The sequence below is a fragment of the Jatropha curcas genome, chromosome 4 (genome assembly GCF_041381405.1).
Source record: "Jatropha curcas cultivar XTBG-Jc1 chromosome 4, XTBG_Jcur_1.0, whole genome shotgun sequence".
Classification (NCBI taxonomy): domain Eukaryota; kingdom Viridiplantae; phylum Streptophyta; class Magnoliopsida; order Malpighiales; family Euphorbiaceae; genus Jatropha; species Jatropha curcas.
Genome location: NC_143154.1, coordinates 24,727,301 through 24,836,493, shown reverse-complemented (window position 1 = coordinate 24,836,493; position 109,193 = coordinate 24,727,301). Strand labels below are relative to the sequence as shown.

The window sequence follows — 109,193 nt, the reverse complement described above, 5'->3', positions numbered from 1 at the left end:
CAAATTTGTTTGTATGAAATGAGAAATTACTATCAAAATCTCCATAGATCTTTTCAATAATAATCTCCTTTTTGTTATTTATTGTTTTGTGTTTTTGTATCTCCATCAGATAAAAATCAAGATTTAATTTAGATTATTATTAATAATAAATTTATCAAATACAACAAGTTAATTCGCAATAAGCCTAAAAAAAGATTATAGCACGAGGGTGTTATATTTAATTTATTTGCTACATAGTTTTATTTTTTTACCTCTGAGTCTTGCAACGACTTTTGTTGTCCATGTTTATCACACATTGTAATTAAAAATGTATATAGTACAAAAAAAAATTAGGTGTTGTGATTCAACAAAGTCCGGCAAAAAATATATAAAGCAAATATAAAATTAATGGAATTTTATAAATTGAATTGGTAGTTGAAGATTGGTTTATTACCATCCTCTATTTTGAAATTTCAACTCGAAAATATACGACAAGTTCCGTATTTTTTGGAACTTGAAAATAATGAAATATATTTTTCAGCAATTTATTGTTTGAAAACAAACCGAGGAAAATGATAATTCTATTTTATCAAATAAACTCTTACAATTATTGGAAGAAAGCTATCCGTCAGCGAATCCATAATCAATCCAACCAAAGTTGATTTTCAACTGTGTGCGATTATATCATGTTCAAGTAGGTCCTCTGATTTTCAATTTTCCAAAGCAAGACAAAATTGCTTATTTTGGTTCATTGGATTTGCAGCCCCAGTGTTTGATTAAATTCTTCAAGGATGACTGACTGACTTCTGTTTGGTTTGTAAGAAAATTATTGCGTGATACTTTTTGGTATCTGCTTCAATTTGAACAAAATGAGCAATTATATTAAAAACTAGAAATTTCATATGAAGATTAATTTAAGAGCTCCTAAGTAGAGGCAACAGGTCCATGTATGGGTGCGGAGAAAATAGAATGTTGTCTTCATATCAGAAAAATGATAATTAGTAAAATATTAAATAATAAAATTGGTGAAAACTCTTATAGTCGAAAATATTTAAATTCGAGATTTCTCACCATTTACACAAATAAAAAGATCAATCAGACGATACATGATTGATTGTTATTTGATGAAATTATTTAATATTATTGTGAAGGAACAAATAATGGAATGAAGACTTATGCATGATGCATGTGAAGAATTATTTAATATTATTTAATTTTTTCATTGATCTGTCATGTAACATATGCATGAGATGGCGTGGTAGTTTTCAAAGTAGAGTTGTAGCTTAATACGAGTTAAGTATAATTTTTATTTAATAAATAAATTAAACTAAAATTTATTATGCAATAAGTGAATGTTCTATATGGCTAGAAGTCTATATTCTTAATTATTGCGAACTCTATCTTCCTGATTTATGTAATTATAGTTCCATTTATGTAAGATTTATTAAAGTTTCATTTATATAATTATATATATGTGGTTTCTCATGAATAATAAATACACCCTTGTATTCTTTTTCATATTTTGCTTTCTATCTTTTCTCTTTCTTTTCTCTAGTTTTATATTATTTTATAACAAAATTAATTATATTTTAATTGGATGTTGATGACACTAACGAATGATTCCGTGGAGTTATATTTAATTCATTGATGATCGATCACCAAATGAATTAACAAGCAAATGGGCTTTTGATAATGATTGTACTGCCTTTGATGGCTTTGAGACTCTTGTATTTGATGGCTTTGAGACTATTGTAACTGCTGTCAGTAGTACAAAGTGTATAATAATCATTATTTATAGTCCCAAATGAAAATAAAAATGAATTAACAAGCAAAGATCAAACCCAACCTATAAGACCAACAACGAATTATTTATGGTTAGAAAGGAAAACTGAATCTATCTCGACTTTAACCATTAGGCTAAGACTTTATGTCCCATGGTCTCTTATTCGAAAACCACTTAAGTCAAACATTAATATATTATACTTCTTCCGTTCCATTTTAATAACAGTAAATAGATATTTTATTTTGTTCAATTTTAAGTTTTTATTTGAAATTTTGAGACTATATTAATTTTTCAATTTTATTTATATTTATTAGGTGTCATTTATTTTTATATTTACTTTTAAAAAAGACAATTTAGACATTATATTATATATTTTTAGAAAATCTGTAACATCCCTTCCCGGTCCACCCGTTAACTCGAATGAACCGAACCGAGACGCTACAAACTGGTTGACTTTATGGCCTGTCATGCTGATATAATAATGGATACAGACTCTTATATCATGCTGATGCTGTTTATATTAATAATGTATTTAATATTTACAAGACATGATACTAGTTTGCAAAATGAAATGGGCCCAACTGTGTGCCCTGTACATGCCATGAAAAGGATAGACAAAAAATACACATCAAAATGAGTAGCTACCCTGAAGACTGAGTCTTCTACAGATGAACTGCAGCAGTTGTAAGCCGACTCTCTACGGTCCAGTCTCAAAACCTGCGAGTTAAACAGGTAACTCGCTGAGCAAATAAAGCTCAGTGGATATCTCAACTTATAAAGAAACAAATAAGCACATACATATATAGAAAGAACCATGTAAACACATGTGGATACTTAAACATGTAAACACATATGGCACGTATAAGCACACATATCATGATACTTTCATTTTACCTTGATGATCTTTCTTGCTGTTTATTATACTGTATGATTCATGCAATGTTAAGTTAAGATATCTGTATGGCTCCATAAGGTTATAGTGAAACCGAAGTGATAAGAAAAACTGTATGAAACTGGATGAAACTGTATGCTTGGCTGCTATGGCCCATATATAATCATATCCACTCAACGGCTTGTAGCCGGAGTACCAAACTGTATGGGGTGCAGATCTGCTATCCTATGTCGCGACATAGCCTTATCTACATGGTTTCTACCTAACCTCAATGGAGCATAATGTTGGTATGTCAATAGTATAACACAACAGCATATTAATGGTTTCACAACTTCATAAATCATAATGTTTACTTGGTTTCACATCATTTGCATGCTTGCATGTTGTTTTGATGCATGTTCTAATGTTGTCTTTTTGTTTTAAAAAGATTGGAGGCATACAAGTTGAGCAAAGGAATTCAATTGCATAGAAAATGAAGTCCAAAAGAGCATAAAAACACAAGTCGCGAGCGCGCCTTGAAAAGTCGCGAACGCGAGAAGCACACATGAGAGTCAGTGAGTTTACAGGCCAAATTCGCGAGCGCGCAATGAAAGGAGATTTGGAACTGTTTCCTGATTTGTCTAGGCATCCAAAGGAGATTTGGTTGTGGGGTTGTACACATGGATACGTGCTCTCTTACCTATGCTAAGTGGTAACTTGAGCAGTAAGCCACAATCTGGCGACTTGATTTTGCAGTTGGTTGAGAGGTTAGACTCTATTCATATCTTATTTCTTTTGCATCTATGACATCACTGCATTGTTAATTTTAATTCTCACTTGTCTCTTTTTTAATTTCATTATTATTTTATTTGTGGTTTATTATTAGAATATTGTCCTTCCCAAAGGCTAGGTCTATTTTACTAAATGGGGCTGTTAAAAAGGGAGAACGCTTAGTGCCTCCACCAGCTCTTGAACTTTTGATGAGAATCACCTTTCCAGCTCCATCAGGTCGAGTGAAGGTGGGTGTTTTCAGTGCCTGTGTATGTGAATGAATAACAGATCCTTAGATCTGAGACAATTTTTTATGCATGTCCTTTTATAGGCGACTGAGAGGCTTGAAGCTGTTTATCCAACTTTAAAAGAAATTGCCCTTACTGCTTCATCTGGAAACAAAGCAATGAAGCAAGTAACTCAGCACATATTGAATTTCACACTCAAAGCTGCCGGAGATGGTGGTGAAGCTTAATACATCGCTTTTAAGCAACTAATTCTTTGTCTAAAACTGTGCCAATAACTTGATGACTGATGCTGTTTGTAGGTATACCTGAACTATCAAAGGAAGCCAGTGATGTTTTTATATGGTGTTTGATGCAAAACCCTGAATGTTACAAGCAATGGGTGAGCATTTTATGATTTTTTTTTTTTAAAAAAAAAAACAAAACAAAAGTTCATTGCTAGAGTTAAGAGTTGTCTATTGATACACACATTATTGACTTGTGTTTCTTGTATGTGAAACTGTTTGGTAACAGGACATGTTCTATCTGGAGAATCTTGAAGCAAGTCTAATTGTTTTAAGAAAGCTGTCTGATGAATGGAATGTGTATTCTGTTAAACGTCCTTCTTTCGACTCATTGAGGGAAACTATAAAGAGTTTCAAGCATAAGGTAATTTTTTTTTTTTCAATATTAGAGGTGTGCTAAGGAGATTGAAAAACTGAACATGAGAATGTGGTTAATTGGACTGTTTGTTTCAGTTTCAATTTTTTAATCTTAGGAACTACATATATGTTTTTCCAACAATTGCTATTGATTTGGTAGGCTCATCAATTTTAAGTTCTGCAATCATTAGCTTGAAACTCATTATTCTTAGCTATCAGTCACTTTCTACCTTTGATTCATTTTTTTTCTTTAATTATTTTTTTATCAAGTCTCTTATCTCTTTTAGATCTATTTCTGTTGTTTTATTTCTTTTAACCAATCTTCATCTTCGTTCTTCAATGAAGCTTAAATCGCTCATGTAAAACATTTCTTTGTCTGTTCTCAATTCCTCATCTAGATTTTTTTTATCAAACCTAGTTTCTTTCAATTACTAATCCACAATTGATGTGTAAATCAATGTCATTGCTGCTAATCTTCTCTGGCTAAAGTTATTTCCACCATTCACTCCCATCCTAACTATTTCCTTGATTTGGCCTGTCTTCCATGCTTCTGTAAATTTTTTTTTTCAAGTCTTTCTTTTTTCTTAATTGCATTTAAAATTGTAGATCACCAATATATGATGATTCAATAATTAGGATTTAAATTTCTTAAGTTGTTTGGTATAAATGAATCATTTAGAAATTATAAGATTTGGTTTAGTTGTGGTGAATTCTGTGAGATTTTAGTTTTTAGCAATGAAATGAACATTTTCATTTATGTCAAATATAAAGACATAAAATTTCAAATGAAATTCATAAAAATTTTTGGAACTCATTTGTTACCAAACATAGACTTAAATGTAATTTTCAAATTTGGAATTATTGGTGGTTTTGGAACATTTGGGTTCCCTTTGCAGTAATGAGGAAAAAAAACCAAGAAGAAACCTGATATCCGGAAGTTTTTGGTAAGTTGTTTCAGTTGTACCGTGCCAAATGCACGCCTTTTAGTAGTCTAGACAGGATAAGTGGCCATGTTCTTCTTATAGTTTAGTACTGAACTGAACACAAACTCACCATTTGGTTTTCTTGAGCTGGTTAATTCAATTGCTGTAGAATACTAAGCATGTAATTGTCAACTTCTCAGTGCCAATATTTCTTGAATTACCAAGGGGCAGCAGCTAAACATGCCCTCTTATAATCCCCCAACAATGGAGGAGAGGAATTTTTTTTTTTTTAATGTGTTGCATTGTCATAATTCAATATTTCTTGAATTACCTTTGCATTGTCATAATTTTTTTAACTTCTCTTTTTTTTTTTGTTAAAAAAAAATAATTTTTATGTTTCAATTTCTATAGAATGAGGAAGCATTGGCAAATGCAGAAGATGCTGGACAAGTAGCCTGTGACATCCTACCGAGTCGAGTCTTTGCATAGTCGAGTCTTTGCATAGAGTCGAGTTGAGTCGAGTTGAACCAAACCCGGTTGGGGTAGAATGGGATTATTAGTGGACTTACTTGATTGAGAGAAAAAGAGCAAAGTGTAAGGATTAGGATTTAATGGCATTAAAAGAACAAGCTTGGGTATTAAGTTATAGCTTTTTGACAATTGAGGTATCATTTAGTAAGTTTCCATCATTTATCTTGATTTTGTGATGGCCTACCCGCAATCATCAGTTCACTTTCCCATTGTTTATCTTTATCGTCATCTTCTTCATCTCCTTCATTTCCTTTATTTCTCCATCCATTTAGGCAACCTCAATTCTCTCCAAGTAAGTAGAATTACTTGCAGCTTATTGTTATTCAGTCTCTATTTGAGTGATATTGTAGATAAGTTGTAAGAATTTTGATGTGTATAGGAGAAGGGAGTTCAAAGAGTGTAGAAAAGAGAAGCTAAAGAAGAGTTCAAGCTTTTTGGAGTAAAGGTTTGATATCTCTTGATTTTTATTATTGTCTTTGCATGAGAATTTGTGTGGTGTGTTGCTATTGAGCCAATATATTGCTTTATGTTGGAGAATGGTAGTGGTGAGAAAACAGGGGAGGTATTGAATTTATGTTGAAAACAGGGGAGGACTTCATCTTGATTTTGACCCTAGTTAATGATGGAATTAGGAAGTGTCATAGAAGAGTTATTTGTTCCTCTATGTGTTAGCTTTGCATGGGTTTTTGAATCACCCAAATTGGATTTGTATATTGAGAGATATGACCAAAAGAGTGCAGACTGCGCAGGCTGGAAACGCGTCGCGACCTGGCACTGCGTAGGCTGGAAGCACGTCGCGCGCTCGCGACTTTGCACTGCGCGCGCACGACTTTCACTTCAAACTCACTGACTCTCATTTTGCTCTTCTCGCGCTCGCGACCTTGCAAGACGCGCTCGCGAAGTTGGCCCTTGGCCTGGAAGCGCTCGCGACTTGCGTTGCGCGCTCGCGTAGTTGGCATGAAAACTCACTGTCTCTCATTTGGCACACTATGCGCTCGCGACTCTCAAGTACGCGATCGCGACTTGTGCCTGATAACACACTGTCTCTTATTTTCCGCATCTCGCGCTCGCGACTTCCACAGGCGCGCTCGCGACTTGGCTTTTCCTGCATTTTTGGACTTTCTTTTTCTATGTAATTGGGTTCTTTGCTCAACTTGTATGCATCCAATCATTTCAAAACAAAAAGACAACATTAGAACATGTATCAAAACAACATCCAAGCATGCAAATGATGTGAAATCATATGAACATTATAATTTATGAAGTGATGAACTATTACTATGATGTTGTGTTATACATTTGACATACCAACATTATGCTCCATTGAGGTTAGGTAGAAACCATGTCGATAAGGCCATGTCGCGACATAGGATAGCAGATCTGCGCCTCATACAGTTTGTTACTCCGGCTACAGGCCGTTGAGTGGATATGATTATATGGGCCATAGCAGCCAAGTATACAGTATTCATCCAGTTTATACAGTTTTTCTTATCACCTCGGTTTCGCTATAACCTTATGGAGCCATACAGATATCTGGACATAACATTACATAAATCATACAGATAAATGAAAGATATCATGATATGTGTGCTTATATGTGCCTTGTGTGCCTACATGATTCTTTATATACAAGTATGTGCTTTATTGTTTCTTTCCTTGTTGAGATATCCACTGAGCTTTATTTGCTCAGCGAGTTACCTGTTTAACTCGCAGGTTTTGAGACTGGTCCGTAGAGGGTCCGTTTACAACTGCTGCCGTTCATCTGTAGAAGACTCAGTCTTCAGGGTAGAAACTCATTTTGTTATTCTTTTTATGGCATGTACAGGGCATACAGTTGGGCCCAATCCATTTTGTAACTAGTATCATGTCTTGTAAAGATTATAGACAGTATTAATATAACAGCATCAGTACATTATTCCTATAAGCAATCTCAGCATGATATTAGATTCATTATACATTATGATCTCAGCATGCTAGTATGTTCATATACAGGATGATTTCAGCATGTCAGTTCATTCAGTCAACCAGTTTGTAGCGTCTCGTCTCGGTTTATTCGGGTTTACGGGTGGACCGAGAAGGGATGTTACAAATTTTGGTATCAGAGCCCTAGGTTCAGTTTCCCTGGGCTTGCATTCATAAGTCAGTATAGTGTACATGCCATGACTACCCTGATGAACTAAGCAGTTGTTGTTCTTTTAGGAGGATGTCACAAGAGGGTGAGAGTGAGTCACACGCCTCCAGAGTAGTGGAGGGTGAGGCTCCAGCAGCACCAGGTCAAGAGGCATTATTAAAGCAACTTGCAGATACTTTTCGACAGATTGCAGGGGTGATGCCTCAAGCACCAGTCGTAATAGAAAGAGAAAGAAAGCCCCCACTGGAGAAACTTCGAAAATATGGTGCGAAGGAATTCAGTGCCAGTAAGGATGATAGTCCAGAAATAGCTGAGTATTGGTTAGATGGAACATTGAGAGTTCTGGAACAATTGCAGTGTACACTAGAGAACAAGTTGATTTGTGCCACATCATTGCTAATAGATGAAGCATATACATGGTGGACTACTGTTCAGCAGCGAGTATCAACAGAGCAGCATACATGGCAATTCTTCTTGGACGAATTCAAGAAGAAGTTTATCACAGAGGCTTACCTAGATGCGAGAAGGAAAGACTTCTTATACCTGCGACAGAACAGAATGTCCGTTTCAGAATATGAAAGAGAATTTACCAGGCTCAGCAGTTATGGTAAGGGGATAGTGGCTACAGAAGCCGAAAGGTGTAAAAAGTTTCTGGAAGGCCTGAATGATGAGATTCAGATGGGAGTGGTAGCTTCCAGATTCAGAGAGTTCTCAGCTTTGGTAGAGGCAGCTCAGGAGATAGAGCGAATTCAGGCCAGTCAGCGTACCAGGCGCCAGCGGACTCAGCAGAGGAGAGACCAAACTCAGAGTGCACCTAGTAGCTATCAGTCAGAAAGTAAGAGATTCAGAGGTGCTAGTAGTGCAGCTGGTTCTAGACCTTCCTTTAGCCAAGGCGCAGCTAGGGGTGCTAACATGCCAGCGGTATCAGTTGTGGCTAGTTCCGCCGGTGGTAGTCGAGGTTCAGGCAGAGGAACTGGTAGAGGCACCAGTAGAGGTGCAGAGACAGCCGGTTATCCTTTTCCACTTGTGAGCATTGTGGCAGACGGCATGGTGGAGATTGTTGGTTGGTGATTGGTAAATGTTGGCTATGCGGAGCATCAGACCATCAGAAGAAAGACTGTCCTAAGAGGGCAAGAGTTCCTACACAGTTCATAGCAGGCAGAGGTAGAGGTGAGAGCTCCGGAGGGCAGAGACAGCAATCAGAGACTGTGGATAGACCCGATACTAGAGGTCCAGCCAGGGTTTATGCTATGCGAACCAGGGAAGAGGAGGAAGCTCCAGATGTAATAGTTGGTGAGTTTTCTCTATGTGGTCATACAGTTTATGCTTTAATTGATCTTGGATCATCACATTCATACATTAGTGTACCTAAACCTTGGGTTAAAGAGTTAGAAGTTGCATATGTGAGTCAGGGTATGGTAGTTACTAATCCACTAGGTGATGTAGTAAAAACCCATACAGTGATCGAAGGATGCCCAATTGTTATACATGGAAAAGAGTTTCCAGGAGATCTTATGGAGTTGCCATTTAGAGAATTTGATGTTATTCTGGGTATGGATTGGCTATCCAGACATCAGGCTATAGTTGATTGTGCAAAGAAAAGAGTGACATTATATACTACAGCAGGGGACGAGATTATAGTAGTTGGGAAGCGGCGAGAGTTTCTGGGAAATGTGATATCAGCCATGGCAGCAAAGAGATTAATTCAGAAGGGTTGTGAAGCATACTTGGTATGTGCATTACAAGCAGAGAAAGAACAGTCAAAAGTGCAAGACATACCAACAGTGTGTGATTATCCAGATGTATTTCCAGAAGAGTTACCAGGATTACCACCAAGGAGGGAAGTGGAGTTTACCATAGATGTCTATCCTGGAGCAGCACCAGTATCAATTGCACCTTACAGAATGGCACCAGCAGAGTTAAAAGAGTTGAAGATTCAGCTGCAGGAGTTATTAGACAAAGGCTTTATCAGACCCAGTGTATCACCTTGGGGAGCACCAGTATTATTTGTAAAGAAGAAAGATGGATCTTTTAGATTGTGCATTGACTACAGACAACTGAACAAACTGACAATCAAGAATAAGTATCCATTGCCTCGCATTGATGATTTGTTTGATCAATTAAAGGGTGCAGGTATGTTTTCTAAAATCGACCTCGGGTCGGGATACCATCAGGTGCGGATAAAGGAAGAAGATATCGCTAAGACTACATTCAGGACCCGATATGGTCACTATGAATTTTTAGTCATGCCATTCGGGCTCACAAATGCACCAGCGGTTTTCATGGACCTCATGAACCGCGTGTTTCATTCATATTTAGATCAGTTTGTGGTGGTGTTCATAGATGACATTTTGGTCTACTCCAGAGACAGGGTTGAACATGATAAACATTTGCGTATCGTACTTCAGACATTGAGGGATAAACAGCTGTATGCCAAGCTCAGTAAGTGTGAGTTTTGGCTGGAAGAAGTTTCTTTCTTAGGACATGTGGTATCATCTTAGGGTATCAGAGTGGATCCTAAGAAGATTGAAGCTATTGTTAATTGGAGACCACCCAGAAATGTTACAGAAGTTCGCAGTTTTCTGGGTTTAGCCGGTTATTACAGAAGGTTCGTAAAGGGATTCTCTATCATTTCATCACCTTTAACAAAATTATTGAAGAAAGCAGTTGTATTCCAATGGGATGATAGATGTCAGCAGAGTTTTGACACTTTGAAGAAAAAGTTGACTGAAGCACCATTGTTGACCCAACCAGTGTCAGGTAAAGACTTTGAGATTTACAGTGATGCCTCTCATATTGGGTTAGGATGTGTACTTATGCAAGACAGGAAGGTGGTAGCTTATGTCTCCAGACAGTTAAAGCCACATGAATTGAATTATCCAACCCATGATTTAGAACTGGCAGCTATTGTTCTAGCATTCAAAGTATGGCGGCATTATTTGTACGGTGAGAAGTGTTACATTTACACAGATCATCAAAGTTTAAAGTATTTACCAACACAGAAAGATTTGAATTCAACACAACGGAAATGGATGCAGCTTCTGGCTAATTATGATTATGTCATTAATTACCATCCGGGCAAAGCTAATGTGGTAGCTGATGCCCTTAGCCGGAAATCATTATTTGCTTTGAAAGCAATGAGAATTCGCATGGAGTTGCAACAGCAGGGAGTGATTCTAGCACAGATGCAAATACAGCCATCTTGGGTTCAGGAAGTTGCAGAAGCACAGAAGAAAGATGCACAAACAGCACTATGGGTGAAACAAGTACAGGAAGATCATGGTGGGAAATTCAGATTGGATAACAGTGGAGTCTTATTCTATGAAGACAGAGTTGTTGTACCGCAGATAGGAGAGCTTAGACAAAAGATTCTGCATGAAGCTCATAACAGTCCATATACAATGCATCCCGGTAGTACCAAGATGTATCAAGATTTGAAGAAAGGCTATTGGTGGCCGGGCATGAAGAAAGACATCGGAAATGTTGTAACAAGATGTTTAACATGTCAACAAGTAAAAGCAGAACATCAATTGCCAACAGGGTTGCTTCATCCAATAACAGTGCCAACATGGAAGTGGGATCAGATCACGATCGATTTTGTTACTGGATTACCTCAGACGCAGCGAAAGCATGATGCAGTATGGGTGGTTGTGGACAGATTAACTAAATCTGCACACTTTTTACCAGTTAGGATGGACTATTCTCTAGACAAGTTAGCAGAAATTTATGTTAGAGAAATAGTTCGACTACATGGAGTTCCATCATCCATTATATCTGATCGTGATCCAAGGTTTACATCGAAGTTTTGGGGTAAACTGTAGGAAGCATTAGGAACGAAATTGCATTTCAGCACTGCATTTCATCCTCAAACAGATGGCCAATCAGAGAGAGTCATACAGATCCTGGAAGACATGATGAGAGCATGTGTCATAGAATTTGAAGGCAGTTGGGACAGATATGTACCTCTCATGGAATTTGCCTACAACAACAGCTATCAATCGAGCATTAAAATGGCACCATATGAAGCATTGTATGGTAGACAATGCAGGACACCTGTGTGTTGGACAGAACTTAGTGAGAAGAAGATTTTGGGTCCAGATTTGGTTAGAGAAACTGAAGAGAAAGTGGAGATCATCAGAAAACGGCTGAAAGAAGCAAGTGATCGACAGAAGTCTTATGCTGATTTAAAGAGAAAGGATATTGAGTACTCGGTCGGTGATAAAGTATTTCTGAAAGTTTCACCATGGAAAAAGATCCTAAGGTTTGGACGAAAGGGTAAGCTTAGCCCTAGGTTCATTGGTCCATACGAAATTGTTGAACGTGTCGGACCATTAGCCTATCGCCTAGCATTACCTTCAACCTTAGATCGGATTCATAATGTCTTTCACGTATCAATGTTAAGGAGATACAGATCAGACCCATCACATGTGTTATCAGCAGAAGAGATTGACATTCAGCCGGATCTCACTTATGAAGAAGAACCAGTTCAGATCCTAGCAAGAGAAATGAAAGAATTGCGGAACAAGAAAATAGCATTGGTAAAAGTTCTTTGGAGGAATCATAAGACAGAAGAAGCAACTTGGGAATCTGAAGAAACCATGCGACAACAGTATCCGCAGTTGTTCACAACAGGTAAACTTCGAGACGAAGTTTTTATTTAGGAGGGGAGAATTGTGACATCCTACCGAGTCGAGTCTTTGCATAGTCGAGTCTTTGCATAGAGTCGAGTTAAGTCGAGTTGAACCAAACCCGGTTGGGGTAGAATGGGATTATTAGTGGACTTACTTGATTGAGAGAAAAAGAGCAAAGTGTAAGGATTAGGATTTAATGGCATTAAAAGAACAAGCTTGGGTATTAAGTTATAGCTTTTTGACAATTGAGGTATCATTTAGTAAGTTTCCATCATTTATCTTGATTTTGTGATGGCCTACCCGCAATCATCAGTTCACTTTCCCATTGTTTATCTTTATCGTCATCTTCTTCATCTCCTTCATTTCCTTTATTTCTCCATCCATTTAGGCAACCTCAATTCTCTCCAAGTAAGTAGAATTACTTGCAGCTTATTGTTATTCAGTCTCTATTTGAGTGATATTGTAGATAAGTTGTAAGAATTTTGATGTGTATAGGAGAAGGGAGTTCAAAGAGTGTAGAAAAGAGAAGCTAAAGAAGAGTTCAAGCTTTTTGGAGTAAAGGTTTGATATCTCTTGATTTTTATTATTGTCTTTGCATGAGAATTTGTGTGGTGTGTTGCTATTGAGCCAATATATTGCTTTATGTTGGAGAATGGTAGTGGTGAGAAAACAGGGGAGGTATTGAATTTATGTTGAAAATAGGGGAGGACTTCATCTTGATTTTGACCCTAGTTAATGATGGAATTAGGAAATGTCATAGAAGAGTTATTTGTTCCTCTATGTGTTAGCTTTGCATGGGTTTTTGAATCACCCAAATTGGATTTGTATATTGAGAGATATGACCAAAAGAGTGCAGACTGCGCAGGCTGGAAACGCGTCGCGACCTGGCACTGCGTAGGCTGGAAGCACGTCGCGCGCTCGCGACTTTGCACTGCGCGCGCACGACTTTCACTTCAAACTCACTGACTCTCATTTTGCTCTTCTCGCGCTCGCGACCTTGCAAGACGCGCTCGCGAAGTTGGCCCTTGGCCTGGAAGCGCTCGCGACTTGCGTTGCGCGCTCGCGTAGTTGGCATGAAAACTCACTGTCTCTCATTTGGCACACTACGCGCTCGCGACTCTCAAGTACGCGATCGCGACTTGTGCCTGATAACACACTGTCTCTTATTTTTCGCATCTCGCGCTCGCGACTTCCACAGGCGCGCTCGCGACTTGGCTTTTCCTGCATTTTTGGACTTTCTTTTTCTATGTAATTGGGTTCTTTGCTCAACTTGTATGCATCCAATCATTTCAAAACAAAAAGACAACATTAGAACATGTATCAAAACAACATCCAAGCATGCAAATGATGTGAAATCATATGAACATTATAATTTATGAAGTGATGAACTATTACTATGATGTTGTGTTATACATTTGACATACCAACATTATGCTCCATTGAGGTTAGGTAGAAACCATGTCGATAAGGCCATGTCGCGACATAGGATAGCAGATCTGCGCCTCATACAGTTTGTTACTCCGGCTACAGGCCGTTGAGTGGATATGATTATATGGGCCATAGCAGCCAAGTATACAGTATTCATCCAGTTTATACAGTTTTTCTTATCACCTCGGTTTCGCTATAACCTTATGGAGCCATACAGATATCTGGACATAACATTACATAAATCATACAGATAAATGAAAAATATCATGATATGTGTGCTTATATGTGCCTTGTGTGCCTACATGATTCTTTATATACAAGTATGTGCTTTATTGTTTCTTTCCTTGTTGAGATATCCACTGAGCTTTATTTGCTCAGCGAGTTACCTGTTTAACTCGCAGGTTTTGAGACTGGTCCGTAGAGGGTCCGTTTACAACTGCTGCCGTTCATCTGTAGAAGACTCGGTCTTCAGGGTAGAAACTCATTTTGTTATTCTTTTTATGGCATGTACAGGGCATACAGTTGGGCCCAATCCATTTTGTAACTAGTATCATGTCTTGTAAAGATTATAGACAGTATTAATATAACAGCATCAGTACATTATTCCTATAAGCAATCTCAGCATGATATTAGATTCATTATACATTATGATCTCATCATGCTAGTATGTTCATATACAGGATGATTTCAGCATGTCAGTTCATTCAGTCAACCAGTTTGTAGCGTCTCGTCTCGGTTTATTCGGGTTTACGGGTGGACCGAGAAGGGATGTTACATAGCCTCATTAAGAGATGCCAACAAGTATTGCAACACAATTTTGGGGAGGTTATCGAAAGCTCGTGGATGCATGAAGAGCATGTTAATTTTGTCTGTTGCGATTGCCGTGGGTGCTGTTATCATGTTCGGCCAGAACTCGCAATCTTCGAACTCGTAAAAAGAATTGTGTGCTGTTCTCAAGTTACAAATCTCTTAAGCTCATTTGGGAGCTGTTCATAGAGCAGGCAATGCCCAATTCCTGTCAGTCTCACTAGAAGTCACTGTAGCCCATCCGAAAGGTGTCAAAAGGTTAGGATTATAAGTCATAACCCATAAGAAAACTAGGAACAGGAGCAGCATCAGTAGCAGTTGTGTCTGAATGGAGTGTCGCGATAGCAATAGCAGTAGCCAGCCGACATGATGGAATGTTTGTGTTTTAGTTTTTAGTACTTCAAGCTTGGGTTAGCAACACTTGTTAATCCTTTGTAGTAACTAATTTACATTGGTTTTTGCTTGTTAAAGTTTTGAACATGAAAATGGTTTTACAAATGTAAATGAGTTGTTTTAGGAATGAACTTTCAAAGTTATATTCCTTTTCAAAAAAAGAAAGAAAGAAAGAAAGAAAGGCTGCAGTGATCTATTTCAAGAAAAAAAGCAAAAACAAAATTGCTAGTGTTGGACTTGGACAGAAATTAACCTTGTGGGGACTTTTATATATTTCCAATTTATTAAATATCAAATTTATGGTAAAAATACAAAAAAAAAAAAAAAAAAAAAATCTTTTAGCAGGTCTAAATATAATTTTGCCAAGGGAGTGGTGATTAATGACCGAAGAAAATATATACTTTTGCGGATATAACGATTATACTAATATTTAATGTTTAGAGATTTAAGCAAGTGAATCACAAAACATTACTTCTCTTTTAATTTTTAACGTTTGATGGAAAATTAATAGAATAATTAAGCTAATTTTATCAAACAAGGTTGTTGCTAATACCGCTAATACCCCTCTTGAACAAAAACTTCTTGCTTCGTCATTATGTATGTGTATATATAGGGAAGTATTATTTCCAAAGCAGAGATCGTTAAAGCCAGAGCTTACTATTTTGACAAAATTATCCTTCTTTTTACATCTTCCTTTTATTTCCCTTTTGTTTCTTTCACTAAAAGAATTACATTATTGGGCCTTTCTTCTTTATGCTAATAATTTTAAATGGCTGTAAACAGCGAGAAGATTGAACGTAACTAAGATTCAGATATTCAACATGAATTTCAATTGAAAAAAAACTGGTTAAGATACTCCAAATATTTAGTTAGCAATTCTGTTCAGAAATCGGACAATGAATAAATCCACAACCATGGATGGAGGAGATTAAGGCTCCGTTCCTTTCCTAAAAATAATTTACATTTGGAAAATATTTTTCAAGAAAAACATTTTCTCAAATGGCTTATTTTTCATTGTTTGATTGCAATTTGAAAATTAGTTAAAAATTATTAAAATTTTTAACTCATAAGATTATAAATTTCGTATTTTAAAAATTTTATTATTAAATATGAGAATAATGGAAAAAAAGGTAAATTATAAAAATTACCGGGAACGATGAGTGGCAATAGTGGCTACTGATGATTAATAAATTAACAAAATATGGATTTATAAAGTAATAATAAGTTTTTCAAAATCTGAAAAATATTTTAACCTCTTGAATATAAAAAGTCATTTTTTTTTTTAACCAGTAAAATAGTTTCCGTAGATTTAGTTTTCCAAATGTCCCCAATAATAAAAAATTGTGAAAAATATTTTGCTAAAAATTATTTCACAGCAACAAAACTGAGCCTAATTGTAAGTATTTTTACAGGAGAGGGAGTAGGAAGGAAGAGTTGCTTTCAAAGTCAAAAAGAAAAAAAATAAAAATTATTAATAGAGATAATGGAGTAAGGTACATAGATTTTAATTGAAGAAAAGGGTGGAGGTCATTTAGAGAGAGGAAAATGGAGAACATGAAAGATCAAGAAATTCCATTTAAACTCAAAGTATAAGCATCATCATCTACAAAAATTATATTCTAAAAACATAGTAAAAGAACACTACGAGGGAGGAAATAATAAAACGCGGAGGTGAAAACGATGTCTGTCACTAAAACTAGATAAATTTTAAATCAATTCTCTTGTCCTAAACGAACTAAGGAGACAAAAGGAAGTAAATAAAAATGTTAATTTTGTCAAAATATTAAATATTACTCTAGCTTTAGTAATCTCAAATATATTGTATTATGTAAGATTCCAAAGATATAAAGTTCTATTAATTTTAATTAGTTATTTTATTAAATATAATTTATTAATTACAATTTAAGAGAATTAATAATATATTAAGTGACAATTTATATAGTTTTTAATTATATGAATAAATTATTTAATTTATTAATTTTAATGATAACAGTTATTTTTTGTATTAAAACCAAAATGAATTAATTTAAAATATATCGAATTTAGGATTGATAGACTTAAGCCCAAGCAAGGAGTTAATAATTTTACTTAAACAATCCATTGGCCAATTATATATACATAAAGAAAGTTTACGAGTCACACAAAATTAGATCATAAATAATGAATTGTCACATGTCCTAACCACCATATTGCAACAGGTGTTACAGGACACTCACGACGATCTCATTCTTTTTTTTTTTTTTCCCCCTAAATAATTTAGAACCCCAAAATAAAAAATAAAAAAAAACGATAGAAAAGAAAAATAAAAACTGAAAATTTAACAGAAAAAAAAAAAAAACGGAAGGGAGTAGCAAATTAAAACGATAGAAAACATGGATTCTGCTTTTAGCGCAAACATTTTCATAAACAATCACGTGGAAGGATTTTATTTGGCATGGTGCCAAAACTTAATTCCAATGTTTTTTTTTTTTTTTAAACTACCCGTATCCGAATACTATATCAGAGAATGCTTAATTCAGGTTGGAGTTTAGTCACAGCTAAAACTTTTCACCTCTCCCTGCAGATGTGTTTAGTGAAAATCGAACCGATAATTCTTCTCACATGCCTAGTCTGCATTGCTAACTAAGCTACAATCCGTAGGTAATCTAATTCCAACGTTACCACCATGAGCCGTGCAATTTTTTTTTTTTAATTCTCTTTTTCTAATCAGTCGTACCCCCAAAATTGCTATAAATATACTCACAATTTGTTCACTGTCTATCCACTCTTCAACTAAACAATATCACTTTTTTTTTCTTTCTTTTAGTTTTAAATGAGAGAGATGAGAAGCCTCAAGTCCGATTCCCTGTTGTTAGTCCTTTCAGTGCTACTGAATAGCGGCAGCAGATAATTTTGCTGATTTTTTTTCTCAAAATTAGTTTAATTAATTGTTATTTGTTTATAATTTGTTAACAGGCAAAATTTTCAAAGCTTCATCCTTCAGGTAAATATAAACAACCTAATTAAAAAATCAGTATCTACTAGAATTGGTAGAAATTTTTAGATAGATAAGAATTTAGATATTTCCTTTTTACTATAAATAGTTGATTTGTTGAATTGATATTTTTGAACTGGTGACTTTTAAAATTCGAAACAAGACCGGTCTTTTTAGTCATTTAGATTCTATTTATGATATAGACATAAATCACAGTAACTTTCAATTTAAGTCTCTTAAATAACAAAGTTTGATCTTTGTGAATGAAGAAAATTTCCGTCAGGAGTGTGCCGTTATGGGCCTGACATGGCACGAGCAAGATTAGACTTAATCTAATGGACTAGGAGCACCTGTGATATAAATAAATAAATAAAAAGTTTACTCAATTGTTTTTTTTTTTTTTTTAACACTATATTTGCCACAGACTGCAAACCAAGATGTAGTTATAGGTGCTCAGCAACATCATACAAGAAGCCATGCATGTTCTTTTGCCTAAAGTGTTGCTCAAAGTGCCTTTGTGTTCCACCTGGGACTTACGGTAACAAACATCTATGCCCTTGCTACAATAATTGGAAGACCAAGGAAGGAGGACCAAAATGCCCTTGAACTTACACAAGCGTTTCATTGTTATTTTTATTTTTAAATCCCAATGCATACTGTTTATGCTATAAATGTACTTCTTAATATTATACTTTTTTTCTTAGAAAATTGAATTATCATGAAGAGCTGTTGGGATGATTTCATTTCCAATATTTATTTTTGCATTAACTATTTATGTACTGTATTAGTCTAAACATGCATGGGGCATTCACAGAGGCTAGAGGACCTTTTACTCCATCTCAATGGATGGAGCTTGAACACCAGGCCTTGATCTATAAATACATAACCGCTAATGTTCCTATACCATCTAATCTGCTAATTCCCACTAGAAAAGCTCTTAATTCTGCTGGGTTCTCTAGCTTTTCAGCTGGACTCTTCTTTTCCCCGTCTACCCTGCGTGGGTTGATTGACTCCTGCTTCCCACGTTTTTTTCTTAATTGATATTTCATAATAATTTATTTTTATTTTCAGACTATATTTGCTGCTAATCTATTTTAAAATTATTGCACAATGAAGGCTCTTCTACGTTGGATCTTGGAAATTTAGGTTATATTTATATTTCTTCACTTTAATCAATAGTCACTTTCAACTTTTACTTCTTCTATTTACACTGTTTTTATTTTTACGTTGTTGATCGTAATTTTTATTTCTTATCTTTTATTAAATATGGATATTCCATGTTTAGTACCTATTAACAGGTGAAATTAGGGCTAAAATACAAAAATCTTTTGTTTTTCTATTGCATGAAATTTAGACAAGAAAGTCATTAATCTGCATATGTTAATCCATATGAAGCTACAAATTAAAAACAATTTATAAATTAAAAAGGAAACAGTCAATCGTTGGTGAGTTGTAAGAGGTCTCGACCACAAGTGTTTTCATCAATTTAGTGAATAAATAGGAAACAGAGAAAATTAAATATTAATCATATATAATTTTTTGATATTTCTGTGCTTGACAAATAATAATGTATTTCTGTACTTTCTTTGGCTCATAAAAAAAACAAAGGATAGAAACTGACAGGACTACGAATTCTTTGTCGCAAATAACACAATTAAGTTTTTTTTTTTTTATTTAATTTTTTATTTCAAACACAGTTAAAAAAAAAAAAAAAGTTGATCCGCTCATCTGCAAAGATCAAAGTAACGTAGAAAGAAAAGCTCCATTGAGATTTTACTTCACCTTTGCAGGAAGGTATGGAATGGGAATTAGTTGGAGATCGTTTACCCTTGTCACTGCAATTCCATACTTTGCGTTCATGTCAAGATCTTCTGGCTGCATTCCATTAGGAAGTTTCCAATCAAAATGATAAAGCAATCGGGCAAGAGGAAATTGAACATTAGATATGCCGAATAATATTCCAGGACAAACTCTCCTCCCGGCACCAAATGGAAGAAACTCGAAATGGTTTCCTTTAAAATCAATTGAAGAATTCAAGAATCTGTCCGGATTGAATCTCTCAGCTTCAGGCCAGTAATCAGGATCTCTACCAAGAGCCCATGCATTTATAATAACTCTAGATTTATGAGGAATGTCGTAACCATTAATTACACAGTCTGCCATACATTCTCTAGTAAGTATTGTTCCAGGAGGACGTAATCTCATAGTTTCTTTTACAACTGCTTTTAAGTAGTGTAATTCCCCGATGCTTTCTTCATCCACGTACCCTTTTTCACTAAAAACTTGTCTTACCTCAGTTTGTACTCTTTTCATCACGTCCGGATTTTTTTGTAATTCTGACATCACCCATACTACAGTGTTAGCTGATGTGTCACTACCACCAGACAAGACGTCCTGAAATAGATTTTATCATAAGTTAGTAAGCAAAACAATATTTTCCATCAATGAGAAACTTGTATTTATGTATAAAAAAAAAAAAAAAAAAAAAAAAAAAACTAACCAGGATAACAGCTTTTATGTTGTCATCTGTTATAGGGTGTTCAAGGTCTTCTTTAGACTGAGCTTGCAAAAGGACATCTATTAGATCTTCTTCTTCATTCTTTGCACCAGATTTAGCTCTTGATGCCCTTCTAGCCCTGTGTTCATCAATAATATTCTGGAATACCCGATCTGCTTCTTTATGAGCTCTCTGTAGTTTAAACCTCGTAGTGCTAATTTTATGAAGCAATTTGATTGAAGGGTATACATCAGAAAGACTAAAACCTCCGGCAGCTTCTATCAATTTCTTGATAGCTGGAATGACTACTTCTTCTCCGTTCCACAGCTTGCCAATAGCTACTCTTTGAATGATATTGTAAGTCACAGAATTGAACATTTTGCTAAAGTTGACTGTTGACCCTGCACGGGAAGAAAGTTCTGTAATTAATTTTGATACTTCTTCTTCTCTTATTAATCCGAATGACTGCACTCGTTTATTAGACAGCATTTCTTGGGTGCAGATTTTTCGCATTTGTCTCCAATAATCTCCGTAGGGCGCAAAGGCAAGATCCGTTGAATTATAAGCCATTATATTTGCTGCAAGCAGAAAGGGTCTTTGAGCAAAAATGTGATCATGGGTTTTCATAACTGCTTTAGCAGTTTCAGGCGAAGAAACAACAATGTTCGTGACTTCGCCGAGCTGAAGGTGCATAATAGGCCCATGCTCTTTGGCCAAGTCTCTCAGACGGACATGGGGTAACGAGGAGCCAGATAAATGATGCATGCTGCCCACTATAGGCAATTTCTGTGGCCCTGGTGGTAGATTTGGAGCTGAGTTTTTTCTGGATTTTTTCCATAATCTTAATACCGTCAAGAGAAGTACTAGGAAGGTGAAAAGGAATGGAAAAGAAAGGAATTGGCTTTCCATGATGAAAATGCCCTAGGTATTGATATGGATTGATGAATTGCTGCAAAATGTTCATCATCCATATTTATAGGATAGTACGGTAACGTATTTTAATTCTAATCATATATTATATTAAGCCTTGGTAGCCGGCTCTCTGCATTCATATTAATTAATATTATGTTGAGGTATTATTATTTTTTCTCTTCAAATTTTGAAAAGTCAATTGACAATGGATTGGTTGAAGCATTGTAAGCGATTTAAAATTTAAACCTTTTATGCTTGTTAATTATTTTTTCATTAAAAGTTGTATATCAAACACTAAATTTCAACAATTTGATGCATGCTTTTAAACATCATATTATATAATTAAGTTCAATCCTAGCTTAATTTAATTACAATGCTTTGTCTTTGAACTAGTGCTCATTTAAGATTAGAAAGATCATAAAGATTTAAAATTTTAAATTTGAAGTCTTGTTATAAAAAATTTTTCGCCGTGTTTTGTTGAAGCTATTAGAGATGCTTGGTTTGTGGATTTGACGAAGTACTTATAGAACAAAATGATTAATTAATTGATCAAGTTTAAAAGAGGGTGATGGATTTCTTGAATTATAACTAATAAAATTACTCAATAAGTCATGGAATGATAATTTACCTCAACTATAATTTATAAAAAAAAAAGGGTTTGTTAATTGCTTTTAGAGTTTAAATTATGTCTAAAGACTAATAAAAAGCCATTTCTTCTTGTTATTATTATTAATGTGGCTATTAGTTATTGAAAATAATGAATATAATAAATCTATGATTAATTATTAAAAGAAATAAATAAATATATGTATATTTATTTATGCATACATATGTCTATTTAATTCTTAAAGTTTTCTGAATGTACTGTGCTTAAGTGGTTTCTGAATTCAAATTTGTCTCCCGTAATTTCTCCTCGTGCTCCAATTTATAATATTAAGAAAGTCCACTGTGTCGTATGGAAAATTCAACATCCTCCTCTACCTTTTATTTAGTTATCCAAGTTCCAAAACGGCAGCTACTAAAGTCAGTCACAACAACTCTGAAGGAAAAACAGATGCATCACTCTATTTTTGGGTTGGAAGGCAACCGAAGCCGGACGCTATTGCAGGTGACTGCTATGGAGGCTGGCCTATCAATCCAAAATTGTAAGTTACCAAGAATATATATTTGGACCCTATTGCACAGAATTAGCTATTTTAATAACCGTCGGCTGTTCTATTAATGTTTTGTCAAATTTTAGAGGAAATAATATTTTATAATATATTATTTCAAATTCTAAACATTAAATTATCCAAAAAATGCTATAAATAATAAAATATAATATTTTAACCTTAGTGAAAAGGTTAAATTATCAGAAGCTAATAGAAATTATAGTTTCATCCAAATTTGTTTGTATGAAATGAGAAATTACTATCAAAATCTCCATAGATCTTTTCAATAATAATCTCCTTTTTGTTATTTATTGTTTTGTGTTTTTGTATCTCCATCAGATAAAAATCAAGATTTAATTTAGATTATTATTAATAATAAATTTATCAAATACAACAAGTTAATTCGCAATAAGCCTAAAAAAAGATTATAGCACGAGGGTGTTATATTTAATTTATTTGCTACATAGTTTTATTTTTTTACCTCTGAGTCTTGCAACGACTTTTGTTGTCCATGTTTATCACACATTGTAATTAAAAATGTATATAGTACAAAAAAAAATTAGGTGTTGTGATTCAACAAAGTCCGGCAAAAAATATATAAAGCAAATATAAAATTAATGGAATTTTATAAATTGAATTGGTAGTTGAAGATTGGTTTATTACCATCCTCTATTTTGAAATTTCAACTCGAAAATATACGACAAGTTCCGTATTTTTTGGAACTTGAAAATAATGAAATATATTTTTCAGCAATTTATTGTTTGAAAACAAACCGAGGAAAATGATAATTCTATTTTATCAAATAAACTCTTACAATTATTGGAAGAAAGCTATCCGTCAGCGAATCCATAATCAATCCAACCAAAGTTGATTTTCAACTGTGTGCGATTATATCATGTTCAAGTAGGTCCTCTGATTTTCAATTTTCCAAAGCAAGACAAAATTGCTTATTTTGGTTCATTGGATTTGCAGCCCCAGTGTTTGATTAAATTCTTCAAGGATGACTGACTGACTTCTGTTTGGTTTGTAAGAAAATTATTGCGTGATACTTTTTGGTATCTGCTTCAATTTGAACAAAATGAGCAATTATATTAAAAACTAGAAATTTCATATGAAGATTAATTTAAGAGCTCCTAAGTAGAGGCAACAGGTCCATGTATGGGTGCGGAGAAAATAGAATGTTGTCTTCATATCAGAAAAATGATAATTAGTAAAATATTAAATAATAAAATTGGTGAAAACTCTTATAGTCGAAAATATTTAAATTCGAGATTTCTCACCATTTACACAAATAAAAAGATCAATCAGACGATACATGATTGATTGTTATTTGATGAAATTATTTAATATTATTGTGAAGGAACAAATAATGGAATGAAGACTTATGCATGATGCATGTGAAGAATTATTTAATATTATTTAATTTTTTCATTGATCTGTCATGTAACATATGCATGAGATGGCGTGGTAGTTTTCAAAGTAGAGTTGTAGCTTAATACGAGTTAAGTATAATTTTTATTTAATAAATAAATTAAACTAAAATTTATTATGCAATAAGTGAATGTTCTATATGGCTAGAAGTCTATATTCTTAATTATTGCGAACTCTATCTTCCTGATTTATGTAATTATAGTTCCATTTATGTAAGATTTATTAAAGTTTCATTTATATAATTATATATATGTGGTTTCTCATGAATAATAAATACACCCTTGTATTCTTTTTCATATTTTGCTTTCTATCTTTTCTCTTTCTTTTCTCTAATTTTATATTATTTTATAACAAAATTAATTATATTTTAATTGGATGTTGATGACACTAACGAATGATTCCGTGGAGTTATATTTAATTCATTGATGATCGATCACCAAATGAATTAACAAGCAAATGGGCTTTTGATAATGATTGTACTGCCTTTGATGGCTTTGAGACTCTTGTATTTGATGGCTTTGAGACTATTGTAACTGTTGTCAGTAGTACAAAGTGTATAATAATCATTATTTATAGTCCCAAATGAAAATAAAAATGAATTAACAAGCAAAGATCAAACCCAACCTATAAGACCAACAACGAATTATTTATAGTTAGAAAGGAAAACTGAATCTATCTCGACTTTAACCATTAGGCTAAGACTTTATGTCCCATGGTCTCTTATTCGAAAACCACTTAAGTCAAACATTAATATATTATACATCTTCCGTTCCATTTTAATAACAGTAAATAGATATTTTATTTTGTTCAATTTTAAGTTTTTATTTGAAATTTTGAGACTATATTAATTTTTCAATTTTATCTATATTTATTAGGTGTCATTTATTTTTATATTTACTTTTAAAAAAAAGACAATTTAGACATTATATTATATATTTTTAGAAAATTAATGAATTTCAATAATTTTCTTAATTCTTGTGAAAAGAGCAAATATTGCTATTAAAGTGAAACGGAAGGAATAATACTCAAAAATATTTTATTCAATTAAAAACCAAATGTGGTTGGACTTTTTTACAAGCTTCGAAATAATTTATTTCATTTATATTTATTTAAAAGATTTAACTCATTTTATCTATATTATATATAAAAGTGAGAATGAGATGAATAATGAGTTTATCTGTAATAACCTTAATAAAATTTTAGAAATCCTAAATATCCTTTTGGATAACTGATAATATTTTGAGTTTATTAAATAACATAAGTTCTTAGTAATTGATAAATTATGATATTAAATTATTAATCAATTGACTTTTTTTAATAATTTTTTACTAATTAATTTAAAAAATTTACATTCAATTAAATATCGGTTACATTCAATTATTTATCAATTTATAATGAATTAATTACTAAATCAATTAATAATTGTATTTATCTTTAATGGTACTTATGAATATTTGTTTAAACTTTAATTTCTATAATACGTGTAATTATTATTTCATTGCAATACCGGAATATGTCCTTAACTTTTTATTTTAAAATGTAAACTAAATTATTATACAAAATAATATAAATATTTCAAATATATAAGGAAAACTACGAAAAAGTAATTTAAAAATTTTTAATACCAAAATAAATTTATTTTCTCAAAGATGTAATGTGGTTGGATATTTGATATAAAACATGATATTTTCTTTTAAAAGGTAAACTCTATGAACATATTATTTTTTAATAAATATATACGATAATGGGACATTTGAGAATTTATATTTTATTTTATAAATAATTTAATCTATTTTTGTTATAATTTAAAATATTTTATTTAGGAGAGGGATAGAAAAAGAAAAAAGTGTATTTTTTAAAATAAAATTTCAAATAGAATATACATAATTAAGTCTTTTAAATTTTATTTTTAAATAAAATAAACATAATTTAAAAATTTTAATATCAAAATAAATTTATTTTCTCAAAAATGTAATGTGGTTGGATATTTAATATAACACATGATATTTTCTTTTAAAAGAAAAACAGTATGAATGTATTATTTTTTAACAAATATATATGATAATGCGAGATTTGAAAATTTTATAAATTTATTTTTAAATATTTAATTATATTTTATTTTTATTTATTTATATTTTTTTTTGAAAGAGTAAAACTCAAAGTCTTTCATTCATTATCATAAATCTCGGACAAACAATAAGGAATATAATTCCAGATACGTAGGTGCGCAAAACGAATAGAAGTTTGAGCTAGGGTATGAGCCTTTAAGTTCGCTTGCCTATGAATCCATCTACACGAAACCAAAGGGAGGTCTAAAAATAAGTTTTTACAATCAGAAATAATATTCCCCACATCCGATCTGAATAAAATAGAGGAGCTCAAAGCAAAAAATAAAACTTGCGAGTCCATGAAAATAGTACCTCCACACTCAAAATAATTTTGCTTGAGAAATAATAAAAAACTACGAAGAGCTAGAGCCTTTGCAATAAAAGGGTTCATACCACCTGTAAAGTGGCCTGAAACTGCTCGAACAAAAATGCCTTCCTCTGTCTCCATCATCGCTCCAAATCCTTGCATGCCTTCTTGCTCAAAAATAAAACCATCGACAAAAGCTTGCCATGATTGTTTTCCACTGTTGCTAAGACGTTCGGGTGGAAATATTGCAAGCCTCTGCCGACTTGTATTTGAGGATGCACTAGCCATGCTCCTTTGTGCCAACTTTGTATGTTCCCAACTAATCATGTATTCTTTTGCCTTCAAGAATGTAGTGTAGCACGTGTCTCTTATATTGTTCTAAAGAGCATTATTTCTTGCCATCCAAATATATCTGGCATACATCAAAAACTTTTGGGATTTTAGTTTATCACCATTAGCAAGTACTTGCAAAAAGAAGTTAGTAAAAGAAATATTTATATCACCTACTTCATACCCCCCTTCCTCCAAACTCCCTTAGCCTTACTACATAACACTATTGCATGATTAATATCCTCTTCCTCCCCACACTAAGGACACCCAATATCAACCTCCACCCCTCTCCTTCTCAATCTCTCCTTCGTAGGCAACACATTCCTTAGAGCCCTCCACATAAAATCTTTGTCTTTAGGGGAAGCATCTAAACCCCACATCTTACTCCACCATCCACCTTCTACCTCATGCACCCTTCCCCTCAACAACCTCCTTCCCCATTTGATTATATTTTATTATAATTTAAAATATTTTATTTAGGAGAGATATAAAAAAAAATTATATTTTTTATAACAAATTATCAAATAGAATATACATGATTAAGTCTTTCAAAATTTTAAATTTTTACTTTTAAAATTTATTTTTAAATAAAATGAACATATGTGTGTAGAATGACGAACAATTGAAAATTTTAATTTTAAAAATCTATGTAATATTTTTATTCTTATATTTATGTATTTATATATATTGAAACATATTTATTAGGTGATATTGTAGTTATAATGAATTTTAAATAAATGATAATATAAATTAATGTGAATATATATATATATATATATATATATATATATATATATATATATTGCTGATTTTTTAATTAATCGTTATATTCACATTAATCTTATATGAAATTTTATTTTAACATTATAAAAATTTAAATAATATAAGATAAAAATTATAATCAATATTTAATATTAAAAAATAAAAATAATATAAATAATAAGTGAAAAATGACTTAAAAAATTGAACGAACGAGTATGAATAACGTGTATAGTCACATGCAACACACGTCATAACATGACTAATGTTTATAAATTGGAAGATTATATGTTTTTTTTAATACTTGCACAAAATATTTAGGGTCTTATCTGTTTTAATAGTCTATAAATTTCATTAATTTACGCTCCCCTTTCGAGACAAAGGGCCGTCCGAAGAGGAAGTTTGAGTCGCGGATAATCCAACCATGACCTATTTTAATTCTTGAGTAAATGTTCAAAGATATAAATACATATATCGAAAATTATAGTTTTGTTTATAAGAACGAATGCAAATGTTTGGCAAATAGGTCGAAAGTGTATCTGCCTTAGTTCCTGGCAGGTCTATCCAACAATGACAACGTGGTGATTGCCCATGAAGAAGGAAGACAGTGAAGGACCCGGCCATGGCCATGAAGGTGGATATGCCTTTGCTGAAGAAGTGAGCATCGGATTAGCATGGTGATGTGTTGTCTTTCTCTATTGTGATTATTATTCCAGCAAGCTAACATCTTTCATTCAGTCCAGGCAATTCTCAGTTGGTTCTTGTCACCAATACGAGATGTCCAAATTAAACGGATAAGGAGTTGATTGATTGCTAAACAACAAGACCCTTGGGAATTTCAGCTATAGGTGGAGAAATTCAAAGTTCGTAGTAAGAGACAAGCCAACCAAGCAGCTGATTGGCTCTCTTGTATTCCAAGTCCCCTGTCTATTCTATTCATTATTAGTGACTGTAATGGGCTTCAGCCCTCTTTCATCTCATCAATATGTTGATCTTTCACTTTTATCAGTTTTATTGTCTGCTAGTGTTGGCCCTCACTAGGCCACATCCTTTGCTTGTGGCTGCTATTTCTTCTTCCAACTCTGTGGGACCCATGTCACCCACTAAATTTCCATATATAATCAAAGGTTCAAACTCTGTTTCAACTTCTCCGTGTCAGAGAAACCAGTGCTGCTTTCTTTAGGTCAGTAGTTTGCTCTCTTTGCATTTCTTCATTTCAATACTGTTCTGATTAAATTTTTTTTAACACTGTTCTCTTGTGAGTTCCTTTTATTTCTGCTTCTAGTTGTTATTTTTTATTCAAAGTTTGAAATTTGAGGTTATCATTTTACTGTATCTCGATTTTTATATGCTCAGCTTGCAGTGAAGTTTTTTAGCTCAGAATTTATGGATTTCTGCTGAAGGGCTTGTATTTGCTATAGAAGGAAATTCTTTTTTTGATTGAATTGTGTGGGAAGTCTCTGTAATTTTGAAGGCTTCATGATTTGTTCTTTGTGGTTTATGGTGATAAAACATGTGATTAGCATTTTACCACGATCAGATTCTTGGAAATATGGCGCTTTTATATGCTCTCAGTTAAGAATTTTTCAAGACCAAATTTTGATGCAGAAAGCTCTTTTTAAGTTTTTAATGGTCACTGAGCTCATGCTTGGATCCTGGATTATTTGTTTATAGTGGAAGTAACTGATATTCACAGGCCGATTCTGAAATTATATAAGAACATTTCTAGAATTAAAAATTTTAAGCTCATAGTATGTGAAATGATCATAATCGGGGGTGACTGAATTCTTGAACTTGACTCATGCATGGAGCCTTATGCCAATGCTTTTCCTTAAGCATTAACCAAAAGTAAAAGAATTACTTCTGATGCACATTAATGTCTAATATCTTGGATTTTGAAAAATGACTGGGATACAAGCTCTAGAGCTGATGTAGCCACAAATATGGATGGATTATTTTGCACTTTTTATGGTTTTATTTGACATTTATAACGTCTTAAAACTTGATGTATTTGTGAATCCAATAGTAAGGAAGGTGTTGTAGATAAGAAATCATCTTGGACCACTTGCATAAAGTGGTTTCTGTTCTGCACAGTACTAGTATCTATTTTAATGCAAATGTTGTGAATATGTAGTCTTTCCAATAATTAAAAGAAATTAGATGTGCTGAATTCGTCCCCTCTTTTCATTTTCATGTTCATAAGCATAGATGTATATTGGAGAATTTGCAACAATGGAGTTTCATGAAGTTTTTGTTATCATATCCTCCTCATATGGCCTCTAGGCTAGGAGTATTTTAGAATTTCCTTCTCTTAAGATTTTTCACATATAGTACAGACAGTATTTGACAGTATAAATAATTTTCTTGTTCTCACTTCAGCATTGAGCTGCTGTAAGGAAATGCTGGTTGGTATCAATTTATTTTTGTGTTGATCTTTCCCATGGCACTTAAGGCAAGCAAGATTTCAAGCAGTGCTTTTGTGACTCAGAGGACAAGTACCCCTAGATCAAATAGAGTTATATTTTCTTTTGCCAAGTCACCGCCACAAAGTAAGTTACAACCTATAAATCAAGGAATTGAGCTGTGGCAACTAAGCAGTGCACATCTCTTGACAACAAAATTGGTTTCAAGTGAGAATTTGTGGGGAATACATGGACAGCCTGTTAGTTTCACTGTCTCTCGGAAATCTTTTGCATTATGCCAATCAACGCGAACTCCTGGAACTGAAGAAAAAGAGTGTGTTAGACCTTACAGTGATTCTTCTGATGTTTCCAGGTCATATTATTTAATCATTTATAGTTTAACCTTAGCCAAATTATATTTCTTGCTAATTTATGCTTAGGTTCCTTTTCTTTATATAATTTCTATGTATGGTTTATTTCTTTTTGTTACTGTTTTGATGTTGAAGTAAATGACTACTTTCATTTTTTTTTCACACCCAAAAGGATGTACTGGTATGATATATGACTAATGGTGCACGGTGTTATAACATGGATAATTATGTTGGAATAGCAAGTCCGACCATCTAACATGTGAAACAGATTGGTCAGTCATAGTATTGTGCTATTACTCCTTAGTCTCCACTCAAGTTGTGATTGGTGAAATATGTTCAAGATACAATCGGGTTTTAGTTGCACCATTTGTGAAAAGGAAAGCACAATCGAATTTGTTTATACATGTGTGGAAGCAGTAGGACCAAATGCTAAAGTAATGAAAACTTCATGTTTGCTTCTGCAAGCTGAAGCATAATGTGAACATGCATGCATGCACATGGGCCTTTTGGAAAAGATAGATTCTTTTGTTAGTCTTGAGATTGTTACTGCACAAGCCATCATATCCAAACATGCTAGAAACGATGCCTACATGGAGAAATGTCTTTCCTGCAAAGTGCATGTGTACTCATTTCCAGACAATAATATTGTCCCCCAAGTTAGTTGAAGAACTTCACACATTTAATATGCAGTTTTGCTGACTTCTGAAAATTACTTGCTTAAATTTTTGTGATTATTCTCTAGTTTTGAAGTGGTCTTGATGATAATCCTCACTTCAAAAGTTAAAACCTAAAGGTTTAATAAACTGGAAGTGATAAAATGCTATGCATTGAATAGTTAAAGATGTGATCTTAATTTTCCATGGTGAAGTAACTGATTCGGACAACTCTCAGTTATATAAAAACTTAACTTTATACTTGCTCATGCACAAAATCTTGCATTTCCTTTTGGTGCTTTTATAAATATATTGACCTAAGATATATGAATTAAATATGATTCCTTCAAAGAGAATTTCCTATTCTTTGTCTGCACAACAATTAGATGTGCCCCAGTATATTTGTGGCATGCCTGTCACTTCTCTTAATGGAAATATTCTCAATGTTGTTGTTATGTTCACTAAACCATTTCTTTCTGTTGCTTCCTTTGTTTATGTTTTCCTTATTTTCTAAAGTATTAACCTTCCAAATGATCTATTCATTTGTGTATGGAATAGGAACTAATGCTTCCATGCCCAATGATTCGCTGTTCTATATATCTCCAATTTTGCTGTTGTTGAGCGTTCAGAGACTCAGTTGGAACTTTTAACTGATAATGAACTGTTTTTTACAGCAGTGCACAAAATGGAGAGGAGGAAGATGAGTGCTCCATCATGCCTGGGAGAGTTATTCACTCAAGTCAGGGCTTAGCTGAAGCTTGTAAATTTGTACATAATGATGCAAAATTTGTAAATGAAAGAGCACGCAATGACATTATCTTACTTTCACGGTAATATATTGTGCCCTTTTTTCATTTGATCATAATTAATTAAACTTATCAGTTCACTCATAGCCAGTAGTAACTGTTAGCATTACATGATAAGAATGCTACCAGTCTAGAACATTTCAGAATTTTGAGAAATTATTTAGAAATCGCCAATGAGGTCTGAAATATTCGAAGGTTCTTCATAAATTGTGAAATTTAGGCACCTTTAGCCCCTCTTTACAAAAGCATTTATCTAATAGTTGAAAATCTTCCAAAAACTCCAAGTTTTCTCTTTTCTGCTGAATTGTTCAATTTACTGTTGCTTAAAGAAGTAGAATAATAGTAGCTTGGCTCCATGCACATTTTAATATCATGTCCTCTCTGTTTGAATGTTTTTTTAATGTGTGGATATCTGTATTCATGATTTTCCAATTTATTTGATAGTGGGATTATGAGGTTGGATGCCCGTGTACGCAAAGATTTTGCTATTCTTGGTTCAGGATTTCTTAAACTTGATGGTAAATTCTTTTACCTTTTTTCTAGAATCAATAACTCTTAGCTGAAGGCATTTGAAATACCACCTATCTATTACCATCAGAATTTTGACACCAAAGTACAAAAAGAATTTCAATTCTCCAGAGCATCTGAAATGGGCCTATTATTTCCATTCATTACTTACTGTTCCTGAAGACTTTAGTTTTCTTTAAGTTTGTGGGAGAGAGAATTGCTTTTTAGGAAAGGGGAATCATTGATTTCTATTATGAAGTAGGCAGTCAACTACTAGGCTATTTAGTTGAGGTTTTTCTACATGGTGATGAGAAAGCAAAATGAAAATTCTTCATTTTTTTATGATGTAAAATCTTTCCATGGGGCCTCTAATATGTTTCTCCTTCTCGTCTTATCTTTCTCCTGTGGTAGCTCGAGCGAGAGAGGATACTGAGAAAATTGACCGCAACATGAAGAAAAAAGCTGAACGTCTTCAACATATTGCTAGCGTATGTACATATAGAAATTCTTTTTTCCTTTTTTTATTGTTGAAATCGAAATTCAATTTTGGCTAAATTGAGACAAAGGCTTGTAAGTCAATCCCAAGAAGGCATGGACCAAAGCTCACACATACTCATGGATTACCAGCTTAAAAAATTTTCTAAAACTGTTTTTGATTATCTTATCACTTGCAGATTTTAAAGGACAGAGCCCAATCTAGATTGAAAAGTGCTGCAGATAAGCATTGGAGTGATGGAGCCTTAGAGGTGCCTGCCTCTGTTCTGTTTCCATTGTCTTTTCATCATTGCTTCTTTTAATTAATGATTCACAACGAAACTTGTTTTATATCTCAATACTTCTGAAGCCACATCACGACCTGTTTATGGTAGTACTAACAGCTGCTTGCTCTTGTATTTTATGTTCAAACCATCACCATAACTGCCACATCCTCCATCACCATGTTTCTCAAGTTAGATGTCACCATTTGCACATACAGGTGCATGCCCATGCATAAAAAATTTCTCTCCCTCTCTCTCTCTGTTTTTTTTTTTTAAGTTCACCTAGCCTCATGTGATAGAAAGTATGACAGAAAACAGAGAATGAGGTCACACTTCGCTTCTTGAAGGGATATTTTTATGTAATATCATAGTTCTTATATTACGTAGATCTTATTGAACTAAGATCAATGGAACTTCTAAGGGTGTTTTATTGGAATGTGCTGAATGTCAATATTTGCACATACAAATTGCTGATTCCAGCTTTGGAGATGAGGGAAAAGAGAAAGAAAATGCAGGAAAAGGTTTTATCAAGTTGAGAAAATGTGAAGAAAAAAAATTAACAGAAATGTGACAGTATACAACATAAAAAATAGATCTATGCAGGGGGAGAGATGATTTGCCTTGAAAAAGATGGATAAAAATGGATTAGATCTATGGAGAAGAATAGCTATCGAAAGATTGAATAAACAGTATAAAATAAGCAAAGGAATTGCTAAATTTGAGTGATTTATACACCAGTTCTGATGTTTGCATATTTAAATGTTTTGATGTGTTCCAAAGCGGTCAATATACATTATAAATGATACAACAATTTGATGTAATATACCTTCATGAAACCTCTGGAAATTTTTTCCAGGCTGATTTGCGCCGTGCTGACTTCCGTGCCAAGCAAAGAGCAATGGAAGATGCCCTAATGGCTTTGGAGGTAAGCCCTTTGTGAATTAATTAGCAGCATTGATATGTGAAAGTAAAAATTGTATGGTTTAGGACCAATGGACCTTGACTGCAATTATCTCAACATGGGTTAACTTGCTTAAGTTTTTAGTATTGCAATTATCCTGTAGTAACTGCAAGTATATTTCCTCTTCTTCTTTTTTTTTTTTTTTTTGAAACAATGTTTCTTCTTCTGCTTCTCATTTTTTCTGTCTCCCTCTTGGAATTCATTTTGTCTGTGCAGTTTGTCAAGAATATTCATGATTTGATGGTGAGCAAGTTGTACAAATTGTAAGTTCTTTTGTTAATGGATGTCTTCCTCGTGCCTTTCATTTTTTAATTTTATTTTTCAAGTTCTCCCTTGTTGCTCCAAATTTTTGAACTCCTGAATCACTAATTTCTAAGATGCTATTGAGTACCAGCCCTCTGCAAAGAGAAAAGGGTTCACCATCAGCTAATGACTTTCTTGGACGTATAATGCTTGAGAAAAACGGAAGGAATTTGGATTTCTTCCCTGGAGAAGTTTCTACTGATCGAATTACTGCTATTCAGGTCCTCCTTCTCTCAGCCAACAATATGCAATTTTCTCCCCCAATTCTCTCAGTGGTCATAATGTACATTTGATAATGTACAGGAAGCTTACTGGAGTATGGCATCTGCTTTTTCTGAAGCTGATGGCATTGACTATACTGATCCCGAAGAGGTTTGACACTATGTTTATCTTCCTAATACGGTAGGCAATTGATTTTATTTTGAGTTCTATATTTGCTTATTTATTGCCTCTTTCCTCTTTGGAGCAGCTAGAGTTGTTGATTGCAACACTCATAGATCTTGATGCTATGGATGGTAAAAGCAGTGTATCATTATTGGCAGAATGTTCAAGTTCTCCAGATGTTAATACAAGGTAAACCTACTTGAGCAAATATTTCATGTTCTTGTCAATGCTTCCCCAAAATTGTCTCCAATTATTTGTCTTACCTGGACAATTAACTGCTTTTCCACCATGGATGTTACTACTACTGTTTTCATAAGTATTTTGTTTTATCATAAGTAACATTCACAAGGCATCTAACAATATATATTAAGGATTTAACTCGCAAGTTACTGATCATGCATTGACTGAATTCTGAATCAGTAAGTATAAGCAGAGCATTAATGATCTTCATGGAAACCTAATCCCTTGTTTATTATTAATGAATTTGTAATATATAATTCATTTATTAGATTTTTAAATTTTTTTTCCGTGTATAAAATTGAATTCAATGGGGTGAAATAAACATTTTCAGTCATGCCAAAACATGAATATAAAATTCTAGATGAAAAGATAAAGAATTTTACACTTTTAGCAAACAAAATTTCATTTATGCCAAACAGAGTCTCAAATAATTTTAGACTTTTAGCTTTTGAATACTCACGTAACACCCTCCCCTCGCATCTTTCTTCTTCCCTTTGGTAACTTATTGTTAGTTTTATTCCGTTACAGGCAAGCATTGGCAAATGCATTAGCCGCAGCCCCATCAATGTGGACACTTGGAAATGCAGGCATGGGAGCATTACAGGTTAGTTCTCTTTCTGAAGTTTTTAACTCAGTTGTCATTATCTTCCCTAAAATGGCAGCAATTTGCATTAATGACATTCATTACAGAGGCTAGCAGAAGATAGAAATCCAGCAATTGCTGCAGCAGCCTCTAAAGCAATCTATGAACTTAAAAAACAGTGGGAAATAGAGGAAGGAGACAGTTGGAGGTTTATGATGAATCAAAAATTTGAAGAGGAAGAAGATAACAATGATAACGATACTGAGTAAGAGAAACATACATACACTTAAACTGTAGATATCTATGTAGGATTATGAGTTGCAGGTTAATCCATCTAGTGATCACTACAGGCAATGAATGCTGATGTAATGCAAAAGGGCTCTCATATTCTGATAGTCCTTTACTATATATATCCAAGTAATGTTTAAAGGATTCTTATCTGCTTCCAATTTATTTGTTAAGGTCATTTATGAGTAGGCATCAACTACCAATATTGCACCTTATAAACCCCAAACCCACCCCCCCCCCCCCCCCCCCCCAACACATTAGCTAGAATATAATCTCAGTTATGTGTAATAGAGTTTCATGAGTTCGTGAGTAAGGTACATCTTCCAAATTGTAATTGTAATGATACAATTGCATTTAACTGAGACTATTTTTTATAGTGTTCAATAACATAACGTTTGAACTAACTTTTAGAGGTTAAAATAGTATTTTATAAAAAGTTAACTCAGATAACGTTTAGCTTTTAGCGTTCTGTGAAAAATAACTCAAACAGTTAACAGTTAGATGTTACTAAAATAGTTAATCGTTACTAAAATAACTAGTTCTATTGAACAGACCCGTACTAGAACCAGTCAAGCACCAGCTTTCAAGAAAGCACACGATAGTTCTTGCAAATTCAATGTGGATGGTCCACCAATTGACCTCAAATAGGCCATGCTTGACCAACATCACATATTGAAATGGCAAAATCTGGACTTCAATTGGGCCCAGAAAAAATGGTGGGTCGCATACCATATGGTTAGATCACACCAGTGGTCTTTTTCCATTTTTTCATAATTTTTGATACATTAGAAATTCTAGAATAAAAAATAAATGGAAAAAAAGCTCGCTAAGATATAAATTATTAATCTCTTGTACGTCAATTTATTTTTTGTTTTCCACTAGAATTCTTATACTTGATAATTAGGGTTTAAGTTCTTAATACTTGTGTATGCTCATCTACTTTTGGAATTTTGGTCCAGTAACCCTTTTCTAAAAAAAATAATATAAATTTCATGTAATTAAGAGTTGTAATCAACTTGAGATTTTTTAATTAACAATTTCTAATTTCTTTAACCCAAGAATGAACTTTTCAAAAGCTAAAGAGGAAAAAAGGGAAAGCAAAAGCAGAAATAGGGACCATAATCACAAACTAGACACTACCTTCATAACAGCTTTATTTACAGTAGGACTATTAGGTCACTATCAAAGGCCCTTAATTTGATCTACTTTCCCTCCTTTTCAACTTACTTTTTTTTTTTCTTTGATATGAGCCTTTCCATAATGTCTGCCACTGTATGACTCCTGTGTTTCATCATTTCTTTTGCCTTTTACTTTTATTTTAAAAATAGAATCCCAAGTTTTCACTTTTTACCATTTTTTTTTTTTTATCTTTTTATTTAAATTTCTCCAGTGCATGAACTTAAATCAACATTTGACTGTGATGCTATAACCACAATACTCTGTTTATTTGACATTATACCAAAAATTCCTCTTATTATCTTAATGAAAACATTTCTTTATCTTATCTACAATTGCATTCCTATTGTTTTCTATACTTTCCTCATCCAAAAGAATTCTTTACTACTCTTCATTTCCCTTTCATGAATAAGCAGTTTATGCATCCGAATTAATTATAATTAAGCTTTACATCGTCATTTGATAATAGCATTTAATGTAGTGTTTAGAGTTCAGAGCCAATTTACGAGATATTATTTCTCTTAATATTTATTGAAAATCTGATATTAAAATAATTAATAATTATTTAAATAATTTTTTTCGTTGACTATGAGCTTAAAATATATAGTTAGAAGTTGATTTTTTTTTTCTTTTAATAAATTTGTTATTGTTCAATGATTTAATGGGTTCAATCCCACTTTGTGACTCTTTACATTATTGAAAAAGAAAAAAAAAATCTTACGATGTACATGAAACTTTAACGAAGAATTTTTTTTTTACCAGGCTTCAGCTTTAATAAATTAGGAGCATTCCTTTGAAACAAAGTAAACAAGATAAGAATTCTCATCAATGGAAAAAGAAGAAGAAAATTAAAACATCATAAAAAGTTAAAGAGAAAAAAAATTCGAGCTAATCCCATAGTTAACCTGATCCGTAGTGGCGGGTAAACCCAGAAAATGAATAATCCGATTTTACCTTTGAATCATTTAAAATAGAGATTTGGATTGAACCGATTAATCTGTTATTGAACTAATTGATCTGTATAGAGCTGGTTGACCTAAACTGATTTTTTTTTTTTTTGTTAATTTATAATTATTTTATAATATAATTAATTAATTAATTAATATATATTATTAATATTTATATGACTCTAATTGAAATAGTGACCGGCTAGTTAAACTAATAATCTGCCAATCTTATTTTCTAGCCAAATCAATACTCAGATTGGGTTTAATAACACTAGGTTGACTATAAAATTATTTATTTATTTATTTTTCACGGGAGATTCAATAAATGAATGAAAAGAATATAAAAAATTACAAGTAAGAATAATATTTTCTTTAAATAAATTTATTAAATTAATAATAATTTTTATAATGAAAAGTACTTAAATCTGAGACTTTTACTATCTATAATATTTATGGAATACGGAAAAATTAATCAGACCAGAGTTAATTGGTTGAGAAAATTTTTGATTGATAAGGTAATTTGTTGCTGTTTATTATTCTCTTTACTACCTTTCATCCTTTGGTAGGATAGCATAAAACGACAAAAGAAGAAGAAAGATATTTTTTTAAAAAGAGAAAAATTAAAGAAGAAGATATTAAATTGATTATTGAAGAGACAAGCAAAATAAACACTGCAGAAAATACGGATTTGGATCAATAATAACAAAATTATTCAACAATTTAAAAAAAAAAAAAAAATATCAAGCAAGATGAGATGCCAAGAGCGTCTGTCTTAACGGTGGCACTGCAGTGGGCCATCCATCCATATTCTATGTATACAAAACCTGGCCCACTAATCCAAGGTGGTGGGCCATATCCCTTGCGCGTGCTGTAGGCGAAATCAATTCAGGTAGGACCAGCGTATGCCTGAATTGAAAATGTTTGGTTGCAATGATAGCCTTATTCCAGATGATATTTTGAGGCTGCTTAACTAATTTTAGGATATCTGAATTATTTTCAACATATATTTAGTTGCATTTGAAACATAATTAGTAAAGATTAGGCGGTTATATCAATGAATCAGCGTAAAATATATTTTCAGTTAAATTTTATAATTACCTATATTACTAGAAGGTAATAAAAATTGGCATATCAATATGATTTAAGTTTATAAATAAAATAAAAAATTTATAATTTAGTTTAAGTTTGAACCATCAAGCAATCGCATCCACTTAATAAATCTTATTTAGATTCCATCAGGAAATCAAATACTAGTCGAGTGCTGACAATCAACACTCCTAATGAGTAACCTTTATAATTCTTTAATGAATTTAATAAGTTTCAATTAAGAACGTAATCCTCAATTATTTTTTTTTTACTAATTTAAGCATCAGAGTGTTTATAGGTACCTCGTTCGACAATGCTCCTGTCTATTATTTTTACTTTCAATCTATAATTTCAATTTTCTATTCACAAACATGCCCATAAACTTATGGTTGGCGGAAGATTTAAACAAAAAAAAAAAAAAAAAATCTTTAAATTAACCCAAATTTCACTCGAGTTGAAGCACCAACCTCAATGATAGTCTCAGCTCTCATATGCAAGAGATATATCACAATTAACAATATAAAAATGTGTTCAATAAACTAATACTACAAGTATAAAAGAAAAAAAAGGAAAAAGAAAAGAAAACACAACAAATCTCAGTATTTGTTGATTTGTCAAAGCATAACAAACTTTCTCCATTTCCTCTTAACCTTTTCCTCTCTCTCTTCTCTTCTGTGTAAATAGCAAAAGAAAAATTTTCCATTTTCTATAGCAGCAGCCATGGCTCCAAACAAGTTTGCAACAATGCTTCAAAGAAACACACACAAACTAACTGTAATTCTAGTTTATGCATTTCTTGAATGGATCTTGATCATTCTCCTTCTTCTAAACTCTTTCTTTACTTACCTTATAACCAAATTTGCCAACTATTTTGGCCTTACACCGCCTTGTCTATGGTGTTCAAGGGTTGATCATGTCTTAGAACCCCAAAATAACACCAACTCTTACAGAAATCTTATATGTGAAACTCATGCCAATGAGATTTCCAAGCTCGGGTATTGCAAGAGTCATCAGAAACTTGCGGAAAAACAAAGTATGTGCATGGATTGCTTGGCTAATTCGCGGCCAAATCAAAGTGAAGATACTACTATTAATGGATTAATTACGAGAAGGATTGCATTTCTTTCTTGGGTAAGCACTAATACGCTTGAAAATGGTGAAAAGTTATGTTCTTGTTGTAATGAGAACTTGAACAAGAATCGCTATCCTTCTTACTTGTTGTTCAATACTTCTTTGAAGACTTTAAGGTATACCCAGAAAGGAAATATAATTATAGATTATGCAGACAATGGAAATGGGTGTAAATTGCTGAGTAAAGATAATAGTTTGGAGATTGAAGAAAATTATGATGGAGAGGAAGAACATAAAATGTTGCTGTCTGATGTTGGAAGTCTTGGCCTTAAAGATTCTGCAGAGAAAGAGTGTTCTGTGTCTGAATGTGATGAAAAAGAAGCAAATGGAGATGATCGGAATTCTGCTTATCAGGGTTTTCTTGGAAAAGATCAAGATAGTTCATTTGAAATGATTAATTATATGTGTTGTGAGAGAAATAATCTTGAAGGTGAATTTAATAGGTTAATTCCTGTTGAATTGATTGATTCATCAACTTTTACAAACCTTGGATCTTTCATTTTGAAGGAAGAAGATGTGGAAAATTATGAAAATCTTGAAACTCCAGTTAAGTTAAGTTTTGCAGAAGTTGAAACTTTAGATCTGCAAGAAATGAAAAGAGATTGGGTTAGTGAACAAGAAACTCAGTGTTCATTTGTCGATGACAACAATGTCAATATAGCAGACACTAAAGAACAAGAAGACCTTCCAGGTAAACAAAAATCATTCATTTTTTGAAATTTCTTTCTTTCTTATACTTTTTCCTTAGTTCTTGAACATTCCGCAATTAATTTAAAAAAAAAAAAAAAGCAGCTCGGGAAGAAAGAAAAAACGACTTCAAACTGTTGATTGATGAAATTGATTGTTCAATCAATCAACATGAAGAACGAGACTCAGCTCCTTCGTTGACATGCATGCAAGAAGATAATCACAATTCAACAAAAGAAAATTGTGCAGAAATTCCTGATGAAACATACATGGCTCATAAGGAACTTGGTATGTAGAAATCCCTCAAACATTAAACAAAAGGTGTATTTGTTGCATTACATCATATCACAATTTACCAAATATTTGCTTAATATTTGGAAAAACCTTTATAAGAAAATAGACCTAATGTGAAATTTGATTTCAGCTGATAATATGGAACAAGAAGCTAAAATCCAACATTCTTCTATTCGTTCAGAGTCTAATGAAGCAGAGGACGAGAAATCCCCGGAGACGCCAACTTCTGTTGACAGTTTTCACTACTTGCACAAGAAACTAGTTGCATTAGACAAAAGAGAATCTGGGACAGAAGATTCCTTGGATGAAATGGAAGGTGGAGATCCAGTTCTAACTGTCGAAAAGCTGAAAACAGCCCTTAAAGCTGAAAGAAAGGTGCTAAATGCTTTATATTCAGAACTGGAGGAAGAAAGGAGTGCTTCTGCAATTGCTGCAAACCAAACTATGGCAATGATAAATAGGCTTCAAGAAGAGAAGGCAGCAATGCAAATGGAAGCATTGCAATACCAAAGAATGATGGAAGAACAATCTGAATATGATCAAGAAGCTTTGCAGCTTCTTAATGAGCTTATGATGAAGAGAGAAAGAGAGAAGCAAGAACTTGAGAAAGAATTGGAAGTTTATCGAAAGAAGGTTTTCGATTATGAGGCTAAAGAGAAAATGAGAATCATGAGAAGAAGTAGAGATGGAAGTGTGAGGAGTAGAAACTCTAATTCTTCTGCTACTTTTAGCAATTCAGAGGATATTGATGAGTTATCAATTGATCTTAATCGTGAAGCAAGAGATGAAGATTGTAGCGTTAATGTCTATGGAAATCAAGATAGCAGTAACGAAAATACTCCTGGTGAAGAAGTTATAAATTTGGAGGAAATAGCGTTAGATTGCGTAAAGCAAATAAGTGCACTTGATGACTCGTTGTTGGAATTTGAGGAAGAAAGGCTTTCTATTCTAGATCAGCTTAAGGCATTAGAGGAAAAGTTACTTACTTTGCATGAAAATGAACTTATTGAGGACGGAAGTAGTTTAAAAGGATTTGATGAAATCTGTGAATTAAGTACACCAGAAGAAAATGGGATTTCGCAGCACGAGTTATCCAAGGAAAAACATTATAATGAGAGGAAAACTATGGGTTCCATGGCGAAAAGCCTTCTTCCTCTTTTAGATGCTGCTGAAAATGAAAATGAACAAGGGTTGATGTTTGAAGAAAATATGGAATCTGAATTTCTTGAAATGGAAGACCTTTCAATTCCAAAATTTGAATTAGACAGCAAGAAACTTGCTCTTGAAGAAGAAGTAGATCATGTTTATGAAAGGCTGCAAGCTCTTGAAGCTGATAGAGAGTTCCTAAAGCATTGTATGAGTTCAATAAAGAAAGGAGATAAAGGAATGGATCTTCTTCAAGAGATTTTGCAACATCTACGGGATCTTCGAGCAGTGGAACTTCGAGTTAGGAACATCAGTGATGACCCTCTAGGATGAAGTTTTACCCAACAACTAAGGCAGAGAAGATGAGAGGTGAACATTAGTTTTTTTTCTTTATATTGTTAACAATAATTTGAGCTGTTATTGAGACTCTTAAACTATTGATTAGATGTTATTGAAGTTTATTTTTAAAGTGGATTTCATCTTTGCTAGTAATAAAAGTTCAAGCAACTAAAAACCACTTCCAAACTGCTTTTTCCAATATTCAAAATGACACATTTTCGGAAAAGCAATTTCAACTTTAATCCATACTAATTTCGTGTTACTCATTCCAAGAAGAACATAAATTCCAGAAAAACTGTGATTATTTAAAATATATATATATATATATAATTAGTTTGTTTTGATAATGCAGATCACTTTCTCATGGGGGAGCAGGAGAGCTTCACATTAAAAAACAAGCCAGAAAGCTGAAGGAACTTTTTCTGCAAAAATCCAGGAAATCTCATAATGGAATTGAGAATTTTCTTGGGCTGTTTTGTTTAAATTGGTGGTGGATGATATTTCAGACTAAAATACTGAAGAGTCCGCTGCAGGTTCTATATGACCTCTTATTGGGTTTACTACAAGAGTAGTATAACGCCCAAATTTTTGCAGTAACTCCTCCAGGAAGTCTTTTTCCAGCCAAAGGAGAAAGACAAAGAGGAGTGCACAAATCTCCTTGGTTTGAGTGTTTAGTTAGATATCTTCGAACTAAGGTGTTGTTAGTTTTCCAGGGAGGTAAAGATTTGAAGGGGAAGGGGAAGAGGAAGAAGGGTTAACTCTTCCATCTCCTAGTTTTCTCATTGACTATATCATATGGTTGCAGCAATGTGTTAATATTTGTGAGTATTAAAGTTCATGTTTGTTCTTTTTTCCAACACCTTGTGAAGAAATGTGAATCCCATCATTTTCCACCCCAAATTAGCAGAAATGGCAAACAGTTTGTTCATTTTAGATCAAAAAGTGAAAATTTCGCTAGTCAAGAATTATATAACTGGTTCAAATGGTAAACTACAAAGTATACAGAAAACACCTTCCGGTCTTGAATATTTTATGGATAAAGAAAACCAATGGGCTTTGGAACTTAGCATAATAACTGCATAAAGATATCTTTGTTTCAGATATATAGAGAGAGTTGAACGAAACAGGAGCGCATTCTGGAAATCTATAAATCATCACATTTCAGTAAATAAATTATTATTCAGAATTATTTTCTACAATCCAACTCTAACAAAACCTTTTGTATTCCAGAAAGGGAGCCTCCACTCCAAATATACAAAAAGTTTAATCAAGTGAAGCCAAAATTACCTCTATAATCCTTGCAAGAATAATAAAATCTACTCAACTGAAAACTCAAACAACATTGTGTGCTTGTACTTCTGTCCAGGATGAATGACAATGGAAGGAAAATTTGGTTGGTTAATGGCATTTGGAAAGCCCTGAGTCTCAAAACATAACCCTGAATGCTTTTCATAGACAGCCCCGCCTTTTCCAGAAACACCATTCACATAATTTGCAGTGTAGAATTGCATGCCAGGTGCATCCGTCCATAAGTTCAACACTCTAGAACTAGAAGGTTCCTTCAATTTAGCTGCATGTTTTAAGCCTGATTTCTCTTCTCCACTATCAAGAACATAGTTATGGTCGTACCCTAAACCGGGGACTTCACTGATCGAGCTTCCAACTCTCTTCTCTGAAGTAAAGTCAAAAACTGTGCCTTTAACCAGCAAGAACTCACCAGTTGGAATTGAGTCCTGATCCACAGGGGTTATGTGAGATCCCCATATCTGAACCAAATGGTCAAGCACATTTCCGGAGCTGTGACCTGCTAAATTCCAGTATGTATGCTGTGCTAAGTTAACTGGAGTGGGCTTATTTTTAGGCAATGCTTCCATGTCCAACCTCATTGATGTACTTGAAATTAGTGTATAAGTAGCAGTTACGGTAACATCTCCTGGATATCCTGGTTTTATAAACAAGTGAAACATCAGTATTGATATGGGAGCAATATAAAGAAAAGCACAAAAATGAAAAAGGAGCGCACCTTCCTCCCCATCACAACTTTCATACTTGAAGGTAATAGATGGCTTTTCACCACTTTTATGTTCGACAACATCCCATATCACTTTGTCAAATCCCTTATTACCACCTGAAGAAACACTTCAACAAGCTGTTAGTAATGCTGAAACACTTCATCCATAATAACTTCAATTTTACACGAAAGAACAAAGAAATGCCTTGTGGTAAAAAATCAAGGATTCACCAAGCAAAGGACTGAATTTGATCTTAGTTGCAGAGCCAGAAACTATAAAGCTGCAGGAACCAATTCCATATTTTGCCAAGTCCTAACTTTCTAGAACACTATAAAAACACATTATCCAGGATACAGTTTTTTGGCTTAACGTAAGGAAAAGAAAAAACTCCAAAAAACAAAAAAAATTGAAAAACAAAGATGATTACATTACAGACTCAAATCATGTTTTGATTACCAGCCATGTTACAAGGTAGATTCAGTTAATTCGTTGCACACAAGCGTTGAAAAATCATATGATCACAATGACATATTGGTTTACAACCTCATCATGAGGAGCTACACAAAATACTTCTTTTGTCTAATAAGTACACAGGTTATTTGTTTTCCTAATTAATCTGGAATACAAGCAATTTGTAATTGATTATACTATAGCAAAACAAAGAGCTAAACCTCGATTAGAATTTTGCAAAGATAAGTAAACTACTGGATAGAAAATGCTTAAAAATTTTGAGATTCATTCATTTTCTTAAACCAAAAAATTATTTAAAAAAACAAAAAAAAAAAAAAGAAGCAAAACCATAAGCTTCAAAATTTCAGTTCTTCTCATATTTTCCTAAAGCTTCTCCACAGCGACGCAGACAGCAGTTACTCAAGTGGATGAATTTTTTTAGGCCTCAAAAGCAATAGTTCCAGATGAAATTGGATTAAACTTGAATCAAAAGAGAGAAAAAAAAAAAAAAGATTAACGAACATTTAGCTCATCCATGAATTCATGAAATAATTTAACCATTACCATGGAGACTGTTAGGTCCATTGTTTACAGCCAAAGAGTAATCAACCCCTTCAAGACTGAATTTCCCTTCCTTGATTCTGTTTGCAACCCTACCCACAATACAACCAAAATAAGGCGCATTTCCTTTCTGCTCCAAACACAAATTTCAATCGATCAATTCACAATTATAAAGCTTTAGCTTCAAAAAATACATCAAATCATAACTATAATCTTTATCAAGAAACAGAAATTATCAATTAACTCGATACGTACCGCTAAAATCATAAAAATCCTAACTTTCTAATGAACAATTTAAAAAACTAACCATATATTCTTCTATAGAGTCAAATCCAAGAACAATATCATCAACCTCGCCTGCAAAGATCAATCCATAGACAAATTAAAAAAAAAAATGATACTCTCTTCAAGTACACTTGTTCAAAGAAAGAAAAGAAAGCTGAAGAAGAAAGAAAACCTTTTTTGTCAGGGACGAAGAGGGAAGTAATGGTAGCACCATAGTTGGTGAGATTAACACGAATAGTTCCATTGTTGAGTTCAAAGATATGAGCTTTTTGGCTTTGATCACTCATGGTTAATGGTTTCTCTTCTACTACCGTGGTTATATATATATATATATACACACAGAGAGACCAGAGGGGATTATACGAGTTAGTTGCGTGTAGTCAGAAAAATGATGACTTCGAAATTATATGGATTTGGATAACACTGTATCTAATAGGAAATTACTAAATCCATCACAAACAATATGTTCCTCAATTCCAGAACAGAAATTCGAGTATTTTCATAAAGAAAAAATAAATTCAATTTGGTAATTGTATTATAAAAAAAATTATTTTATTAGTTTTATTAATCAATATATAAAATATAATTTGATTAACCTGAAATGAAATATTTCAATGGTAACTAGCACTTGGAAAGTTAATCATCATCGTCATGGTTTAAATCATGATTTCAATCCACCATAACGGAAACTCCTCCCGGACCAGTCCCTTTGCCTCCGATTTGTGGCTATTTTAACGGTTACGGATCTGGAGAGATAAAAAAATCAATCGGATTACATATGATTCCCTATATATAATTTGATTAGTTTTATTTTTTATTATTATTTAATGAAATGTAAAATTTGCACACAAATGCAACACCAGATCATGTTAATAAAATGGAACTCACTCTCCTATACGACTCAAGTGAAGGAGAATTATACAAATTTTATATGTTGAATAAATACCTGACGTGAGATAACAATGTTATTATAATTATTTTTTATTTATATTTATTATAAAAAATAGTTAACAATGTTTTAATTATAAATTATTGGTATTCAAAATCGATTGACCATGTATCTAGTACTAATTAAATATTTAAAATTCGATACTAAATTAACTTATTATTATTATAAATATAAAACTCTAATTACTTAATTTTGTATTCCAAGCAAAATTAAAGTGTTGCAGAACCCTTTAAAAAAATTACCAATTATGATTTATGAAGCAAAAAATTATGGACCAAAAACTAGTTAAAAGAGTAAAAAATGTTACAAATATTCGCTTTTTAAACACGTTTAATAATGTGAATATATTAATAATTGTTAGTTGTTTTATCAGTGTTTCATTAAACGTTAAAATAAATAATTTCATTGTAATGTGAAACCAGATAAACTTAATTTCTATGTGCTGGTTAATTTATTGAAGAATTTTCCTAAATTATCCGATTAAACTTTTAGCAGCAGCTATAGCTTACTGATGGGAAGGGTGTTGGTTTAATTTGATAATTCTTACCTTTGGATTTTGAAAAAATAAGCAAAAAATAATAACTTTTCTTAGCTCTTATACCAATTACAAGTAAAATACGGAATAAAGAATTAATTTAAAATAATGAATCAGCGTTGGTTGAAATACTGAGATTTCTTTTCTCTTAATTAAATATCTCAAATTTAAATTTAAATATGAAATTGCCATGTTGAGAGACTTGTTCTTATATGAGTGATGCACTGTTCGAGCCGAACATAGTTAAAATTCAATAGATTTTCGAATACTCGTGATAATAAATAGGACAAAAAAAATATTTTGATAAACTCTAAATTTAAAAGCAAATTAGAATTATCTGAAAACAAAAAAATTTGTTACTAAATACAACTATAGTCTATAATTAAACTCAGGGCAGGTATATGATTGTTTGCACTCCAAGCAAATTAAGTAAGAACGAAAGATAATTAACTAATTAGCCCTTTTCTGCATCTTTCAAACGAAACTTCCAGAATAATAAGCCACAGCTCAGAGGGTCAATTCCGTCTTTCCGCCTCTCCATATTTGAATGAAAATCCCACCTCGGAAAGTACTGCTTCATAAATTAAACAACGTTTTTAGTACAACTAGATCATTTCTGTAGTCATGAACTGGATCCGTTCTTTAGGACCGTACCTCTGTATCCTTTAGTGCAAAGGAGACAGGAACCCACGTCTGATGGATGAATCATGACCGCGTGATCGGAGCGTGATGAGTAACGGTTTGATGATCCTCGTTGGGTCATCGACGCTGTAGAGGATCGTCCCTGGTTAGCTAAACCAACTAGGTTTGTCGCATGGCTGTCTGACAGATCTCTAACCGTCTTCACCTTTTTATCAAATTAATATAAGAAATATTGTTTTTCTTGTTTTTTTTTTCCCTTTTTAAAATTTTTAACATAATTGTATTAGATTTACAATATAATACACATAGGGTCATTCACATTAAGACGTAAGTTAATAAAGCTACACAACATTTTGAATAAGTTAAAAAAAAAAACTATATGATATTTTGATTATTATAAGAGTTACATAATTTAGTGAGTATAAAATCATTAGGATGTGATCCATTTCTAGATTGAAATAGCAACAAAAAGATAGGTTTCTAGTCAGGTATTCCTTACAATGGATGAACAAAATTTGATAATAATCAAATTGAGTGGACTTAGATTTTAGTTTGATTTAATATTTAAAAAATTCGGTTATAATTCGATTTTGAAATACGCTCAAAATATGGTTTAAAAAATTAAATTAATACAATTTAATTTTATATTTTACTAGGTGAACGTCCGGATATTGCGTGGATTATTTTATTACTTTGTTATTGACATTATATTAAATGTTATTTTTTTATTGTAAATTAAAAATAAATATGTATAAAAAATAAATCCTACAACCTCAAAAAAAAAATATATATATATAATAAAAGCCTTAAACAATAAACATTAGTTAAATTATATTTATAGAATTATAAATTTAAAAGACGTATGGGAAAATTTCATATATAAACAAAGATATATAGAAGTAAAAATAAATAATTATTATGAATAAATAGACGCAAAAAAAATTAAACAATCCAATCTAAAATTAAAAAAATAAATATTCAAATATAATTAGAGCTAATTATTTAAAAAAATAATTTTAAACTTAAAAAAGTATGTTAAATTATCTAATAAAAAAGAAAAGTAGAAATTTAAACTGAAATATAAATATAGATAATTATTATAAAGAAATATTAATTTTTAAAATATAATTATTAGATATAAATGATAATAAGGTTTAAATGATAAGAATATTATTTTAACTATGAGGTATTTTTCCCTTTAAATCAATAACCTAAATCTTCACTTTGATATATATACAATTTTAATTAAAGAGATTTCTCTTTGATGTAAATGGAATAATAATAATAATAATAAAATAAATACTTGAATTATATACAACATAGTGACTCAGCAATTAGAGAATTCAAAAAAATTATTATTATTATAAATAATAATTAATGAATTAAAATAATTATAAATAATTAAAATTTACAAATAAAAAAATATGAAGCAATAAATAAAAAAATTTACAACTTTCTACTATTTGATAAAAACATAATAAATTTTTAAAAAATACATAAATGAATTTATAGTTACCTTTTCTTTCCTTTTCATCTGCATCAACATGATATTTTCTAATACATGTATTTACACCTGCATTTTACACACATAGTTGGTGACAGATAACAAAGAAAATATTATTAAAAAATAAATATTAAAGAGAAGAGAAATCACATAAAGACTATAAAAAATTGCACAAAAAAATTAAAAAATTAAAAAGAAAAAAATGAAAAAAATAGATCAAAGAGTTAATATTACCTCAGTCGAATAAGAGGTAAAGGTATATCTGGATTGAAGTGACAATAGTTACTATTGTCATATATAAAATAACACATATATATAAAAATAAAGGAATAAATAAAGAAAGCAATTTAAAAAACTTTGTAAAGAACAATCGAAACTCAGAGAATTGAAAAACAACAAAAAATAAAAAAAATAACCACTATTGAAGAAAATCATTTGAAAATGATTAATATAGAGGTGTTTTGTATATATTGAGATAGATAGATTAGAAAAAAATTCAAAAGTTTTAAAAATTTTTACTTCAAAAATTCAAAAGTTTTAATTTTAAAAATTAAATGTTTTAAAGTTAATTATTTAAAATTTTAGATATAGGCATATATTAGATTAGATAGATATAGAAAGATAAATATTTAAAAATTAAAAAGTTTGTAAAAAAAGAAAAAAAGGAATGTTGAAAGAATAGAGAGCCACTTGAGCATTTTGAAGATTTTTTTTTCAGGATTATATATATATATATATATATATGAAACGATCCGAAAATTTAATTTCGTAGAATTTTCATTTAAAAACTAAATTTTTTATTTTAACCAACGAGATTATACCACCTAGTATTTTATCATTGCCTAATCGGACCTGTAAACCAATTTGAGTTTTTCGAAAACTAGGTGAAAATCTGTAAACCGAGTCGAATCACTTAATTGGACCAAACCGGAATGATCTAGAAACCGACTTTCTTTCTTTCTTTTTTTTCTCTCCTTTCTTCTTCCTCCAGCGTCAACCTCACCCTCCCCTCTCCTCCTCTCGTTTTTCCGACGACCAGAGACCCGCGCCGCGCCTCCTTGCCGTCACCTCCTCGCCGCAGCAGTTCCGGCATTCCTTTCTCTCCCTCATTTTGTTTCTGGCGAACGCAGTTATCACATGAGACTTGATCGGGAAGTAGCGTCGTATCTCACTCGACCGGCGACTCCAGTCTCTCTCTCTCGACGAAGAAGCTTCGATCTCTCTTCTTCACTCTCTCCTTCCCGTTCCGGCTGGTGCAGCGAACCAAGAAGCTGCGATCACAGCTCGTAGTAGGTAAAGTCGCATTCAAAACCTTGGTGAGCTCTATATGATCCCTTTTCCTTCAATTATTTAACTTATTCAATAGTTCATTTGAGGAAAGGGTTGGTAGAATCATGAATGAGAAATGCTAGGTTCCTGAAACACTATTCACACAACTAAAAGTTGGGAAAAATCTGATTTTTTTTACTATTAAATTGACGCTATAACTGCATTTTTCAAGGAAATGTGTAAGTTAGGGTGTTTATTGTAGATCCTATGAAAGAAATTAGAATGATTGTGATATGGTAGCAGCCAACCTAGCTATTTGCTCAAAATTTCTGCTTTGATATGAGGCATTTGACATGATAAGTTAAGTTTTTGTTGGTAAATGAGTCAACTAGTGTTTATAATATGGATTTTGATCGAGAAACCTTGATTTTCTTAGGTTGGCAGCAGCCATTTTAGTTTAATTCTTTAACTAAATCTGTGATATGAAGCAAATGAAGTTGTAAATTGAGTTCTTGATTGGAAATGGGTTAACCATCGTATAATGTGTAAGTTTAACCAAACACTTAAGGTTTCTTTGATAAAATGGCAGCCCTTACTAGCGGAAATCACGGATTTTTGCTTGAACCATGTTTATGTTGATGGAACGAATGTGCCCTTCATAATTTGTTGTGAGTGTAAAGGTACTAATGACAAAGTTTAATGAGTACTGAGAAATTTCTGGTAAAAAGCAGCAGCTATCTTCAATTATTTCTATTGATTTTTGTTGAGCATGGTACAATTAAGGTTGTAAATCTAATTCTTGCGTGGAATTAGTTAGTTGGTGTGATCCATGATTTTAAGATAGAAAAACTCTAATTCTTTTTGCGAATTGACAGCAATTACCTTGATTTTTTTGTGTTGTTTTAGAATGATAAATATATGTAAATGAGCGTACTTTCAAGATTCCATGATGATTGATGTATAAATGCTTATTTATGATTTGAGAGATGAATAAAATGGGTTCGTTACCTGAAATTTTGCTTGGCGAGAATGATGATTCATATATTATTAAGTTGTATTCAGGATCTTAGTTATATAATGATAAAGAAAAGAAAGTGTGAATTATAGTTGGCATATGGTTACTACAAATATATATATATGGATACTTTAAACCAGTAGAATGTGGTGGTTAAGTAAATGTTTATTTTCATTTATTTGTTATTTTATGTATGGGCTTAACCTTAGATAGCAAAGCTTGGATTGTTAATAGCTAAAGTTTTGTATTGTGATTAAATATTTATACTATTACTTGATATGGAGGAAGGGAAATTAATTTATTTGATTGCTCGATGGATGGGCTGTGTGTGTAATGGTTGATGGGGTAGATAATCCCACTTTTAGGGGAGATGCTGTCAAAATTTCGATAGAACCTAGATCAGTTTTAATTAATAACATAATAAATAAGCTTATTTAGATAAATTTTATAATTTGATAGCTAATTATTTATTTATTTTCATTACTATTGTTTATTATTATTATTATTATTATTTATTATTATTGTTGTTTATTGTTAACACTATTTACTTATTTATTTGCATTTGATGTTGGATGTCTACATGTGCATTGCATTACGATATTTAACTGATCAACATGTTTGCATTTAAATTGCAATACTTGATTAATTGTGTTGTGATAATGCTGTGCTTTGTTTGTGTGGAATTGGGATGAAGTGGACCACCATGGGTTTGTGAGGACGGTCTGTGATATGGATCCTGAGTACGATATGATACTTGACCGCCGGCCGGGAAAATGGGAGACCAGCGCCCCCTTGTGCACCTGATGATATAGATTATATGGAAATTCACAGGATGGCTTCTTGTTGTTGCGCACCTGATAATCTAGATTTGATTGTAGCCCGCAGGGTGGCCTCCTGTTGTGAGCACTTGATGATCTAGATTGGATGGAGACCACCGGGTTGCCTCCTGTTGGTATGGAAAAGAAAAGAGAGAATGGAAAAATAATGAGAGGACTGGTCAGTGAGGATTAGACTAGTTGGCCGTATGGGGGATCGGCTCCCTGGTGCACATGTATGAGAGGGCGAGCCATGTGTGAGGACGACTCGTTGGGGTTTCAGGTGGTGGCACTGACTAATTACCACTTGCTTGATTACTTGAAGGTGACATTACGTGTGAGTGCTGGTATGCGCCATTTGTGTGACTGGTTGCGTGAGCATATAACTAGTCGGATGACTAGATTGAAATGTTTACATATTTGTGTGACTGCGTGTGTTGTGCAATAATTATTACTCTTTAGAAAACTCACATGTCTTGTTTGATTTTTCAGGAAGTAAGTTTTTCTTTAATTCGGTTTAAGCTATGTTTCTTCGCCGCAGGGCTATTAAGAAATTTTCCTAGTTCCATAATTATTTTACTATGTAATTATGTGTATACCAAACTATGTATACCAAAGAGTTAGTGACTTCGCAGTTGTAGAATTTACATACATTTAGTCGTGTATTAACATAGACGAAATAATTCTGTAAGCCCATATTAGAATGTGATATATTGTAAATTGGGCCCGAACTATGGAATGCTGTAGAAGATAAACTTGGGCTGAGAAATAATAAAATATCGAGGTTTATTTTTCATAATCATATGGGCTAAATGTTGAGATTTATACCGAGATAATAGATTCTAGTGTTACAGGCTTACTACGGGCCTCGGGGGCTTTAAGCTTACCTGAGCCCTAGTGCCGGTCCGGCTCATGGAATCGGGTCGTGACAATATATATATATATATATATATATATAAGGAGATATGGTCAAAGCGGATTAAATTAATTCAATTTGATTTAATTAAATTAAATGTAATGCTCATCTTTACATATATTAATAAATATTTTATATATTGTTTCAAAAAAAATAATATTTTATACATTGTTTATCTAATAACATTTTATCCTTTTTAAAAGAAACACTTTTTGTCCTAAATAAATACGCTAAATTAAATTAAGGGAAAACTTATTTTCATGTCCCTCACTATTTGTATAAATTATTTCACAGTTCATCGCATATGCATCCGTCTGATTTTCTAGTTTTCTAGTCCTTCCGTCAAAAAAAGCAATATTTTTTATTTTACTTAAAAAGACAACAATAACCTTATTATGGGGTCCATAAATATTATATTAATATTTTAATTACTCGTCTCTCTCCTCTCTTTCCTTCATGTGCCATACTCTCTCCTCTCTTCTTACTTTGCGCTGGTCCCATTGCCCCGCCGATATTTCGATGAACTCCAAGAGCTCTTTCGTGAAGTGGAGCTCCAAGTCACTATCGGGTCTGAAGCGGAGAAACTTGTTGCTCTCCACCTCTTAGAATCGAAGCTCCAACTCAACCAACATTGTCACATTTTTCATCAACAAGGAAAATAAAAACATAAACAGAAAAGAAAAACTTTTTCCCTATTTCTTACTCGTCTCTATCCAGAGCACTTAAGGGCAGAGCCACGATCTAATCGGGACTCTCGCAACGATCGACCTAACGCATTTTATGCGAAATCCCTTATCGCATAAGAGCAGCTTATCGACTCGTTCACCTAAGCCACATTGCTCGCAGCTCACGTCGCTGTAGTCAACAGCTCTACCACAACATACTTCGCCTTAGCAAGTATCTCCGACATGGGCTTTAGATTCTTTGGCAGTGGTGACTCTGGCGGAGACGGCAACGTGAACCGGAAGGAAAGAGAGGAGAAAGATGTGTGATTAAAAATATTAATATAATATTTATGGATCCCTTAATAAGGCTATTGCTGTCTTAAGTAAAATTGTCAAAAAAAAAAAAAAAAAGTCACTCTTCTTATAGAGGACTACAAAGTTAGATAGAGGCAAATACGAGGGATTGCGAAATAATTTATACAAACAGTGAGGACGAAGTAATGTATTTTATAAAATCTCAGAAGCCCGAAAATAATTTTTTTTTCTTAAATCAATTTCACACGCGCAAATATATAACATGACATTTAATCCCCAAATAATCTCATTCAAATTAATTGTTATAATTTCATCTCTTCCAATCAAAATAACCATTTTGTTCCTGTAATATATTATTTAATTGACATTTTAAATGGGTATATATTAGAAGATAGGGATAGAATAGTATAGCGGTGAAGGATTTACAGTGATGCTTGGACAATCTTCAATGAAAAGTTTTCTTAATTAGACTTTAACTCAATTTGAGTTTAATTAAACATTATTAAGAAAATTAATGATCAATTTGAGCCATTATCAAATTAAACATAATTGGGAAAGTTTTCCTTTAGAGGTATTTAAATGACGAAATCTCATAGAACTGATTTAGGAAATTAAAATTTTTGATGTTTGATTTGTATAAAAATTCTACTTTCCTAGTAAAATTCAATTCCTAAATTTGTAAGCGTATACCTATTTTTCCATCTCAATGTGTGAGAAAATTGAATTCCAATACAACTAAGATATTTTAAGAAATTCATTTTAAAAAAAATATATTTTAAGAAATAAAATAACATTAATACTATAATTATATATTTTGTGTTAATGTCATTTTGATACCCTTACTTATTTTAAAAGATTATATAAGTTGTTCCATTAATAAGTTAAACTTATTAAGTAATTCAAATAATACTTATACTTCATATTAATTGGTTATTAAAAAAGTTCAATTAGTTATTATATATTTCTTATGTTATTAATTAGAGATTAAGTAAATAAAATATATTTAAACTAAGAGTATTAATGTAATCTATTTAATGCATATATGTGTGTGCACGCGGCACATTTATTTTGTCGTAATTTAATTAAATACAATTATTTTACTTTCCTAGGAAATTTTTGTAATCACTCAAATATGATATCAACATTTCTTATTCTACTTGAAAAAATAAAAAAAAGTCACTGTCCATAGAAATATCGAATGTCGGTAACCAAACACCCCTTGAAAATGATAGTTAGTCGTATTAAAATTTATTGATATTTTCTCATCAATTATACAATATTTCTCAAACAAAAACTATTCTATCCATATTTAGGGTTTGTTCACGAAAATTAGCTATTTCAATAGTGGGTTAGTTGTTTTAGTAGCATTTAGATATTAACTGTTTGAGTGATTTTTTATAAAATGCTAAAAACTGAACGTTACATGAGTTAACTTTTTATAAAGCGCTACCTTAATATCTAAAATTAATTTAATTCTATGTTACTAAATACTATAAAAAAATAACATTTAATATTTTCACTGATCAAAACATTAAAAACAACTTAAAAAGTTGTTATCGAACACTATCTTATTATGCATATCTATTAACAAGTAATCTACTATTACTATTAGTTAAGTCATAAAACAATCAATCATTAAAATGTGGAGCTTTCATATTCATAATTAACTTATCGATGTTATCCGTGTTAGATAACTCTCTAAAAATATAAAAAAGTAATTAAAAAATATAAAGTTGCTATCGAACACAATTTTATTATGCATATCTATTAACCAATATACTACTATTAGTATTAGTCAAGTCCTAAAATAATCAATGATTCAAGTGGAGCTTTCATATTCATAATTAACTTACCGATTTAGATAACTCTCTAACTTTAATCGACTTAATTTGACCTGCCTCGATTTAATTTGGCCTAACCTACATGAATATTCCGACCTTATATACTATAAAATGATCTTCATAACTTTGGCACTCTAACTTAAAAACTTATACATATTGTCACCCGAAATACAAAATTAACTAAAATTTATAATATAATAATAATAAAATAAGTCTCGTCTAACCAGCTTAGGTTAATTTAACCTAAGCCCTTAAAAAGAGCAAAACGCACCGTTTAGGATATTATTATTATATTGTCATCCCTAGTTTGAAGCCATTATTTTTAATCTCACAAAGAGCTTAGCTTTAGCAACCAAGTTATTCTCATTTATTATTTACTAGAAAGTTGAAGAAAAGTAGAAAATCATAATGGTTTGGGTCCAAAAAGAAGTCCTTGCAAGCAATGTTCAAAAAAAAGTAATTAAAAAAAAATATATATATAATATTCAATTCTTTGATTCTGAAGCATGTTTTTTAGAGGAGTAAAGCAGCGACCATATTTGTATTTATATTTTTGTTTTTATAGAAAAGTGACAAGCCAAGATTGATGATAACATAAACCCACCAAAAACAATGGATAAACTTGTAATTTTAATAAATTATTTTTATATTTAGCACTTGCCAAGTCATTGATCTTAGTGACACTATCATTACACAATCACAACCACTTGATCATCATCCACTAACCCATTCCTAGCCGTCCATTTTTACTTTTTAATTAAAAAATTAAAAAAATAATTTACGCATTAAAAGAAAACCAACATATCCTTTTGGGCAAAATAGATCAATCAACAGTTTCTTTGCAAGATTTTGAAAGAAAGCAGTTGGTATTGGTGTTGTGTAGGAGCTTCCCTTTTGTGGGGACTCACTGAGTTAAGACTTTGAACAGGTTTTCACTTTCTTTCTCTTTCCTTCTCAGAAATTAATGGCAGCTGAAGAGGTTAATAGGCCACCATCACTCCCTCCTTACCCTGAGGTATAAACACATCACCTATTTCCATTTTCACTTTCTTTCGAAACAAAGAGAAGGGGAAAAAAAAAAAGAGAGAAGGAAAAAAAATTTTCACTTATCTTCCTTATATTTTCCAAAATAATAATAATAATAATAATAATAATTTCAATAATTTCTTGATTAGGGTTTTTTTTTTTTTTAAATAATTGATCTATTATTTTTCATCTTTGATTACTTTCCTTTATTTATCTAACTGTTTTTTAATTATTTTTTTGTTTTTTTTTTCATGTGTCTGTAGAGGAGATTATACCCAGTTTGAGTTTACAATGGTTTGCTGCTAGCTCTTGTTTAACGTCTCAGATTAAGATGAAGTAAATTTGGGATTTTTTGTTTGGACCCTTGCTCATTTTACATTCTGATATAATTAAAAGATAAAAGACTAAATCTATTTTCCTCCCCTGGTTTGTTACTTACTCCTGTTGAATTTGTGGGGCTAAAATGGAAAATAGAGCTTTTATTTTTGATTTTTTATGATTGCTAATTTTCCTTGAAATCTTCTCACCATACATTTTTTAGGAAAAAAAATTCTAAATTTCACTGTATACAGCTGAATTTTTGAATTTCTGTTTTGAGGCTTGGTGGTTATTTGGATGATTTGGACAGCTACTGAAGCATTATTGCTAAGTTTCTGTTGCATGCGTACTTTTTTCTGAAAATTATTTAAAGAAAAAGGACAATTCTTTAGAATTATATGGGGAAAAAAAGAAAGACATTTTCATCGTTTTACATTTTTCTTTTTTGTTTTGGCTTGCTTCAATCCAATTTAATTTCTTTGGCTTTAACTGCAAGTGCTCAGTTATCTGTTTTTCAAGGAAGGGAAAAAGAGCTTCTTTCTGTATAATCAAATGGACAGCTCTTTTCTTATGAAACTCGTGGAAAGGGGTTTTTGAAAAATTCTATTACAACCCATTTTCCCTACTAAATTCTAATTGCAAATGTTTCAAATAAATAGTTTCAAGTGTGGACTTATGCAAGCATTTGGGTTGTTTCTTGTCTCATAGGGATAAGTTGCAGTTTTTATGATTCTGTGTGAACTGTTCTGTTGTTATACAGATGATTTTGGCAGCAATTGAAGCATTGAATGAGCAAAATGGCTCAAATAAGACATCCATATCCAAGTATATTGAATCAAAATATGGAGAATTGCCTGCTTCCCACACAACGCTTCTCACGCACCACCTTAACAGAATGAAGGATACTGGAGAATTAGTCTTTTGGAAAAACAACTACATGAAACCAGACCCCAGTGCACCTCCAAGGCGTGGCCGTGGCAGACCCCCTAAACCTAAGGATCCATCGCCACCAGGTGCAATCCTTGCCCCTGCCAGACCCAGAGGCCGTCCGCCAAAGGACCCCAATGCACCTCCAAAGCCAATGAAACAAAAGGTTACATCTACAGGTAGTGGAAAGCCAAGAGGGAGGCCCCGGAAGATGGCACGGCCTACAGGAGGAATGAGTGGAACTTCAACTACTACTGCTACAACAGTTCCAATGGCAACTGGGACTGGAAGGCCAAGGGGTCGGCCTCCGAAAGTGAAAAATCCTTCTGTGACTGAAGTGAGTGTTCAAAATTAGGCTAGTCGTTAGTTAGTAGCAGTTGGGCTTTGTTGGCTGTTGATGTGTCTGTAGAATTGGGGGTGGTGTGTGTCTTTAGTCTTTGTTAATGTGTCTGCACATTTGTAATTTGCCTGTAGAATTGAATGATTGTAGTTGTTGTTGAGGCTTTGTTGATTTACTTTAGAGAATAATTTTGTAGTAATGATGATTTGGGGTTCATTAACCTTTGTTCTGTTCTGTAATTGTTTGTTTTTACTTTTTATTGAGCTCGACTCTTGACTGCAAAAACCATAATTCTTTAATTTTTGAATGTTGATACTAATTTTAATTGCAACTATTTCCGTGGACTTGAATTCATGATCTTTTGATTATAATTAGTAAATGAGGGCATTTCAGAGCATGAAACTCCTTGTTTTATGAGCAAAAACATATTATTGGAAGCGCGAATCTTGATTTTACTATTTAAAAATGAGACCTTTTTATTATTATAAATAAAAAAGGAGTTATGTACCGATTTAAATTTGAGATTTTTCATTTTCAAAGTAAATTGAGATTTTTCATTTTCAAAGATTTTCAAAGAAGAGTTCTAAACCAAAAATTAAAGCTTAGCCATAAGAAAAACAAAATTTTACTATTGCAGAAAGACTCGCTACCCTCCATTTAATTCAATTCGAAATTGTCAGTCAGTAGAAAGAAGTTTTCACTTTTCACTCCTAAATTGCAATAAAACAGTAAATTCCAGTGCTCTTTCTAGAAGCAGCAGAGCTGAAATTTACGGTGTTCTGTTTATTATGATTGATGAGCAATGGGGAAGAAGTACTAGACAAGGTCATATTGATTTTGTGTTGAAAAGACAGTTCCCTACAGAGTAACAGGTGTCTGTTTTTCTGTTGACTGATATGGTGGGTCATTCCTATTAGTAATGGTGATGTGGGTCATTCCTATTAGTACTCATGTAATGTTCCATTAGATTTCTGATTGGGATTTGGGATAGTTTTTTAGATTGAAATTTATGATTATAAACTTCCCAATACCAACATGGAAATTGTGGAGGATTTAGATCTTGTTTGGTTGTGGCCTACTTACTAATCATGGAGCTTTTCTAGCATAATTGACATTCATCTTCAAGAGATTATTTAGATGGATGGAATTTAAATTATAGAGTTCAAATACTCTTACCAGATTCTTTTGATTGATAAAAAAAAATGTTTATTCAGTATTAAATTACCAGTTCACGTGGAATAAAAAAATATTAATTTTATGTACTTAAAAATTTAAAATGAAAAACTAAAATCATTGTTTTAAAATCTTATAAATGTAAATTTTTTATTCTAATAAAAAAATTTAATAACCTAACAATTTTCAAAATAAAAACTATTAAAATTATAATTTCTTTTTCCACCATGAGAGTTTCCATGTTTATATTTTCAACTAGTCAAAACACTGCGTGGGTGTTTATATATTTTTAAATAAATATTATTATTGAATTATATTATTATTTTTAAAAGTTTTTGATTTTGAATAAAAATTATAATATTTAGTTCTTATTTATTTTATTTGTAAAAATCAAATTATCTTAGATCTAAAAAATGTTGAGTGCTTAAAGATAAAATGTTTTTTTGTCCGTAATTATCTCTTATTTATTCTATTTGGATAGATTGTGATTGTGAATTTGAAATTTGAAATAGATTGTGAATTTAAATTTGAGTTTTAAATGCAAAATAATCACTGGTATATCAACTATTGAGATATAATATTTTTTTTTCAAGCCCATTTATTTCACAAAAATGGAAATAAAAAATAATGTTGAAAAAACAAATATAATTGAATTTTTACAACAAAGCACAACTCGTTTATTATAAAATTGCAAGCATAAAGGATAGCAAAAAACTATAGAGTAAGATCAATTTAATGAGTCCCTCATTTTATCGAACACATGGTGACAGTCAATCGTTCACATAGTTAAAATAAAATAAGTGCGATTTAGAGATGCAAAAAAGAAAATAATAGAGAATCGAAAAACAGTGAAAAAGATAAAGATGAAACATGGAAGTTTTTCATCTTTGTACAATGATAAGTGTGATGTCTAAGCCGCTAATTTGTTTCTCTTTGAAAAGATGAAGAGGCTAAAGAAATTTATTTTCATTTGAACAGAGGATTCTTCTGAGAATAGAATAATTTTCTTAACTAATTTAAAAGCTCTATATATATTAGTTCAGTAGCCGATAGACCAAATAAGCAGAGTAGCCGTTTAGAGCCGAAGGAGCTGTCTTTTTGATTCAATTTTATTTGGGATTCTGTAGCCTTTAGGGGACGAGTGAGGAGTAGAGCAGGGAAGTCCTAACGGAGAGAGGGTGCTTTTATAACTTTTTATATTCTTAATCAATTGTATCAATTTAAAGGCTTATATTTTTTTTTATTTAATTTATATTTATATGTATAATTCCACTAAATTCAAATTATTCAAATAAAACACTAAAAAATCAACTTTTTTCTTTTGAAATCAAAGCAGTAAATGGAATTCTACTATAAAACTTGAATTCCATTCTCAATTTGAAAGCAAATCATTACAATGCTTAAAGTTTAAAAAGTTAAAAAAGAACACCTACAAGCTTTGGCTTAATAGTACGGTATTCATTTATCTATTGTTAGGCTATGCACAGGATCCGTTATATGTCGCAAACCAATCTAACTCAGCCTTATAATAGATTGAGACATAGTAATAAATGTCATTTTTTGAAATTTTGTTTAAAAAAAAAAAGTCAATTTGACCTTAAATATTAAAATAAAGTCATTTTCGTTATTCATTTATTATTTGTTCTTTTTATTATTATCGTCGTTGTCACCTTTATCGTTATCGTAGCCATAATCGCCAGTCGCCGTATGTTTGTTGAATCATAAAAGCTGTATTTTGAATTTTCGTTTATTGTTCTGTAAGAAAATACCACCCAAATTTTAAAGGAGTTTTATAATTATATACTCTCTTAAATTTAACCAACAGTTATTTTATTTTAGTTGTTTTCTTGGCAATGGGTTCTTGTCATTCAAGAAGTATGTTATTCGATGTTAATTACTTTCAATTTTGCCCACTCTTAACTAAATTTTCTGTCTCTGCCCCTACAGGGGAAAATAGTAGCTCTATAATAGAAGTAAAAGATAAGAAAAGAAGGATGCCACATTTTCTCTGATTCAGAGAATATTACTCCAAATAATAAGATATTTTTATATATAAGAAAATAAAATAAAATTGGGTGCACAATGTTACATGACAAGATTGGAGCCTTTACAACAAAAATATTAGGGCTCCACCCTGGCAAAATTACAAGCTCAGACTTGTACTTAGATGGATTCAAAATGATGGTTCTATAATTCCTCCACTTGGACTGAAAATCCACAAGAACACCGTTTTGTCCTCACTGAAGTCTCCTCATCAAAGCTCTGGTCTACTGCCAAAAATACATGTTCATGATCTTTTGTTAGAACCAGTTGTGAAGCAAGTGATATAGGCTTTCTCATGTCTTCTCCCCGAAGTTCCTGCGATTGCTTGTCGGTTTTACTATTAACATATGCGTTGTTTGTATCTTGGATGTTGCTTGGCATTTGTGATGATGAATTATTCATGTAACAGTTGTTTAACCTTTGTCGAGTTATGATCGATGAAAGGAGTTGATACCACCGAGTAAGAGCTTCCGCCTCGATTCTTTTCTTCTCTGCAGCTTCTCTTCTCTCTTCTTCTTCAGCATATGCCTGGTTAAGAAGCAAACACAATTTTCAGATTGGATGACTTTCTGCAAGAGTAAATTACTATAACACCCCCTAATCAATTCATTAACTAGCACTTCAGCCTCCGCTATTTCAAGATTAGCACTTCAGTTTCCAAACTAACTTCAATGAGAAGTGCATGATTTTGAGTGAGACTAGAGTATTTTACAACATAATTACTCCAATGACTAAAATATATTATATTACAAAATTTTCAGGGATCGAAGTGTTATATAAGCTCAAATGTCACGTCAAGGATTAAAATAGTAGGGACTAATATGCTAATGACGAAACCTATAGGGTGTTATGAACTTATCGTCTTGTAGGATTAAGTAACGAATAAAAACTAAAAGGTTCATCGCGAGTGCATACTGTCTCTTTAGTTGGAAGAAATCAGCTATTCTCCTGAATCAGTGTCCCAAAATGTTATAGCGACTAAAGATTTGCGACATTAAGTAGAACCGCATTACAAGAAATATTTAGCATTGAACAAGTTCACATGCCATTTGACTAGTTTCTCATTTTCCTTCAAATCTAAGCATAGGAAGGTGCAGAAAGTATAAGTGGGTGAAGTGCAAAATAATCCATCAAAACGATATGCCGAATCAACCACATGTAGCAATTACAATTTACCTGTAAAATTGCATCCTTGAACTCAGTGCACACCACAATACCTTCAAAGACAGGAATAGATCGACCATTTTTGAATTCAAAACCAACCATGGCTGGTGCATAGTCAATTTCTAATCTCTTGGCAACATGAAATATCCTTGGCAGTCTCAAGTGAACGGTCCCTGGTGGCAAGCACTTCTCAGACCACACATCAACTTGACCACGCTCATTCTAATCTCCAATTCAAATTCATCAGTCAGGTGATAATATAGTATAATTTAAAAAAAAAAAAAAACATGAAATCAAAAGGTTTTTTTGGTTAAATGAACTTTTCAAGTGCATTTTGCATTCTCAAATGGTTTCAAAAAGTGATAGAACAGAAGTAGGCAAATCGTATTACCATGCAACCCAATAAGCGTATAGAAAAAAAAAACAAAATATAAGAAAGCCATTGGACATTGGATTCCATATACTTCCACAAAAAATTCTTTTACACCAAACCAGAATAACAATCTAATTTTTGTATACAAGTCTGGCTTAAGATGTCATATATACTTCTACACAATAAAATTTCAAGAAAACTTTTCTTTCCTAGATCATCACATATGTGTGCTGACACAGGCTCAATGGTACCTTCAAATATTAAACAATTCAATCATTTGTCAATAGTTTTTAATCTCAAGGTCCTATTCAAGTAATCATATATTGGGAGCAAAATTGCAAACAATTTTAACCTTCCACTATAAAAAAGATTCTTTTTATTAATCAAGTACATATAAAAAGTATTTTTACACAAACCAAGAAAGGAACAAAACTTAAAAAAGTAATGTCAGGCTATCTGAAATATGCTAATTTCTCGGAGAAGAATAAGGGGAAATAACTCTTGGCTTCTCCTGGTTGAGAAAAAGAGAGAAAAAGTAAAAGAAGCATGGCTCAATATTAATTGTTAATTTGAAAACAGAGCATGATATATTTATAGAGGAACATGACCAGAATTCACCTTTGGAACGATCCCATTCACAGCCCGGGGCAGCTGTAAGGGTTCTAGTTGCCACTTCCCATATAACTCTGTAGTTCCTTTAGGATCAGCTTCACCATATTCATCATCTTCTGAAGATTTTACTTTCTTAAGCTTTCCAGATTGTTTCAACACCTTCAGGAAATAAACTGCCTCTATTAAAAAAATTATAACAAAAAAACCATCTATCTAATAAATAATAAACCTAAACCTTAGATTAAATATTAGCTGCACTGAACCTTTGCTGGAAGTTCTTGGGCTTTAACCTGAAGCCCGTCACGCAACCATCTTTCTTTTGTTTTGAGTGTTTGCACACAAGCACGAGGGTAAACTGGATGCCCAGAACAAAAACCCAAAACAGGGCCCCTGGGATGAAGTATCTGAGACTTTGTAAGCCATCTTTCAATAGCATATAATTGATGATTTTTATAGGCCTGCATATAGATAATGAGAAGTTCTGTAAAATTTGCAGAGCAACTCAGAGATCCCGTTAATCTTCACATGGATCACTGTACCTGCTGATTAGTGGGAAGAGGCTCAGTTAGAGCCCTAGTTTCCAACTCCACATCCTCAAGAGAGTTTCTACTAGCAACAAAGGAGTTCCTTCCAGAAGGTTGTGCATCAATCTTCCTCTCAGGTACTTCAGACACTTCCAAGGAGCCTGACTTGCCAGACAAATTAACATTGATTAGAAAATTATCTGATATGGAATAATCAACCACACTTCATGCCTCTTTATTTTATTTTATTTTATTTTATTTTTTTGAGGCATGATTATGGCGTTTTTCCAAATGGACCATACCTCCAGTTGCTCCTGACTCCAAATCCCTCAATGGGGTTAACACTGAATCCCACCAAACTGAGTTAATTCGCTGTAGTGCTATCTTGTACCACTTCATACAGTACCTGCATCAATGACAATATTTATATAAACAGCAGCTCATAAACAATAGTATTTAATTACAGTTTTTCCGCCCTTTTTGGGGTAAAGAAGAAAGGAAGAATAAATGCTTTAGAGAGTTAACCAGGAAAAACTTTGAATTAGCATCCATATAATCTAACTGTGCATTTTCTGTCCTTTTATATCTAGAAGATTAAGAAAAATTCTCCTGAGACAAATCATTGAAAGAAAAGGAAGGTAACTGAGAGTTATTGTTACGGTCCCAAATTTGGATCTAGTTATGGGTCTTTGAATTAGGGGATCAGGTTTAAGATGGGTATCTTAGAAGGAGTTTTCTTCCTTCTATCAATGGTGACAAACTTAGAGAGAATCTGCAATCTCCTAGAGCTCATTAAGAGAGAACTCTACAATCTCTGAGTTTTAGGAACTCAAAACCTTTTCATAAAATTCTGCTTGCATTTTTCCTGATATCAAAACCTTTTAAACAACTAAATGCAAAGCTAAAACTACCCACTACCCACTACGATAAATAACTTGCTTAACCACCCCACTAATACCCACTTACAAGAAACTGATAATAACATGATACACACTGAATAACTAAATAAAAGCACCGTAAATAGCAGTAAAACTACCCTAAGTCCAGCAGCGCCATAACATTACACTCCCCCTCGAAAAGGCGCTTGTCCTCAAGCGCAAAGGATGGATGACATGCAATCTTCAACTTGTAAAAATGTGATGCAAACAAAATCCTTATCACCCTCTATTATTCTGTAAATAAGAAGCTGTTTATTGTGCTTCCATATTTAATTAAATATTCCTGGATCAAATGGCTCCTCTAATGTTTCCTCTATGTCATTCTCGAATTGCTTCTTCCCACTCCCTTCCCATTTAGAGGCTGCCAAATCACAAGCAAGACCCTCTAATTGTGCTAACGATTAATGTTTGATTATTTCTTTCGTTTGCTCCGCTCTATCTTCTATACACACAACTATTGAGACTTGAAACATTTGCTGGAAAACTATTCGCTCTGCGGCAGTTTTAGGTTGTTCCAATTTTGCCAACTTTCCTAAATTATTACTCCTCATAGGTGGTCCAAGAACATCCAACTCTGTGAATTTTGAAACAATTGTAGTGCCCCTTGGAGATTCTAGACCGGCTGAACCTATTGCCTTTGCTATCGGTGCTTGACTATGGCTGCTCCCATCCATTGTTGATGTTTGTTTTAAATCAAAAAAAACACAGCTGAGGGTATCTAATTTGGATTTTAGTGCTTCATGTCGGACTTTGTTGGCAGCTTGCTCCTGTAGGAATAATGTTAAAATTCTATCAAGTTGTTTTTGAATAGAGTCGCCCATAACCAGGCTCTGATACCAAATGTTACGGTCCCAAATTTGGATCTAGTTATGGGTCTTTGAATTAGGGGATAAGGTTTGAGATGGGTATCTTAGAAGGAGTTTTCTTCCTTCTATCAATGGTGACAGACTTAAGAGAGAATCTGCAATCTCCTAGAGCCTGTTAAGACAGAACTCTACAATCTGAGTTTTAGGAACTCAAAACCTTTTCATAAAATTATGCTTACATTTTTCCCGATATCACAACCTTTTAAACAACTAAATGCAAAGCTAAAACTACCTACTACCCACTAATAACTACCCATTACGATAAATAACTTGCTTAACTACCCCACTAATACCCACTAACAAAGAAACTGATAATAACATGATAAACACTGAATATCTAGATAAAAACACCGTAAATGGCAGTAAAACTACCCTAAGTCCAGCAGCGCTATAACAGTTATTTTCCCCCACAGTCGCTCTGCTTCCAAGCAAGAAACATATCTCAAGGAATCAAGGCTCTGTGCATGATATGCACTAAGAATACAAGAAGATTAGGTGCAACATTTCAACAAGGCAGATTAAAAAGCATGTTTATCAAAATCTACTGAAATCAAGTGCCGAAGGATAGGATCAGGAAAAGGTTGCCGTAGGTCTCATGTTTAAATTTAGTCTCAACGAATGCAGTAATTGAAAATGTGATTGCACATCAGAATTTCAAAGGAAAGAACAGTTGAATAAGAGGGTTTAAAACCTGCGTGTCACATCTTTAGCACCATGGCCAGCAAATGCAACCACATATCGCAAAGATGTTTTACATGCAGCTGCTGCAGCTTCAACTTTCTGTTCTCCATCTACAATTGCATTTACAGCATCCACATGCACCCATTTTCCTGTTAAGTTTTCTCTACTGCAGTATATTTCTGCCCAATACAGAGGAGATCCCACTTTCCTTGATCCAACTGCAGTGGAGATTCCATGGGAAGAAGATTGTTCGCTTGCAACTGTTTTAATTCTTTTAACTGGAGAAGAGATATTCGATGAATCACTAATCAAGCTGCTCACATCTGATGTCATGCTAATTTGAGGATTAGCAGTTGCTGTTGCGGAGAGAGCCATTTGCAACTGCATCTCAAACTCAAGATCACCTTTCCTCTTTGAACCCTGAGATTTTGTGCTAATGCATGATTCAGAGATCTTATCCTGCGCCTCACATGAAAATGAATCTGTCACTTGGTTTTCCAATCTGACTGCAGTAGGACAATCATTAGAATGAGTCTTATTGCTCCTTGGATGACTATCTTTACGTTTGAAAGAAGCCTTTAGAGAAGTTTCATGGATGGTGTTATTCTCATTGCATGAGAATGATTTAACAGGAGACTCAAGGACCTGTTCTGATCTATCTACCATCAATGTCGAACTATTAAATATCCCTCTTTTCACTCTGCTTGTATCTTGACTTGAGGATTCACATCTGTCAGCTTCAGGTTTTATGGAGGCAACATCTAGAATGGACACAAACCTGAAAACAGTTATGTCTTAAGTTAATATGATTTGGTGTTTAAATATACCTCAATTAAAACAAATTATGACTTTTGATTCCCACAAAAAAAGAAAAAAAGACACTGATTTAAAACTTCTAGATGGTGAATATCAGGACAGTAGAATTTCTTACAAATCTTTTTTCTACGACAAAATATCTTCATAAAAAAAAAATGAAATGAAGAAGCATGAACGAAAACATCCTAGCTCAAGATGAATATATAATGAAAATTCTGGTGAAAATTTTAAGAATGAAATAGATTTTTGGTGCATACTTCCAATTACTTATGTGCAAAAGAGTATCAATTTCTATACAGCATGATTATTCCACTTAAAATGTCACATGAAATTACTAAGGGAAACTTGAATAGGGCATGGGAATTCCATTTAAACTCAAAATACAACAAAATATGACTCTTTTTAGAGATAGACTAATTGGAACAATTATTTTGAGTCAATTGAATAACCTAGTAGACTAATTTGAATAAATAAACTTTAGTTAAAAACCCAAAATAGAAATGTCTACCAACAAATTCAAGAACAATCTCCACTCCAAGCCACTCCTATCGAAGTAGTAGACCCATGTGAATCTACAAGCCCATGCAACATCCAATAAAAAACAAATGCGGTAGATCATACACATAATAAAGATCTAAGAACTGAAAAGAGAATAAGAAGAAAAGAACCTAACTCCTGAAAGGAACAAAAGAAAACTTCTGAACCTGAGACATGCTTCCTACAGATTAAAATTTAGAACCGTGTTGCATAACTCCAGCAGAATTAATATAATACCATGCTTTCGTTCCTTAAAACTCATACAGCTATATTTTAATATTCAAAATATAAAAAAGTCAGTAATAATTTTGAAATTTCACAGGTTTTCCTACCCTAGATCTTTATTGGAGTGGCTAAAACTTGGCCACAAAAATCTAGATCAACATGCTGAAACTAGTAATAATGACGATATAAATATTTATATACTAGCAATCATCATATACCATTCTTATCACAATGATAACACTGTACCGCGTGGTAAGTTTCAAAGCTCTGAATAGTGCCACAGACAATGCTGCAATCTGCAAAAAATATTGAACCTTTTATTTTTTTTCTGCCATTAGAACAATGACTAATATATTCATATGATATCTCTTTGATCCCACTCTTACAAAGACAGCGTCTGAACTGCAATTCTTTCTGATCATCTGGTATATTGGATGGTAACTGATCCAGATGATAATAATCATTGAAACTAGTGTAGGATCAATAGAGAAACAATATATATGTATCAGATCCAATTGCATGCACAATGACAATAAAATAATGGATAAAGCTAATTAAAATCAACCCATGGATGCAAATCTACCATCAGTTGAAGAAGCTGTCACAAGAAGTTGAAAACAACCAAGAATATGTTGCTTCCACTGTTTCACTATCTGGTAAGTTTTTCTTTGAAAAACATCAAATTAACTTCAGCAAAAAATATTAAAATTAGGTCTGGATGTATTCTCATTAATTTCTGTTGAGATTGCCAATGTGCAAGAATCTTATCTGACATAGGTACCATAGGATAAAAATGAAGAGGAAGTGCATCTGATGTTTTAATCAAATTAATTAATCCAATAAGCTTTCATACTTGGACATCACATACACACACCTTAGTGCACTTTTAGATTAACCATTCTGTTAAACGCATTTTTATGTTTAAGAGACAAGAAAAGGAAGCTTCAATCAAGCTCGTTGATTGCTAGGCCTCCAAGGCTTTATTTTCTGGCAATAAATATCCATGAGAAGAAATGGTTGCAGATTAAAATCAGTAAAATTAATCATCAAAATGTGGAACATCTTATTCAAATAACAAGACTTTACATCAAATCCAATAGAGGGAAAACTCCACAACCTTGAGGCACATTCCAGTATAAGATATTAGTATGCTACCTCTTCTGGAGTTCCTTCACGAGTTTCAAGTGCAAAGGCCAAAGCTGACTGAAATGATCTCTTCTCACTGGTAGAGCTTCTAATACGAAAGTTATTATGAAACTGCAAAATTTACAAGGGTTAAGAAACTAAAATACTAGAAGTTAGATAAATAAGATAGAGCAAGTGATGCTAATGAAACCAAGAATATTATGCTTATTCTATGCAAGAATATGACTAACGTACCCAACTGACAACAGGAGATAAAGAATTAGCGCTAAGTTTTGAGACCTCTGGTATCTTCAACAAGTGTGCTGGTAGTAGAGAGAGTAAAGAAGCCTGCCATCATCATTTAAATTTAAAATAATATTGATATTTCTACCTATTTCACTATAATAAGACTTGTAGGAAAATGATTGCACTGAACAAGTCTACGTGTGTATGCGCGAGAAAGGAAACTTGTAGTGTGTCATCCTTATATATACAGATGGTTGCTAACTTTTATCTGAAGCTTTGAATATTGATACAATAGTTATCATAATTAACCATGCTACTGATTGTCATAATCTTAAAGGGATTAGGAAATTTCACGTGGGATATTGGAATTTTACAACTGTCTTTGTGAATCTTATATAGCTTGTTGTAACTAAAAAATAATTGTCACAAATATTTTAAACGAACACGGTAGGCGCACTTCTCTTGATTTTCAAAAGGGAAACATACCATAAAAAAAGTATTATAAAACAATTTACCACAATTACATTTTATTAAATAATTTCAAAATATGTTTGAGGATGACTTTGAAATACCAAAAAAGTTGTAATTAAGAAGCATTCTCCAATATTTGGTTGAAGAATTTCTTTCACCATCCTCTACAAGTTCCAATTTTTCTTGAAATTCACCAAGATCAAGAAGTGAATTAAATCAATAAAAAAAAACTGCTTTTATTGGATAAAAATTAATGAAGAAATAGTAAATCATATCTCGTCAAATTTGGAACCTTATATTTTATTTTACTTGTTTGAAAATTTGTGATAAGTTGCAAGATTAAATATAAAATTGTCCATCTCCATATCATTATTTGAATAAAATTTTGTTCTAAAAAAGAAACACATTTTATCATTGTAAGAGAAAAAGCACACTACTTATTTCTAGGATTTTTCCCAAAAAGGTCAAATTCAAAGACTTGGAACTGGTTGCACATCCAAAGGCAACCTTTATATGACAAGAATCAAACAAAGAATCTCATACAAGGACTGAAACAGAGGACTTCCGAAATTAATGAAGGTGATTGCAGACTAAAGGCTTCGCAAAAATAAAAGAAAAAAAATGCAAAAAATAAACAAAGGGTAAAATTTGAGTGATAATAACGTTTGTGATACAATAATGAAGACACAACCAACCTGGATAAGAGGATCATCACAAGCACTATCAACTATTCTGCCCCTAGCAAGTAAACAAAGTAAGTGAACCTTATGCACAAGCTCTGCCAATTCCTGCAGGAGAAGGTTGTCTTAAAAAAAATTAAAAAGACATGACCTTTTTATTCAGTCAAAAAATCCCATGTGCCCCACATTATCAAAAGAAATTCAATTCACCTTTTCTTCAGCAGTGGCGCGACGAATAGGCTTCCGTTTTGCAGAATCAGGAGACTCACTAAACTCAATAGTCACCGTCCTAGATACATCATCACCAACATGATTATCATTATTCAAAGAATCCTTAATTGGAGTAGAACCATCTTCCCAATCAATATCATCTGTTTCAGCTTCTCCTTCACTATTTCTTAAAGAATCCTTCAAACTCCCTCCATCAATGGAATTATCCAAATCATTCCATGTAACTCTTGTATCATCAACTCGCTGTTTGCCATTTCCTCCTGCCCCTGATGACCTACGCCCATTGACACGTCTGACAAGTTTGTCTACTGCGTCAATTGACATTTCGGCCAGACTTTCTTTTCCAGTGTCCATCGCATTCTCCTTCCCTGTAAAAATCACACATAAATATTCACTTCTTTTTGCTGGAAATTTTCTCGGCAACCAAACAGAACCACGCTAAATCAAAAAAGAAATACCAATCAAGACCTAGGGCAATTCCATAGGTGTACATATGTACAGAAAAAAGAGAAAAATGTGAAAATAACAGAAAATGGGAAATTGAGGGTTTAATTAGGGTTTACTGAATAGAATAGAGAGGAGTGAAAAGGAAGGACCTCTACGCATTTTTGTCGCTGAAATGGAGACACAAATGAGTCGCGCGCAAAACTGTTTTGTGGGTTATTTATTTCGGCAGTTGGAATGCTATTGTAGTTGCAGCTGTACTCGAGGCATTGTGCGGATGCAATCGGACGGTATATATCTGTGATTTTTATTTTCCGCTATGGATTTGATTTTTTTTTTTTTCCAAAAATATAATCAACACTAAAATTCTGACATTTCAAAAGTGCCAACCAAATCTTAAGTTAAATTCTTTATGGTTTTTTTTTAAAGTAAAAAGTTAACGCTTCATAGTGAATTTAACTATAATTTAGATACAAATTTATCATGAGAATTTGACTTCTGGTGAATATTAAAAAAAAAAAAAAATAGAAGGAAAACTAGAGAGGAAAATAAAATCTGACAAAAAGGTACTTGTCTTTTCTGTCAAATGCCTTTTTAGTTCAAATGGATAAGCTTTTCGTTTGCTGGGAAATGGAAGTCTCATCACAGTCATAATGCCAACTAGTAAGTCTATTGTATGATACTCCAACCTCTTTCTCTGTCTCTCTATCTCCCTCCCTTCCTTCCTGTTCTTTTGAAGAACTCGTGTTATTGAATCATAGGAATAACAAATTATCTGGTGTCTCATGATTTGGTTCTCTTGACATTGTTTTTGGAATCATTTTCTATTGCTGTTCCCTTGTTTTTCCTTTGGAATCAAAACCCAATTAAGTATTTTGATGTTTAATTCTTATCATACAAAGATTAACCCTGAAGAATTTGAAGTCAGCAAACTGCTTGGAGAAACCCAAATGTGTTTTATATCTCTTTGTTCATTTTCTTACCTCTGTTCACTATTATCACTTGCAATTAGATTAGTTAAGAGGAAGGCTGGACATGACAGATAACCTTGCAATGATGGTAGCTTACTGCATTTAGATACCTTATTTTGTTTCTAATTTTATGGGTATTTCAGGCATGAAAATTGGCTCCCATTCTTACTAATCAGAAGTATATTATCTTACATGTATTTCAGTTGTCTGAATTCTGTAAGTTCAGTTTCTTCTACAAAGATAAAAATAGCCATGAGTGATGACTTTCTTTCCCCTTGTGCAGTTGATATTCTATTGGAGTATTAAGTAGTCAAATTACTCTGAAAAAAGAGATGGCATTAAGACCTTCAGTGTCAATTCAAAATCTACCAACCTTACTCTGCTGCCTAAAACCCACTTTTCACTCCAAAGAGATAATGTCTCCTCAGAAGCTTCTCCAATCCAATATCAATAGAAGAATAGGAGCAATAGTTGCAGTTGGTTCAGTTATATTGGCAAGGAAAGCAATACTGAAACCAGAAATTGCATTTGGGTTGGATATGAGAATGGTAGCTCCTGATCAAACAATTGAAGAGGCAGAGAGTGTAATTAGAGACCATGCTCAATCTTTGTTAGATATTAAAGGTTTGCTAGAGTCAGAATCTTGGCGTGAAGCTCAGAAAGAGCTGCGACGAAGCTCATCAAACTTGAAACTCGACATTTATACCATAATTCAAAGTAAACCTGGAAGTGAAAGGCCTCAGCTGAGGAAGCTCTATTCTGATCTATTCAATAATGTTACCAAGGTAAGTTATGCTAAACGTCTTCTGTTTGTTGATTCTATGATTCTCAATGCACTATAACAATAAATTTACAGTAGATTGTTGCCTTTTCAAAATGCGTGTTTGAATTGTAATTATAGTACACTAAAATTAAATTCTTATCAATGCTTAGCTTTGGATTAAAGGGTGATTTTGGTGTAACAATAAAGTTACTCCTCTCTGCAAAAGCATGGGAAGCTGCATAAGTAATCCTCCCCAAAACCATACATGTAGGATGCTTCATGCATTAGTTCACTTCACATTCTTTTAGCTTTGAATCAATGGTATTGGAGGTCACATGTTTGAACTCCAGTCATGTAAGGTTGGATAACTGTTAAAAGCATCCAAGTAGTAAGTCTACCGAAGATAAGTGTTCTCCTATTTTGACTTCCCCAGAACCTTCGGTAGCACAGCGGACGGAAAGGTTTGGCACCTCAATGTGGGCTCTTCGCCACCTAGGGATGTAGTATGTTCCAAGGGTTGGGCTGTTCGCTGTTTTGTCATTACCTTGTGAGATTGCATGTTTGAACTCTGGTTGGTCTATTTGCCATTACAGGTCGAGTTGCTATTATTAAAAAAAAGAAAAGAAAAGTTTGTGGAAATGTTGATTATAGATCATTAAAGCTTGTTTAAAAATAATTCACATAATTTTGGAATAGCTAGACAACATTCTAAAATACAACGTTTGAAATAGCGTGCCAAATAGGCTATTACTATGATTCATTTAAGTCAAGTCTCATTTTAGCACCATAGTCCATAGGCAATGGACATGGTGAAGATTAACTACTTTAATGGTCATACTTTTCATCTCAAGGATGAAACAGTGATGTCATTCCCTTTTCCAAGCTATTCACAACGATTAGTTATTGGTCTAATGCATAAATTTGACCATGTACTTTGTGTCGATTATCTTTGTAGCGCCTTGAACTTTGTAAAGAACTCATTATGACCCTACACTTTCACATTTCAATAATAATCTTGCCTTTCGCCAAAATGAAATGTGAAAGTATAAGGTCATAATTGAACCCCTGCAAAGATATTTTATTTTGGCAAAAGGTGTGGTTATTATTGAATTATAAAAGTGTAGAGTCATGATTGAACCCTCGTAAAATTCAAGAGGCTACAAGGATAATCAACCAAAGTTAAAGTTCAAAGGTCAAATTTTTGCATTAAGCGTTTAGTTATTGAATTGATTATTTCATGCATGCAAGTCTCCTTTACTCAATCATGTCTCTTGGCCATAATCTTTGTTTACTAGGAAAATATTATTGAGAGAATTGATATTCTTTTTAATTGAATCTGCAGCTAGATTATGCAGCAAGAGACAAAGATGGCTCGCGTGTATGGCAATACTATGGAAATATTGTTGTGGCCCTTGATGACATCTTGCATAGAATTTAAGACCAATAACCATTATGAACTAGTACTTTGTGCAACTTATAATTCTGTCACTAATATTGTGACCACACAACAAAGTAATTCTCTCCTACTGTGATTATTGTCAATTTACCATTCTGTCAATTTTATTAATCATAACAAATTCTACTTAAACTTTACTAAATATAGAAATAGTTTTTTAGTTATAATACACTACTTTCCAATTCTGCAACCAAACATAAAATACAATACTCATTTCATTTCTTCTACTACACTCTATAGTCTATAGTTCTGTTCTGTTCTATCATATCCTTCTAAACATAAGCTTGGTTGTACATCTGATGGATTTTATTTTATTGGCTACCTCTCTGCATTCATTTAGCTAAACTAATGACCTTAAAATCAAGGTGCGCCCATTTCTGGGAGATAGATTCTAACATAGAAGAAATGCTAATTATTTAGTTATGTTATAAGAATATCTCAGTATCTTTTCCAACTTAAACTAAAACTAGGCTCTATTTCACAAAAAAGTCAACAGGGGGGAATATCAAAAATTTTGAATGCTTTTCATATCAGCACTGAGAATCCAGTAGGCGCCAATTGCCCCACCCACTGGAAATCTGCCGGTGAATTTAGCTATGGGAACAGCTGTTGTGCATGAATGATGAGACGGGACTATGATGAACCTGTAACCCCAGGGAAGAGTTCTGATATCTTGTTGAAGACATCCATAACCTGAAATGAAAATAGAATATCATTTATTTTCATTATACACGTAATTAAATGTCCTATTGACCAAAATGGTTCACTGGAAACAAAAAACTAAATGTACGATTAACGGAGACAAGAATGCCACCATCCGAGGTGGCAAAATAGAGTGCACAAAAAAACAAAAAAATTATCTGCAATCTCTTAAAAATTCACCGCAATTATTTCAAGTAATTTAATGCCAAAAGCACCTTTAAGTTGACTAATGAACATTTTGAATATTAAATACTCACTGGAAACATAACATGTTATATTAGACTTTTAGAAGAAAAATAGATATTGGTAAAAATATTAAATAATAATAATAATAATAATAATTTGATTGATCAAGCATGCCTGAGATCAGAAGAGAGAAGAGAAGAGTTTGGCTTTACCTCCTTGTCATTCTGATATTTGGCTATACTAAGTGGGTTTTGCGAACACTGCAAAACAAACAAACATTAATAAGTTGATTTTAATGGCAACATCAAATTTATAAGTTAGCTAGGACATACATCCATTATGGCTTGTTGAACTCTTGGATTTTGAAATGCAAGGGCCACATCAGGATTGGCCATGATTTTTGAGATTACTTCTTCAGGTGTAAGGCCAATTTGATCTGCAAAATGTAGACACCATGAGTAAGGAGACAAAATAAATAATTACTTCATGTTGCACTGAATATAATATTTGAATCCAAGCTTTTAGTTTGACTTATTCCTTCTTTTCAAAAAATACCCCCCACCTCTCCAATTCTCATCTTGTAACCATGCAAAGTTTATAGTAACATAAGACAAAATTAACCATGTAAAATATTAGGCATCATAACTATAATCATATTGGAGAACACAATAAAGCAAGTTTTGAATAAATCAGATAGCCGTGATGCATCCTCTACATAAATCCTGTAATCAAAGGGTAAGTTGAATTCTGATATTATATCCTCATGTCTTAATTATTCATTGACGAAGAATAGGCACTTCTAGAGATCATGGGCCCAATTTTATATACTAAATGATCTACTAAAGAACAATTTCTTGTAAAGGAAAAAGAAAAACAAAACAAAAAAAAAAAATTTGTTACACAAGGCCAAGCTAACTGATAAACCTCGAGAGCTAAATAAGCAATCTAATAAAGGATTATACCACAGGAGCACTAACTCATTTCAGGATTGATGATGCAGTAACTTACTTGAGGACTGATGGTAGATAGTAAACTGGAAGAGAGAACATATAGTAACAAGAAGGGGGAGAGTGGGAGAGTTGGAAAGTCAAAAATACAATCACACTGTCAATATGACAACTTGTCAAATTTCAGCACATTAATGTAAAGGGAAAAAAATATATAAGTGTTTAACTCACCAAATTGTTGTTTAACCTCAGGACTACTGAGATCAAAATTTTTCAAGGAATCCATCATCCGGTTGTCCCATTCACCGCTTCCACCCATATTATTTCTGAAACAAACAAGTGGAACAAAGAACTTAGATCCATTTATCTCAGGCTAGGTTCATTAAAAAAGGAACTCAATGGACCTAAGGTGATAAATCATTTAATAGTATAGATGACATAACTAGTCTGAGATAAAGACTTAATTATGTTGAGCAGGTATTATATATTAATACCATAAGTTAGTATTTGAAGGATGGTGCTAAGGAGATACTATAACAGAAGTTCTTATATCAAAGCATAAAGCAGATGTTAAAAAAGAAATGATGAACACAAAAGTTATTCTGTGCATCTATATTACTCGAGAACCCCTCTCCTAAACCGTAAAGTATCATTTGCTTGCATGAATAAGGATAAAGAACTGGACTCTACTAAATCAGAGGAAAAATCAGTGAAATACTCCCCAAATTGGAATCAGTACATAAGGTAGCTCATCCACATATAAATAGAGTTTAGGTTTGCACTCCCACTATCCCATATGGTCTGTGTGCTCAGCAGCAATACTGTGAGTCTGTGTGCATCAGTGCACGCCTATACAATTATATAACATAATCAACAATCAACTTGTAGTCAATGGTAACTAGAAACATCTTTTCCAGTTCAGGAGAAGAACCATGAATCTGTGGAGAGAACACCTAATAAGACTACATGTATGTTGTTGGCAAAGGCATCGTGAATGGGTGACAAACCCCAGGAACAGAGGTAATATACACTTGACAGAGGAAGGATATAGAAGTCAGACCCAAGACCCAAAATTCATTCTCAGTGGATTTAAGGATTCTCAAACCAAACAGATATAACACAAGAAAATACTTCAATTCTCATCCCTTTTCATATCCTCTTTACATCTTTATCACCACAATAACCTACTAATATCGTGATTCTTTCTCTTCTAGTCAGATCTAGTTTTTAATTGGTTATTTTGAGGCCTTCACATGATACACCAACAATTAATTTGAAATGTGTAAAGAGAAAGAACCAAAATGCAATGATAGCCAAGGATGATGCAAGCAAACTACTTTCCTCCCCCACCCCTCAACACACAAAAACTCCATCTGAATTTCAGATAGACAGAAGCAATCCCACAGTGAGATAATCGTGGAAGAGGTAAATTGTATCTCCATCATCTGATTGGCATCACATTAAAGGAGATCAACTCTAGGCTCCATTTTTCACTGGAAACTTTTGTTTGCTTCCAATACTTAAAAATCAGTCGGAGATTACTATTATTATTATTATTATTATTATTATTTAGCATATAGACTAAAAAATGTTTGGACACATAAAAACTTAACATTTTCCTATATATTGATTAATTTGAAATATAATGCACATGAAATTGTAAATTGTATTTGCTCAATTGGTTCTACTATAGGTTCCTTCCATTATGATTTTGTTAAAGTCTAGAAAATGATTTTTCATTTTAGGATAACTTCCTCTCTTGAAAAAAAATGAACCAGTTTTCCTTTTAATCAAGAAAACATTTTCCTTGACCAATTCTCTAAAACAAGGTAAATATTTTCTGGTTAAATATTTCTTTTGAAACATATGGAGCCTTATAGAACCAACTAAGCCAGAAAGTAGGATAGCTTGCGGGTTGATTAGATCAGATGATTTTGGTTTAGAATGGGTAAATATATAAGGAACAATTAGGGATTATATGGGAATATGTTAAAGAAGCAAAGAGAACACAAAAGGAGGAAGTAGAGCGGTGTGACCAGTGTTCATGAACAATATCAGTGAAAAACAACTTGATGAATAGCAAAAATATAAAAATTTATGCTTCACACCTAAATTTCCTTAGGTATCACATCCAAGGTCACATGGCATGACACTGAGGGCTGGCAATTCATGTTTTCGCATCATAAACAGATTGTGTCAACACACAAGTATTAAAAAAATATGCTCAACCCAAACACGACCCATCCAAATAAATGTCTTAAAACTCTCAACGCTTTCACAGACATCATATCAATAAACAGGTTACATGACACAACCTGTGTAAGCCGTTAAATAAATAAGTCAAATTAAACAGTTCCTTGTAGATCTAATTGGGTCATGTATTGTAGGGATGTAAATGAGTTGAACTGGCTTGCAAGCTGTTCAAGCTCAGTCTGAAAAGGTTTGGCTTGAATCAAGCTCGAGCTTGGCTTGTTTAGCAAACGAGCTGAGCTCAAACCTAATAAAATTCGGCTCGAAAGCTCGTCGAGCCTTATCAGCTCGAAATAACAAGGTTTGGGTTGAGCCGAACTCAAGCCAAGCTCGAGCTCAAAATTTCCAAGCTCGTCGAACTTCAAGCATGGGGAGCTCAAGCTCTAAGCTCATTTACACCTCTATATATTTTATATTAACCTATGAACATGATTAATTAATGGATTAGGCAGCTCAACCGTCGACCCGCTTAAGAAACCATTCGAAGTGTCTCATAAACAGGTTGACCCATTCATGACCCAAACCTATATATTGTCGTGTCATATCATTTAAACAGGTTGTGTTGAAAATTGCCAGCTCTAGTCACACCTAGGGTTCAATTGCACCACACAACTCGAAGAAGCATAACCACTAGTAATTTTATTAACCCAAAACCGAATTAAAAGTACTAGTCTTGGGTATTTATCTTAGGTATTTATGGACTTAAATCTAAAGCTAATCTTTTGTGGAAAGGACTTAGAACTTCTAAGCCTTTAAGAAAAGGACTACAAAAATTTGTATACATCCTCTAAGGATGTGGATTCTCAAAAATAAATTAAATACCAACCCAACAAGGACTCAAGATTAAGACAAAATACATATAAAGAATCCTACAGAAATAGGGCATTCCAACAAAGCTTGAAGTGTACAAAATTCCCTTTAAATTTAAAATAATAAACTAGCATCTAATTTATCTAAATAGATATAAATAAGACTCTAAAATACTATAACATACACTATCATAATAATTCTGAAGCATAACCCATTTTCAGATTCTTTTTCTGCATCAAAGACTTAACTGAGCATCAAATCTAAGAGCACCAACAACACAAAATTCAAAGCATCTCCCTAGTATTCGTGAAGCCAAATCTAAACAAAGCAAATGCCATACAAACAGAATCATCATTGTAATCTCAATCTTGTACTGAACACACCAAGGAATTAATAGAGATTACAATGCAATACAGCACCTGAAATCTAAGAAATCATAAATATACGACAAGTTTTGCAGCATTGAAAAAAAGGATGATGAAATGTGTCTCTAAAATTTCCAAGGTCACCAAGTTTATAAATGCTACGCAATATCAGAACAACAGGCTTATATCAATAGATTCCACATCAATAAGACCTGGAATGCATGCACTAGAATATCAACTATCAAGCATCCTTGAACAAAATCAAAAGCTTCAGTAGAGGTGGAAAAGGGACTTACAGCATTTCTTCCAGTTGTTGACGGTATTGTGGATTTTGAAGCATCCCTATAAAAATCACAACAAGATTTATGTTTCATTAAATAACATGTTGACTAGGTCCTATTTACACTGGCATGGAAGAAAAAAAACACAGCAATTAGCTGAAATAAACAGAACTAATGGAAATTTTATATACAACATGAGTCACTCTTGAAAGCTATGACCTTGTTGACAATTGAACGAAGTACAAACAAAAATGAGAGAGAGAAAAGAAAAGAAAAGAAAAAAGAAAAGCAAGACTAGAAAAACATATTGCATGTCTTGTAATCACGTAGTAATGCAATATAATCTTACTAAAATACGAATAATAAGACATGAATATCTAACAAATACAACTGGCTGCAGTAAATCAGATTTTCACCTAAACTCCCAAATCTGACTTTATAAGAGAATATACATTAATGGAGATTCAACTTACATTTGAAAGTTGAAGGGTTCCTCATCTCCTCAGGTAAATATCTAAAAGGATAAAAAGACAAGAAACACATGTAACCAACTTATAAAGAGCCCAAAAAGAATCACGTTGTAAGTCACACAAACGAAGAGTAATGCAACTAATAGAACTGACAAGCATACCGCCAAATAGTGGAATGTAAGAAGAATAGAGCATCGACACAAAGGATAGTCACACTAGAAATGCAAAAAAGTTTCAAGGTAAAGAAGATATATTACGGATAAACCATCTTCTGCACAGTTGGATCATCCATCATTTTCTCCAAAGCTTCGACAGATAAGCCAGAGCCCGCTTTTCCTATCCATGAATAAATATGGACTCATTTAGGATTATATTAAATCATTAAAGAAATTAGAAGTCAAGGCAATAAATGGCGGCCAAGCAGAATATTGGACCCCAAATCCACATCAAATTAAAATTAAACTTCCATCTCAAATTGAACAGAAATGATAACTGCTGATTTGAATGTAAAATTTCTTCATATCATTTTATGAGAATAATAAAAAGTGGATGGCAACGAATTTTGATCTAGATTGATGATTCACTCGAACAATGTAATGGCTATCCAGAGTGAATAGAAATGAATGCACATACACATAAAGCAACCTTGCATCTGCGAGCCACCCAGCCCTCTATCAACCAATGCTACGCTTCCCTTCAATAGTCATAAAAATAAAGCCTCAACCTAGAACCAGATTAATCTAGATATTCGATATGATGATTGCTAAGTGCAAGAAGCTAGCATTCATACATTGAAATCTTACGAACACAAACCGCACTGGGAAACTGCAAGTTTTACTCACGTGTAAATTGAGAACTCCCAGTATCACTAGGACCCTGGTTAGGAGCAGCTCCATTTTGAAAAACCTTCAATATAAGGTCCCATCAAAATATTATGAATTCATACTAATACAGTATATAGCTAAGAAATAACAAAAGTTAGAGACAAAGCAATACTTCTTGGGCAAACTGAGCCTCCTTGGATGAGCTTCTTTCTGAAATATCTTCATTGCTGCTAAAAGGACTCTTTGGCAAGGTTTCTTCAGGAGAGACATCTACAAAAGCTGTAAGTATAAGTTGCATTAGACTTCCTTTCAGAAAAGATTTGCAAAGGACCTACAATCTTTAAAAGCCCCAATCACGTAAAACTCTGAAAACTAATGAATAAACGACAAACAAAAATACTCTGCCTTTTCAAGATGCAAACTCAAGTACACCACAAGGCATTAAGAAAGATGACCATTCATATTTCATTACAAGATGTAATCCATCTTTGAATCTCTATGTGCAAACATTTGTCTATGATAGCATAACCTTCAGTCCATGTTAGTGCTTATGGGGCACATCATAAAACCCTTTTACAGCAAGGGAATCATCAAGTTATTTCCATCAACACAATGTCCAAATATGAGCAATGTGAACAATTTCTTTGTAACCCGATTCCACAATCTCTAAAATGCCAACTCTTAATGAGCCCTATGTCAAATTCAAAATAATTTGGAAAGACTTTGAAATTTAAGCTTGTCGATCAGTGAGTCTCCAATTTTCAACATTGATAAGTAATGTAATAAAGAATCACTTTACCATCTGAAAACTCTATAGGAAGTGCTAAAGGCTCAAAGCCAGGCAGTTGCAGTTGAACTTATATGCATATACATTCATTTGCAAACCTCATAAACCAAAACCCAATTATTTCAAAATGTTCATTGTACTGGAAACTAAAGATTCTTGCAAAAGATCTATGGCATTAACAAGCAAATATCTTTTTACCATATTTCTTAGGTTCCTTCTTTATCTCTGTTTCATCTCGGGCATCAGTCGTTGGAGATGCTTCTACTTTTGTTGCAGGAATATCTACAGTAATTCCAGGTCGAGAAGCAACTGGAGAAGAGGAGGAAACACCCATTGATGCTGATGATGTTGGATATGAAGTGGTGGAAGCAGGTCCAGCTGTAGATGGTGTTGGAAATGGCGGTGAGCTAATGGGCCCTGATGTTGGAGTTGTTGGGAATGGAAAGGGGGAGCCCGGAGAAAAGCCAGGAGTATTGAATTGATTATTTGGTGTATTCATCTGATTCATCATAGTTTTGAAAGCTTGTTGCATGGCATATTTCTGAAACAAAAGATGAGTTAATTTTGTATAATATGACTGTAGTTTTAGCTATTCTTAAAAGAGGGATATCCAAATACATATCCACAACAAGCTTATAACAATGAGAACACGGAGACTCTCTTGTTATACTATTGACAAACTTCCTTTATTAGAAAGGGGAGTTGTATTATTTTATCTGACACGAGGGATACAAAAAGAACCAAAACATGACAGGCCACAAAAATAGTGTACTCGGGAAAAAGAAAAGTGCAATTGTTTCTACTAGAAAAAACAAATGACAATCAAAGATTTATTATTTGTTGGAAAGCTACTTCTAAAAGTTGCATGCATAATTCTTTATTTTTTTCCAAGAAGAATTGAACCAGCTCAAGCAAAATCTATCTTGCCAGAAACTTCACTTAATCATGAAGCCAAACTAAATCCAGTAGGACAGCTTCAATATTTGAAAGGGGAAATGAAACAAAAATATTGGATAGAGAAGTAGAAAAAAATGTTGTTCAAATAGATTACCATCCACAGAGGAAGGCATGCACCAAATATGTCAAGATTGTAAAATCATGAAAATTGAAATTGGATGTCAAAATGATTGAATGTCAAAACTTTAAAATATATGGAAGTATGGAACAAACTTGATGAGGATAATGGCAGAAGAACAAGAAACATAGATTTCAATCACCAAACAAGTGAATCTTCTTAAAACAGTAGTGTACGTTTTTGAATTATATTAACAACTAAAAGAGAAAATTTATATCCTCACGGGTGGAAGAATGGCATACTGACAAAATAATAAACTCAAATAAGTGTCAAAACTAAGGCAATGAGATCCATATGCACCAAATGGAATGGATTAAACCTACCAATCCAAAGGCAAATGGGAATGACTTTATCATATTAAATAGAAATAAAAGCTTCACAAAGATTAAAAAGAGGACAAAATTTAAGAGACAGGACCATTTCTTGTCATAAGTCAAAAAGGAAACAATGAATGAATAAAAAATTTCTCATCAAAAAATTTATTAACAGAATGAATAAAAAAATTAAATAAATTCATAGAGGACAAGGGCATTTGTTTATGTTCTTTGGGAAGAAAATATACATTGTAGCGAAAAGTGAGAAAAGGAGATCACACTACCAAACTTACACCATTAAATTTTTCTAGCCAGAAATACTATTCTGCATGATTAACCCATCTCCAGTTACAAAGCACTATATCGCATGCTATATTTAAAGAATGGTCCAAAATTCATATAAATGCGGTTCTTCGACTACCTCAAGCATACACAATTTAGATGATATGTGGATTATTCTTGAATCCAGCTCCAGAAGTTAATTTCCATATTAAATTATCTTTACAATAACTTGTAGCAGGAGGTGCTTGACACATTAGCTTCCCATATTCCAATCGCCAGCAGAACAAAATAGCATGAGATGTATTACTATTTTTATACTATCACATATTATATTTGTTGGGTTGAGATTTTTTCCTGTGTACCCACAAGACTTGCAATACTGGTCATGACCAAATTATACAGCAATGAAAGATCTCATCCGTAGCAAACTTATACCCAAATGTACTAATCTGCAGAGACAGAGATATTGATATGTGCTTGGAGAAAGAGTAAACGAAGATGCAGCAGCAAGGAAAATTCATGATATGAACCAGCAAACATGTATCATCATTCTAGCTCAATGCTCATGCTCAATCTGGTAATTCAAACTCTTTCTTTGTTTCATTTGACCCACAGTAACAGTTATAACCAAGCATTGGTTCGTTTAAAAATTTCAGGCACAGGTTGCACAAGAGAAACGTATTGGATGACTAAAATGGAAAGAGTGTTTGATAACCTCATCAAGTGCTGAAAATAACATCTAAACACAATTGCTATTAGTGTCCTCAATAATGTTTCCATTCAATGGTTGGTAGCTTAAAGAGTATTGACTAAGGGAAAAAAAAACTGTGAAATAAGAAAATGCCATACATAGAGTCATTAACTTGATGAAATGATCTAAAGTTATCAAAACTCAGCAACAATTTTAGGACAAAAGCAGGGATCTTCAGCAACAGGAATCATAGTCCTGATTGCAAGGATTTGTCTCCTCTCAAAGATTTAAGCATTAGAAAAATGTGCGGGGAATTCGATGCAAAGTACTTTGGAAATGAAGTGCATTTTTTTGGTGGTATAAAGATGAAAGAAAAATAAGAAACCAATTTGGTTTGTTATATTGCACCACAACAACAGAATCTAGGAAGTATTGAAATGGTGTTTGATAGTTAATTGAAGGAAAAAAGACCTGGTAATTGAGAAATCTCAGATATTAGTATTTGAATAGCCTTTTAGATAATAGGAATTTGGAATGCCAGTAATAGAATTTAGCGACGGGTTAATTTATATCTGCTATGCAATAAGCAGTGCATGCAGCACCTAAGAATTAGATGATGATGATGATGATAAAAATAATAATAAAGACTAAACCAGCGGTAGCGACATATGCTTTAAACAACCACGCAGACCAATTTGCTTATGACCAAAAATATCTTCTTTATTGGCTTAGAGTTAACTGTTAAGAACTCTGAGCTTTTAATTTCTAAATATATGTCCGAGATAAAAATGAAATTTAATTAACATTGCAGAGGATTTAGGATTTTATACTTGATGGAACAAAATCATATCTCACATCACAACCATTTGCTTACAGAATTATTTATAAGATTGAATCCCAAGGTTCACAGTAGAACACCTTAAGCATCACGATCAACATCAAAAATACATTATAAAGTTACTCAGACACCAGAAATTCAATATATTTCATATTCTAACCCCATTAGGATTTTGACAACCAACAAATTAGCTTTTATCCCAATTAGGCCCAAATATTAAGACCACGTGACAAATATTCACCTGTAGAATTCATACTGACAACAGCCTAACATTCGACTCATTAAATTAAGGAACAGCCAAGCAAACACTATATTCCTAACCTAAAGTAAGAACACATGTTCATTCAATAAGACTTCAAAGGATACCAAGGAGCCCTAAACCATAGTTTAAAGTATACTCTTGAATTTTCTAATAGTTCCAAGGATGGATAATAACTGAATTCAAGTTTTAAAATGCCAATGTAATAGAGAGCCTTTATCACAAACAAAATCTTAAGGTACAAATAATAGAGAGCCTTTATCACATATGAACGCCTTTTGTTGTTGATGATATTAATGACATGAAGTTCTCCACCTTCCCCAAATTGATTCTTCAATCTTTCTAGGATAATCAGTATTAGAGTATCATCCAAGAGAAGATAAGTACTTTGATAGATTTAGACCATGAATGGTGGTCTTTATCACTTTTCTCAAGATTTTCTCTTTTAAAAAAAGGCAAGTAAAATAAAAATTAATCCACTTCTAATCCTAATCGAAATAAACATAAAATTTCTATAAAGCCTTGATTGAACAAATAACATTCTATGGAATGAATACCAGGCCAGGCAGCTTAAAAGAGAGAGATGATCCTAATGCAAGAATGGTCAGAACAAGGATGTTAAGATGCATGCACAAAAATAACTAAAAATAACTAGTATAAGATAAGAAATAAGTATGTCCCAAGCTTGATGGAGATGACATCCAATGTTTACAAGTTGAGGAAGGGCGAACTAAATTGTTTGGCAGGCCATGCCCAATTATGAACGCAACAATGTAGAAAAGAAAGGTCTAAGTAACAACAAAGAGAAAGTTGGACCAAAAATCTCACACACAGAAGTGTTGCAAAAATCATACATAATGCAACAGCTAATTAAAAGATCGAGATTGAGTAGTTCTTATGGAGGAAAAGGGTCAATGCAATCTCAGCTAGTCAAAACTTATTTGGTTCAACTTGGGTTGCAAATAAAGGTAAGAATAAGAACATGTCCGTTAATTTGTTGGGGGCCAAGGTGGTTTTATTGGGTTTTGCATAGGCTGACGCTTCTAGAGCTTCAGAGAGGTCTCTTTGGAGGTTATCCCACTTGATCTAAGTGCATTACTTTTTTAGCTTCTGTTTTATGTTTCTAGTTGTTGGTTGTTTTCTTGAGTTATGGAGGATTTCTTGTCTCTTTATGAACATTCATTTCTTTTTTTCTCAATAATATTTTGTCTTGTTCTAAAAAACAATTAAAGAACATTATTCCGAGGACTCCCAAGTAAGCACACAGCAGAGTTAGTGTAATCTAAAATATACACTTTTTGAATAAACAGTTTAAATTCAACACATAACAAGCACCAGGATGTCAACAAATATTTTCCTTCATATCAGTTGAATTACTTCATAACAGATGCAGCCAACAATACAAAGAAGTTAAACAGAAAGCAAAGATATGTGTACCTTACAAGAGAGAAACACTCACCTTTAAATTGGAAGCCGCCTGCAAATGAATTAAACATTTTAATGTAAAGCAGCAGAAAGAAAGTAAAAGAAGCATACGGAACAGATGTTACATATGCATGCGTAAACAAATTGTGAACTGGGTATCAGTAAGTAGTTCATATTCTCACCCATGAAAATAATGCCGATAACCCAACACCAATTCCAACCCAAAACAGAGGTGAACCACTACAAACATTATTAGGCAAAAAAAAGAAAAAAAAAAAATAAGAATATTAAGATCATCCAAGCTCCAAGCCAATTAAAATGAAAACTATTATTAAATATACTAACAATTGCGAAGAAGGAGGTGGCACTGGTTGTGGGCTAAACCCAACTGAAGAAGTTTGCTGACCATTCGATGAAGAAATACTCGCAAAATGTTCAGTACCTAATCTCCCTATGAAATCATTATCAATAATAATTACACATTAGTGTATGTTCAAATATACAAAAAGATGAAGTGAGTGAGTTCGAGTGAGAATAGACAAAATTTGAAATTTACTAATAAGATGAAGTGAGTGAGTTCGAGTGAGAATAGACAAAATTTGAAATTTACTAATTTGCGAAACTCTTGAAGGCCTGCCACCGGAAGTATGAGAGTGGGTGAGGGCAGAGATGAAAGTTCTGGAATTTCGAGGGACAATCCTGTAATTTCTAAGATGGAAGGGAAGGGCTTTGGTTTTGGAGACTTGCCGAGTAACCATAGGGTTTTTCGGAGAGGTAGGATAACCTATAACCAATTTTGGAGAAGAAGAAGATGAGGATGAGAGTAACGCCATATTCAGGTTTTCCATTTTCCTTAAAGAGAAAGAATAAACAGAAAAATTTAAAAAGAATACAGAGCTCTTTTTCTTGGTCTGGTATTTGTAGTTTCAACGAAGAAGAAAGAGAGAGAGAGAGAGAGAGAGAGACACACTAGGAGAAGAAAACCACTATGCTCTCTTGCTGCTGAAAATGGAACGACGACAAACGGAAAGTGAAACAAGGGGGCCGGTTTGACTTTACGGCCCGGACTGGACTAGCTTCATCGGGCCCAAGGCCCACTATTGGATGTTGTTTCATTTTGGAATTTGGTCTTTTCACTTATTAAAAAAGCCTTGCGTGTATGTAAATTTCTCTCTTGATTCATGCAAGTTTTTTAGGGTTTAACTAGGGTTTTCTTTGTCCATTTATCTTTGCGGCTTCCATGGAATACTCGTTAGTGAAATCTGTCGTTACCTAAAATGGAGAACGATGAAGTCTTGGTACAACAGTGGGGATCCTCCATCCTAGAATTTGACACGAATTTTTGCTTTGTTGAGCGATTTCTGATGGACAAAAATATTGATTTTTAATCCATGCACAACACCATGTCTTTGCTATGGAGACCAGGAAGGGGGAAACGCATAGAGGATATTGGTAACAAGCTGTTCCTATTTAAATTATTTCATGTGGTTGATTTTATGGCAAAGTCTTAGAGAATCCTGATTAATGGCTTGGTTAATTTGATTAATGGCTTCAGGGAGACTATTGAATATTGTGGTCTTATTGGTTTGACTTTGCTTAGGTTTGGCTATACTTGAAAAAAGGATGTCAAACGAATGATTTTAAACTTGAATGCCTGGATTGGTGTCTCATTTCTGCTTTGTGGCAATTCAGGTTTGCAAGTTCTAAATGATCAACTATTATTGCTTCTATTTTGGACCACTTTCCTCTTAGACTCGAGGTGGATATGTTCGGTGGGAAGGTATCAAACATAGGTTCAGGTTGGAAATTTCTTGGTTGCTATAGGCTGACTTGGTTCTTGTTGTTGAAGGTAGCTGGTCTAGCTCTAGTAACCAGCTTGTTTAAGATCGATTTTCTTTGTATGGTGCATATTTAAAGAGTTGGGCATTGGGGCTGCCTGACAATTTTAAGAAATGAATTACTCAACTTAAATGTTTGCTTGAGGATCAACATTTTTCGTCTAATGGTAATACAAGTGGTCAAGTTCGACAATTGTAAGTTGAATTGAATATTGAATTAGCATAAGAAGAGAAATATTGGAAGCAAAGGTCTAAATCGCTTTGGTTGCAACATGGTGATCAAAATTTGCATTATTTTCATGTTCAGGCTTATGCTAAAGATAAAAATAATGGAGTTGGAGCGTTGCAAGACAGCTCCAGTAATTGGGTATCTAACCAAGCGGGATTGTGTTCTCTCGTTCATACTTATTTTCTGATTTATTTGTAGATGATACAAGTAGCTATGATGAAATATTATTGGTTGTCTTAGCCAAAATAGTGACCGAGGATAATGATAAGTTGATGGAGTCGTTTACGCCTGAAGAATTTAGAGAAGCTCTGTTTCAAATGCATCCTAATAATTGACCTGGTCTTGATGGTATTAATCTTGTTTTTTACCAAAAATTTTGTATTTGCTTGGTACTGACATTGTCCATAATTATTGTTAATGGTTGAATCAGTGTGTGTTTCTTAAATTTTGAAATGATATAATCGTTATGCTTATTCATAGACTAGTATCCTTGTTGTATATCTTTATAATGTCATTTACGAATTGATTTCTAAGGTGCTTGTTAATAGTTAAAACTTTTGCTTCCTTTGCTTATTTCCTTTAATAACTCTGCTTTTGTGCTTGAGCAACTTATTTCGGATAATATTATAATTTCTTTTAAAAGTATCAATCATACGAAGCACAAAACTACTGGAGAGAATGGTAAAGTGACTTTGAAAATATATATTAGCAAAGCGTATGATAGGGTTGATTAGTCTTTTCTCAAGCTATTAATGTTGATGTTGGATTTTTTTCAGTCTTGGGTTGATCTTATATGTTATGTGTTATTACAGTCAAATATTTAATTAATTTAAATGGTGGGAAAATTAGGCCTATTACCCCTAAGTATGGAATTCGTCAGAATGATCCTTTATCTCCTTATTTATTATTTATACAAAGACCCTTTATGCTTTAATTAAAAAAGATAAAATAGAGGCCCAATTCATGGGTGCCAAATTAATAGAAGAGGTCCTAGTATCTTACATCTATTCTTTGTTGATGATAGTTTTTTTAATTTTTTTGGGCAAATGATAGAATGTGGAGATTAAGAGGATTCTTATAGCATATGAATAGATTTCAGGTTAGGCAATTAATTTGCAAAAATCTAGTGTTTTCTTTAGTGCTAATGTATCTTACTAGGTTAAAGTATTCCCAACTTGCTAGCAGTGCAAACTCCACTTGATTACAATGTATAAAGGAACTATATGCAGTCTCTCCCCCAATAACTGATGCTATTTCATTTTTTGAATACTCACTCTGCAAGGGTTTTCCCTCGCTCATTGATACAAGCAAAAAGCATGTATTGTATTTTCTTAAGGAAAGATGATAGCAAAAAAATATGCATATAATTTACCGTTCATTTTTATTAAATTTAGTTGCAATTTAGTTATAAATGTTTGGAATAAAATCTCATTTTGCATTCTTTTCTATCTTTGACTCAATCACCCTTTTGGTAACATCAAATGCTTCGATTTTAGCAAAAATGGATCGATATATAGTCCAATTGATGCTCTAATCAGCTCAAGAAGAAGACTCTTAAAGCCAACAATTTTTGAAGCCCAAAACATGCCCAAACCAAAAAAGCCTAACCATGGGAGATTAGTGAATTGGAAGCCTAAAACATACATCCCAAAAAAAAAAGAAAAGAAGAAGTAACGTGTAAGAATCTGGACCTGTAGCAATAATCTCTGTGAAAAAAACTTTTAACAAATCATCTGGATTAAAACTGCACCATTTTTGGAGAACCAATGCATCTGGTTTTGGATACAGCTCCCGTTTTGTTATTTTTATCATTTATTTTGCATGACATTGGCAATGCAGACCAGCTTTCAGACCAAGTTATGCAAGTGGGTGAAGTTGACCAATCCTAGCTAAGTAAGAAGCTCAATATAAAGGAAACAAAGAGAAGATTGAATGGTTGGACATCCTTGGCACTTAATGTGTCCCACATGATTAAGAGAGCAAAGCGGGGAGCCAATCTAGAGCAACCACACAAAGCGAGACAGCAGCCTTGGTGTTATTACAGCACAAAAAGAGTAAGGGGCAAAAGATTATTTCTCAAAGTTTGGGACGTGGAACACCAAGGCCAACCAACCAATCACTCCCAAAGTTTGTCATTTATGTTTTTTATTCATTTTGTGTATTTTATTTTGATTGATAAATTTATTATAATGCCAGGCTAAATATCCAGATCTAGATATGGGATTTTCTATAGTTTAAAATGCAACCTTGAATAGTTTGATTTATGTTCATATACAAAAATTTCCGATCTATGTGTTGCGCTTAATGCCTGTGAATATATCGGTACCCATATTTGCATAATTTTATATCTATTTGTTAAATTGAGAAATTGATAATTTAGATCAGATCACACGTATTAAACCTAGGATTTTAATAATATTGGTAATTAGTGGCTTTCTTAGTCACAAATGTGTTTAAGTAAGAATGAGAGTGCTATAGATTTTTGAAATCTCTAATGTTTTAATATTGATATGATTGGCAAGCAGGGTTGGTGATTTTTTCTAAATCCAAGTACTATTCTTGGTCAAATTCTCAAAGCAAAATATTTTTCTCTAAGGGATTTTTTAGACGCATTTGAAAAGTGTAATTATAATTTCACTTGGAAGAGTCTATTGCGGTCTAATGATATGTGAAAATGGGGATTTCATTAGAGGGTTAGTAATGGCAAAACCTTTTTTTTTTTTTTTTTTTTGAAACTCCTATGCCATCCCAATATAATAGGAAGAAGGCTTGTGATTTATTTAGTTCCTGGACTAAATCTTGGAATAGTATGAAGTTGCAAGCGTTATTTTCATTGGCTGATTTCATAGTATTATGTCTATTCCTCATAGTTATTCTAATTTGGAGGATATTCATATTAGGCACAACTCTAAGATGGGATACTATACTGTGAAATCAGAATATTATCTTGCTTTATCTCTTATGGATAATAATTTGAATTATTTTGCTAGCTATGAATGTAAATATTGTGAAAGTTCCAAGTAACGGTTAAAGTTAAGAATCTTTTTTAGCGTATATGTGTACAATATTATCTCGACAAAGCTAGTGTTGCAACGACAAAGAATTCAAATTTATGTTGGATGTCCCTTCGCAGGGATGAAAAGGATGTTATGCATGTGTTTATTCTTTGTCCTAAAACACAAGTACATTGGGATCTCCTTGGCGTTAACTTGTGTTCTTTTATTAAATTTAGTAGCTAGTTTTTTTCACCATTTGTCTATTCTTGCTTCAGATGACATGGCTAGATGACATGGCTAAAGTGGCATTTGTATTGTATAGTTTATGGTATTGCCGAAATCAGCTCATATAATAGAATACGAGCACCCTAGCCGCTATGATAATCGACAAGCATTGCGTTTCTTGTTTGATTAGCGTGAGGCTGCTACTCGAAATCATGGGCCTGGTTCTTCGTATTCGATGGTGGCTAGGGTAACCCATGCTATAGTACAATCGTCCAAGCCAGTTGGGGGGAAGGTCCAAGTCAATATTGATGCTACACTTTTCCAGCATGAACTGAAATATTGTGTGTTATGGGATGAAAATGGTTCGTTTATAGCTACAACAGGTTCATTTGCTTCATTTTTTCCTCCATGTATTGTTGAGATTATGGAAGCTTTGAGTTGGCTCAAGAGAGAAGGTATTGATAATATTGATTTTGAAGTTGATTCTCATTTGGTTTGGCAAAAGGTCCAATCTAGTGTGTTTCTTTAGATGAATTTAGTCAACCAGTTGAAGATTACCAAGCTTTTTTACAAAAAGACAATGGTTGGGTTGTCCTACAGGTTTGTCGACAAGCTAATACGGTAGCTCATGTATTAGCTAGAGCTGCTATTTCTCATGCTAGTCAAACTATTTCGATTGAATTGGCCAAATTAAATAGGGGTGTTAATAAAATTGCTCAAATTGTTGAAATCGATTTAAATCAATTCAAACTCATGATTTAAAAAGTTAATGATTTGATTTGATTTATAAAATTTAAAAATCAATTTTTTTTCAGTTTACGATTTAAGAGTCAAACCGTTCAAATTAAACCAAATCATCATAAAATGTTAATCTCTAATTATTTTAAGTTCAAATGCTTTTTAGCCTTCATCATCTTTGTAATAAAATAATGTAACAATAATAGATGTTTGATTTAGCTGATTCATGGAGCTAATAGTAATTCACATTCAATATCTAAATTGTGGAGTTTTTAGATATCAGCCGATAGCTGATTTGTATATATATTATATACAAATTTCATTAGCTTCAAAATTTTATCAAACACTAATATTTATTAATGAACTGTTATTGGCCACCAGTTACTAGCTATTAATTAGTTAATATGAACAACAAAATCAAACTGAGAGGTAAGTGGACTTGATTACATTACAAACCTCCATAATAAATGAAAGGAAAATCAGTTCAAGTCTTCAACAATTGGTTTAGAAATTTTCATCGCTTTTACTGATTCCTCGATACATCCCCAATATAACATTCAATTTTTACAAATTATTAGGTTTGATATTAAAAAAAAAAAGTGAAAAAAATAACGTAATGCCAACTAACTATTAAAGGCATAATATGATGACTGACAAATGCAATTTCTATTCTTAATTTTGGTTTTAAATATAAATTGCATATATATATCATAACTTTTGTTTAGATTAAAATAAATACAAATGGTTGACTTGTATTGTATTTTGCTATACAAAATACTTGCAATGTTACTTATTATATATTTTTTTATTTTTATATAATAAAGTGATCTTATAATAAAATTAAATTCAATCCTTAAACATAATCCTTTATTCTGTAATTTATAAATGCAAATTTTTAAAACTCTAATAGGTGCTTAAAAAGAAAATGAAGTCATCACTCAATCTCCAACTCCCTGCTTTCAACTTCAAATTAATATCTATATACAACTATAATGAAGAATAATAATAAATTATTTTTACTGCTGGGTCAAAGAAAAGAAATGAAAAGATAATCTGAATTGATAATGAAAACCACTTTGACCACAGTGACAGTATTATTTACTCAGTATACCAGACAAAGGAATATTGAAATATCCCGAGTTTTTATTTTCAAAACTTTAGAATTTTTATTAAATAAAAAATCTGAATTTTTGATAGTATGGATTGTTAAGACATAGCAATTCTAACTTTAGCCCAAATTTGAGTTGGGCCCAAGCCCAAAAACAGAATGTCCGGAAATTTCGATGAAATAAAATGGAACTTTACTATATAAACTAATTATCCTAAATTAACTTATTGTTATTATCATTGTTTGTACTATTAGAAAGTAAATTGAAGAGATCTTTTATGACCCAACTAAAATAATTAAATAAATCAAACTGGACCCGAAAATCAATTAAATGTGTCGAGACCACACGAATAATCGGAAAACCGAGCAAAAAACTCAAAAACCAAAGAAAATAAGGCCAAATCGCTAACTCGGACCAAACCGGTTCGAATCGAACCGAAGTGGCCCAGCCCACTTTCCTTCCTTTCCTTTCTTTTTCTTTCTTTCTTTCCTCTTTCCTCTTCTTCCTTCTCCATCGCGCGACAGCTCCCTCATCCCTCTCCTTCTCGTTTCCGGCCACCATTCAGCGAGCAGGAGGTGGCGATCGACTTCCCTGGAGTGGCTGACCCATTTTCCAGCCTTCTCTCACTTCGATCGGACCTCCAATAGCGTGAACGTGGTCTCCTCTCCTTCTTAGCGACGCAGCAGCTCCTCCGGCGAGATCGGGCAATTTCGGCGATGTCAGTGCAAGGGATAGGCGTCGATCGAGTCACCTTCACCTTGTGAGTGTTTTTCCTCCGCTAATTTCGGCTACAAAGCTTGAATGGCGAAACCACCATTAACGCCGACACCAAGCAACTATCGGGCCCGATCCAGCCAATTAGAGGACCGATCTCAGTAAATTAACACTAGAAATGGAATCCTTGGTGAATTTTGAGTCGAGTGGTGTGATTGTTGTGAATTTCTGGGCGGTTTGATGTTTCTGGCCACCGTGCACGGCGTCGACGGCGGCGGTCCGACGAGGACTCCGAGAGGCAGAATGATCTCCTTTTCGAGCGGATCACGAAAATCAAATCCGATTTTTGATCGGTACATTGTAAGGCCTAGTTGCTTATATTCGGTTTAAATTTCAAAACTTGAATTAATTAATTAATTGAATATAAGGTTAATTGAATTAGTAAAAATTGGAGATTATGAATTTAGATACAGATAATTGAAGTATATGAACATCGATTATAGAATCGGACTTCTAGGTAGTTAGTGGATAATAAAGATTTTCACCAAAAAAATAGAAATGCTTAAATTCTCAGATATCAATCAAATTAATACGTAAATATCGTTAAGTATGATTAATTACATTAATTTTGATATAAACAAGAATAGTGAATTTATATATAGTTTAATAAATTAATATATTGTTATCATTAGGAATATCATTATTATTGTTATAACTATAAATTTTATCTAAAGGTTATAAATTAGAATAACTAAATAAATAGGGAAACTATATATATAGAGAAATATACAGTTTAGTGTGATATGTGAGTAAAGCAAATAGTAACCAAAACTAATAATTAAGGTAAAAGTACATTTCTTGAATTAGACCTCTAATGTAGAATTTTCTTATTATGTTAGATGTTTATAAGTTCCGAAAGGTGGAGACAAATGCTGGAAGCGTGCAGTAATAAAGATAGTCCTTTTAAGGATAACAAAAACTGTGAGTAGTGTTAGATAATTTGCCTCATCCGCCTGCATTCATGCATTCACGGCTAAATGTCATCATGCATTATTGCCATATTGTGATGCACTATTTGTTGATATTAAGTATTGCTTGATTATCTGTGAATGTGTCACGACCCGTTTCCATGGGCCGGACCGGCACTAGGGCCCAGGTAAGCTTAAGGCTCCGAGGCCCGTAGTAAGCCTGAAACACTAAAATTTGCTATCTCAATATAAATTTCAAATATTCAGCCCATATTACTAAAAAAACAAACCTCAAGATTTTATTACATCTCGGCCCAAATTTATCTTCTACAAAATTCCACAGTTCAGGCCCAATTTACAATACATCACGTTTTTAATATGGGCTCACAGAATCATCTCGTCTATGATAATACACGATTAAATGTAAGTAAATTCTACAACTGCAGAGTCACTAATTGTTTGATATACATAGCCTTTTATACATACAGTTACATAGTAAAATAATTATGGAACTAGGGAAAATTTCTTTAGTGCCCTGCGTCAAAGAAACGTAACCTAACTCGAATTAAAAAGAAACTTACTTCCTGAAAAATTAAATAAGACATGTGAATTTTCTAAGGAGTAATAATTTTTGCACAACACACACAGTCACACAAATGTGTAAACATATCAATCTAGTCATCCGACTAGTTTTATGCTCACGCAGCCAGTCACACAATGGCACATCACCAGCACTCACAATCATTAACATCTTCATATAATCACATCACGTGAAAATTAGTCAGTGGAGTCACCGAACCCCCGATGAGCCGTCCTCCCACATGGCTCATCCTCTCACATGTGCACCAGGGAGCCGATCCCCCATACTGGCCGACCGGTCTAATCCTCACTTGACCAGCCCTCTCATTGTTTTTCTATCCTCTCTTTTCTTTTTCATACCAACAGGAGGCAACCCGGTGGTCTCCATCCAATCTAGATCATCAAGCGCTCACAACAGGAGGCCACCCTGCAGGCTGCGATCAAATCTAGACTGTCCGGTGCGCAACGACGAGAAGCCAACCCATGGTTAACGGTAACGGTAACGGTTACCGGTAGGTGCACACGGGGGCGCCGATCTCCCATTTACCCGGCTAACGGTAATCATATTGGATCCATATAACGGTAACGGTCTCACAAACCCATGGTGACCCACTTCATCCCAATTCCACACAAACAAAACACAGCAATATCACAACACATTTAATCAAGTATTGCAATTAAATGCAAGCATATTAATCAATTAAACATCGTAATGCAATGCAAATAACTACATAAATAAATAGTATTAACAATAAACAACAATAATAAACTAAATAACAATAATAACAATATTAATGGAAATAAATAAATAAATATGTAAATCATTAAATGAGTAATAAAGATAATAAATAATCAGAGAGCTATATTTATTATGTATCGAATTATAGAATTTATCTAAATAAGCTTATTTATTATGTTCTATTGAAATTTCGGCAGCACCTCCCCTAAAAATTGGACTATCTACCTGCTCAAATATCACAATATTATATATATTTATCAATCAATACACACAGCCCATCCGTCGGGCAATCAATCAATTTAATTCCCATCCTCCTTCAATAGCAACGTCAATGTACTATACTAGGCTACAACTTACCAAAAAAAAAAATAAATAAATTGAAATAACTGCTGCCAAATCCAAAAGTCTAGGCTTTATGATTAAATTTTCATATTTTACAAACTAGCTAACTCACTACCTTACAAGAACTTAATTTATGACTTCAAATACCCATCCCAAACATTATAATTCAAAGAACCAACTAATTAATTGCTGCTAGCTCAAGGAATTCAAAATTTTCTATTTAATACCCAAAATATATCCACCATTCTTTAATCATTACTAAAATTCTAGATTAGGCATTACGTACCAATGTTTCCATTAAATTGCAATTTAGTAATCTCATCTTTTAAGTAATCCAATACACAACTTAAACATATATACCAACCCCAACAAGTATAAGAACATCAAGGAAAATATATATCCATTTCATGTTAACCTGTTAAAAGAACACAACATATTCAAGATAGCTGCTGCCCGCCAAAAAGATGTATGTTCCTTAACTCCTAAACTTATATATATATATATATATATATATATATATATATATATATAACACATATGCATAAGTTCAACTCATTCCCATCACAAATTAAAATCCCAATCACATAATCCATATAAAAAAGAGTTTAAGGCAAAGAGACTAAAATGGCTACTGCCATTCCAAAATTCTCAACTTCTTCCACCTAAACCTGCAGTAAATTTATTGGTTGATTTATATGCATGTTAAATTGCGATTCACAATCAAAAAAATTTTTTTTTTAAGAGTAATGCTTAAAGTTCCTTTCAATACTAACAGTAGCTACCTAAGGGTTAATTCCTAACATTCCAATAATACTACAAATCATAATCTCAAATGAAAAACTCAAGAAATAAACTCAAAAGGATTGAATCAAGGCTTACCATAGACTGAAAGAAGCTGGAGTCTACCCATCTTGCAATGGAGTCGTCGGAAAATCGGGTTGAAGATGCGACACGATTTCCTGATCAAACGAAGTCGTGGGTTCCCTGCAATAGTTGTGTTCATCAGAGACGAAAGGAAAGAGATAGAGAGAGAGAGAGAGAGAGAGACCGGAGCTGCTGCAACGAGGAGGCGACGAAAAGGAAGTGGTGGCCGAGGCGCTGGTCTCCTGCCGTTGCTGCGTTCGCCGTAACGAAAAGGGAAAGAGAGGAGAGGAGGCTGGTGCTGCAGTGAGGCGGCGGCATGGCAAGGATGCGCGGCGAGGAGGCGCTGGTTCTTGTGGTCGGAAAACCAGAGGGGAGAAGCAGCGAGGTCGCGCCAAAGAAGAAGAAGAGAAAGAAAAAAAAGAAAGAAGAAAGGCGGTTTCTAGCAAATTCTAGGCCATTCCGGTTCGATTCAAACCGGTTTGGTCTGTTTTAGTGATTTAGTCTCATTTTGTTTGATTTTCAAGTTTTTCACTCGATTTTTGGATTATTCGTATGGTCCTCGACAAATTAAACTAATTTTCAAGCCTGGTTCAGTTTATTTTAACTGTTTAGTTCGGTTCCGTAATATTTTCTCTATTTTCTTGATAATAATAATAAACATATTAATAGTAACAATATTTGGTTTTTAGGATAATTAATTTATATATATTCATAATAGGTTAAATTTTGAGGTTTCGTATTATTTCTCAAAAATTTTAACTGTTTACGAATCAAAATTTCTTTTCGACATTTTATTTGGGCTTGGGCCCAGTTCGTAAAACTTTTGGGCTCAAATTAGAATTGTTCACTGTTTACGGCCCATACCGTCAAAAATTCAGATTTTTGGTTTAATAAAATTCTAAAGTTTTGAAAATAAAATTACGGGTTGTTTCAGAATGTGATATTGTTGTGCCTTGTTTGTGTGGAATTGGGATGAAGTGGGTCACCATGGGTTTATGAGACCGTTATTGTTATATGGATCCTGATTATGATTAGCCGGGTAAATGGGAGATCGGCGCCCCCATGTACACCTATCGATACCATTACCGTTACTGTTACTGTTAACCACAGGTTGGCTTCTTTATTTGGGCGCACCTGATAATTTAGATCTGATCGCAGTTCGCAGGGTGGCCTCCTGTTTTGAGCGCCTGAGGATCTATATTTGATGGAGACGACCGGGTTGCCTCCTGTTAATATATATATATATATATATATATATATATATATATAAGAGAAAAAGAAAAGAGAGATATTGGCAAAATAATGAGAGGACCGGTCGTGTGAGGATTATACCAGCCAGCCAGAATGGGGGATTGGCTCCCTGGTGCACATGTGAGTGGATGGGCCATGTGTGAGAACGTTTCATTGGGTTTCGGTGACTCCACTGACTAATTTCCACGTGATATGATTATATGAATGTGATAATACTTGTGATTGCTGTTGTATTGTCATTTGTGTAACACACTGCATGATCAAATAACTAAACGGGTGACCACATAAAAACAAATATATATATATATATATATATATATATATATATATATATATATATATATATATATTAGCATTTGTGTGATTGTGTGGGGTGAGAGGGTTATCTAATCCTACTCACTGAGTCTAGTACTCACCCCCCCTCCAACCTCCCCGAGTAATAGATGGAAAGAAGAATCCTGGAGCCCAATCGAACGAACGAGATACGGATTGATAGGAGTAATAATCATTGTAAAGAATATGTAAATGCAAAGGATAGAGAATTATGGAGTAGAGTTCCGCAATTGTATTCCAGCTGGGTTGTAAATGAATAAATAGAGTATAAACATTTATTATATGGATTGTACTTTGGATATATTTGTGAAATAAATTATTGGGCCTGAATCCACAATTATGAATAGAATGCGAGTTTTAAGTAATACAGGCTTACCACGGGCCTTAAGCCCACCCAGGTCCTAGTGCCGGTCCGGTCCATGGTAATGGGTCGTGACAAATATATACATATACATACAGATTCTTGAAACCCAATAAGTGACCAAAACAGAAATATATAGTTTTAATTTTTTTTCAGTTTTTTAAACTCTATTTTCTTTTAAGTCAAACAGATTTAGGATATAAGAGAAAATAATATTAAGAAAATTAAAAATACCTAACCATCAATAGGCAATATATTTATTGCAAGAAATATATAAATCTCTAACTAAATTAAAATGATAGTAGTTACAAATTATTCAGTAACGAAAAAAATTATTAAGAATAAAAAACTTTCAAAACTCACCTAACAAAAAATAAACGGTTCAATGTATATAGATATATCAATATATCATTAAAATATTATATATATATTTTTTAAATTAAAATTTCAATTGTTTACCCTCCCATGTTTAATTATGGAAATTCTATTTGAAAATTTACTTTTTTAAAAATATATCCAATCAAATATGATAAACATAAAGAACAAAAATATTTAAAAAAATAATATACGTTTTTCTTCTTTTTTATCTCTCTCCTAAATAAAATATTATATTATATATATTCTATTTAAAAATTTTATTTTTTAAAAATATATCCAATCATATCATACAAATGTAAAAAAAAATAATATTAATAAAAAATGTATATTTTTTTTCTTATCTAGATCTTAAAAGAATTAAATATTTAATAAATGAAATATAGAATTTTTTGAAATATCTCATTATCATATATATTCATTAAAAATAAATTTAATAAATATAAAAATTAAAATTTTTGAAATACTTAATTATATATATATATATATATATATATATATATATATATATATATATATTCATTTAAAAAATTATTTTTTTTATTCATTAGGAGGGCTGATGGCCGAAATAATACTGCGACTACACAACAATCAAATTAGTAACTCGCGTAACAAAAAAAAAAAAAATTTAATGTGTGTATATATATATATATATATATATATATATATATATATATATATATACTACTGAAGCCTCTAGAAACATAAACACTATAGAAGAAAACACCACCTCTGATGACAGTGAACCTGACTCAGAAAATGCTAAACAATTTGAATTAAATCCTATAAATCATCATCGAGAAATAGTAAGTAGGGCACCAGACTTAGGTATTATTGATAAACCTAACACTATATCTCAATTTAAATATAATGCTTCAACAATCTATGAATGGAACATAGATGGTTTAAGTGAATATAATATATTAAGTATTTTGCAACAAATGACTATGGCTGCAAATGCTTATAAAACGCAGTCAATTATTTCTGATAAAGCTATTGCAGAAATCCTCATTGCTGGATTTACTGGACAACTTAAAGGTTGGTGGGACTATCATCTCACTGAACAACAACAACTAGAAATTTTAAATTCAATTCAAGTCAATGATGAAGGTGAACCTATATATGATGAAAATGGTGAAGTAATTTAGGATACTGTGTCATCTTTAATTCTCACTATTTCACTTCATTTTATTGGAGACCCATCTCACTTAAAAGATAAAAATGCAGAATTACTTAGTAATTTAAAATGTAAACACTTAGGTAATTTTCAAGAATATAAAACTACTTTTCTAACTAGGTTAATGTTAAGGGAAGACTCTAATCAAAGCTTTTGGAAAGAAAAGTTTTTGGCTGGACTCCCTTATTTCTTAGGAGAAAAAGTTAGGAACAATATTAAACAACAATATGGTCAACCTATACCATACAATAAATTAACTTATGGTCAATTAATTAGTATAATTCAAAAAGAAGGTTTGCAGATTTGTCATGACTTAAAACTTCAAAGAACAATAAAATATGAAATGCAGAAAACTAAAAAAGAATTAGGATCATTTTGTAAACAATTTGATTATAGTGTAAAATTTCCACAGAAATGTGATGGACAATGCTTGCGAACACATAAATCTAAAAAACACTATAAAAATAAATATCATAAAAGACAATACAGGTCTACACCTAGTCAAGATAAATTTTATTCTAAAGAAAAATATAAACCCCATAGGAAGTCTAAAAGAAAGCAACAAGCTAAAAATTTCAATAAAACCTCTTATAAAGATTTAACTTGTTATAATTGTGGTAAAAAGGGACATACTTCAAAATTTTGTAAATTTAATAAGAAGTTAAATGAATTACATTTAGATGAAGAAGTGTTAAATAAAATCCACGACTTAAATCTTGATTCTGAATCTTCGGCATCTGAGGTTATAGAAAGTGGAAATCAAATTGATGAATTAGGTACAACAACTAGTTCATCTGATTATTCTATAAATATGTTAACTAAAGATCAAAGTACGCTTTTAGAAGTAGTAAATTCTATAGATGACCAAGACACTAAAGCTAAACTCCTTCAAAAACTCATTAAAAGTTTTGACGAAACCCAGATAGTAAAAGAGGATATAACTCCTAAAATTCAACATAATACTTATGATCTCACAACTATATTAAATAAAAATAAGCATAAAAAAGTAGAAGCAGAAAATTCCACTAGTAATTTAAAAAATGAAGTTAGAAATCTAAAGAAGGAAGTTAGTGAATTAAAACGACAATTTCAACTTCATGATAGACTAATAAAGGTATTAGAATCTCAACTTATTTCTAGTTCTTCTTCTGATGAAGCAGAACCAGATAAAGATGAAATAAATCAATTAGATGAAGATGTAGATAGTAATTTTCTAAACTTATTACAAGAAATAACTTCAAGAAAATATTTGGTAAAAATAAACATTCAGGTAAATGATTTTGTGATAGATGCAATTGCACTATTTGATACAGGTGCAGATTTAAATTGTATAAAATCAGATTTAATCCCTAAAAGATATTGGTCAAAAACTAATGAAAAATTAAGTACTGCAAATAAATTTAAATTAGAAATTATAGGTAAAACAGATGCACAAATAGTAAATCAAGGTTTAGAAATAAACACAGTATTTTTATTATCACCTCAAATAAATTATATGGTTATATTAGGAACCCCTTTTATAAATCTAATAACACCATATTCAGTTAAAGAGGATTGTATTAAATTTAAAATAAGAAATAGTACAGTTAAGTTAGAATTCACTGAAAAACCTAAGAAGAAGCAATTAAATCTCTTAAAAGCTCATTCAATTAAAATATTAGAGATCAATTCTTTAATTAAATCTAGACAAAAAGATTTAAAAGATGCAAGAAATAATATGTGTTTAGACAAAATTAAACAACAATTAGAAACTAAAGAAATACAAGATAAAATCACAACATTAAAAGAATCTATGGAAAAGGAATTATGTGCTGATCATCCACATGCTTTTTGGGATCGTAAACAACACATAGTCGATTTACCATATGAAAAAGATTTTGATGAAAAAACTATTAAAACTAAAGCTAGACCAATTCAGATGAATCTTGAATTGATAGAGCATTGTAAAAATGAAATTCAGGATTTACTCAATAAAAAATTAATATCTAAATCTAGAAGCCCATGGTCTTGTGCAGCTTTTTATGTTAATAAAAATGCTGAAATAGAACGTAGTGTTCCAAGATTAGTAATAAATTATAAACCATTAAATACGGCTTTAAAATGGATTAGATATCCAATTCCTAATAAAAAAGATCTTCTAAAAAATTTATATAAAGCAAATATTTTCAGTAAATTTGATATGAAATCTGGATATTAGCAGATTCAAATTGATCCTAAGGATAGATATAAAACTGCAATTACAGTTCCATTTGGTCAATATGAATGGAATGTAATGCCTTTTGGACTAAAAAATGCTCCTTCTGAATTTCAGAGGATTATGAATGATATTTTTAATCCTTATTCTAAATTTTGTATTGTATATATTGATGATGTACTTATTTTTAGTACAACTCTTCATGAACATTTCACACACTTAAAAACATTTTGTATGGTAATTCGACAAAATGGTTTGGCCTTAAGTAAAACTAAAATGGACTTGTTTAAAACGAAAATCAGATTTTTGGGTCATTATATTGAGCAAGGTAAAATTCAACCCATGGAAAGAACTTTGGTATTTGGAGAAAAATTTCCAGATGAAATTACTAATAAACTCCAATTACAAAGGTTTCTTGGTTGTTTAAATTATGTCATTGATTTTTATCCTAATCTAAATTGTATGATAAAACCATTGCATGATAGATTATGTAAAAATCCTCATCCTTGGACGGAAAAGCATACTCAATTAGTTCAAAAGATAAAATCTTTAGTAAAAGAAATACCTTATTTATATATTCCTAATCCTACAGCATTTAAAATTGTTGAAACTGATGCTTCGGATATAGGATATGGTGGTATTTTAAAGCAACAACTTGATGGTAAAGAGCGTATAATCCAATACACTTCAGGCCATTGGACCCCCACTCAACTTAACTACTCCACTATTAAAAAAGAAATTTCGAGTATAGTAATATGTATAAATAAATTTCAGTCTGATTTACTAAACCAAAAATTTTTATTATGTATTGATTGTCAATCTGCTAAAGATGTTTTACACAAAGATGTTAAAAATCTTGCCTCTAAACAAATTTTTGCAAGATGGCAAGCATTATTAAGTATTTTTGATTTGATATTGAATTCATTCCTGGTAATAAAAACAATATTCCAGACTTTCTTACTCGTGAATTCTTACAGAACAATGGGCAAGAAAAAGGATAAGGGAAAAGCCATTAAAGAAGAATCCGACTCACCCACTAAAGCTCTTTCTGAGCATTCTGAAGACCTCACTAAAACCCCAGCCTTAAACACTAAAACCTCTAAAGATCTTCAAAAATGGATTGAACAACTTAGTCAATCTCCTGAAGTTTTAAAGGCGTTGCAAGGTATAGCATCTTCTTCCACAGAGGATGCAGGTATGTCTTCTAAACTTAAAACGATCGTACTCGTTTATGGTACGGCTAGTCTGTCTCAAACGGTAGACAGTAAAGACTTATCAAATCCGTTTATGGCTGTGGATTTGCCAAAAATCCAGTATACTCCTCAAAGTATACATAAATGGTTTGTTAAAAATATTTTTGATTATGAAATTGAGATCGAGGATGGGTATAATAATATTAATCCTTGGTCAATTTTAAAACACTATTACCCTGAGGGTTGGTATTTTACTCCAAATGATCTTTCAAAACCTCAGGAATATTATCATAATATCTTACTTGATACTGACTCTGTAAAAATTAAACATAATTTTGATCCTAAAAATAAATCGATTATTTTGTATTCTTCCATAAAAATCCAGAGAATTATTCATCCTAAAGACTGGCCTGCTCCATCCCTTTATACTCCAGTAAAATTCAAAGTTTTATATAAACATGTGCATAGTACTACTTATAATTATTTTGATTATAAAGAAGCATGGGAAAAAGTTTTCTATATTCAAAATCCCACTGCTACTCATTCGTGGTTAAATTATTTTGATCAGTCTTTTCGTACTGATTTAAAGATTCCAAACTGGTTTAAAAAATTGTGGCAAACAAGGGGTTTATCCAATGATATTCTCCCTCCTCCTATCATCTCTTTATATCAGTACTTTAAAGCCCATTATAAACCTAGACTTGAAGAAGCCCATATTCCATCCTTAATGTACTATTGTATGGCCTTCTTTACGCCTTGGGTATATCAATGGTATTTGGACACTCAGTATGCCATAGGAACTCAAATTCCTATGTTGGTAAAACGACACAAGATTAAATGGTGGGGCTCTTTCAAGAACTCTACTACTGAACTTAAAATCGATCAATCGATTAGAACTAAACTTTCTGGTACACCTGCATTAACCTATGCTACAACTCTTGCTTTAAAGAATCAACCTACATTTGGAATCCAAAAAGCACAGTGTCAAGCCAGGTTAGCAGCGGCTAAAACACCTGATGAGTATAAAAGAATTTGCCAGGAAATGTTCCAGCAGCTTTCCATAGGTTCAGATTCTCCAATAAAACCCTCATCAAGTAAACCAACAGCAGTCTCTTCAGATAAATCGTCATCCAAACCCAGTCTTAAAGGCAAAGCCAAATGGGCAGACATGGCGTCCTCATCTTTGTCAACATCATCATCTTCCCTTGTTTCAAGTAAAGATAGCAATGATGATATTCTTCAATCAATAATAGTAAAAAGTAAAACTGACAAAAAAGAAAAAGGAAAAGCAAAGTTAAAACAAAAAAGCAAAGTAAAAAGAAAAGAAAAGAAAAAGAAGGACACTTCGTCCTCATCTGATTAAAAGGCAGAAGGAACCTTATTCCTTCACGTGGCTCTACAGTGAAAGGCAAGCTCCAATGGCCGACCAAGCACTATTTCTCTACAGTAAAATTCCGTGGTAAACAGAGTAATGTGCATCAACAGTAAAAATAAACAGTCTACAGGAAAGAAGATTCTTTGTTTTTTCTTTATAAAGGGAGCCTCTCCCCTTGTGAAGGCATAAGTTTAGTTTTAGTTAAATTAACCATAATCCCTCTCTCATTCTTCGCTCCTAGTTCAAGCTGTAAGCGTTCAAGTTGGAGAAAGTCTAAATCTAAAACTCTTGTAAGTTTTAAATCTTGTATTTATATTTTATAAATAAATAAAGTTTGTATTTTATATTAAACTGCTACGAATATAAGTCCGTGTTTACGGCACCTTTCTCTTCTCCCTCCACAATCTGACTTAATTCTGGGGATCCCAGGTTAAGGTTGCAGGAACCCTAAACCTTTGTGCTAAATTGTTGATTAAATTTGTATATAAGTATGCTCTGTGGATGCAGCTTAGTCTGATCTTCCACACCAGAAATATTGTGTAAATTGTATGTTAATACTGAAGTAAAATCATACTCAATGAATTATATAAGTATTCATATAAACCCAATTAATCATAGTATTTTAGTTCACAGTTATAATTTATCTTTAAATATTTGTATCTGTATTTATTTAAATCCTAGTAATAATCTTAGCTCTCTACATATATATGACTTGTAATTCATTAGTCTTTATCTTTGGTTTTGTTTCAAAGATACGATAAAAATTAAAAAGCATTAGTCTAGTCTTTAAGTCTTTTAGTCTAGTCTTTTGTCATTAAATATAAAGTTTTTCAAAGTTTTATATGTTTTTGCTTTTTATGTTTGTAATATTTGATTGAATAAATTTTTTAAAAAGTAAATTTTCAAATAGAATTTACATAATTAAACCTGGACAGTAAATAATTGAAAATTTTAATTTAAAAAAATAATATTTTTTTAAATTAAAATTTTCAATTATTTACTGTCCAGGTTTAATTATGTAAATTCTATTTGAAAATTTACTTTTTAAAAAATTTATTCAATCAAATATTACAAACATAAAAAACAAAAACATTAATAAAAATTATATTTTTCTTTTTTCTCTCTCATAAATATATATATATATATATATATATATATATATATATATATATATCAATAAAATATTATTTTTTTAAATTAAAATTTTCAATTATTTACTGTCCAGGTTTAATTATGTAAATTCTATTTGAAAATTTACTTTTTAAAAAATTTATTCAATCAAATATTACAAACATAAAAAACAAAAACATTAATAAAAATTATATTTTTCTTTTTTCTCTCTCATAAATAAAATATTATATATATTCTACTTGAAAATTTATTTTTTTAAAAAAATATCCAATCATATCATATAACATAAAAAAATATTTAATAAATAAAATATAAAAAACTTTCAAATATCTTATTATCATATATATTCTTTAGAAAATAAATTTAATAAAAATAAATTTTAAAATTTTGAAATGCTTAATTATTTATATATATTTATTTAAAAAATATTTTTTTATTCATTAGGAGACTTGATGGGTGGAAATAACATTATGGACATACAATAATTAAATTGGTGAAAACATTTGTGGTCGAGAGGATTCGAACTCGAGACCTCTCACTCTTTATATATATGAAAAGATAATCAAG

General features: G+C 32.6%; 10 protein-coding genes and 1 non-coding gene across 17 annotated transcripts; 7 read left to right on the top strand and 4 right to left on the bottom strand.

The window, feature by feature from the left end:
- The first annotated feature begins 3,282 nt into the window (after positions 1-3,282).
- On the top strand, positions 3,283-5,702 carry LOC149497040 (uncharacterized). The gene is made up of 6 exons (XM_089719999.1): positions 3,283-3,400; positions 3,520-3,652; positions 3,736-3,865; positions 3,952-4,031; positions 4,163-4,297; positions 5,625-5,702. Exons 1-6 carry the CDS (start codon positions 3,336-3,338, stop codon positions 5,700-5,702), a joined length of 621 nt encoding a protein of 206 aa, XP_089576125.1. The 5' UTR covers positions 3,283-3,335.
- Positions 5,703-17,955: 12,253 nt separating this feature from the next.
- Positions 17,956-18,864, top strand: LOC149497039 (protein GAST1-like). Its single transcript, XM_089719998.1, has 3 exons — positions 17,956-18,003; positions 18,090-18,117; positions 18,533-18,864. The coding sequence occupies exons 1-3, from the start codon at positions 17,956-17,958 to the stop codon at positions 18,712-18,714; spliced, it is 258 nt and encodes an 85-aa protein (XP_089576124.1). The 3' UTR covers positions 18,715-18,864.
- Positions 18,865-19,661: 797 nt separating this feature from the next.
- On the bottom strand, positions 19,662-21,635 carry LOC105638613 (desmethyl-deoxy-podophyllotoxin synthase). The gene is made up of 2 exons (XM_037636685.2): positions 20,609-21,635; positions 19,662-20,502 (listed from the first exon to the last, which is right to left on the bottom strand). The coding sequence occupies exons 1-2, from the start codon at positions 21,512-21,514 to the stop codon at positions 19,882-19,884; spliced, it is 1,527 nt and encodes a 508-aa protein (XP_037492613.2). The 5' UTR covers positions 21,515-21,635; the 3' UTR covers positions 19,662-19,881.
- A 6,720-nt stretch (positions 21,636-28,355) lies between these two features.
- On the top strand, positions 28,356-36,020 carry LOC105638599 (senescence-associated family protein). 3 transcript variants are annotated; one of them, XM_020681095.3, is made up of 14 exons: positions 28,356-28,786; positions 28,960-29,177; positions 29,983-30,378; positions 31,704-31,859; positions 32,280-32,353; positions 32,754-32,830; positions 33,017-33,088; positions 33,957-34,025; positions 34,278-34,324; positions 34,456-34,585; positions 34,668-34,736; positions 34,834-34,937; positions 35,517-35,592; positions 35,679-36,020. In XM_020681095.3, the coding sequence occupies exons 3-14, from the start codon at positions 30,044-30,046 to the stop codon at positions 35,838-35,840; spliced, it is 1,371 nt and encodes a 456-aa protein (XP_020536754.1). In that variant the 5' UTR covers positions 28,356-28,786; positions 28,960-29,177; positions 29,983-30,043; the 3' UTR covers positions 35,841-36,020. The 3 variants fall into 3 exon arrangements, with proteins under 3 accessions (XP_020536754.1, XP_012077814.1, XP_012077815.1); XM_012222424.4 differs by lacking the exon at positions 28,960-29,177 and having other exon boundaries at positions 28,357-28,786; XM_012222425.4 differs by lacking the exons at positions 28,356-28,786; positions 28,960-29,177 and having other exon boundaries at positions 29,999-30,378; positions 31,707-31,859.
- Positions 36,021-39,628: 3,608 nt separating this feature from the next.
- Positions 39,629-43,522, top strand: LOC105638600 (caldesmon-like protein (Protein of unknown function, DUF593)). Of its 2 annotated transcripts, none has more exons than XM_012222426.4 (4): positions 39,629-40,890; positions 40,992-41,174; positions 41,311-42,695; positions 43,018-43,522. In XM_012222426.4, exons 1-3 carry the CDS (start codon positions 39,789-39,791, stop codon positions 42,657-42,659), a joined length of 2,634 nt encoding a protein of 877 aa, XP_012077816.1. In that variant the 5' UTR covers positions 39,629-39,788; the 3' UTR covers positions 42,660-42,695; positions 43,018-43,522. The 2 variants fall into 2 exon arrangements, with proteins under 2 accessions (XP_012077816.1, XP_012077818.1); XM_012222428.4 differs by having other exon boundaries at positions 39,630-40,890; positions 41,362-42,695.
- Positions 43,523-43,799: 277 nt separating this feature from the next.
- LOC105638602 (uncharacterized) lies at positions 43,800-46,349 on the bottom strand. The gene is made up of 5 exons (XM_012222429.4): positions 46,146-46,349; positions 45,996-46,045; positions 45,692-45,818; positions 44,689-44,793; positions 43,800-44,607 (listed from the first exon to the last, which is right to left on the bottom strand). The coding sequence occupies exons 1-5, from the start codon at positions 46,258-46,260 to the stop codon at positions 43,982-43,984; spliced, it is 1,023 nt and encodes a 340-aa protein (XP_012077819.1). The 5' UTR covers positions 46,261-46,349; the 3' UTR covers positions 43,800-43,981.
- Positions 46,350-48,069: 1,720 nt separating this feature from the next.
- Positions 48,070-48,289, top strand: LOC119369840 (small nucleolar RNA U3). The gene has a single exon (XR_005177412.1). It is a non-coding gene; the product is annotated as a small nucleolar RNA U3 (small nucleolar RNA).
- Positions 48,290-57,242: 8,953 nt separating this feature from the next.
- Positions 57,243-59,270, top strand: LOC105638603 (HMG-Y-related protein A). Of its 2 annotated transcripts, XM_012222431.4 has the most exons (3): positions 57,245-57,454; positions 57,729-57,801; positions 58,544-59,270. In XM_012222431.4, the coding sequence occupies exon 3, from the start codon at positions 58,544-58,546 to the stop codon at positions 59,063-59,065; it is 522 nt and encodes a 173-aa protein (XP_012077821.1). In that variant the 5' UTR covers positions 57,245-57,454; positions 57,729-57,801; the 3' UTR covers positions 59,066-59,270. The 2 variants fall into 2 exon arrangements, with proteins under 2 accessions (XP_012077820.1, XP_012077821.1); XM_012222430.4 differs by lacking the exon at positions 57,729-57,801 and having other exon boundaries at positions 57,243-57,454.
- Positions 59,271-62,246: 2,976 nt separating this feature from the next.
- Positions 62,247-72,448, bottom strand: RAD4 (DNA repair protein Rad4 family). Its single transcript, XM_012222433.4, has 13 exons — positions 72,319-72,448; positions 71,735-72,123; positions 71,540-71,632; positions 70,383-70,475; positions 70,158-70,259; positions 69,249-69,298; positions 67,435-68,202; positions 65,242-65,345; positions 64,955-65,100; positions 64,679-64,873; positions 64,422-64,574; positions 63,443-63,652; positions 62,247-62,794 (listed from the first exon to the last, which is right to left on the bottom strand). The coding sequence occupies exons 1-13, from the start codon at positions 72,359-72,361 to the stop codon at positions 62,411-62,413; spliced, it is 2,730 nt and encodes a 909-aa protein (XP_012077823.1). The 5' UTR covers positions 72,362-72,448; the 3' UTR covers positions 62,247-62,410.
- Positions 72,449-72,710: 262 nt separating this feature from the next.
- On the top strand, positions 72,711-75,556 carry PQL3 (PsbQ-like 3). 3 transcript variants are annotated; one of them, XM_012222434.3, is made up of 3 exons: positions 72,711-72,862; positions 73,454-73,955; positions 75,276-75,556. In XM_012222434.3, exons 2-3 carry the CDS (start codon positions 73,503-73,505, stop codon positions 75,369-75,371), a joined length of 549 nt encoding a protein of 182 aa, XP_012077824.1. In that variant the 5' UTR covers positions 72,711-72,862; positions 73,454-73,502; the 3' UTR covers positions 75,372-75,556. The 3 variants fall into 3 exon arrangements, with proteins under 3 accessions (XP_012077824.1, XP_012077825.1, XP_012077826.1); XM_012222435.4 differs by having other exon boundaries at positions 72,730-72,873; XM_012222436.4 differs by lacking the exon at positions 72,711-72,862 and adding an exon at positions 72,880-73,258.
- A 15-nt stretch (positions 75,557-75,571) lies between these two features.
- On the bottom strand, positions 75,572-88,907 carry TIC40 (hydroxyproline-rich glycoprotein family protein). Its single transcript, XM_089720864.1, has 14 exons — positions 88,506-88,907; positions 88,241-88,346; positions 88,078-88,135; positions 87,930-87,947; positions 83,210-83,552; positions 82,397-82,503; positions 82,243-82,306; positions 81,658-81,736; positions 81,404-81,444; positions 80,946-80,991; positions 77,456-77,550; positions 76,610-76,713; positions 76,490-76,537; positions 75,572-76,082 (listed from the first exon to the last, which is right to left on the bottom strand). Exons 1-14 carry the CDS (start codon positions 88,741-88,743, stop codon positions 76,023-76,025), a joined length of 1,407 nt encoding a protein of 468 aa, XP_089576990.1. The 5' UTR covers positions 88,744-88,907; the 3' UTR covers positions 75,572-76,022.
- Between the last annotated feature and the right edge of the window lie 20,286 nt (positions 88,908-109,193).

Bases quoted from the DNA above. Each gene is read 5' to 3' on its own strand.
- LOC105638600 (XM_012222426.4), top strand. From the start codon at position 39,789: ATGGCTCCAAACAAGTTTGCAACAATGCTTCAAAGAAACACACACAAA. The intron at 40,891-40,991 runs GTAAACAAAAAT...AAAAAAAAGCAG, and splicing joins AGAACAAGAAGACCTTCCAG to CTCGGGAAGAAAGAAAAAAC. The intron at 41,175-41,310 runs GTATGTAGAAAT...ATTTGATTTCAG, and splicing joins CATGGCTCATAAGGAACTTG to CTGATAATATGGAACAAGAA.
- TIC40 (XM_089720864.1), bottom strand. From the start codon at position 88,743: ATGGAAAACCTGAATATGGCGTTACTCTCATCCTCATCTTCTTCTTCT. The intron at 81,737-82,242 runs GTGAGTAAAACT...ATTCATGGATAG, and splicing joins TGGGAGTTCTCAATTTACAC to GAAAAGCGGGCTCTGGCTTA. The intron at 77,551-80,945 runs GTAAGTCCCTTT...TGTTTGTTTCAG, and splicing joins CAACAACTGGAAGAAATGCT to AAATAATATGGGTGGAAGCG.
- RAD4 (XM_012222433.4), bottom strand. From the start codon at position 72,361: ATGCGTAGAGGTCCTTCCTTTTCACTCCTCTCTATTCTATTCA. The intron at 65,101-65,241 runs GTATGGTCCATT...CTGGCAAGTCAG, and splicing joins GGAGTCAGGAGCAACTGGAG to GCTCCTTGGAAGTGTCTGAA. The intron at 64,575-64,678 runs GTTCAGTGCAGC...TATTTCCTGAAG, and splicing joins CCCAAGAACTTCCAGCAAAG to GTGTTGAAACAATCTGGAAA.
- LOC149497039 (XM_089719998.1), top strand. From the start codon at position 17,956: ATGAGAAGCCTCAAGTCCGATTCCCTGTTGTTAGTCCTTTCAGTGCTA. The intron at 18,004-18,089 runs CTGAATAGCGGC...ATTTGTTAACAG, and splicing joins TGTTAGTCCTTTCAGTGCTA to GCAAAATTTTCAAAGCTTCA. The intron at 18,118-18,532 runs GTAAATATAAAC...TATTTGCCACAG, and splicing joins TTCAAAGCTTCATCCTTCAG to ACTGCAAACCAAGATGTAGT.
- PQL3 (XM_012222434.3), top strand. From the start codon at position 73,503: ATGGCATTAAGACCTTCAGTGTCAATTCAAAATCTACCAACCTTACTC. The intron at 73,956-75,275 runs GTAAGTTATGCT...TTGAATCTGCAG, and splicing joins TATTCAATAATGTTACCAAG to CTAGATTATGCAGCAAGAGA.
- LOC149497040 (XM_089719999.1), top strand. From the start codon at position 3,336: ATGCTAAGTGGTAACTTGAGCAGTAAGCCACAATCTGGCGACTTGATT. The intron at 3,401-3,519 runs GTTAGACTCTAT...GTTTATTATTAG, and splicing joins ATTTTGCAGTTGGTTGAGAG to AATATTGTCCTTCCCAAAGG. The intron at 3,866-3,951 runs GTGGTGAAGCTT...TGCTGTTTGTAG, and splicing joins ACTCAAAGCTGCCGGAGATG to GTATACCTGAACTATCAAAG.
- LOC105638613 (XM_037636685.2), bottom strand. From the start codon at position 21,514: ATGGAAAGCCAATTCCTTTCTTTTCCATTCCTTTTCACCTTCCTAGTA. The intron at 20,503-20,608 runs GTTAGTTTTTTT...AATCTATTTCAG, and splicing joins ACATAAAAGCTGTTATCCTG to GACGTCTTGTCTGGTGGTAG.
- LOC105638599 (XM_020681095.3), top strand. From the start codon at position 30,044: ATGGCACTTAAGGCAAGCAAGATTTCAAGCAGTGCTTTTGTGACTCAG. The intron at 33,089-33,956 runs GTGCCTGCCTCT...AATTTTTTCCAG, and splicing joins GGAGTGATGGAGCCTTAGAG to GCTGATTTGCGCCGTGCTGA. The intron at 35,593-35,678 runs GTTAGTTCTCTT...CATTCATTACAG, and splicing joins CAGGCATGGGAGCATTACAG to AGGCTAGCAGAAGATAGAAA.
- LOC105638602 (XM_012222429.4), bottom strand. From the start codon at position 46,260: ATGAGTGATCAAAGCCAAAAAGCTCATATCTTTGAACTCAACAATGGA. The intron at 46,046-46,145 runs GTTTTCTTTCTT...TGATCTTTGCAG, and splicing joins CTTCGTCCCTGACAAAAAAG to GCGAGGTTGATGATATTGTT. The intron at 44,794-45,691 runs GTAATGGTTAAA...GTGTTTCTTCAG, and splicing joins TGGACCTAACAGTCTCCATG to GTGGTAATAAGGGATTTGAC.
- LOC105638603 (XM_012222430.4), top strand. From the start codon at position 57,404: ATGGCAGCTGAAGAGGTTAATAGGCCACCATCACTCCCTCCTTACCCT. The intron at 57,455-58,543 runs GTATAAACACAT...GTTGTTATACAG, and splicing joins CACTCCCTCCTTACCCTGAG to ATGATTTTGGCAGCAATTGA.